This window comes from Petaurus breviceps, unplaced genomic scaffold (genome assembly GCF_028583685.1).
Source record: "Petaurus breviceps papuanus isolate PSGF00001 unplaced genomic scaffold, PetGlider_PUasm1.0 189, whole genome shotgun sequence".
NCBI classification, from domain to species: Eukaryota; Metazoa; Chordata; class Mammalia; order Diprotodontia; family Petauridae; genus Petaurus; species Petaurus breviceps.
This window is the reverse complement of record NW_027185809.1, coordinates 14,921,460-15,040,735: the sequence shown is the minus strand read 5'-3', so window position 1 is coordinate 15,040,735 and position 119,276 is coordinate 14,921,460. Positions and strand designations below refer to the sequence as shown.

At 38.6% G+C, this 119,276-nt stretch overlaps 3 protein-coding genes, 1 long non-coding RNA gene and 2 pseudogenes across 9 annotated transcripts in view; 3 read left to right on the top strand and 3 right to left on the bottom strand.

The window, feature by feature from the left end:
* Positions 1-10,534: 10,534 nt before the first annotated feature.
* On the bottom strand, positions 10,535-51,059 carry GMFB (glia maturation factor beta). The gene is made up of 7 exons (XM_069091955.1): positions 50,947-51,059; positions 34,586-34,682; positions 32,924-32,973; positions 31,857-31,906; positions 31,270-31,352; positions 13,042-13,115; positions 10,535-11,395 (listed from the first exon to the last, which is right to left on the bottom strand). The coding sequence occupies exons 1-7, from the start codon at positions 50,947-50,949 to the stop codon at positions 11,324-11,326; spliced, it is 429 nt and encodes a 142-aa protein (XP_068948056.1). The 5' UTR covers positions 50,950-51,059; the 3' UTR covers positions 10,535-11,323.
* Positions 16,076-19,879, bottom strand: LOC138164278 (eukaryotic translation initiation factor 1 pseudogene; annotated as a pseudogene).
* On the top strand, positions 25,038-29,548 carry LOC138164276 (biogenesis of lysosome-related organelles complex 1 subunit 2-like). The gene has a single exon (XM_069091954.1). The coding sequence runs from the start codon at positions 25,038-25,040 to the stop codon at positions 25,482-25,484; it is 447 nt and encodes a 148-aa protein (XP_068948055.1). The 3' UTR covers positions 25,485-29,548.
* Positions 50,997-78,724, top strand: LOC138164279 (uncharacterized). Its single transcript, XR_011169022.1, has 2 exons — positions 50,997-51,134; positions 78,327-78,724. It is a non-coding gene; the product is annotated as an uncharacterized lncRNA (long non-coding RNA).
* A 4,508-nt stretch (positions 78,725-83,232) lies between these two features.
* Positions 83,233-83,879, bottom strand: LOC138164275 (vesicle-trafficking protein SEC22b pseudogene; annotated as a pseudogene).
* A 7,281-nt stretch (positions 83,880-91,160) lies between these two features.
* NIN (ninein) overlaps positions 91,161-119,276 on the top strand; it is a 199,541-nt gene continuing 171,425 nt past the window's right edge. For 4 of the 6 annotated variants that reach the window (XM_069091950.1, XM_069091948.1, XM_069091947.1 and 1 more), the window contains exons 1-3: positions 91,161-91,612; positions 92,256-92,399; positions 116,288-116,491. In XM_069091950.1, the coding sequence (XP_068948051.1) occupies positions 116,309-116,491 (183 nt within the window). In that variant the 5' untranslated portion in view covers positions 91,161-91,612; positions 92,256-92,399; positions 116,288-116,308. Of the gene's footprint in view, positions 91,613-92,255; positions 92,400-116,287; positions 116,492-119,276 lie in introns of those variants that run through there. The other 2 variants (XM_069091953.1, XM_069091951.1) reach the window with 2 other exon arrangements.

Genomic DNA, 119,276 nt, shown 5'->3' with positions numbered 1-119,276 from the left:
TATGACTTTCTACAATTTAAAAAAAAATTCATGTTCAATGCACTTAATAAGTTTACTCTCTCACTGAATCAAAGAATGCATATTAGGAAGTAAGATAGAAGAACCTGGAATGGTAGGAGGGGGGGCTAGGTTATGAAGGCTTTGCACGCCAAACTAAGTATTTTGTATATGCTCCTGGAAGAGAGCCACCGAAGTTCATTGAATAGGGAGATGACATGGTTGGACTTGTGCTTTAGGAAAAAATCACTTTGGTGGCTGAATAGAGAATGAATTGGAGTGGGGAGAGACTTGAAGAAGGCTCCCCACTAGCAGGCTATGGCAGTGTATTGTTAATGGAATGGGAAGATCTTTTCTTGCCCATTAATGGGCCTAAGGGACCCGCATTGAGCCTGAGTCACATGACCCTTGGTGGGAGGAGCTTGCTGAATGGGAGGAGCAGGAAGTATGGGTGAGGCAGAGTTGAGAGAGAGACTGAACGGGGAGAGAGAAAGCATACAGAGCAGAGCAGCTAGCATGAGAGAGGGAGTGATTTTGCCCAAGGGAGCTTGTTTTGTGGGGAGGGATACGCTTGGGATGTTTGTGTTCCCTCCACTGGTGACATGTATGGATTTTGTCTTAAAAAGAACCCTGAAGGTGTTGGTGCTCCCTGCCCTGGCAATGTGTATAGACTTCTTTGTTACTGTGATAGATCCAGCTTACTGGTGTTTGAATAAATGTCTTAGTTTTGTCTTTTTGGAAGAGACTCTGTTATATCTTGTGATTCAAACCTGGGAACATGCCTGCATAGTCATAGCAGCGGCTGTGGGTATTGCATTGGCCATATATGCAGTAATCCGGAGATGTTATGATGAAGGTCTTCACTAGAGCGGCAGCAGCATCAGAGGAGAGGAGGTATATTTGAGAGAGGTTACAAAGGTGAAATTGACAAACGTGGCAACCGTTTGGATATGGGGGCTGAGAGATAGTGAGGGACGTAGGATGAGCCTGAGGGACTGGAAGGATGGTGTTGCCCTTTATTATATAATAGGAAAAGTAGGTGGGAGGGAGGGCTTTGGGTGAAAGATAATGAGGTTGGTTTTGGACATGTTGAGTTTAAGATGTATAATGGACATCAAGTTTGAGGTGTCTGAAAGGCAACTGGAAAGATGAAATTAGAGGTCAGAAAATGTGTAAATCAGGTTGATTTGAGAATCATCAGCATAAACTTGGCAGTTAAATCTATTGAAACTGATGAGATCACCAAGTAATGTAGTACAGAGTGAGAAGGGAGCCCAGCACAGAACCCTAAGGGACACCTACAATTTATAGGGTATGATCTGGATAAGGATCCAGGACAGGAGATTGAAAAGTGGTCAGACAGGTAGGAGAACCAGGAAAGAATGGTGAAAACCTAGGGAGAAGAGAATATGAATGAGAAGAGAATGATTGTCACAGGCTTTTCGGAAAGGTCAGGGAGAATGAAGATTGAGAAACAATCATTGGGTTTGGCAATAAGAGAGCATAGGTAACTTTGGAGAATAGTTTTGGTGGAATGATTATGTTGGAAGCCAGAATGAAAGTGGATGCACCTATTGTAGATAATCTTTTTAAGGAATTTAACCACAAACAGCAAAAAAGATGTAGGACAATAGGTAGAGGGAATGGAAGGATCAAGTGAAGGGTTTTTGAGGATAAGGGACACATGGGCATGTTTGTAGACAATAGGGGATGATCCAATAGAAAGGGAGAGACTGAAAATAAGTGACAGTGAGAAGGACAGAAGGAGCAGTCTGTTGGAAGAAAGGTCATGGAATGAAATTGCTTGAGCAGGTAGAGGGGTTAGCCCTGGTAAGGAGTAAGGCCACCTTATCACAGGAAATAAGAGTGGAGGAGAAAGTGGTATAAGGCTTATGAGTGATATAAGATAAGAAAGAGGGGAGAAGAGGGAGCTCTCAGTGAATGGCCTCATTTTCTTCTGTAAAATGAGGCAACAGTCTCAGTTGAGAGGTTGAGAGGAAGGGAAGCAATGGGATGTTTGATGGATAAAAAGGTTTTGAAGAGCTGCTGTGGAGAGTGGGATAGTGAGTTTATAAGGGAGGCCACACACAAAGATGGTCAAAGATTGGCTTTGCACATTTCCTTCTAATTGGCAATCCAATAGTTGGATTGCTTAGCAAGCATCAAGGACCAAGTTGAGCTTGTCTAATAGAATTGTAGTGGACAAAATAAGAATGTTTGCATAACTTTCTCAACCTTTGTTCAGCAGAACATGTGGTAGGTGAGAGTGACACATGGTGGGAGTGAACCAAGGCTGACAATCGGCTTAGTACAAATACTGAAATAAGGGGACTCAGGACTCAAGGAGAGTGTAGAGTTGAATTGATTTGCCAAGATATCAAAATGGGGAAAAGTGACTAGTGCAGGGGAGATAGCCTGGGAGAGGACTGAAGGATTGTGTAATTGGAAGTCACAGTGTAGCTGAAGAGTAGAGGTTTGTAAGGGAAGGCAGAGGGAGAAGTAAAAGTCAATATATTATAGTCAGATAAGGAGATTTCAGGATTCTTGAACAAGGAGGTAGCATATTTGTGGATGATGGCAAGATCACGCGTATGACCATCTTTGTGTGTCACTGAGGTGGGTTAGAGTCATGGCAAGTGAATAGTTTGAGGAACTGGGAGGTTACAGTGTTTGAGGAAGAGTCAATATGTATGCTAACCTAGTATGAGGGCAGCTGAGGAAGAGAGAAAAGCTGTGAGCCATATAACCAGACTCATTAAGGAAGGAAGGGGAATGAACTGGACATGACCTACTAGACAACAGCTACTAGGATTTTATTAAGGGATAGAGGTGAAATGCATAAACCTAAAAGGAGGAGAGATTACTGAATGGTGGAGGTGGCAATGGGAAATGAGTATTCCAATTTCTCTGCCTTGACTAGTAAGCTAAAAGGAACAAATGAAGGTGCAACTAGGTGTTGGAAAGGGTAGCCAGAGAGGCTGTCACCAAGGAGGTGCCAGGTTGAGTAATAGCTAGGGAGATGGAAGGAGAGGAAAAGATTTGGGACAAAGGGAAGTTTGTTACCTATGGACCACTGTACTTCAAAGAGCAAAAGTAGGTGGTATTTGGTTGGAATTTTGGGACAGGAGTAATTGGGTGGTGGGGAGATGGGGAATGGGATTTGGATGATAAGGGGTTCAGAATCACTGGAATTTATAGGGTATGACCAGGTGTGAGAATATCATTGAGTAGAAGGCAACATTCCTTTTCCCAAAGTAGGCTGGAGACTGGGCTGGCACATAATACGTAAAGCACAAAATCAATTGGTCAGATGAAAGGCCCAATCTCACTACTTTTCTCTCAGAAGGTTGGAGAGTAGGCAAGAAAATATCATAGCAGGAAGTAGAAATTAAATCTGCATAGCAGAGGGAAGTCCCACTCTCCACTGACTTACCTCTTCCCCTTCCCTAAAGATAATATCCTGTACAGAGATAGAAAATCCACTTGGGGCTCTAACTTCATGTAAATAACAGAATGAACCAAACTTGTCAGTGAAGTTATCATTATTAATTTTGGATGTTTTGACTGTTATAAAAACTCAAAGAACAGAAAAGGATAGCCACTAATTTTGAGGGTAAGAAAATTTGGCAGTATGCCATTTTATTCATTCAGTCCTTGATTCAGTAATTTATTTTACAGAGAAATATCCATGCCACATTGTACATACTGCACTCCCCTTCTGAGAAAAAGGCAAATGAGAAAACCTCTATTAATATTTTTGAAGGTTGCAACAGATTTCATCCACCATCTATATCTATGGAAATGACTTGCAAGTTTTTGCCTTTAGATTACCTAAGATTTTTCATTCCCCAAATGATATTCAAATTTGAAAATTGTATTTAAAGCATTTAAAATATTAAAAAGCAATAAACACTTTTGATGGGGCAGTAAGTTTCATACATACATACATACATATATGTATATATACAATATTCATGGTAATCAGAGAGAGAATGCTGGCATTTGGTTATCCATGATGACAGAGAAAATAATGACATAAAGAATTGCATTTTTCTATCTCTCAACACATACATATATACATACATACACACACATATGTGAAATATACCCCCTTACGTATATACACACACATATATGTATATGTGGAGAGACCAGAGAGAGAGAGAGAGCAAGTAGCATAGGAACAATGGATACAAAGCCGGCCTTGGAGACAGGAAGACCTATAATCAAATTATTCCTCTAACTCACTCTTATTTTGTGACCCTTGACAAATCTCAAAGTCTACAAATTGTACAACAGTTGAAGAGCAGCACTGATTTCTGTTAAAAATAGATTTTTAAGAGCTGTTTTTAAAATCCATTAAGAATTAACATAACTTCATTTTGCTCTGTATTTGCTACTTATTATGTATTGCTTTAGCATGTTACTACAGTATCAGTGTAAAACAGGCTGGCTTCCTTTCTAAGTGCAACAAAAGGTTTTGATGGTCCAAGGAAGTCTGCTGCTTTTATCTTGGTCTCCCAAGAGGTGTTTGGTTCCGTTTGATCTAGTGGAAATGGCTGAACAAGAACACATTCCTTTTTTGGTAACAAATGATAAGCATCCTCTTTTGTGGTAACCTAATGTTTGATCAGTGGTTATGTGAATGGTAGAATGGTATAAATATTTACTAGTGAAATGATGAGAGACACACATTTCCATCAGCAGCTGGTGGAGTGTCTCACTCTGAGTGAATAAACTGCAGTATTTGTCTCTGTTTCATAGGCTAAATTTCTGGTAGTAGCTAGTCAAGGAATTTTAAGGAAAGCTCATGCAACAGTTGTATGTATGACATACATATACATATATTGTACATAAATATATGTATATTAGAAAAAAGTTAAACTACAATATTTATATTATTGAAAGTACCACTCTGTTAACTTGTTTCAAATACTACACAATGGGGAAAATAAAATCCAAATCCTATGAAGTGCTATAGTACAGGGTATATAGTATTTTAATTTTATTAGATGTCATGACTTTAATAATTAAGTTGTAATCTTTAGTTGAAAAATATTTTTAGACTTTCCCCCCTTGAATTTAATATACAAGCTATACATAAAATTTCAAGTAAAAATTTCAGGGCTCTATTCACTGCGCCACCCAGCTGCCCATTCCTATATATTTCTAACAAAATCCAACAGCAAGAGATAGAAAGAGATATTCATTCCATTTAAAGTTACTGCAGACATTATAAAATATTTGGGAATCTACCTGCCAAAACAAACCCAGGACCTATATAAACACAATTACAAAACACTTTTCACACAAATAAAGTCAGATCTAACTAACTGGAAAAACACTAGATGCTCGTCGCTAAAGTTGAGCTAATATAACGAAAATGACAATTTTACCTAAATTAAATTACATATGTAGTGCCACACCAATTAATCTACCAAAAAAGTATTTTATAAAGCTAGAAAAAATAGTAACAAAATTTATTTGGAAGAACAAAAAGTCCAGAACATCAAGGGAATTAATGAAAAGAAATGCTAGGGAAAGCGGCCTAGCCATACTAGATTTTTTATCTGTATTATAAAGCAACAGTCATCAAAACTATTTGGTACTGGCTGAGGAATAGAGAAGTGGTTCAGTGGAATAGATAAGGTACATGAGACACAGCAGTCAGTGACTATAGTAATCTACTGTTTGTGATAAACCCAAAGATCCCAGTTTTGGGGATAACTCACTATTTGGCAAAAACTGCTGGGAAAACTGGAATATAGTATGGCAGACACTAGGCATAGGCCAAAATCTTACACCATATACCAAAATCAAGTCTAAATGGGTGCATGATCTAGGTATAAAGGCTGATACTGTAAGTAATCTGGGAGGGCAAGGAATAGTTTACCTGTCAAATTTATGGAGAAGGGAAGATTTTATGACCAAACAAGACTTAGAGAACATTATGAAATGCAAAATGGATAATTTTGATTACATTAAATTGAAAAGTTTCTATACAAATAAAGCCAATGTAACCAAGATTAAGAGGAAAGTGGAAAATTGGGAATTTTTACAACCAGTGTCTCTGATAAAGGCCTCATTTCTAAAATACGGAGTATTGAGTCAAATCCATAAGAATACAAGTCATTGATATGCTGTAAATCAATATTGATTAGAGAAATGCAAATCAAAACAACTAAGGTACCATATCTCACCAGTCGGATTGGCTAAGATGACAAAACAGGAAAATGATAAATGCTGGAGAGGACGTGGAAAAATTGGAACACTAATGCATTGTTGGTGGAGTTGTGAACTAATTCAACCATTCTAGAGAGCAATTTGAAACTATGCCCAAAGCGCTATAAAAATGTGCATACCCATTGACCCAGCAATACCACTTCTAGGGCTACATCCCAAAGAGATCATACAAGTGGGAGGATGACCGATTTGTACAAAAATATTTATAGCAGCTCTTTTTGTAGTGCCAAGAAATGGAAATCAAGGGGATGCCCATCAACTGGGGAATGGCTAAACAAGTTGTGGTATATGAATGTAATGGAATACTATTGTGCTATAAGAAATGGGGAGCACACGGACTTCATAATAACCTGGAGAGACTTATATAAACTGATGTTGAGTGAGAAAAGCAGAACCAGGAGAAATTTGTACACAATCACAGACATAACATATGTGTTTGATAACTCTGATAGACTGAGCTCCTCTCAGCAATGCAAGGTTATAAGACAACTCCAAAAGACTTATGATGGAAAGATACCCACATCCAGAGAAAGAACTATTTTGAAGCAAACAACTTGCTCTCTTTTTCTTGTTTTGTTTCCTCTTTCTCACTGTTCACACCATTGATTATAATCCTTCTTTACAATCTGACTAATTTTTAATGTGAAGGTATCTGTAGATCCTATATTTGATTGCAAGCTGCCATGGCGGGGGGGAGGGGAAGAGAGAGAAAGTTTGAAACTCAAGGGTTTGTAGAACTGAATGTTGTAAACTAAAAGTAAATTAAAATTTTTTTTTAAAAATTAAGAAGTAAGCTAGTAGTTTCTAAATTGTGTGTTCTGTTAATGAACCATTTTGACAAAAAATAATAAATGGAATTTTTCACCTTCCCCTTACTCTGCATTGAATTCCTCTTTTTACCTCAAGTTGTTATAGTTACAAAAGAAGCCTGCAGTATCAAATCACAATACTCCCACCTAGGTAGACAAAGAAGACTTTAAGTAGTAGAGGAAAAAAGATGAAACATTAAGTTCTTTCATGCTAACATTTTATTTAAACCAATACACTCATCATGCTTAGCTAGAGATCATTTAAAGTAAACATGCAGTATGAAATAGCAAAGACTGACACAATCTAAGGAGGTTGAGCCACTTGTTACTGTTAAAACAACTACATGAAACAGTTAGATAGATAGATGAGACTTGAGTTTAATGTTTCAAGCTTCCTTAATAAAATAAGGTTGTATTAGAACATTTCTATCACTGGAAGGTTGCCCTGGCATGTCAGAGTTCTCAAAATGTTCAAGTAATCTTTGTGACTATGGAAATTTGCAGTTTCCATGAAAACTTAATTTAGTCCTTTAAATCCAAATATCACAGGTTTCTAACTTTATGTGTGGGAAGGTATAAGAGGAAACAACCTAAAGTTTTGCTTAAATTATATTCTACATGGGATCCATTGTTACTAGATAAAAGATTAATTTTTTCCCCTCAAATATAAAATAAAATTTGACCAATAAAATTTGAGGTTCACCTTTACATGATAAGTTGTGGTGGCTCAAATCCCAGATTCCAGTATGGTCAACCTAATCTTTTGAATTAACGGATAATACATAGTGCTCAAGAAGTAATTACAAAACATTAATTACTCTTTATTTCCATCAAATATTAGCATTTAAACTGCTATTAAAATATCCAAAATCATTAGTCCAATTTTATTTACAATTATGTTCATGTCTGAAAATTAATCTAGTCATTTTTAATTAGTAAGAGCTTAAAAACAAACCCATAAACTTTATTTACTCAATCCATTTTTAAATAGCAAAATCAAACTTGGTAATAAATTTCCAGTATCAGAGATTTTATTCAAGACCTGAGCACACCAACTTTTTATGGCTGTCTGACTCCTGAAAATAGGAGTTTTTGTTAGGTGAAAAAGTGTTGTGAGACCTTTTGCTGCAAAGGCAATTATTAAAAGTATTATAAAAATATTCGTAATTGCATCAACACTTAAATATAAGAGGGTACTTAAACTGTATTAGACATGTAGTAGACATTTCCAGAAACAATAAGATAAAACTGATGTCTAAAAAAAATAATAAATTGAGCATGATAAATTGGTAATAGACTCTTTCCTAGATTTGCACTAATACGAGAAAAAGAAGAATGCTATGCAATGCTTGGAGAACATTTTGACTTTACAATACAGTAATCAACCAACCATTAATCATTTATTAAGCACCTACTATGTGCTAGGCACTGTATAATCTTCAAATTTCCCACATAAATAAAACATAGGCAGGGATAATTAATTTGTCCTACCTTGACAAAATGTACTCTTCTGGTAATAATGCAAAAATTAAGTAAGGCCAACTATTTCAAAATTAATGCTAATTTAGATAGCAAGTAACTAAAATCATGCCTGTGAGGGCAATTATTTCTTGAAGTGTGATCAGTAATCCTCCCAATAGTCTCAAGGTCTGAAAGTTCTACCAGATGAAGGAAGTATAAAAATTAAGATTATGAATCAGATGGGAGCAACTTATATTTGGAATGGAGAAATATTTTAAAATGGAATGGAATAAATGGAATAATGAATTCTGTGCTCTCTGAGGAAGAGAAAAGGAATAAAGATACAAATTGTCACAAGGTAAAGTTAATAATCATATGATAATATCTAAGATTTACATAGAGCCTTAAGGTTTGCTAAGTTTTTCATATTTAGCAAAATATTATCTCATGTGATCCTCTCAACCCTGTGAAAATGCTATAAAAATTATTTTAAAAGAAACTCAAAATGTATTAGGACTAAAAAATGCTTTCATTTTCAAATTTTGAGAATAATTTGTCTAGTACTGGTATTAATTGTTCCTTAAAAGTTTGATGGAACTTCCCCTGTAAATCCATGAGGCCCACTGGCTTTTTTCTTGTTAGTTCGTTTACAGCTTGTTCTATTTCTGGAAAAAGGGACCATGAAATAATGAAGTGACAAAGGGGAATCTGGCCAAAAGTCTGAGAACATTTTAGCTCGGGTATCTCTAGTAAAGCACTGTGCTAAGGAGGCCAAAGTCACAGATTTAATGGCCTGTTACAAAAATTAATTTCATAGGAGAAAAGAATACCACTTCCATTGAACCCATTACTACAACTAGCTGCCTTTAAATGTATGTATGCCATTGGTCATAAAGGGAAAAATCAGGCTAAAGAATCTGGATTACTTATTACAACCCAGTTCCACAACTAGAAAAACAATGAGAGAAATGATTTCACTGGTAGTAGGTCAGTAAGTATAAAGGATCTTACTATATAAAAGACAAAATTTCCTATATTTTAAGATCACAGCATATTAAATACATTCTTTGACAGAATTATTTCCTTTTATTGCTGTGACCTGAGACAAGAGAATATTATTTCTTTAGTCAAAAATATGTCTGCACTAATACTAGCATAGAGGTTTTACCCTCCCGATTCCAGAAGTCCAGGACCAAGGTGTGACTTCAGTCACTAAATGACTCTCAGCTTCAGGTCACTCATCTATAAAATGAAAAGGTTGGACAAAATGGCCTCAAAATCCCTTCCATCTCTAGATACATGATCCCATGAATTTCAGTGATACTTCATTTCTGAAGAGCAAAAGTTGTATTTAAATAAAAGTTTATAACAATTTTTTAATTTTGCAGAAGTAATATTTTATCTGAAAGAAATAAGAAATCCCTTCTACGAAAATCTCTTCTCTTTTTTTTTTCTGTCTTATTTCCTGTTTCCTTTAATTTCCTGCTTTTCTATTAAGGAAGATACATGATAAATTATTATTAAATTCTATGGAATATTCTCATTCAGTAATATTAGAAAATGTTAATACCTCTAACTTTAGTTGGCACTTACATTTGAAAGAAAGACAAATTATGAATTAAACAGAATCCATCGTAAAAGGGCTTTTTGCTAATTTTTTTTTAGAAAATGACTGAGACATAAGATTAATCATTTTACTTGGTTGTCACATTACTGACTGAGGACATGTTGGCACGTAAACATTTTAAAAAGACATTTTAAAGTATCCTTCATAATAGGATTTATGCTAACGACATATATGAAGAATAGATCAATTATTCAAGTATTTATTTAGCTTGGAATGCCATTCTGATAACTAAAATATTATAGCATCAAGATGGATTTGATTGACATATTTTTGTTGACTATGACCAAAGTTTAAGATTAATATTTCTTCCCTATGATACAAATCTGAATCACAGACACATACAAAATCCTAACTTTCAAGTGCCAAGGTATTCACTAATGCAAGGAAATGGCTAGAATTTATAGAAAGGAAGTTGGTTTTATTAAAAATATCAGTTATAGAAGTAGACACTACAAAACATTTTATGTGGACCTTTACAAAAGTATTCATTTCACCAAGTCTGGATTACTGGCAGTGTAAAACTCTCAAGATTAATTTTAAAGCTAAGAAATCAAAGGCACAGTATTAACAGGTTTAAAATGACTAACACTCATATGACATCAGGAAACACTCAAGTTTACAACTCCCTAGGAATTAATATTGTTGATAATTATGCATATTGGAGGTTATGAAAGAAAAATGTAGTAAACTAAAGAAGTTCCAAAATTAATGAAAAAGGACTTAGAATACATGATACTCCAGAATCATATTTATAGGCTCAAATTTGGGTCATTCAAGCCTTTAAATGTGTTTAACACATCTGATAATGCTATGCTAATATCCAGTATTTGTAAAAAGGAGGCAATCATTGCTTATCACAAGCAAAATACCCATTTTCCAATGGTGTCTGAAAATAGTAACAAATTCTAAACCAGAAGTAACAGAAGTTAGTCACAAGAGTGCAAAAATTCCCTGCAGAAGAATTTCACTAAACAATTACAAATGTGAGAAAACATTTTTAAAATTTTGATCACTATAAGAATAATCTCCTCCTTTGTACACACTTTGCACAATTGAAGATTTTTATTTGCTGCAGGAAACAGAATTGTAAATAACAGTGCATTTTTAGGCATAAATAAGTATTTATGTCTGGTTCCAGTATAGTCAGGTTAGTACATAAATACTTAAGAGTAATAGGCTGTTCACTTTAGTGGAAAAATCCAAGTTTCTCACATAACCATTCTTCAGTTAGGTCTTCAGTATTTCTTATTTCAAATACCTTAAAAGACAAAAGCTTAAGTTAAGATAATATCAAAATTTAGTTTCATTTTCTTAATATTATTCCTAATAATTTTCCTAATATAACATTCCTAATAATTTTCCTCTGTGAACAGCAAACTGGGCCTCTTTTGTAATGTTCAATTACTGATACTTTTATGTTTGGGAGAATTAATTTCAAATATTTACCAAGGTTAGAAAGGACTGGAAGAGGTACAAGTCAGGTAAAAATACCGTGTTTCCCCGATAATGAGACCTATCCCGAAAATAAGCCCTCCCCTTACTGTGCAAGATTCCTCTAAAATAAGCCCTCCCCCGAAAATAAGCCCTATTGAGATTGCTACTGTAGATTTGCTTATTGAATAAAGGTACATTTTTTTGTTCACATTTATCTGTTTATTAAAATTGCTGTCAATGTTCATTAAAATAAGCCCTCCCCTGAAAATAAGCCCTCTGGTGTTTTTCTGTCCAAAAAAATTAATAAGACAGTGTCTTATTATCGGGGAAACACGGTACATATACTGAGGGGCAGCTAGGTGGTGCAGTGAGTAAAGCGCCGGCCCCGGAGTCAGGAGGAGTAGAGTTGGGTTCCAGCCTCAGACACTTAACACCCACACAAAAAAACTAGCCCTGTAACCTTGGGCAAGTTACTTAACCTCAATTGCCCTCCAAAAGGCAAAAAAAAAAAAACCAAACAAACAACCAAACCCCAAAAAACATATAGTGAGCCTGAAAACTCAAATATTTCCAAAGAATAGGTCTGAAAACTATAGCCCAGGGCACTGAAGTTTCAGTTGACTTTTAAAAGACTAGAAGGTATTCAGTGGAAGTTACTGGGTTGTGGTATACTTTGATAGAGTGGATCAGAACACTGTTTACCCCTACCAAACCATCACAACTCTCAAAGTTTGTATGTTTCAAGAAATATTCCTCAGAATGTACAACAAATGGTCCTCCTGCCTTTCCCAGTTCTGGCAGACTAGAACTGTTTCAGATTTGGGTCAATTACCCATGGTTCACTAGCTGAGTCTACTCCACCCTTGATCAAAAAGACCCTCAGCATCAGAGATGCTGCTTCATGGTAAAAGGTAGAGGAAAAAAATGGCATAAATAACATTCATACAGGCTGATGGGTGGAAAATGATGGTAAGTCTGAAAACAAAGAAACAAAGCAGGGAGTTGGAAGGGAGCTGAAAAAGAGGAAGAGGTGGGAAAGATCACTGATACTATATTAAAAAATAAACTAAAATTTTTTTGATTAATCTATTTTTATTAATATAACATGAGGAATAAAAAAATTATCAACTAAAATTGGTATAGGAAGCCAAATAAGCTTGAGAAACAAGTAAATATTTTATTTTAGTCTTCAATAGGACCATAGGACAGTAAGTAGTTATTAAATCTTGTATCAGTCTCCTAGTATATGGAAAGTGGTATGTTTTTAAAAAATCATTAATAATCTCAGATATCCCAAGAATGTTCATCTTGGATTCTAAGAAAACATCTAGTTTGGGTACAGTTAACTGCATAGTAAGTAGCTTACTCAATGAACTGGGTTCATTCAAATAAATAATTTCCTGATCTTCTGTAATGACTTGACTTGACTAAGCATACTCTCAACAAACAAGTCATATATTAAAATGATACCTTGGTTAGTTCAGCTGTTTGAACTAGCTTATTCTTGCTCCCAGCATACATCATTTGTTGTTCAGGCTTACACCCTGCAGTTCAGAAAAGAGAGAAAGCAGGAAATATGAGAATTTAAGAAAGAAAAAGTGAAAAATTGTTTTCTGTATTTACATTTAATTTAGTTACATCAATTTAGAATTCTTTTGATACTGAGAAAAATACAATTAAATTCACACGTCCCATATTATGAAGTACTTATTAAAGCACACACATGAGATATCAAAGATACATATGGTTGTATAAAGAGAATGAATAATAATGAAGGACAGGCTGGTATCACTGGCACTCCTAAAGTGCCAAGAGACAAGTGCTGACATGATTTTTAGTGCTAAGGTTTATAAAGCCCTTTATCAACATCTTCATTTGTTCCTTACAGGCCTGTGAGGTTAGGTACTATAAACATCATTACCCCACCTTACAGATAAGGAAACTGAAACTCAGAGGGTGTGTGAGTTCTCCAAGGTCACAATGCAAGTTAAGCATCAGAGGTAGGATCCAAACTTAAGTCTTTTCTGACTCCAAGTTAAATGCTCTTTACACATTTGCTGCATCACTAGGAAGATCTCCTATTATTGGGTAGATAACCTGGTAAGATATCGGATAAGCCTTTTTTTTCCTATTCTTCAAATTCCTGGTTTAATATATATATATATAATATATATTTAATTTTGAGGGAAAAAAGTTCAAAAATGCAGGTTGCTTCACATGAATAACTCACAATATCAACTTTTTTTTTTTGGGGGGGGTGTCTGGGGTGGGGTGGTGAGGCAACTGGGATTAAGTTACTTGGCCAGGGTCATACAGCTAGTAAGTGTCAAGTGTCTGAAGCCACATCTAAACTCAGGTCCTCCTGAGTCTAGGGCTAGTACTCTATCAACTATGCCACCTAGCTACCCCATAATTATCAACTTTAGGAAATACTCTTTCAACTATGCCACCTAGCTACCCCACAATTATCAACTTTAGGAAACAAAGTCTGTTTAAAAGAAATATAAACAGGTGAAACAATCTGCAGACCACTAGAGAGAATACCCATGTCAATGAGATCTACAGAAGTACTAGAAATCAGACTACACAAGAGCATGCAAAAAATGCAATTAAATTATATTTAACACCATTCAAAGTAAACATAAGTAAAGCAGTCAAGTTGCAGACAACTGTTGCTTTGATTCACAATGCTCAAGCTGACAATAACACAAGATGATTCTGTCCTCTGGCTAGTGCATTATGAACAGCTGGACTTGTAGCAACTGTCTAAATTAGACTGACTGGACTATCCAGATGGATTGTAAAGGAACCTTACAGTTTGCAAGGTGCTATTAGGTGCTGTGAGAAACACAAAAAGTATAATAGTCTTCTCTTCTTAAGTGAGCTGGGGAAATGATTCGTTCCTTTAGAGATTTTATATGCACATAAACATAATGTAATCTAAGGACAGAGATCAGACTTGTGATTGCATTGGTATGGAGATCACCAGATAAGTAAAGTCTGTCTACTAATGCACCTTGGCACATCCCCTACAATTTAGTCTTATAGAGCATCAAGAGGTTAAACGACTTGCCCAGTGGTCAAACAGCCAGTATGTATGAGAGGCAGGGCTTCTGGCTCCAAGCCCAGTTTTCCACGTCCTGTACCATGCTGCCTCTACATACACCTTAGACTTTGGGAATGCAGACTCCAAAGAGTACAGAAGATCACATAGGATACCATGGACTAAAATTCTATAGGGGAAGTCAGTCTAGTAGGGAAAGGTGGCTCTAAAGAAGGAAATTCTGAAGACACTGCAACAATTCTGATGAGGAAGAAAAAGATATATATATATATATGTGCAGGAAATTCATCAACTGAATTAGATTTAAAAAATTTTTTAATTATGTTTAATTTTCAGCATTCACTTTCATAAGATTTTTAGTTCCAAATTTTCTCCCCATCTCTCCTCTCCCCTCAACCCAAGACAGCATGCATTCTGATTACCCCTTCCCCCAATCTGTCCTTCTGTCACCTTCCTCCCCTTCCCTTCTATTTAACTGTAGGGCAAAAAAAATTTCTATACCCCATTGTCTGTATATCTTACTTCCCAGTTGCATGTAAAAACAATTTTTAATATTCGTTTTTAAAACTTTGAGTTCCACATTCTCTCCCTTCCTCCTTCCTCACCTATCCTCACTGAGAAGGTAAGGAATTTGATGTAGGTTATACATCTTTAGTCATGCAAAACACTTCCCTAACAGTCATGTTGTGAAAGACTTAACTGTATTTCCCTCCATCCTATCCTGCCCCCCATTTATTCTATTCTCTCCTTTGACCCTGTCCCACTTCAAAAGTGTTTGCCTTCTTTTCTATCATCCTCCCATTTCTTATCCTCTTCCCCCCTCCTTTCCTGCAGGGTAAGAAAGATTTCCATACACAACTGAGTGTTTATGTTATTCCCTCCTTCAGCCAAATCTGATGGAGTAAGGTCACACGGCTAGTAAGTGTTAAGTGTCTGAGGTCAAATTTGAACTCAGGTCCTCCTGACTCCAGGGCCTGTGCTCTATTCACTGCACCACCTAGGTGCCCCTTCATTCTAATTTTTAAGGAATTGTTTTCTTCAGTGAGCTTTTGGGCCTACTTTTCCATTTGTCCAATTCTGCTTTTTAAAGCATTCTTCTCCTCATGGGCTTTTTGGCCCTCTTTTGCCATTTGGATTACTCTATTTTTTAAGGTGTTATTTTCTTCAGCATTTTTGGGGGGGTTTCCTTTAGCAAGCTGTTGATGCATTTTTCAAGATTTTCTTGCATGACTTCATTTCTCTACCCACTTTTTCTTCTACTTCTTACTTGATTTTCAAAATTCTTTTTGAGTTCTTCCATGGTCTGAGACCAATTCATCTTTTTCTTGGAGGTTTTGGATATAGGAGCCTTCACTTTGTTTTCTTCTTCTGAGTTTTTTTTTTTTATCTTCTTTGTCACCAAAGATTCTACAGTCTGACTCCCCGCCTCCCCCTCCCAACACAAACACTATTTGCTCATTTTCTCAGTCAATTACTTGACTTTTAACACTGTTAAGGCAGCCCTCTACTTCTAGAGGGGAGAGCACATTGTCCTAAGCTGCAGGGCTTTTGCACAGCTGTTTTCAGAGATATTTCTAGGGATCTGTAAATTTTTAGTTCTTCCAAGTTTGCATGATCAAAGGAGAGGTGTTTATTCCTCTCCTGGTCTGTGCTCTGGTTTGTGAGTGACAACAAGCACTCTTTTCTTCATTGAAACTGTGAGGAGGATTCCCTCTCTACCACCACCACAATCTCCTCCATGCCCCAGGACCAAACAAGGGCAAAGCAAGAGAATCCTGCTTCAGCACCAGCAGAGATCGCTGCAATCCTCCTCTGATCAGTTGCTCAATCTCCCCACCGTCTGTGGGCCAAGACCTCCAGAAGCAGCTAATGCCGATGGCAGCCACCATCACCACCCTGGGGCTGAACCTAGCTCCTCTCTCACTCAGGTCCAGAAAGACCTTTCCCACTAACCTATTTTGTCTTTAGTGTTTGTAGACTGAGATACCTGGGAACTGCTATGGCTGCCAGTGATTCAGTCCCCTGACGCCTACTCAGGTGGTTGCTGGGTCCTGGTCTGTGCCAGCACAGTCCACTCCTCTCTCAGCCTAGTGCAATAGACCTCCCCTGTTGTCCTTCCAGGTTGTCTTGGGGTAGAAATTTGTTTCACTCTGTCACTTTGTGGGTTCTGCTGCTCTAGAATTTTAGTCTTTTTTTTTGTTTTCTTTTGCAGGGGGGGAAGGCAGGGCAATTGGGGTTTAGTGACTTGCTCAAGGTCATATGGCTAATAAGTGTTATGGTCTGAGTTCTGATTTGAACTCAGGTCCCGCCTGACTCCAGAGCAGGTGCACCACCTAGCTGTGCATTGGATAATTTTTTTTTTAGTAGTTTTGATGACTGCTGCTTTATAATACAGATTAAAATCTGATATAGCTAGGTCACCTTCCCTAGCATTTCTTTTCATTAATGCCCTTGATATTCTGGACCTTTTGTTCTTCCAAATGAATCCAAATGAAACTATTTTTTCTAGGTCTATAAAGTAATTTTTAGTTAACTGATTGGTATGGCACTAAATACGTAACTTAATTTAGGTAAAATTCATTTTTATTATATTAGCTCAACCCAGCCATGAGCAATTGATGTTTTCCCACTTAGATCTGACTATTTGTGTGAAGTGTTTTGTAGTTGTGTTCATATAGGTCTTGGGTTTGTTTTGGCAGGTAGGTGCCCAAATATTTTATAATGTCTACAGTAACTTTAAATGGGATTTCTCTTTCTATCTCTTGCTGTTGAATTTCATTAGAAATATACAGGAATGTTGAGGATTTATGTGGGTTAATTTTACATCCTGCAACTTTGCCAAATTTATTTATTGTCTCAAGCAGTTTTTTACTTGATTCTCTAGGATTCTCTTAAGTATATGATCAAAACATCTGCAAAGAGTGATGGCTTAGTCTCTTCTTTGCCTAATTTGATTCCTTTTTCTTCTCTAATTGCCACTGCTAACATTTCTAGTACCAGAATGAACAAGAGGTGTGATAGTGGACATCTTTGTTTCACCCCTGATCTTATTGGAAATACTTCTAGCTTCTCCCCATTAAATACTTGCTGATGTCTTTAAATAGATGCTACCTATTATTTTAAGGAAGGCTCCATTTATTCCTATTCTTTCTAGTGTTTTTAATAGGAATGGATGTTGTATTTTGTCAAAAGCCTTTTCTGCATCTATTGAGATGATCATGTGGTTTCTGCTTTTATTGTTTATATGATCACTTATACTGATGGCTTTCCTAATATTAAACCATCCTTGCATTCCTGGAATAAATCCTACCTGATCAAAGTGTATTATTCTTGTGATAAGTTGCTGTGGTCTTTTTGCTAATAATTTATTTAATTTTTTTGCATCTATATTCATGAGGGAAATTGGTCTATGATTTTCTTTTTCCATTTTTTTTTTATCTCTTCCTGATTTAGGTATCAGTACCATGTTTGTGTCATGAAAAGAATTTGGTAGAACTCTTTTTTCACTATTTTTCCCAAATAGTTTGTAGAGTATTGGAATCAATTGTTCTTTAAATATTTGATAGAATTCGCTAATAAATCTGTCTGACCCTGGAGATTTTTTCCTAGGGAGTTCATTGATGGCTTGTTCAATTTCTTTCTCTGAGATGGGTTTATTTAAGCAGTTTACTTCCTCTTCAGTTAATCTGGGCAACTTACATTTTTGTAAATATTCATCCATTTCACTGATTGTCAAATTTATGTGCATATAATTTGGCAAAATGATTTCTAATTATTGTTTTAATTTCCTCTTCATTGGAGCTAGAGTTACTCTTTTCATTTTTGATACTCATAATTTGCTTTTCTTCTTTTTTTTCTCATATTGGCTAAGGGTCTACCAATTTTATTTTTTTCATAAAACCAGCTCTTAGTTTTATTTATTAATGCAATAGTTTTATTAATTTCAATTTTATTAATCTCTCCTTTGGTTTTCAGTATTTCTAATTTAGTATTTAATCGGGGATTTTCAATTTGTTCTTTTTCTAGCTTTTTCAATTGCATACCCAATTCATTGACCTCCCTTTTCTGTAATTTATTCACGTATGCACTCAGGGATATAAAACTTCCCCTTAGAACTGCGTCCCACAAATTTTGGTATGTTGTCTTATCGTTGTCATTCTCTGGAATGAAGTTACTGATTGTTTCTATTATTTCTTGTTTGACCCACTCATTCTTTAGGATTAAATTGTTTAGTTTCTAGTCTGTCTTTCCATGGCCCTTTATTGCATCATGATCTGAGAATGATGCATTTGATATTTCTGCCTTTCTGCACTGAATTGTGAGGATTTTATGTCCTAGTATATGGTCAATTTTTGTGTATGTGCCATGTATTGCTTAGAAGGTATATTCCTTTTTATCCCTACTCAGTTTTCTCCAGAGATCTATCATACCTATCCTCTCTAAAATCCTGTTCAACTCCTTATCTTGTGTCTTGTTTAATTTGAGGTTGGATTTATCAAGTTCAGAGAGGGGGAGATTAAAGTCCCCCACTAGGATAGTTTTGCTATCCATTTCTTCCTCTAATTCCCTTACCTTCTCCTCTAGGAATCTGGATGCTATACCACTTGGTGCATATATGTTAAGTAATGATATTGCTTCATTCTCGATGGTGCCTTTTAGCACGACATAGTTTCCTTTTTTATCTCTTTTAATTAGATCAATTTTTGCTTTATTTGAGATAAGGACTGCTACCCCTGCTTTTTTTTTTTTACATTAGTCCAAGTTAAACAGAGGACCCCAAATGGTTACATTATATAAGCTGTGAGGTTTTTAAACTTGTGACAAGGGACAGAAAGGAATTTTTCTACTCATCGCAAGGAAATCCTCACTTAAGCTTCAGTGAGCCATAAGCACTTAAAACCCATGAACCTTCAGCTGGTCGTCCTTAGCCAGTCCAATCTCAATGAGGAACTGGCATATATTCTTGCACTGGTCATCCTGTAGTTGAATTACTTCTCCATATTCTGGATACTCAATTACAGTATCATTGCAGGCAAATTTCTTGAATGCCTTCACTAGTTTCTTTTTATCGTAATCATCAGCAATCCCCTGGACAGCAGTGAGGGTCTTCCTGCCATTTCTCTTATATGTTGAATTCTTATATGGATATAATCCTCAGTCCCTGCAGGAAGCAGGTCATCACCCTTACTTGCTTCAGCAAAGGGGTTGAAAGAGTGGAGGTTCTGGTTAGCAGACATACAATACGATTCCTTTTCCTCAGTGGAAATGGCCTGCAGAAGGCGGTAGCAGGAGAAGGTGGGCGGGGGGACGGAGCATCGGGAAGCAAGGGGGCTCGAGGGGGAGGCTGCTGATTCCTTGGTGGCGGCTCAGTGACTGGGGCCTACTCCTGCTTTTTTTTACTTTAGCTGAGACATGATATATTTTACTCCAGCCTTTTACCTTTACCCTGGTTTGTATCCCTCTGTTTCAGATGTGTTTCTTGTAAACAGCATATTGTAGGATTATGTTTTTTAATCCATTCTGCTATCTGCCTCTGTTTTATGGGAGAGTTCATTCCATTCATGTTCACAATTATGATTACTATCTGTTTCTTTCCCTCCATCCTATACCTTCCCCTGTTTGTACTTATATTTTTTCTCCCCTTCTCCTACTTAAGAGTTTTCCTTTTGACCACCACCTCCCTCAGTATTCCCTTATCAGCCCTATTTTTTCCTCCCTTTCTCTCTTCTTCCCTCCCTTCTAACCACACCCCCCCTTTCATAGCCCTTTCCCCCTCCTATTGTAGGGGGATTTTTGTACTTAAAGTAGTATGTTATTTCTTCTTTGCACCAAGAGTGACAGGAACAAATCTCATGCAAAGCTCCTCTCTCTCTCTTCTTTCCCTCTATTATGATATGTTTTGTGTCTCTTCTCCATATTGTCCTATGCTTAACTGGTTGTGGTATTCCCTCCTTGCACCAGAATCAAGGAGGGAAAAGGTCACATAATACTCATCTCCTTCCCTTCTTTCCCTCTGCTATATTGTTTTTATGCCTCTTTGTGTGGTATAATTTACCCTTTTCCACTTCATTCTTTCCTCTTCTTCCATTCCAGTTCCTCTGTAGCCATTTGTAGGGTTTTTTTTAATCATAATTTTGTGTAATTTGTACTCATACCCTCTACTTGTCTATAAACAGTTTGCTCTTATTAAAAAACAGGGTGTTGTGTGTGTTTTCCTTGTTTACCTTTCTATGTCTCTCTTGCATCTTGAAACTGGAGGTTCAATTTTCCACTCAGCTCTGGCTTTTTCATCAGGAAGGTCTGGAAATCTGTTATATTGTTGAAGGACCATCTCCCTGCCTGGAAGAATATGTTCAGTTTCACTGGGAAGGTGACCCTTGGTTGTAACCCAAGCTCTTTTGCCTTGCGAAAAACTGTATTCCACTTCCTCCAATCTTTCATTGTAGAGGCTGCCAAATCCTGTGCGATCCTCACTTTGGTTCCTCGATATTTGAATTGTTTCTTTCTGGCCGCTTAAAGTATGTTCTCCTTTACCTGGTAGTTCTGGAGTTTGGCCACAACATTTTGCAGACTTTTCAATTTGGGATCTCTTTCAGGAGGTGTCCGGTGGATTCTCTCAATTTCTATTTTACCCTCAGGTTCTAGTATCTCAAGGCAGTTTTCCTTGATGAGCTCTTGGAGGATGTTGTCCAGGCTTGTTTTTTCATCATGATTTTGTGGTAGGCCTATGATTCTCAGATTATCTCTCTTGGATCTATTTTCCAGCTCAGTTATTTTTCCATTGAGATATTTTACCTCTTTTTCTAATTTTTCATTCTTGATGTTTTGTTTGACTAATTCTTGGTTCCTCATAGAGTTATTCGCTTCAATTTGGTTGATTCTAGTTTTTAGCGAATTATTTTCCTCAGTTAGTTTTTGGAGCTCCTTTTCCATATCACACATTTTTCTTTTTAAGGAGCTGTTTTCTTCATTGTAATGTTTTTCTAATTTTGCAATTTTTATTTTAAAAGAATTATTCATTTTATCTTCTATCTCTCTCATTTGGTTTTTCAAAGTTCCTTTTGAGCTCACCTAGGATGCTTGAGACCAGTTCCCTGTTGATATTTCAGCTGTGGGTATGGAGTCAACACTGTCTCCCTCTCACAATAGTAAGACTCCAGAGTCTTTGTCTTTGCAGTCTGCTTTCTACTCATTTTGAGGCAGGGCCCTAGTGACTCCCTTCCTCTAGGGTTCCCAAGCCATTACTGTTTAAGGTTTTGCCCTGGGGCAATAATTACTATGTTTTCAGGGTCAGAGGGGGGACAGGAGCAGCCTGGGTTCACTCTGTCATCCTGGTCCCTGGAGGTCCAGATAGGGGCTTTTTAAATTTCTGGGGTATGGATTGGTAGTCCCAGAAGTAGTTGCTGCCCCTGCCAGGAGCCCTACATTTGATTCTTACCCTGTTCTGTCCAGTCCCAGCCCTTTGTTGATAGGCCTGGCAAAGGCCCTTGAGGTTGGTGGGATGACTTGCCACCATGTTGATCAGGCCTCATCCTGGCCTGCCTCTGCGTGCCGCGCTGGCCTACCTCTATACCCCTAGAGTAATTTTTCACAGATGTTTGGGGGAATTTGGGGGAAAGCTCAAAGAAGGCTTTGCTTTCACTCTGCCATCTTGGCTCTGCCTCCACCACACTAAATTTTTAAAAGACGTACTGGTAACAGAAGATGAAAATAAACACTCTGCAGAATACTGATGTGCTAAATGAGGTAAGGGTGGTAGGGAAAGCTAGTGACAACAAAAAGAGGTTTTGTTTTGTATTTTTAGAAGCTATCCTGGGGTAAAGAAGATGAAAATCGGGGCGGCTAGGTGGTGCAATGAATAAAGTGCTGGCCCCAGAGTCAGGAGGACCCGAGCTGGGTTCCAGCCTCAGACTCTTAACACCCACACACAAAAACTAGCTGTGTAACCTTGGGCAAGTTACTTAACCCCAAATGTCCTCCAAAAAAAAAAAAAAGAGATGACTATCACTATTCAGGGCAGATGTGCTACTGATAACTGACTACTGAGAGAAGGCAGAGATGTTCATTCTTATTTTGTTTCTGCTCTCTCTGCCTAGAAGAATGACCTGTGGCCTGCAAAGAACTGAACAATGGCTAACAGGGAGCTGATACTGGACCTAAGTAAGGAGATAGTGATAGATCACTTATCTATTCTTAATGAATTCACAATGTCACCAATGAGCCATTTCAGTATTAATGATGTATTGTCAGCAACACTGATGTGTCAGTTGTGAATGATGCGCTAATTTCAGTGTTGGCTTAAAAATTATGGAGAATTGTAGAAGTACCACAGAAGTGCAGAAAAGATAAATATCTTGATTTTGAAAAAAAAGAGAGAAAGAGAACATGATATGGAAACTTCTACAAAAAGCATTATAGCTTCACCAAGAAGAGATCATGAGAAAATCCTGGAAAGACTTATACAAACTGATGCTGAGGAAAGTGAGCAGAACCAGGAGAACACTGTTCAAAGAAACACACACAGCAAAAGATGACTGATTTTGATAGACTTAGCCCTTCTGAAATTCAAGGACCTAAAACAATTCCAAAGGACTTATGATGGTAAATGCCATTTACATCCAGAGAAAGAACATGGAATTGGAATGCAGAGCGCAGCAGACTATTTTCTTTTTTTGTTTTTTCTTTCTCATAGTATCTCCCATTTGTTACAATTCTTCTATACAACATCACTAATGTGAAAACGTGTTCAGGAATGTATGTGTAGAGCCATATCATATTGCATGCCATCTTGGGGATGGAGGGGGAGAAAATTTAAAACTTACAGAAGTGAATTTTGAGAACTAAAAATAAATTAACTTAAAAAAAAAGATCATGCTAGGCTAACCTTGTTTTCTTTTTTTGTTGTTGAGTTTACTAAATTGTTATATATGAGCAATATAGTTTTCCTTGGTAGCAAAACATCTGATTGTTTCTCCATTTCTTGTGGGAAAGATGGAGGTGTGGCCCAGAAAAGATATAGTTAGATGTATTCAGAACTGGCTGAATAGTAGGGTCCCTAGAAGTATCTCTGAAAACAGCTGCACAAAACCCCTGAAACTTGGGACAGTGCACCCCTAACATGGAAGCAGAGTCCTATCTTAACAAAAAGTTAAAAAGTCAAGTAATAAGCTGGGAAAGTGAGCAAACAATGGAAAAAAAAAATCTCTGACTATGGAAAGATACTATGGTGATACGAAAGATCAGAACACTCACTTAGAAGACAATAACAAAGTCGAAGCTCCTACATCCAAAGCCTCCGAGAAAACTATGAATTGGTCTCAGGTTATGGAAGAGATCAAAAAGGATTCTGAAAATCAGGTAAGCGTAGTAGAGGAGAAAATATTGCAAGCAGTCAGAAACAATTCAAATACTGTGGAGCCACAATCAAGAAAATACAAAATTTAGCCATTTCTACATTAAAGGATCTTGTAATATGATATTTTAGAGTGCAATGGACATAGGATTACAACCAAGAATCACCTACCCAGTAAAACTGAGTATAAATCCATGAGGGGGAAAATGGACATTCAATGATAGAGGAATTTCAAGCTTTCTTGAGAAAACACCAGAGCTGAACAGAAAATGTGACTTTCAAGTAAAAGACTAAAAAAAAATAGAGTAATCACTAATGATTTGATGTCATTTTGGCAGGTCTCTAGGGAGTGAATGGGTGAATTAATGGAAAATCTTTTTTTTTTTTAAGGTTATACATGTGCGATCATGTTAAACCTATTTTCACTTACATCATGTTGTGAAAGAAACAGAACAAAAGGGAAAAGCCATGAAAAAAAAATTAAAATAGTTTGCTTCAATTTGCATTCAGACTCTATAGTTCTTTCTCCAGATGTGGATAGCAGAAAAATCATTTCTGATAAGCTTACTATTTGCTAAGCACTGGGGATAGAAACTCATAAAGTAAGACAATCCCTGCTTTTCAGAAGCTCACATTCTAGCTGAGGGAACACTGTGTATAGGAAGCTTCAGGAGCAGGGAAGATTGATGCTAAACTCTGCTCTATTTAACATTTTTATCAGTAACTTGGATAAAGGCATAGAATACACACAATAAATTTGTGAAAAACAGAAGTTTGGGATTTGCTGCTAGCAAAATGGATAAAAGGATGTTAACAGGCTAGGATACTGGATCAAATCTAGTAAAATGAAATTTAATAGTAATTTACATGGCAAAAAATTAATTTCACAACGTACAAGATGGTAAAGACATAATTAGCCAGCAATTTTTCTTGAAAAAGATCTGGGGGGGGGGGGCCCTTGAGAGAAATCTTGAAGTGGGGCTATGTAGAGCAAGGCCAAGAGATTCAGTCCCAATGGGGGGGCCAGAAAGGGAAGGCAGCTCCTAGACTATGAAAGAAAGAGTGGGTTCGGCGGGAGGAAGTGGTGAGGTGCCACACATGTGCACAGCCCCCAGAAGGCCTGTGGCTGGCTTATGGAGCCTGAGAAGGCTCAGGCATGGTGGCCACAGTGGAGACATCACGGGGCCGTGCCAGGACATGTTCTCCAAAATGGCCACGTACCTGATGGGTGAGATGACAGCCACCAGTGAAGATTATAAACTTTTGGAAAATATGAACAAACTGACTAGCTTGAAGTATCTAGAAATGAAAGATATTGCAGTAAACATAAGTAGAAACCTAAAGGACTTAAACCAGAAATATGCTGCCCTTCAGCCTTATCTGGATCAGATCACTTTAAATGAGGGGCAAGTAGCCGCTCTTGAGCAGGCAGCTTACAAGTTGGATGCATATTCAAAGAAACCAGAAGCAAAGTACAAGAAGCTAGAGAGGCGATGAAAGAATTCTTTAGCACAAAGACTTTAACTACAAGAATGTTTTTTAAGAAATATGTGGGATGGAACTTATCACTAGGCTTCAGTTTCCAAAAGGAAGCGGTGCTGCTAATCCAAGGAGAATCCCAGCCCCCACCTCTGGTTGGATGTATAACTCTGGCCACCCCCTCTGTTTTCCTCAGGGAACCTCATCTTAGCGTGTGCTTCCTTGTGTGCCCTGGACCAAGGCTCAGAAATCAGGATCAACCCTGTCTGGAGCAGACACAGATGAGAGAGGCTCTCGGCTCCCTGGCTCCTCCCTTGCCCCCCACCCCCCTCATAACCTGTTCTTCAGCTTAAATAATAAATGCCAACGTATGAAAAAAAAAAAAGAAAAAGATCTAAGGATTCCCATGAACTATAAAGTTGAATATCAGTCAACACTGTGATATGGCAGCCAAAAGGGATAGTGTAATTGATCATAAGCTTAATTAAGAGAAACATAACTTCCAGTAATAAAATGAAACTCCCTCTGTACTCAGATCACAATGACAGGGCTGTGTTGTTTTGGATACTGCATTTCTAGAAAGATGACTGATAATCTGAAGAACTAGAAGAAGGAAACTGCAATGGTAAAAAGGGCCTTAAGTTCATGCCAAGAAGATGAAGTAAAACAAGTGGGGCAGTTTAGTCTAGGGAAAACGCAAGAGGGACATAGAGCTGTCTTCAAATATTTGAAGGACTATCATGTAAAAGAGAAATCAGACTAATTCTGTTTGGGCGAAGAGGTCAGGAACTAAGAACAATGGGTAGAAGATGCAAAGATATTATTTAAGGTTTGACACTGACAAAAATGTCCTAACAATTTGAACTATCCAAAAGTGACATGGCTGCTGTGTCAGCCAGCAGATTCCTCTTCACTGGAAGTCTTTTAGTTAATAGCTAGATGACTATTTGGCAGGTATGGTTTTCTTTTATTTTCTTTGGTAAATTTTTTATTCATTTTAAACTTAAATACAAAATGAGAAAAGAGGAGAAAAAAACATTTCCATGTACACAGCAGAATATAGAAGAGGATTCAATACAAAACAATATATTTCCATTTAAAGAAAACCTATATAACACTAAACACATACACACACATATACATACACATACACAGTTATTTATAAACACACTCATCTAGGCTCATATACATATATGTAAAACCATACTATGCATATTTCTACTTGTCATCTCTTTCTCTGGAATTAGACAGCAACTTCCTTCATTGATCTGAATCTTTCCAGGTTTTTCTATATCAACCAGCTCATTATTTCCTATATCACAGAAGTACTCCAACACAATCACATCCTGTCTGAGAGACTGTCTATGAAAGTTTCTTCCCAATTTTCTGTATTGAAAGTGTAACGGAAATGGGAATTTTCGCTGACCCTTAATAGGCCTAGGGGGAATTTGAAGACCTTCCCTGTTTTGAAAGTAAACTCTGCCCCCTAACAGGCTGAATCTAATCACATGGAGCCTATCGTAGGAAGAGTTTGCTGAAGGGTAGAGCAGAACCACAGGAAGATGGGAGTCAGAGCTAGAGAGACAGTGAGAGAGAGAGGAGTTCAGGCAAGGAGATAGAGAGATTAGTGAGTAAATATTGATCTTATATTGGTTTGTGGGAAGGCTAAAGGATGATGTGCTTCTCTATACTGTTATGGTTTATTAGCTTCTTTGCTACCGTGATGGAATTGGCTTACTGGTTTTGGGATTCAGTTTTCTCATGTCTAAATAAATGCTTCAGTTCTGTTCTCTATATGGAGAGTTTGTTATATTATGTGATCGAACATCATGCGATATTTGTAGTCATGGTCGTTATTGTAATTGTGGGCACTGTATTTAGCATCACAAACTGGATTTCGAAATATCAGACCTCTAGTTGGAGGAAGAAGGGATTTAGAAGAAATGTCTATCCCAGGATGGGAGGATTTGCCTTATGCTTCACTAGCAAGGGAGTGGTCTAAAAGTACAAGGCTCTGTGAAAACTGAGAACGGAGGCTACAGCAGGGAGAACCCAGAGATTCAGAAACATGTTTTCAAAGAAAACCAATAAAACCTGGGAGAGAGTTGGAGGTAGTGAGTAGAAGAGGCTGGGTTTTACTAACAGGTTTACTGTATTGTGTGTAAAAGCAGAGACAAGCTGTTACAGGAGTTGGCTAAGTGCCAAAATTCAAGCCCTCCTTTAGAAGAACAAGCTGAGTCTTGGTGGCAGAAGAGAGCAGTGGAGAGTCTCTGGTAGAAGAGAGGGCTGTTGTGAATTTGGCTCAGAAAAAGAAGAAAAAAAGTAACAGCAAAGTTCATACAGCTTTGGTAGAATCTGAGCCTAGTTACTATGACAACTCCCATGAAAGTGTATGTGTTGTACAAAATGATGCATTGTTTCATGACCAAGCATTTACAGGGGCAGAGGGTTGCCCCATACCGAGAAGAAGGCAGGAGGATCAGGGAGGACAGGCAGTGTTCAAGGAGATAATTGAGGATTTCACTCAACAGATTATTGATACTTTGAGCAGATTCACCCAGAGGACAGGAGAATCCTTATTGTCTTGGATGGTAAGAATAAGTGATGAAGGAGCTGGAGGGGTAGTGATAGATACTGTGGACTGCTTGAAATGTATAAGTATTTGTCAGAATCTTTTTGTCCAGCAAGCTTTTAGAGATTTTCATTTGATAGGAGGTAACAATACGAACAATCTGTTAGCTTTAGCTGATGCTGGATGCAATAGAATGTATCCCACTGTGGCCTAGTAGAGATAGACCCTGGTACGCACTTAGAGACTGCATGAGAAAGTTGAAAGAAGAAATAATGAAAACTGCCATCATGGTTGGAGATGCAGATGTGTATTATGATATCCCCTTAGAATCCTCATAAAAATATCATAGTGAAGACAGCTTCTCCTGCTTATAAGCACCTACTTCTGACTCTACTAATTGGTGAAATAGGGTATGCTCTTTCAGAGGTGCTGGATAAGATTTCACAGCTAAGTGACTTAGGAGAATGGGAAAATGAGAGAAGTGTAAATGGCCAGAGGATTCAAAATTAGAACAGATTGATAAGAAGAGAATTGTTTACTTTAATTGTTTAATTGTTATATTGAGAGCAGAGGTACATTTTAGAAAAATTAATAATATTCCAACAAATTAACTATACAAAATGTATTGAGAAAATGGGCTTGATGTTAGATGGAATACAAAAGTGAGAACTGACCCTACAGATTTTCCTGAACCATTGAATACAAGTTTGTCACACCTTTACGGAGACTCAGATTAAAGAAAGTGCTGGGATAGGTGGAAGTGGTCAATGTGGTGAACTCTGGCAGTGTATCAAGCCATTGGAATAGAGGAGGACAGTGTCATATATTCTACTGTGAAAGAGGCTATGATAGTGAGTCCATGGACTCCAGAGGTATGGCTGACCCTATATTTGTCTCTTTGTCTGTTGAACTTGTTTTCGAGATTTGTTTCCTGCAGGCCTGGTACCCTCCACCTGCAAATGCCTGATTGCTTAAGCTGTATGTCACCCCCTATCCATGACTGTGATGTGTCACCTCCTGGACCTAGTTAGTGTCAACCAAGCTCCAGATGCCAGCTAACAAACTGACCTCTCAAACGGGACCTCTTGGGGCAGGAACCGCTCCATGTCAAATTCAACTTGAAGCAGCTTTGGAGAAGAGACCTTCACCCCTTGCCCCAAGATTTTGAGCCCCATTTGTTCAAGGGGGGAAGGATGGGGAAAGGATGGGTTCTGTCCTCTATATGGAGAGTTTGTTCTATTTTGCAATCGAATATCATACAATATTTATAGTCACAGTCTTTATCAAAATCATGGGCGCTGTAAATACTGCACTGGCACTATACCTACCCATGAACAATATATATTACCCCAATTATTTAAATCTGACTTTATTTGTATAAAAAGTGTTTTATGTTTATGTTCATGTAGTTCCTGTGTCTTTTTTGGCATGTATGCTCTCAGATATTTTATACTATCTGGTTATTTTAAATGGTCCAAAACAATATTAAATAATATTGGTGACACACAACATAATTTCCCTATTGTTCTTTGTTAGTTAAATATATTTTAACTTCAACTTTGTCTGAGATCATGATTACTATCCCTGAATATTTTTACATAATAAATTCTACAGCACTTTATCTTTGTGTATATCTCTCATTTCTATTGCATTTCCTGAAAGAAAAATATTGTTGAATTCAAATTTTTAGTTTGCTGTTTCCCTTTTATGAGTAAATTCATTCCATTCAAATTCTGAGCTACAATTACTTGTTGTGTATTTCCCTCCTTCCTATGTTACCTATCCTTCTCACCCCATTTATCCTATCCTTCCTCACTGCTCTGCTTTACTTTTACTCGATACTTTGCCTTCCTATTCCTTAACCTACCCACCCTTCTAAGAGTCCCTCCCTTTTGCTGACTGTCTCCCTGCTCCCCCTCCCCCCCAAATATATTTCTTTAATTTACCTTGAGCAGTGTACACGATACATGGCAAGTAGTAGTATTAGTAGAAAAACATTATGAGTTGTCCTAATCATTAGGGAAGGTGAAAGAAAAATATAATAGCAACTAAAATGTAGATAAACTAACCAAATTAACAGGAAATAAATGACAAAACAAAATCATTAGCTCTTTTTATTACTAATTTGCCAACAGTGTATCTTGTAAAATTTATTTTAAATTACGGTTATATAATTTTAAATTGAATTGCAAAGGAAAAAATACAATCCAGAATCTGCTTTGAATAAAAATAACTATTTCATTTTTGTAACAATTGGTTCATTTTTTAAAACCTCAAAAGTAATTAAATGTAACATTTTAACCACTATATTTATGTAGTATACACACTTCCCTTAAAAGAAACTTTAGTAGCAAAAACAAAATACTTTCAAAAACCAATATATGAATTTGAAGAACATAAATGTTTTCATCAAATTTCAATTTACTGTATAAAATACACTCAAAAAAACTTACCAATAATATTTCTATAACTGTTCCACCTACAAATTACAATAAATGGACAGATTCCTCAGGATTTCAGGTTGAGTGGGAAAAAAACTAATTCAGTATTTTGAAAGGTGATGCCTGCAAAATAGTTGTCCATTATTTATTCCCTCTAGCCCCAGAGATCAAAAATTATTCTGAACTCAAGTAGGCCATGACATGAAAGAGCACATTTGTAGATTGACTGGCCAATCTCTGAATTAGCAGACTAAATTTACTATATATGGAAAAAAGTCTTGAGAAATTATTTTTGATTATCTTTTTATTTTTTTATTGTATACATTATTTTAAAAAATAAATAAATAAAAATAAATTATTAAAAAAAACCTGAATCTGAGAATAAAATTAAAATTTATAGTAACTGATCTGGAACTCAAGAGAAAAACTTCTTAACTCATATAATTTTAACAATTAAAAAAATAAAAGTGGAGTTTAAAGTTCAAATTTTTCTACTTGGGAAGTCCCAAATTCTACAGTATATGTCTCATCTAGCACTCATGCTGTTCACAAAGTCTATGTCATGGGACTACTACATGATATTTTTCATTAATAATTCCCTTGGATGAAGTCCACTATAGGCTGCGCTTAAAGAAAACTGTCTTGTGCAGGGATACTCATGTTTATATCAAATACACAACATGACTAATTTAGCATGTTTCATGTTCTAGTATATCATTCAACATAATTCACCTTTACTAGGATGTATTTATTTATTTATATACATAAATTATATGAGAATCATACTTACCAATCGGACTAGAGAAAATAAAACACAGAGGGTATGAAACTCTTCCATCATCATGCTGATATTTATAACTATATACAATGAAGGTTTTTCTTAAGTTAAGGAAATGGAAAAACATATTTTAGTAATTGAGTAAGAATGTTTTAAAAAAGAACACTAGGGGGCTAGGTGTCGCAGTAAGTAAAGTGCTGGCCCCGGAGTCAGGAGGACCTGAGTTCGGTTCCAGCCTCAGACACTTAACACCCACACACACAAAAAAACTAGCTGTGTAACCTTGGGCAAGTTACTTGACCCCAATTGCCCTCCAAAAATAAATAAATAAATAAGAACACTAGATTAGAAAAATTGGCTTCTTCTTCAGTCAATTTAAACTAGGCTCCTTTCCTACATCATTTTACATTCTTCCATATTATAAAATAGTAACTAAAAAAACTGAATATTATGAAATAAAATATAATACAATATAAATTTACAATAATATAGATTTTAAAAGCACAGAGTGAGCAAAAAATATATATGTATACATATAATAATTATTTGTTCCCTGAGGAAAAATAAATAATTTTAAAAAGCAAAAATAAAAAGGATATCGAGGTTGTCGTTCAGGAAGTTCCTCTTTAAGCTCATCAGGTGAAATACCCTGTCAATTTAATAAAAAGCAATATTCAAGAATGTTCTTGAACATAAGCAATTAGCATAATAAAATGCAATAGTATTACTGAATAGACTTACAACCTTATGAGTGAAGCAAAACTTGACTAAAGTGACCATCTACAGTAGGAACTAATAATTTCTAAGTTAGCAAAGAAATCTATTCTAATCTCATGTATGCCATTCTAACCAACTATCTATTCTATGTAGCCAACCACCTATTCTAACCTCAACTATGCTGACTAAATGACAGGCTGATATAAACAGAACTATAAACTTTGCTAGGTCTTCAACTTCCAAGGACCCCATTTCTGAGTGAATGAATGAGCATTCTTTCTTCTCCAAATAAATTTCATTTGTTTCTTCTGAAGGAGAAAAAAAAGTTAATTTATTTTCACTTCACTAAGTTGAATTTTTTTTAAAAAAGCTAAATCAGAATGAAGCTTTAATTCATTCTCTAAACTAAGTTGCATAAAGGGTAATAAAGTTTTGGCCTTGGAGACAAGAAGACCCAACTGAGTTTAATCTGGCATCTGAGAAATTCTAGATTTATAACTCTGTCACTTAACCTGATTATACTAGGCAACTCTCTAGATGCTAAGTGGCTGAGAAGATGGTGACTTGGATTGGTAGAGAGTTTGCCAGAGTTTACCAACAAAATCCCAGGCACAATCCCTATCTGTAATTTATATAAAGTCAATTTATATTGGCTGAGCAACAACTCAGCAAAAATTTATTTTAAGGGCTTGTCACACCTCATTTGATAAAAGGAACTCTTCGATGATTATATTTCTTTGATGGGATTTCCTCAACACTTAAAATAAGATGATTAACTTTACTTAGCACAACAATGTAATTATTATAGATTTTTTCATCTAGTGACCACACATTTGAAAGAGATAACTTAAATTTTACATGGGAAATTACATATAAAAAAGATAGCACTTTTCATATGATAATATGAATGAACTATAAAGAAAGACTATCTTTAGTTGATTTGACAAACCTCATGCTCTTCATCCAGGACTACCAGCCGTTTATCCTTGTCAATCTTCACTATAATAAAAAGAAAATATACATGAATTTGTGCACATCTAACGTGAATTTAATATTCCCACCCCTTGGACCTATTTTTTAGTATCTAAAATGGTAACTGATCAAGAAACATGAGTGAAACTCACTGACGACTTATTAGTCTAATATTTATTCTTTGGGATAGTTATATTTTTATTTAGTCAACCTTTGAAAGCAAGATTCTCACAGATGATCAAGTTTGTTGACTGTACCTGTAGTGGGGTTACTTTATGAAGCAGCAGTATTTAATCTGCTTATTTAGAATATTGCTGTTTCAGCTACCTCTATATAATTTACAAAGAAGTCTTTTAAAGTCCAAATACTTAATTCCCTACCCTAATCCCAGGAAGATCTGAAAAGGGTCAAACTTTGCACGACAAAGAATGATCTATAGTGAACATGGAATGAATGAGCTGTAGACAAAAACTGACCAATACAGAAAGAAAAGTGGATAATATGGAGAAAAAGGATAGCTTACTAGGTCTTCCTGGGTCAGGACATTAATGCTACCTCTTTATTTTATTTGAAGTGAATTCCCCCAAGCATCAGCTATCTGACCAACATACCTTCCAAATTCAAATACACATGATTTTTAAAATACCCTGTTTACCTCTTTTGGTGCAAGCAAGTATTAAGGTTCTTGTTAAGTTAAAGAAATGAGAGGAAAACCTACTATTTTATTTGAGCAAATGACATTATGTCATGCCTTTATTTTATCTGAAGTAAATTACCTCTGGAAATTGTTTGCTAATATTATAGCAAATCTTCAAACAGATATTATGGATCAAAAAGATTTAGAATAGCCTCCTTTCTGGGTTAAAAAATTGAATACAACAATAAAATGTATGGTTTAATTTTTTGCAACTGTATGCTTAGACTGATTTGAACTTTTAATTTGTAACATAAGTATAGTTGCAAAGTTATCACTACTAATTTGCTTTAGTTTGTCACATGCATTTTAGTTAAGAAGCAGACTACCAAATTTACATTCCCCTCCCTCCTCAACTTCATGTTTTCCCATCATTACCAAATAGTACAATTTCAGACTCTCATATTGCCCATGAAGAAGAATCTTGAAAGTCAAATTCACTGTTTATGAGAAATGGGGAAGGCAAGGCACAAAGTCTTCCCATCTTTTGGTAGATTTAGGAAAAAGTGTTATTTACTGTTAAACAGTAGCTTACTACTTCTGAAAACAGTAGAAATGTTGAATACTTCAAGAGTTTCCAAATATTACTATATCTAAATAAAGCTAGACCACATCTCCTTTGCCCTTAGAGAAAAACCATTTTCAAGTATTTGAGATATACATATATTTTTAATATTATAGTATTTAAGCCTTGAGTAGAAGGGTAGCCAAAAGCCACTTGGAATGAACACAAACTAGTTTTTACGAGGATTTGCCACAATTGTGGGCTATTGTTATTCCTGTTTTGTGACTTTTAGCTATTGCTTCTGTGTGAAAAGTAAAATAAAAAGAAAAAAATTGGGGAAGGGAAATTACTTTAGAAAAATTTGCTACATGACCTGTGGCTTTCAGTAAATGATTAAACAAGTATAAGACTATAACTTTGCTGACAATAGTTGAGCTTACTTATAATAGCAGCATTGTTAGTTTCTTTGCGAAAACGAAACTTTCTCAGTTTCTCCACTAGATCTTCAGCAACATCACAAACCACCAGAGATTCACTCTGGGAAAAAAAACACACACACACAAATGAAATAGTTTCAATATGTAATTTTCAAAAATCATACATGTAAATAAGCAATCTTTACATGGCTAGACATTAGCAGTAAATGAATACAAATGCCAAATGTACAGAAGTGAAATAACTGAAGAGTAGTTTTTACCCATTAATAATTTTAACGATCTTACTAACTCATTCACGCAAACGTTTTTGTTTTCCTACTTGCTAAGGTAAACTGCATAGAGATGGAGAGAATTATTCCATTCTCCTTGCCCTGATCAAGGCAGATGACATATATATATAGGATGTTTTCCCATAGGGAGGAAAAATTTCATAAACCTAAGACTATACAACTTGTTTCTACTCTGCCATCTTGGCTCCGCCCCCGACAATACAACTTCTTTAGGAAGCTTCCCTACTGCAAAAGAAGGTTGAAGGTCTAAGGGAGGTGATGAAATTTGGGAGAAAAAAAAATACATTTCAGAGTATGTACAAAAGCACAGAATACACAGGCACAAAAATGACTTCTAGCTATAATTAGCATCAGTAATCTCTTTGTTCAAATTTCGGTATACAATTGACATATGCCAAGAATTCCAAAGGGGCCTATGAAAAAGTAACGACTCTTTATAGAAGGTCTGAAAAACAGACCACAATAAAGAAGAATAAAGAGAATTAGTATAGACTGAAAAGGGGGAAAATTTTGGAGCTACATGTTCGTAGATTTAGAGTTGGAAGTGAACCTTGGAAACAAGTCTAGTCAGAAGAGGAAACAGACACCCAGAGATTTGCACAAGTTCACCTAAACAGTAAAGAACAGAGGAAGTAATAAAATAAAAGCCCCCTAAGTACAAAGCTAATGCTCTGGATTTCCAATGTACCAGAATACTCTTAGATATTATAAAAGCTAAAGAACTACTCAGTGCAATGAAGAAAAAAAGGGGAAAGTATTAAAATTACAGTTGAAGGGATTTAGTTTGATATCATAAGGAACTTACTTCATGACTATAATTACAACAAAAATAATTATCAAGGAAGGTCATAGAATTTTCTTCTCCAGGGATTTTTGAGGAAGTTGTCAGTAACTATCATACTGGAGTAGTTGACCAGCAGATCTCCAGTTTTATGACAGAACCAGTAAAGAAAAATATTTTTAAACTATTAGGAAAAGGAACAATTTATTCTAGATTAAAGGGAAATATTTATTGCCTTTTGGTTCTCATCAAGATGCTTCACTGAGGTGTGAAGGTGATTCCCAAAGGCTTTACCAGTGGAATGTAAGCTCTGGCTAGTTCTACCATGCTGGAAAGGCTCCAAGCCTGGTCTTAGTAAAAGCCTAATAAATATGTATGGGTTAATTACCAGTAGACGGACTAGTCATTAGATGATGAATTCTATGGCCATGGCAATTCATGTAACAAAGAAAATTAGAAATGTCTCAGTTCAGTATGGCAATAATAATGGCACTTCTGTAGCACCTAAAGTTTGCAAAGCACTTTACAAATATTATCTAATTTTATCCTCAACCCAAACATATGAAATAAGTATTATAATTATTTTACAGATGAAGGAATTGAAGCAGACAAAAGTTATGTGACCTTGCCAAGGTCACACAGTTAGTATGTGTCTTAAAGCCGGATTCAAACTTAGGTCTTCCTGGATGCTGCCTATTCATCTCCTTCCTGAGGTTACAGGGACATTGTTAAGGAAAGGGGGGAGTGGGGCAGCTAAGTGGCAAAGTGAATAGAGCACCGGCCCCAGAGTCAGGAGGACCTGAGTTCAAATCCAGCCTCAGACACTTGATACTTACTAGCCATGTGACCTAGGGCAAGTCACTTAATCCCAATTGGCCTTCCTTCCCCCCTCCAAAAAGAAAAAAAAAGGCTAATTAGCTTTTAGACTATCTGTAAACATGAAATCCTTGTCTAGGGGACCAATTAGCTGACTTATTAGCTGAGGAAGGAAAAGAATCATAAAAATATTGACACTCTCACTATAAATGAAACTGAAAGATATTGGGTTCCTCAGGAAGACAATAGTTAACTAATAGTTAAGTAATACAGTGGGCAATTTGTTTTATTTTGCATCCAAAAGAAAACAAGAAACACCATTTTAGAGAACACTTGGGCATCTTGTATCGTGATGCATTTACAAAAAGACCACAAGAAAAATCCCACTGTAGTTTGTGTGCCAAATTCTAATGAAGAAGATAAAGAAGTAGAGTCTAGAAGGAATCTAGTAAGAGCTTATAAATCAAATTGAAATAAACTTAATACTTGCTAACTTCAATGCAAAGGCAGGTATAGGGATAAACATCAAAATAAGCAAATAAAAAATTGGAAAGTGTGATTCACAAGTAAGAAATGAACACAAATGTTTTACATATACATATCATGAATACTCTTTTCAAGGAGAGACTCAAGACATAACAAATATCAAATTAACCACAAAAAAATGAAATTAAATCGCAGAAAATGATTAGATACAAATGTGGGAATCATTTCTGAATCAGTTATGCACTGCATGGCCATCCACTTGTTAGAATGAAGATTAAAATCAATACCAAAATTAGAAGCCATTGTTTTACAGTTAAAACAGCTTGAATCTGTTAAATTTATACAAGCTACTGATAGTGAAAATTGGGCAATGGATAAAAAAAATATTGATTGCTTTGCCAAGAGGAAAGATACTGCACTTAAAGGCAATTCCGGTTTAGACTATGAACTACTAAAAAATCCTTCATAGAAGGATGGTGAAACATTACATATAATATCATTCCATAAAACTAGTAGTGAGGGAAAAAAAAAGTCTTCAGAAAATGTGATGAGATACACCATTAAGATTAGGCATCTTGATAAATTAGGAATGAAATTGTAAGAATTACCGCCCCCCCCCAAGAAAGATGAAAAGTGGAAAACATTTGTATAACAAAACTTTTTTCTCCATCTATGACTTGGATGGCTCTATAGCCACCATATCTGGACTCTGTCATAGTTTCTATTGGGCTATAAGAGAAAGTAGAAATAGTACTAAGAAAAACAAATAAAGTAAGAGCAGCTAGAATAGACCAAGTATAAAAGAGGAGATTTGTGCAGGGTGTAACAAAATTTTGAGAGCACTGAGGAATCAGTTGTTAAGTTATCTGAACGATAGGATAATTCGAACACTTGAAGAAAATTACAGATAATTACTTTTTTTTTTAAACAAAACCAATCAAGAAAATGTCAGCAGCTATCAACTCATGTGCCTATCATTCCAGCTTTCGAAAATCTTTAGAATAATCTACATCTACCCAGCCTGTCTTTGAGAAAAGTATGCAGAACTAGGCCTGCCCAAATTATATTCTACAATGGACCTAGATAACCTTTAGACATGTAACATACTGAAAGATGCAGAGAATACACAACAACATCATGCTTATTTTTTGCTGACCATAAACAATGATCTGACTTGATAAACAATGATCTGACTTGATAGAGCAAAATGCCTTAAAAACTTTAGAAAATCAAAGGGGTCTCCTATGCTTGTGTAAAAAAATCACAAGAGGCAGGGCAGTCAATATGACAGAGTAGAAACAGTACTTCCTCAGGGTTCCGGCTCCCACCTCCTCCAATTCATGCAAAATGTGACTCTGAAGAAACTTTGGAGCTACAGAACCCACAAAATGACACAGAGTCAAGATGGCGGAGTAGAAGCAGGACTTCAGAGCAACTCCGGCTTCCTCCTTCCCCAACTGATGTAAAAGGGGACTCTGAACAAACTTTGGAACTGTAGAACCCACAAAATGACACAGAGAAGCTAACCTCCCACTGAGGACTGCCCGGCAGGCCTGTAGGAATCGGCCAACATAGCAGCGCTCTGGAAACTGGGCGCAGCTGAGGTTTTAGCCCCAGGGCTGGCCTGACCAACCACCAGATCACCAGCAGCTGTGGCTGTCTCCAGAATTATCAACACAGAGATGCTAAGGACAAAGTGAGAGGTCTGTGCAGTTCACACTTTGGGACCAAGTAGTTGGGAGTGCCTCGGGGGCAAAAGCCGCTGAGGAGCAACACTGGCCTGCAGAGTGTAGGAGACCAAGCAACCAGTCTGAGGGATGATCGCTCTTGCTTTAACCTGCTTGGACCTGGATTGCAGTCTAGGATGGTGGTCCTGGGCAGTGTGTCCAGCTTGCCAGAGCGTGTGGAGGCTTCAGCAAAGGTACTCAACTAATACCTTTGGCAGCTCAGAAAACCCCAACGTTTGGGAAGAAGCTCCCCTGTCTGGTGGCAGAGTCTTACTGTGGCAAAAAGCCCAAAAGTCAAGTAATTGAGTGGCAACATGACCAGGCAAAGGAAGCAAAGGAAACAGAGCAACCCAACTTTACACTCCTATTTTGGGGAAAAAAAGGATCAAACAATGGAACAGGAGGAAGACAGCAAAGTCAGAACTCCTGCACCAAAAGCTTCTAAGAAAAATACAAGCTGGTTACAGGACACAGAGGACCTTAAGTAGCAGATAAAAGAAGTGGAGGAAAAATTGGGAAGAGAAATGAGAACAATGCAAGAAAATTATGAGAGTCAACAGCCTGACTGAAGAAAATAATACCTTAAAAAACAGACTGACTCAAATGGCAAAGGAGGCTCAAAAAGGCAATGAGGAGAATGCCTTAAAAAGTCGAATTTGCCAAATGGAAAAAGGATCTCAAAAGCTCACGGAAGAGAATCATTGCTTCAGAATTAGACTGGAGCAAATGGAAGCTAATGACTTTATGAGAAATCAAGAACCTAGAAAGCATCCTCCAGGAAGTTCTCAAAGAAAACTGCCCTGATATTTTAGTACCATAGGGCAAAATAAAGGTTGAAAGAATCCACCGATCACCTCCTGAAAAAGATCCCAAAAAGAAAACTCCTAGGAATATTATAGCCAGGTTCTGGAATCCCCAGATTAAGGAGAGAATATTACAAGCAGCCAGGAAGAAACAATTTGAATATTGTGGAAACTAATCAGAATAACTCAGGATCTGGCAGCTTCTACACTGAGGGATCAAAGGGCTTGGAATGTGATATTCCGGAGGTCAAGGGAGCTGGGATTAAAACCAAGAGTCACCTACCCAGCAAAACTGAGTATCATGTTTCAGGGGAAAATATGGTCATTCAGTGGAATAGAGGACTTTCAAGCATACTTGCTGAAAAAACCAGAGTTGACCAGAAAATCTGACATTCAGATACAAGAATCAAGAGAAGCATGAGAAGGTATACAGGGGAAAAGCAATCACAAGGAACTTATCAAAGTTGAACTATTAACATTCCTACATGGAAAAACAATAATTGTAAGTTATGAAACTTTTCTCAGTAGTTGAAGGGATTAGAAATATATATATATATGTCTATATATGAGGGTACATGGGCATATGAATACATATGTGAATGTGTGTATATATATTTACAGGTATACATAGGGGGGAAGGGGATGAGAGGGGGGATGATGGAAGGGAGGGCAGGCTGGGGAGGAGGGAAGTTGGAAGCACCGACTTTTGAAAAGGGACAGGATCAAAGTAGAGAATAGAACAAGTGGGAGGTGGGATAGGAGGGAGGGAAATAAAGTCACTCTTTTACAATATATCTATTATGTTATTGTTTTGCATTAGCCGCACATGCACAACCTATACTGAACTGCTTGTCTTCCCAGTGGGGGTGGGTGGCAGGGGGGGAAGGGAATGAATCTGGAACTGAAAGTTTTAAAATCAAATATTCAAATATATATATATGTGTGTGTGTGTGTATATATATATATACACACACTATTATTAATACCATCTTACATGTAATTAAGAAATAAGATATACAGGCACTGAGGCATAGAGATCCACTGGAAAAGTCGAAACGGGTATGGGAGAAAATATGGGAGAGAGCAGATTGGAGGTGGGGATATTTTGTGGGACTGCTGTTTTGGGGGGATGTTTGGGGAAAAAACGGGGAGAAAATTTGTAACTCAAAATCTGGCGGAAATGAATGATATAAATCAGAAGTTAATAAAGCATTAAAAAAAAGAAAAAAAAATAGACCTACTCAAATGGAAAAAGAGGATCAAAAAGGCATTGAGAAGAAATCCTTAAAAAGCTGAATTTGCCAGATGGAAAAAGAATCTCAAAAGCTCACGGAAGAGAATCATTCCTTCAGAATTAGATTGGAGCAAATGGAAGCTAGTGACTTTATGAGAAATCAAGATACTATTAAACAGATCCAAACAAATGAAAAATAGAAGGCAATGTAAAATATCTCACTGGGAAAACCACTGACCTGGAAAATAGATCCAGGAGAGATAATTGAAAAATTATTGGACTACCTGAAAGCCATTATCAAAGAAAGAACCTAGAAATCATCCTTCGAGAAATTCTCAAGGAAAATTGCCCTGATGTTTTAGAACCAGAAGGCAAAACAGAGGTTGAAAAGATCCCAAAAAGAAAATTCCTAGGAATATTATAGCCAGGTTCCAGAATTCCTAGATCAAGGAGAAAATATTACAAGCAGCCTGGAAGAAACAATTTAAATACTGTGGAAACACAATCAGGATAACCCAGGATCTAGCAGCTTCTACACTGAAGAATCGAAGGGCTTGTAATATGATATTGCAGAGGGCAAAGGAGCTGGGATTAAAACAAAGAATCACCTACCCAGCAAAACTGAGTATCATGTTTCAGGGGAAAATATGGTCATTCAGTGGAATAGAGGACTTTCAAGCATTCTTGATGAAAAAATCAGAGTTGAATAGAAAATTTGACATTCAGATACAAGAAGCAAGAGAAGCATGAGAAGGTAAACAGGAAAAAGGAATCATAAGAAACTTATCAAAGTTGAACTATTTACATCCCTATATGGAAAAACAATAACTGTAACTTATGAAACTTTTTTCAGTATGAAAGTAGTTGAAGGGAATAGAAATATATTTGCATATATATGTATACACACATACATTTATATGTCTATATAGGAGGGTATATCGGCATATGAATACATATGTGAATGTGTGTATATGTGTACATAGATAGATACATAGATAGAGGGCACAGGACCAATTTAATAGGAAGGGACGATACTTAAAAGGTGAAATTAAGAGGTGAGAGAGGAATATAATGAGGAGATGGGGAGAGACAGAATGGGGTAAACTATCTCATATAGAAGAGACAAGGGGAAATGGTTACAATGGAGGGGAAGAATAGGAAGGCCAAAGGGAATGGGTCAACCTTATTCCTATTGAATTTGGCTTGGGGAGGGAATGAAATACACACTAAATAGGGTATCTCACCCTACAGGAGAGTAGGGGATAAAGGGATGAGAGAGGGGATGATGGAAGGGAGGGCAAGCTGGGGGGAAGGGAAATTGGAAGCACCCATTTTTTTTCCCAATGGATATGCTTTTACTAAGTGCCTACTGTGTGCCAGGCACTGTGATGGACTTTAGGGAAACAAAGGTTAAAACAGCTGTCCCACCCTGAAGGCACCTCCATCCCACTTTTCAGTGGGTCAGGACAGGTTAAGGAGCCGTAAGGCCACCTTTCATCCCATACTGAAAAGCTTCCTCTATGGAGAGATGGAATGACTCTGCCCAAGCCTCCTGTTGCCGCTCCTGCCTGGGCAGAGGCCTTGCCCCTCCACTGCTCCAACACCTACAGGAGACACCAAAGCGAATCACACCCAGGTCCCATCATCTCCCACCCACTTGGACAAAGCACATGCACCCCTCCCAGCTCTTATGGGGACTCTAAAGCACCCATTTTTTAAAAGGGACAGAATCAAAGTGGAGAACAGAACAAGTGGGAAGTGGGATAGGAGGGAGGGAAATATAGTCTTTTACAATATATCCACTATGGAAATGTTTTGCATAGCTACACATGTACAGCCTATATTGAATTGCTTATCTTCCCAGTAAGGATGGGTGACAAGGGAGGAAGGGAATGAGTCTGGAATTCAAAGTTTTAAAATAAAATGTTTTAAAAAAAATTATATATATATATATATATACTATTATTAATATTATATTACACATCACAAAAACTAGCCGTGTGACCTTGGGCAAGTCACTTAACCCCAATTGCCCTACCTTCCTCCCTCCAAAAAGCAAAAAAATAAAAATAAAAATAAAGTAAATAAAATTATAAAAAAATATTATATTACACGTAACTGGGAAATAAGACATACAGGCACTGGGGCATAGAGATCCACCATGCCTTACTGAAAAGTGGAATGGGGTATGGGAGAAGATATGGTAACAAGCAGATTGGAGGAAGGGATATCCCGTGGGATCACTGTTTTGGCAAGGTGGGCAGGGGGAAAAACGGGGAGAAAATTTGTAACTCAAAATCTTGCAGAAATGAATGATGTTAATTAGAAGTTAATAAAGCATTTGATAAAAAAAAAAAACCACAAGAGTCCTTGAAAAAATATACGAGGTAATTTTGTTTGAATACCTTCTGATTATGAAAAGCAAGTACAATATAAAAGGTATTCTCACCAAAGATGTTTTTATGGAAGACATTCTATGTAGAGTTCAAATGAGAGATTACCTCTAGATCAGAGATTCATAAAGACTGTCAGAATTTCATGGTAAAAAGGCACCCCAGAGGCCAACCAACTCAACTTATGCCTAGGAAAAAGATGATGAGTTCCTTTGTATACTCTTCTTTGCAGATCAAATTGTGCTGAATGTAAGAAGAACTGGAAGACTGCCAAGTCTCTTAAATATTGTTTATAATCACTCTAAAAAGGGATTAACTATCCAAAAGGAAAAGAAACAAATGAATAAAGAAGATCTCTTGTCTAGGCCAGAGTTCTCCAATCTTTCTTTTAATCATATAAAGATTCTGACCTTTTTTTCTGATCAATAAGAAATTTTTGAACACCCCCAATAAATTATTTATAAATTATATGTATGCACCACTCCAATACATTATGTATATTATAAAACACATGGAAAGTAGAAATTTTAAAATAATTTTATTTCTAAGTGGTACAAAGAGGTATTTTTTAAGTTGCCCTCATTAAATATTTTACTAAAATAGTAGTTTAAAAGATCAATGTGATTGAATATGCTTCATTATTTTTTCAAAACCTTGGCTTAACATTTTGTGAAACAGGTATTTGGTCTGATTGTAAATTCAGTTTATCTCAATAACTGGTTTTAATCATTGTTGTGGCTGAAAAAGAAAGCTCTTGTAGCTCCACAATTAAGAGATACATTATTATCTGTGCCGATTAAAGACATTTTTCAAATTATGTTTTTGCTAATTTCATTTTTCTGGGGGTGTGTGGCATCTTATCAGATCTAAAGTGTCTGACAAAGAGTATTATTCCTAGGAGTAGCCATTTTCTTGATTACTTGTTTACATTATCATTATTGCATCTTCAATCTGAAGTTTCTTTGCAGGAATCTTTTTTGAACCACACATTTGTTCTGTATAGGTTAGGTAAAACTACATAATCATAAATCCACTTAATTGAGCACATATATGATAGCAAATAAGACACCACTGTCAACCCCTCCATGTTATGCAACTGTCATTTTATCCTCAGTTTCTCCCTGAAATCCCCCTCTTTTTTAATTCTTCCAAGGATGATATATAGCTAGGAGTTATAGAATACTACAGTTTCTAAAGAATTAAAGTTAAACATACTCCTAGTAGGTGAATACCTCAAGGAAGTCAAGACAAAAGGAAATAATGGTAGCAAAAAACTGAAAACAAAGTGGGTAACTGGGAAATGAATGGATGAACAAATTGCATTATAAGAATATTTTGTAACACTGTACTGGAAAAAATGGCAAATGAACTTATACAGAATAAAGTAAGTAGAACCAAGAAAATATACATAATAACTACAATGATGTAAAGAAATATGGCATTAAGGGGCAGCTAGGTGGCGCAGTGAATACAGTGCCGGTCCCAGAGTCAGGAGGACCAGAGTTCAGTTCCAGCCTCAACACTTAACACCCACACACACAAAAATACTAGCCACGCAACCTTGGGCAAGTTACTTAACCGTAATTGCCCCCCCCCCCAAAAAAAGAAATCAGAATTCAGATCAATGAAATGAACAATCTTAAATCTAGAGAGTGGAAAATGAATTATCTCCCTCCTTTCTATAATAGCCTACAGATGTGGTATAATCTGGCAGACACGGTTAATGTCATTCTGTTTCACTTAACTTCTTGGTTACAAGAAAGAACAGTTATTGGGAAATAACAGATTTGTGCATGTGCATATACATACATGTATATTCTGAAGCACCAATAAAATATATTTTAAAAATCACAGGTCATCCACAGGGCAGTGACACACATGGTGGATTAAAAATAGCGGCATTTATCATCATACAGATAAATAGATAAATGACCAGAAAATAAGGTGAGCCAGTCATGTGGAAAGAGCAAAGACTAAGGAATGGGTAGTATAATTACTTCAGAGATAAACCACATACTGTTAGGAAACCCAGAAGGCAACCTGGAATGTTGGTTGGGTTCTCTGGAAGATTTATGGGAGAATATGAATAAAAGACACAAAATAAGTGTGTGAGGAGAGGTTGTGTGATATCTGATACCACCAGAGAAAATAGCCATGTGGATGAAATAATTAAAGTTTTTTTTTTTTGGCTTTTTGGAGGGCAATTGGGGTTAAGTGACTTGCCCAAGGTCACACTGCTAGTTTTTGTGTTAAGTGTCTGAGGCCAGATTTGAACTCAGGTCCTCCTGATTCCAAGGCCAGTGCTCTATTCACTGTGCCACCTAGCTGCCCCCAAAATAATTTAAGTATTAAAGAACTATTCACAAAGTTTATTATTCTACAACAGTTTTAGATATCATCATATGTCTTTATTTCAAATCCAAATCTATAAATCTCAACTTTCAAAAGAACTCTTAATATGCACAAAGAAACCTGGATTGTGCTCTAAAACTGAATTGACAAATGAATTAAAATGTTGAAGGAGAGGAATATTAGCCAAATAAAGGAATCATACATTCTAATCTTAAATTAAACCTAAAGCAACTTAATTATTAACATAATTAGCCAGATCAATTTAAATCTGGAGGTAGAAGGCATCTCAAAGGTCATCCAATCTAGTGCCCTCATTTTTGGGGAGAAGAAACTAATGTCCAGGGAGGTTAAATCCCTTGTAGCAGGTCACACATGTAATAAGTGTGCTTTGAATGTAGGTTCTATGACTCCAGAATCAGTATTATGCTAAAAGTTGAATTCAAATGTTTAAAATGCTCAATTATTTTACTATGCTTAACGTATAAACTTTAATAATTTCCAAAATAAAACATGACATCTTAGCCTATATGCTACTATAAAAAAAGTGAATTAAAGTTTACTTTCATATTTATGATGTGCAAAGTCATCTCAATAACCTGTTCAGTTCAGTAATTTGTCAATAGGCATTATAAAATACTTGTGAAATTCTACTTCACCATCTAAAATGCCTTAGTATTTATTTGCAAAATTACCTAAAAATCAATTTTTTAAAACAGCTATTTGTAGGTAACCACCCATTAAAAAAAAATTAAAAGATATTTTAGGTAGGAGTTTGTGACAGAATCACTTTCTACCAGGGTTACTGCCTGCCTGGCTCCATGGCTTAGAGGCCAGTTTCTCTGTGAAAGGTGACAAGGCTACCCCTGGGCCTTCATTGGCCCAGGGAGCTAAGGATCGAGGTATGTCTTCAATGATACAGTTTTCTGATCACCTAAAGGCAAAAAAAAAATATTCACCTATGTAGAGAGAGTCAGGGCTCATTGGACTTGGTGGATGTTCCCTAACTGCATGTTTCTCCACTGGGGGTGGGGATGGTGTGGTGGAGAGGGTTGTGTTTACCCATGCCTAGTTTCTAGAATATCCTTGTTGAATACCCTTCCTATTAATGATTGTTAAACAAACCTAAATTTTTTCACTGCTGAATAACCTATGACTGCCTCAATTCATATCAACATCAAACTAAACCAACAAGGTTCTGGCCTATTTTAGGGCAACCCCTAACAGAACTGTTGCTTGCTTCCTGTGCGAGTTATCATGTACCCTATACACATTTAATCAGTTATACGAATAAATATAAAATGTAGCTCCCATCATGTGCTGTCACTACTGAAGGCTGCAAATGAATAGCAATAATATAAAAAATTTGAGGAGAGATAGGAAAGCATATTAGAAAACAGTATTGTTGCTTAATTTTAGTTGTAGCATTTTGGGGGTGGTAGGGAGGGAGTTCAACTTATGATTTCATTAGTATCAGGGAATTTTTGGTGAGGAAACCCTTCTATCAACATAAACTCAATTGCTCTGCTTCTTACTGTCTTACAAAGTTAAAGTTAAATGACTTGCGTAAGGTCACACAGGTAGCATATGTTGTATGTGTCAAAGGCTTTACATCAGGTCTTCCTGTTTGGCAGGCAGATACTCTATCCACAAGCTACATCACTTCCAACTCACCAAATGCCTAGTTACCAAGCTAAGAAACCAAATGGAATATTTTAACTCTTCCATTTTTGCAATGCTGGGGCCTAGATACTTTGATTCTTAACTATCCCTTCTAGGCTACTATCTCAGGCAGGCCATTTCATTTAATGCCCTCCTCCAAGGCCATCTCCTTACCACATGCCTTGTCTCAGTACAGATATCCTCCTTAGCCTACCTCTACTTCTCCAGTTCTGAAATGTTGAGCACATCAACTTTCCCATAACTTCTGTCAGAGGTATGGCAAGCTGCTTCCCTATGGTCCCACTCACCTTTCCAGTAACTTTCAGGACCCAAATGCTCCTTCCTATACATAATTCATGTTGCCTCCCTCTATTACAATGTAAACTCCTTATGGACAGAGGAAATCTTTGCTTTTGCATTTGTATCCTCAGTGCCTAGCATACAGCAAGTGTTTAATAAATACTTTTTTATTCAGATTTTGCCTCTCAATGATACAGACACATCTATGATCATAAAAGCATGTTTTATTTTTAAGGTACTTCTCAATATTGCTATGTCAGGTTTTTAATTTTTTTTTTAATATATATATTTATAGCAAGTCATAAGTATTCTGCATGCAGCTGAACAGGCTTTAATGATTTTAAAACGGGGATTTTAAAATAGCACCTACCTTCAGAACTATGGAGCATCAAATGAGATAATATTTTTAAAGCACTTAGCACAGTACCTGGAACACAGTAGGTGCTATATAATGTCAGCTATTATTATTATTTCAACCCCCTAGTCCACCTTTTATTTTGTCAGTGGTAGACCCAGGCCCCACTGCCCACTCTAATCTTATCATCACCTCCAATATTAAACAAAAATTTAAGTCATAAGTTTTGGCATTTAAGGTTAAGTTATCCTATCAATTCAGCATATTTATAAAGTGATATACTATACCAGCTACAAACACTAAAGAATCAATACTTACCATTCAATAGGTATTATATGTCATTTAAGAGGCTAGAGAACTTCACTTTGCTTCTGTGATGGAAGCAGAGAGATCTTGAGAAATCATTTGTCAATTTCTGAAACTTATACTGACTCACTTTTCACTTTCCCCCAACTTTAGTTCCTTTTCTTTGACAGACTTTGTGCTGAAGGGGGAGTTTGAAAATTAGAGATTAAGTCATTATTTCTTCCTCCCTGAGATGGTAACCATTACTATACTTTTAATAATAAACTCACTGGAGAGCTGTCTAATTAAAATTAAAGTAGTATATCTGGGTTAAAATATCTTTAGAGATTATAACCTTTCAAAACTAGATTGGGCACAATAGGTACTCAAGGAAAACCAAAAATATTTTAATTTCTCTTCCTCATAATTAAAAAAAAACCCAATGTGATTTAATTTGCATGCCTTCCTTTCTAATCCTCTTTGCCCTTCTAAATGCCATAAGGGAATTGTACTCAGCTGTAGTTACATACAGAGGGATAGGGACCCCACCAGTAGTTTTACTGGCTCTGAGGTCAATTTGGTAAAGATGCTAGAATGCCCTGCCATTTCCTTCTCTAGCTCATTTAATAGATGAGGAAACCGAGGCAAACAGAATTAAGTGACTTGCCCAGGGTTATACAGGTACATAGACCAAATCTGAACTCAGGTATTCTGGATTCCAGGACCAGCACTCTATCTACTGCCTCACCAAGCTTCCTTTACTACCAATGTAACCTCAAGAAAATGACTCAAAATCCCTGGGCCTTAGTAGTTTCAACTGCAAAAGAAGGGGACTGAACTAGATAGCCTCTGAGGTCCCTTTTTAGCTCTAAAGCTAAGATCTTATGATGTGATCTGTGTCTCAACTGTTCTTTTTTTTTTTAAAAAAAAAGCAATGGGGGTGGGCGGCCAGGTAGCACAGCGAGTAAGAGCACCGGCTCCAGTGTTGGGACGACCTGGAGATCGAATCCCGGGCTCAGACACTTAGCATCCACCCAGAAACACCTGGCCGTGTAACCTTGAGCAAGTTACTTAACCCCGATAATGGGGGTTAAGTAACTTGCTCAAGGTTACACAGCCCATTATTTTGTGTGGCCGCTAAGTATCTGAGGCCAGAACCAATCCCGGGTCTCCCGACTCTGGGGCAGTGCTCTTACTCACTGCACCACCTGGCCGCCCCTTCAACTGTCCATCTTAAGCATGCAGTCTGAAAGTTAGTTAGACAGCTACATTGGTGGGGCAGTGGACAAAACACTGTATCTGGTGTTCGGACATAAGTTCAAATCCGGCCTGAGACATTAGCGATAGGACCCCTAGCCAAATCACTTAACCTCTGCCTCAGTTTCCCAATCTGCAGAATGGGCCTAAATATGGATATTGCGAGGATAAAAATGAGAAAATACTGGTAAAGTGCTTTAATGCTGTAACAGAAATACTAGCTGCTAATACAATTTCTCTTTTCAAAATTTCTAAAATGACCTTCATACACCAAAAGAAAACTAAAACAAGTCAAGTGGAGTCAACACAATTTCTGGGATAATCTGAACCCAAATATCTAGATTGTGTTTGTCCTTTGTTTTTACAAAAGGACCATAACATCAGGGAAATGACGACAATGGGGACCCCGCCAGCCCTCTCCCTGCCCCTTCTCCCCCTTCTAAGGAAGGTAAATTCTGATGATCGCAAGTTGCCCAGTTAACTGGGGGTTTACTGGCTAGATTCCTTCCTTCTTCCTTTTCTCAAAGACCAAATCTTAAAGGCGTTTCTCTCTTAAGCTCATAGATTAGACCAAAATAGGTCCCTGACCAAGTTACTTGCAGCTGACTTTGATCTGAATTAGGGAGGGCTGTGCAAAGTCACCAGCCTCACTTTCTCCTCCTCAGCCATAAGCACTGACTGGAGACAGCCCAGGATGCAATGGGAGAGATAACGCCCATTCAGCCAACAGGCCTGTTTAAGGAGGGAGTCCAGGGGTGGCCCCTTTAATTAGGAAAAAAAAATCAAACTGGGAAGGGAAGATTGTTACTACTGCCATTTCCTCTGAACTAGGAGGGCCCAAAACATGGCCATTAAGAGTAACTTGGGCAGGGACCTATTTTGGTCTAATCTATGAGCTTAAGAGAGAAACGCCTTTAAGAAAAGGAAGAAGGAAGGAATCTAGCCAGGAAACCCCCAGTTAACTGGGCAACTTGCGATCATCAGAATTTACCTTCCTTAGGAGGGGGAGAAGGGGCAGGTTCGCGCAGCTCGGACTACTGCTCAATAACACCGCAATTCCCTACGTTATTTTTCGGTGAAAGACACGCTTAAGCAACGGCGGGTCGGAGCCACCCGAACCCAAGAAGCAGCTTTTGCCACCGCTTCGGACGCCTCCTCCACTCCAGGCCGTTACCTAAAGACGGAAGAAACCTGGCGAAGGGGTGAGCGGAGGCCCCGCGAGGGAAGGCAGGGCTGGGGCGTGCCCACAAGGCCTCGTCCCAGCGGCTCCGAACCTCCTTTTCCGCGGGTCCCGCAACATCGTCCCCGCACCAGCTCCAGGTTCTTCTCACCCCCTCCACCCTACGGAGGCGCCTGGCAGCCCGGAGACCGGAAGGTCGCGCAAGAGGCCGCCGCATCGTTCGGGAGCCGGGAAGCCAAGGCTTCCGGGCCCGCCCTTTGCAAAGAGTGCGGCTGGCTAGGAGCAGGACCGGGGGCACGCTGGCGCAGAGCCAAGGCCTCGCCTGGCGGACAAGGGCCCCTCCCCCTCCCCCGAAGCCTCGGGGCAGCTCCCCGCCCGAGGCGGCCCCGCCGGCCTGAGAAGGCCCCGTCCACCGCCCACGCCCGCCCTCCCAGGCGGCCGCTCACCATTTTCCTTCCGGCCTGCCAGCGCCCTCTCAAGCACGGAATCCCTACCGCCTTCCTTCCCGGGCGCCGGGGGAGATGCCCCAATCCAATCAGCGAGCGGGGACGGGGCGGAGTCTGCGGCAGCCGGGGAAACGGTGCGCGATACTGCTCAAAGTTAGCCAATGCGCGATTTTCAAGTGTAATGCCAGGTTTGGGGTTTCTTTGTTTTTTTATCTCCAGAGTTTTTTGATCCTGAGTAGGAAATTTTGGGTCCCTTCCCCTCATATGTTTGTATTTACTTACTTATAAAATACAAAGATGCATGTATTTTGTAAAACTGGAGGCAAGATGGCATAGTAGATGAAGAAGCCAGACGTGAAGTCAGAAAGACCCAACTTCTGCTTAGAGTGTAAACAGAATCCAGGCTAGGAGAGTTTTTGCCCCAAGGAAAGGAGCCCCTGTTCTTGGGACCCACCATTAGAATTTAGAGTCACCCAGCTTATGAAGGAGAAACCCAACCAGAGTGGTCTGGGAAGAGGGGGAATCTTTTGTCCAGATTGCTGGAGGCAGAAGAGTCTTATGATTAAGTCCCATTCTCAATAAGAGGAGCTGAAGGCTTTTAGCTTACCTCCTCATTAATGTGCCTACCCCTTCATTAATTGTCCACCCAACAGGGTTGATTTTTCATAGCATCTATGTGTTGATAATTCTGCAGATGGCCACAGCTGCTGGTGATCTGGAGTCCCTCCAGCCTGACCCTGGGGCTAAAACCTTGGGATGGAGCTGGGCTTGGCTCCCAGAATGCTGCTCTGGCCAATTCCTGGCGGCTTCTCTGCGTCATATTGTGGGTTCTGTAGATCCAAAGTTTGTTCAGAGTCCCCTTTTACATGGACTGGAGGTGTTGAGAGCCCGAGCCTCATGGAGGTCCTGTTTCTACTCAGCCATCTTGACTCTGCCCCATCAGATCTGATCTTAAGGAAAATTGCTTTGGCAGCATTGTGTGGGATGCAGTAAAGTAGTGAAAGACCAATCAAGTCTGATGCCAGCAATATGAGCAAAGAATAAGGACCTGAATTAAGGTAGGAATGCTGTGAGCAGAGGGAAAGAGTCTGAGTCAAGACATGTTTTAGAGAAAGTAAGATTTGACCTTATGATGGGACATATCTGTTGAAGTAGAGTGGAGACTCAAAGATAACTTTGAATTTTCAAATCTGGGATTCTGGAAAGATGGTGGTTCCTTTGACAGAAATAGTGATGTATAGAAGACGGAATTGGTTTTGGGAAAACAGAATGAGTACAGTTTTGGACATTTTGAGTTTGAGTTGTCACCAGCTATCTTATTTAAAATGTCCAACAGACAGTTAATGATGTGGGACTGTAATGATAACGAGAATTTGAAAATCTTCCCTATCCCTTAATAGACCTAAGGGAATTTGAAGACCTTCCCTGCCCTTAATAGGTCAAATGCAATCACATGGAGCCCATGATGGCAGGAGCTTGCTGAAAGAGTAGAACAGGAAAGGTGGAACAAGAAGGAGCAGAGGATAGTATGACCAGAGCTGGGGAACAGGCAGCTCAGAGACAGAGTATTTAGCATGAGTGAGAGAGGGTCATTTTTGTTGAAGGAAACCTGTTTTGTTTTGAAGGCCTAATGGAGGGCTTGGGGATGTCAGTGCTCCCTGCATTGGTTATGTGAGCCAACTTCTTGGTTGCTATGATGGATTTGGCTTTCTTGGTGTTGGGACTCAGCTTTCTGATGTTTGAATGAATGTTATGGTTCTGTTTTCCATGTGGAGAGTCTGTTCCATTTTGTGGTTCAGAACTATACCAGCACATTTATAACCACTGTGGGGCTTCTGTGGATATCGCATTAGCATTATATTTGATGACAAGGATGGGATCAGACCTCTATTTGGAGGCAGGAGGGCTTTAGAGAGAGAAAGGGATATCCCAGAATGGGAAGATTTACCTTATTCCTCTTTAGCAAGAGAATGGGCAAAAAGCACAGGGCTCTGTGAAAACTGGGAACCTAGGTTACAGAAAGGAGAACCCAGAGATTTAGAAAGATGTTTGCAAGGAATACCAATAGAACCAGGGAGAGAATGGGCTGGGGTGTGTAGGAGAGGCTGGGCCTTGCTAACAAGTTATTGTCTTATATGTAAAAGCAGAGATAAGCTGCTGGAGGAGAAAGTTAAGATGGAAAGGGAGTTGCCTGGTTTGTGTGAGAATTTTTCTGTGGCAGAGCAGCTGGGCTCTCCTTTGGAAGTGCAAGCTGGAGGGTCTCAGGTGATAAAAGAACAAGCTACTGTTCAGTTAGCTAAAAGGAAGCAGATAAACTAACAAAAGGAATGTGCATGCAACTTTTGTACAGAAGGGAATAGTTGCCCCGATGGGTACCAAGAGAATGTGTGGGAGGAGAATAGAACAAAGTTAGATGAGGGGTCTTCTAATGCCGAAGTTTGTCCCATACTAAGAAGAAAGCAGGAGAACCACCAGGATCAAACAGAGTTCGTGGAGATAATTTAGAATTTTACTCAATAAGAGGTTACTGATATATTAAGTCTATTCACCCAAGGTATGGGAGAATCTTTAGTGTCTTGGATAGTGAGAATCAGTGATGAAGGGGCTGGAGGAGTATAGTAGATAGTATGGATTGCTTGAAATTCATAGGTATTAGAATCCTTTTGTACAGCAAGGTTTTAGGGATTACCATATGCAAGGAGGTAACAATGCAACTAATCTGTTAGCCTTAGCTGAAAAGGTATGCAATAAGCAATATCCTATTGACATGTGGCCTGGTGGAGATAGACTCTGGTATTCACTTAGAGACTGTATGAGAAAGCCAAAGGATTCAAAACTTCTCCATTTGCTGTAACCAATGGTTCCAGGTATGGAGGGTGTGGTACTGGCTGATGGAGCACCTGTGTTTTCTTGTTGTTAATTATTAGGCCAGTTAGCTCAGACAACAGAGAGTAGATCCATACTGTCTTGCAACTCAGCTTCAGGGACTGCATTGGGTACACAATCATCTGCAAACAGAAAATCATATACCAACACTCCCTCCACTTTGGTCTCTGCTTATAGCCTTTTAAATTGAGGAATTTACCATCACTGGGGTAGCTGACCTTGATGCTGTGTTCATACTCACTTAAGGCATTTGACAAGATGGCTGAAAACATCATGCTCAAAAACTTGGGAGCAAAAACAGAATGTTGTATCACCCCACTGGCAACTGGGGAAGCAGGAGAGTGTTGTCCATTTTCCACAGCTGGGGCAATCATGCCGTGATGAAATTGATGTGCTGCAATGCTCATGAATTTCTCCAGGCAACCATTTTCTGACATAATTTCCCATAAGCCTTCGTGGTTGACTATCAAAGGCCTACAAATATTGTGTACAGACCTCTCTTCTGCTCCCAGCATTTCTCCTGGAGTTGTTGGGCAGTAAACACCATAACGACTGTTTCTCAGCCCTTTCTAAGGCCATGCTGGCTCTCTGGTAAAAAACCATCTTCCAGGGGAAATATCAGCTTATTAAGGAGGACTCTGGCCAGGTATAAGTCAAAGGCAATATTCCAAATGTCATAGGAATATCTATTTCCTGTGCCTTCTTGGAGATGGATAATGGAGTCATCCTTGAACTCCTAGGTCATTACCTCTTCTTGCCATATAGACCAGAAAATTACAGTCAGTTTTTGTATCAGTAGTGAACTTGCCACCTTGTAAATCTCAGCTGGAATAGAATTAACACCAGGTGCTTTGCCCCAGGAAAGCCTGATGGCATTCAAAACCTATCTTCAGTAGGAAATATGGCTAGAGAGGGATTGACTTCAACCTGAGGTAAATGGCCAATGGCTTCAGTATTGATTGATGACAGTCTACTGAGAACACTAAGCACTAAACACTTAACAAATGCTAATTCATTCATTTATTCATTCATGGCTGGCAATACAGAACTCTCCTTGAATAGATGATGGATTTGGGGCAGTCCCTTTTCAAAAGTATTTGCTTCTGATTACCCCCTCCCCCAATATGGCTTCCCTTCTATCACCCCTCCCTTATCGCCTTCCCCCTTATTTTCCTGAACTGTAAGATACCCAGTTGAGTGTGTATGTTATTCCCTTCTTAATTCAAATCCAATGAGAATGAGGTTCACTCATTCCCTCTCACCTCCTGCCTCTTCCCCTCCATTGTGAAACCTTTTTCTTGCCTTTTTTTGTGAAATAATTTAGCCTATTCTATCTCTCCCTTCCTCCTTCTCCTAACATATTCCTCTCTAACCTCTTAATTTTATTTTTTAGATATTATCCCTTCATATTCAACTCACCCTGTGCCATTTATCTATCCATCTCTCTCTCTCTCTCTCTCTCTCTCTCTCTCTCTCTCTCTCCCTATTTATCTATCTATCTCCTCCAGGTACCCTAATTCTGAGAAAGGTCTCATGAGTTATAAATATCATCTTTCCATGTAGAAACATGAACAGTTCAACTTTAATAAGTCCCTTATGATTTCTCTTTCCTGGTTATCTTTTCATGCTTCTCTTGATTCTTGTATTTGAACGTCAAATAATCTATTCAGTTCTGGTCTTTTCAGCAAAGATGCTTGAAAATCCTCTATTTCATTGAATGTCCATTTCCCCTCCCCCCCAGTATTATATTCAGTTTTGCTGGGGAGGTGATTCTTGGTTTTAATCTTAGCTTAGGTTTTAATCCTCTGACCTCTGGAATATCATATTCCAAGCCCTTCAATCCCTTCATGTAGAAGCTGCTAGTCTTGTGTTATTCTGATTGTATTTCCACAGTACTCAAATTGTTTCTTTCTGCCTGCTTGCAATATTTTCTCCTTGATCTGGGAACTCTGGAATTTGGCTACTTTATTTCTAGGAGTTTTCTTTTGGAATCTCTCTCAAGAGGCAATCTATGGATTCTTTCAATTTCTATTTTACCCTCTTGTCCTAGAAAATCAGGGCAGTTTCCCTTCATAATTTATTGAAAGATGATGTCTAGGCTCTTTTCCCCCCTGCTGTTTTGAGGGGGAAGGTAGGGTAACTGGGGTTAAGTGACTTTCCCAAGGTCACATGGCTAGTAAGTGTTAAGTGTCTGAGACCAGATTTGAAGTTGTCTTCCTGACTCCAGGGCCAGTACTCTCTTCACTGTGCTACCTAGCAGCCCCTAGGCTCTTTTTTTGATCATGGCTTTCAGGTAGTCCAATGATTTTTAAATGATCTCTCCTTAATCCATTTTCCATGTCAGTGGTTTTTCCAATGAGATAGTTCATATTGTCTTCTATTTTCTCATTCTTTTAGTTTTATTTTATAATATCTTGATTCTTCCTAAAGTCATTAGGTTATGTTTTGTTCCATTCTCATTTTTTTCAAATCAAATGCTTTATTAACTTCTGGTTTACATCATTCATTTCTGCAAGATTTTGAGTTACAAATTTTCTCCCCCTTTTTCCCCTACCCACCACCCCAAAATAGCAATCCCACTGGATATCCCCTCCTCCAATCTGTTCTCTCCCATATCTTCTCCCATACTCCCTTAGACTTTCCAGTATGGCATGGTGGATCTCTATGCCCCAGTGCCTGTATATCTTATTTCCCAGTTACATGTAAAATAATATTAATAATAATATATATATATATATTTTTTAAACATTTGATTTTAAAACTTTGAATTCCAGATTCATTCCCTTCTTCCCTTGTCACCCATCCTTACTGGGAAGATAAACAATTCAGTATAGGTTGTACATATGTAGCTATGCAAAACATTTCTGTAGTGGATATAGTGTAAAAGACTGACTATATTTTCCTCCCTCCTATCCCACCTCCTACTTGTTGTATTCTCTCCTTTGATCCCGTCCCTTTTCAAAAGTGGGTGTTTCCAACTTCCCTCCTCCCCAGCCTGCCCTCCCTTCCATCCTCCCCGCTCTCATCCCCTTCCCCCCTACTCTTCTGTAGGGTGAGATACCCTGTTTAGTGTATATATCATTCCCTCCTTAAGCCAAATTCAATGAGAATAAGCTTTACCCGTTCCCTTTTGCCTTCCTGTTCTTCCCCTCCATTGTAACCATTTTCCCTTGCCTCTTCTATATGAGATAGTTTACCCCATTCTATCTCTCCCCATCTCCTCATTATATTACTTTCTCACTTCTTGATTTCACCTTTTAAGTATCATCCCTTCCTATTAATTTGGTCCTATGCCCTCTATCTATGTATATCTGTAAACATATATATACACATTCACATATGTATACATACACCCATGTACCCTCCTATACAGACATATATATATTCCCTTCAACTATTTTCATACTGAGATAAGTTTCATCAGTTACAATGATCGTTTTTCAATGTAGGAATGTAAATAGTTCAACTTTGTTAAATTCCTTATGATTTCTTTTGCCTGTTTACCTTTTCATGCTTCTCTTGCTTCTTGTATCTGAATGTCAAATTTTCTATTCAACTCTGATTTTGCATCAAGAATGCTTGAAAGGGGGCGGCCAGGTGGCTCAAGGAGTAACAGCACCATCTCCAGTGTCAGGATGACCTAGAGATCAAATCCAGGCTCAGATACTTAGCACCACACCCAGAAATAACTGGCTGTGTAACTTTGAGCAAGTTACTTAACCCCGATTGCTTAAAAAAAAAAAAGAGAATGCTTGAAAGTCCTCTATTCCACTGAATGACCATATTTTCCCCTGAAACATGATACTCAGTTTTGCTGGTTTTAATCTTTTTTTTAAGTTTTTAAAAATTCTTGGTTTTAATCCCACCTCCTTTGACCTCTGGAATATCATATTCCAAGCCCTTCAATCACTCAGTGTAGAAGCTGCCAGATCCTGGGTTATCCTGAATGTGTTTCCACAATATTCCAATTGTTTCTTCCTGGCTGCTTGTAATATTCTCTCCTTAATCTGGGAATTTCAGAACCTGGCTATAATATTCCTAGGAGTTTTCCTTTTGTTATGTGGCAGGTACTGTGCCTAACTCTTTTACAAATATTATCTCACTTGATCCTCACAAAAAAACTGAAAGGGAGATGATGTTCTTCTCCCCATTTCACAATTAGGACACACAGGTGAAGTCATTTATTCAGCATGATATATCTGGTAAGTCCCTGAGGCCATACTGGAACACAGGTCTTCCTGATTCCAGGCCCAGTGCTCCAAGGGATAGCGAACTCTCCTGTCCCTGCTCTGTTACTGCCTATGTCTTCTGGTAGGTTAGTGAATGTTTCCTTTATGAACTGGAATATTAAGGCATGGGGAGTGTAAAAGGTTGTTATTAATGATATTGATTTACTGGTTATGGTTCCTGTCATTCTAATGTAGTTTCTTATTTATCTTTTTTTTTTTGAACATCTGCTTCTGCTTTGTCACATACCATGACTGTCCTGTCTACTCTTTTGGAATCACTTCATGTATAACATATAAAAGAACATATATATATATATATACACATGTATATTTTTTACACTTTACATGTATAACATGTAAAAGAAAACATATTTCCAGCAGCCTGAAAAACAAAAAAAAAGAATTCAAGTATCAAAGAGCCAGTTAGGAATACACAGGATTTTTAGCCTTCCCCTAAAGAAGCTGAGAGCATGAAATGCGATAATGCAGAATTCAAAGAATATAAGCTTACAATCAAAATAACTTCACCTGCCAAACAGTTTAATCTCGTAGGGGAAAACCTGTACTTCTATTGAAAGGTAGGATTTCCAAACATTCCTGATGAAAAGCTGAGAGCTGCATAGAAGCTTCAACATGTAAATGTGGCATTGGATAGAAGGTGGCCCAAGCTCCCAGGAGGAAGCTTGTCTAAATTCACTTCTGGGGCTGGGGTCTCCTCAGTGAGCCACTCTCAAGCATTATCACGCTAACATAGAGACCTAAGGATACCCTGGGGATACCAACGAGACCATTGGAGAGGGAAGAAGAGTTGTCTAGACTTTTATGGGACCAGCCAATCAAACAAGCATTTATTAAGTGCCTAATGTGTATATGCCAGGCACTGTGATCAAATACAAATCCTTTGTACTTCGCATTTTTCACCAGACAAAAATACAGGCTGTCCTATATTTGTTATATTCTTAGCCTGATTGCTCACATGCAAGCTTAAGGATCTTTACCCTTTTTTGTGGAGAATTAAAAGCCAAATTCTAATGTCCCCTGAGGAAACAGTGGTTTGGTGGCAAAAGCTGCTCTGGGAGGCAGAATTGTATTCTGGAAAGAACTCTGGCTGCTCTAGAGTCAGAGGACCTGGGTTCCATGCTGCCTCTCATGCTTAGTACCTGTGTGACTCTGGGCAACAACTCAACCTTTTTAGGCCTCAGATTCTTTTCTCCTGGCTAGGAGGTGATCAGTGAGGCCACCAGAGTGTCTGGGATGATGCTTGTTCCCTTCCCTGATGCATGTCTTATAGCAACAGCTGCTTGCTTTACGTGTCTTCTTCTGTACTCTGATCTGCAGTCGACATCTTTATTTCTTTTTCCCTGGCTCTGACTCTGCCTGTCTCTGTCTCTGCATCTCTATGTCTGTCTTTGTTTTCTTCTCTGTCTCTCAATATATACAATATATATGCCTTTGTATACATATGTGTGCACGTGTGGGTATCTCCTGATATTTTGGAGCCTCTGGTGATTTAGATTTGCTTCCAGCTTGCAGTCTAGGACAAAGCTGGGAAGAAGCCCTCCCCTCCTCCTGGCCTAAGGAGAATAATGGAGGCCTCATAAGGAGGTAGCCTGAGTGCCAGCAACTCAAGATTCCGGGTATCCTTGGCAATAACCTGTCACCATGGCAACCAATGACTGGAAGTAGCTTCTCCTGCCTTGCTAAATTTTGCTTCTAAAGAGATTATATCCCACAAAGGTGGGGTGGCTAACTTGATCTGGATTTCCACTGGAAAAGGTGTGAGACCCCCCCATTCCACTCCCTGCTCTTTGACCATGCCAGGGGCAAGCATCCTGGGGTCCAGGGGTTGGGCTTCTGGGCACAGGGGACTTCAGTGCCTGTTTATGCTTTCATTTTAACATTGACTAAATGATTCACATCATCAATAATTTGCAGTGATTAAGCCAAACCATCTAGCTCCAGTTACTTATATAATGGTAGGGGTTCATTTGTGTTACCTGACAAGGAAAAAATTCCTTTTTGCTTTTTCATTGTTATTGCTAAAAATCACCAGGAGTGGGGCCTCCCTCCAGGATTAGCTGGACTGTATTTGCACCCTACACATTTCATGTTCAGCCAGAGGTCAGATGGTTGGAGGAAGAATCTGGTCCTAGGTAGCTTTGAAAGATCAAAGATCCTAGGCAACTGTATCAGTAGACTTGATCTCAGTTCCACTCCCTAACTGGGAAGATCCCTAGCACAAACTGTGTAGGCTTATGCAAACACCCTTCCAGGAGTAATATTCATTGTTCTCAAGACCCTCTCAGCTCTGTCTGTATGCTGAGGACCCTTCCAGAGTGGTCAGTTTATGTATATCTATATATATAGTCAGAGGTCCCCCTGGAGCAGTGATGTTCTGGGATCCAAGATCCCTTTCACCTCTGGCATTCTCCAGTGGCTCCCAATCATCTCTAGGACCAAATACAAAATCCTCTTTTGGGCATTTAAAGTCATTGGTAACCTATTTCCCACTTACCTTTTCGGTTATCTTTTACCTTACACTCCACAATGGACTCTTTGATCTAGTGATTCTGGTCTCCTTGCTGCTCTAGGAACAGACCACTCATCTCTTGTCTCCAAGTATTTTTTCTGGCTGTCCTTCATGTCTGGAATGCTTTCCCTCCTCATCTCCATCTGCTGACCTCCCTGCCTTCCTTCAAGTCCCGGCTGAAATCCTACCTTCTACAGGAAGCCTTTCCCAACTGGTCGTAACTCTCGTACTTCCCTCTATTAATAATTTCTCAGATATCCTATGTGTTACTTATTAGTAATGAGTTACGGGCACCTTGTGTTCCCCATTAGATAGTGTGCTCTTTGAGGGCAGAAACTCTCTTTTACCTTTCTTTGTGTCCTCAGGACTTAGCACAGTAGCTGGCTTATAGTAAGTGCTTAATAAATATTCTTCACTGACTGACTGAAGGTCTGGGTTCACTATGAATTTATATTACTTGATCTCAACTGGGTCCTCATGGTAGCCAGGTAGTGGTTTAACACCTCTCTAATCAACTGGTTCTTCCACTAACCAAAGCAGCCATTCCAAATCTTTTCATCCCTCCTTAAGTCTTCCATGGCATCCCTCCCCAACCCTCTCAGCTGAGGCCCTTATCTGACATTTCACTGAATAAAATGAAGTCATTTGCTAAGAGCTTCTTCTTTTCCCTTTCCCCTCCAGCCACATAACTCAGACATCTTCCCCATTATCTACTCCCTCACTTTTCTCTAACATGAAGAGGTGACCCTTCCTTTGCCAAGGCACCCCCCTCCATATGTGACCTTGATCACTTTCTATTCTGTCTTCTCCAGAACATTTCTTCTTCTATCCTTCCCACTCTTCCTCTAATCTTTGACGTCTGACACCTTCTTGTCTACAAACATGCCCCTGTCACCCTCTTCCTTTAATAGTCCTCACTTGAGAGAGGAAGGACTGATACAGAGGAATTAGTTGGGGGTGGAGGGTGGGTAGTTCTGGAACCCTCCTCTCGTTAGGAATGGGTTAAAGAGGAAACAATACATATATAGAGAGAATGTATAAAAGTCTTCTCAATTCGAAAGAAATAAGAGGGTAAGGCAATAGGGTGAAGAGAGAAGATATGGGAGGGATTCTTGGAGTGGGGTAGGTTGAGGAAAAGGAGGGCAAGGTAGCAGGTAGAAATAAAGTAGATGAGTGAGGAGGAAAAGGAATAGGGTGAGAAGAATAACGAGAAAAAGAGGAAGGAAGGAAAATATACAAGTAATTAAAGTATAGAATGTCAATGGGATGAATTTAACAATAAAATGAAAATGGATAGCAGATTAAAAATTTGAATTCAGGAATATGTTGGTTTTAGGAAATGCTATAAAAATGAGAGATACATACAAACATAAAATAAAGGTCAGGAGTAGAATTTATTACATTAAAAAGCAGACATAGTAATAATGATCTCAGACAAAGTTAAAGCTACAACCAGATTTAATCAAAAGAGAAAAATAGGGCAACTACACTATCTATCAGCCATATTTTACCAATAGTTTTATACCAGATAAAATATCTAGACAGTATAAAAATGAGAGTATATCTGCCAAAATAGACATGGGAACTATCCAAATATAAACACAAAAGACCTTTTATACAAACAAAGTTAGATCTAAATAACTGAAGTAATATTTATCGTTCATGGGTAGGTAAAGCTAACATAATAAAAAATGAAAATTTTAACTAACTAATCTATTTATAGAATACCATCCCAATTGAATTACTGAAAAATTATCTTGCTGAGTCAGAAAAAATAACGGAGTTCACTTGGAAGAGCAGAGTGTCAGGAATTTCAGGGAAACCAGGGGAAAAAGATGTGAAGACACTAGGTTCAGCAGTATCAGACCTTAAATAATATTATATGTGGAGAGCAACAGTGAAGTTTAAAATGGATAATTTTGATTATTTTAAATAAAAAATTTCCTGTATAAATAATGTAGCCAAGAAGAGAGGGAATGCAGAAAAGCTGGGGGGGGGGAATATTCTCATAGACAATCTCCCAGACAGAATGTGATTGGGTGGAATACTGTTGTGCAGGAAATGATGAGCTGGTGGATTTAGAACAATATGGAAAGACTTGGACTTATAAAGGAAGATGCTGTCTAGGTACAGAGAGACAGATGATAAGTGGAAATAAGAACAATGAGGTCTTACATATATGTGTTTGAGTGTATATGGGTATATGTATCTATCTATGGATATCTATGTATATATGAATGTATACATATATGTATGTGTGTATGTGTGCATGTTGGTGTGTGAGTGTGTATGTTTGCATATCCATGTTTAATTGTAGCCTTCCTGTGGGGTTAGGGGGAGGAAGAGGAAAAAATAAAGTAAAAAATGCACAGCAGAGGACAAAAGAAAACACACCGTGTTTCCCCGATAATAAGACCTATCCCGAAAATAAGCCCTCCCCTTACTGTGTAAGATTCCTCTAAAATAAGCCCTCCCCCGAAAATAAGCCCTATTGAGATTGCTACTGCAGTGAAGGTGATCCCCTGTGCTACACGCTACATTACGGTACCCTCTGTATGCACCGTCCCCCCCCCCGTGAAATGCACGCCGCACTCCGAGCTGCATCCAATCAGAGCTGCAGCAGTGAGCGCGTCATCCTGTTCTTCCCCAGTGATTTGCTTATTGAATAAAGGTACATTTTTTTGTTCACATTTACCTGTTTATTAAAATTGATGTCAATGTTTATTAAAATAGCCCTCCCCTGAAAATAAGCCCTCTGGTGTTTTTATGTCCAAAAAATTTAATAAGACAGTGTCTTATTATCGGGGAAACACGGTACATGGAAGTAAAGAAAAGATGGACAGTTTAAAAAAGAATGTGTAGTATTTATTATATGGGTTTTCTTGAAATGGAAATATATTGTTTTCTATGGAATCCTCTCCTATGTTCTGCTGTGTGCATGGCAATTTTTTTCTTTTCTTATTTTGTATTTAAGTTTAAAATAAATTCAACTATAATGGAAAAAGTAATTCTCTCTTGATCCTACCATACCCAGCCATTCCACATCCTAGAAATCCCCAGCTGTCATCCCATGTCACTCCCCACTTTCTCAACTGAACTCCTTGGAGAGTACAGCTGTACTCAGTGAAGGAAGGCTTGAAACATTCATTAAGGTCTTACTGTGTACAAAGCATTTTCTTAAGTGCTGGGGATAGAAACAGAAAAGAAAATCCGTGTTCTTGAGGAGCTCACATTCTAATGGGAAAGACAATCATATGGCTTTCAATCTTATTAAAGCAAATGGCTCTCTCAGAAGTCACCAGTGATCTCTTAATTGCTAGATTGTTAATTGCTAGGTCTTTTCTTCATCCTCATCTTTCTTCCCCTCTCTGTAGCCTCTGATATGATTGGTTACCCTCTTCCTGGATACTGCCTTCTCTCTAAGGTTTTGTGACACTGCTGTCTCCCAGGTCTCCTCCTATTCCTCTAACTGTTCCTTCTCAGGCTCCTTTGCTGGGCCTTTACCCAGTTCAAACCTACAAACCATGAGAGTCCCCCAGTGGCCTGTCCTGGGCCCTCTTCTCTCACTTGGTAATGCCCTAAGCTCCAGTGAGTTCCGTGATTATCTCTATGCAGTGACTCTCAAATGTTTATTTCCAGCTCTAACTTTTTCTCAAAAGCTTCAGTCTCATGTCATGCTTTTTGCAAATGTTGAACGGGATGTCTTATAGGCATCTTCACTTCAACATAGACAAAGTGGGACTCATTATCTTGCCCGCCCCCCAGGCCTATCCTCTGTTATATTTTCCTATCACACTCATGGGTACCACTGTCCTCCCAGTCAGTCATTCAGCCTCATAACCCTGGTGTCATGCTGGACTCCTCACTCACACTCACCCCATATCACCAGTCTGTTGTCAAGTCTTGTTTCTGCTTTGAAACAGTTCTCTAAATCTTCACGGTTCTTTACTTACACTGCCACTGTGGTGCAGGGCCTCATCCCCTCACTCCTAGACTATTGCAATAACCTGATAGTGAGTCTGCCTGCCTCAAGTCTCTCCCCTCTCCAGTGTATTCCAAAGTGACCTTCCTAAAACATAGGTGTGACTATGTCACCCTCTGAGCAGTGAACTCCAGTGGCTCCCTATTATATCCAGGGACCAATAAAAATCTTTCAAAGCCCTTCACTACCTGGCCCTTTTGACCTTTCCTGTTGTTTCACACTTCACTCTCTTCCATGAAAAATTAGCCATCTGACTGATCGTTGTACCTCACTCTGTATCCAAATTCTAGGCCTTTTCACTGGCTGTCCCCCCATGCCTAGAAGGCTTTCCCTCCTTAGCTCTGCCTCCTGGCCTCCCTGGCTTCCCAGAAGACTCAACGCCACTCCCACCATCTGCAGGGGGCCTTTCCAGGCCTCTCATCTGCCTATTGTCTCCCTCGCTGGGATGTGAGTTCCAGGAGGACTCGGTGTCACTGCCTTTCTTTGTATCCCCAGTGTTTAGTACCTTCTCTGCTAATTAGCAAGGTCTCAATAATGCTGTTTGACCGACAAAGGCGAAACAACAAACGCTAGAACAGCTACAAAAAAAACAGGCCCATTAACACGCTGCTGGTGTAGTGCTCGATCAATAGAGCCATTCCGGAAAGCAATTTGGAACTGGGTCCCTAAAGCCACTCAATTGCACAGGCTTCTCTTAGCTGTGTTTCCACAACAAGGCCCTCAGCCCCAAGGAGATCCCCAAAGTAAAAGGAAAATACATGTAAAAATAATTGTGAGAGCTCTTTTGGTAGTGGCCAAGGCCTAGAAACCAAGGTTATGAAGTGACTGAAAATATCATTGTGTGGGAATGTAATGGAATAGTATTGTGGCATAAGGGAGCTTGCAGAGCAAGCAGGAAGTTGCCTGAACTCTCCCAAATTTACTTCCAATAAGTATAAGAGAATGCCTCAAAATGAATTCTGAAAATGCAGAACCAACCAAAACACAGGGTGAAAGAAGACAACTTGGAAGGTCAACAGGAAGGGGGAGGAAGGCCAGTAGCTCACTGGTAGTAACTGGTCATTTGTAGTAACTGTATGTGAGTTGGTGCCCAGCAGGATGCCATCCCCCAACCTTTTTGCCAATGCTCCAGTACCCCAGCTCTGCTGAAAGGAGCCTTGAATCGCTGCTCCATTCTGACCCTTATACCTGCTCCTCTCCACCTTCTCAGTGAGGGGGTGCCAATCCCCTCCAAACTAACAACTCTGCAGAGTAGACTCCCTGATGTGTTCTATGGAACTTGGTTCTTGACATTTGCCCTGCCACTGTCCCTCTTAGTGGCTCTGACCTTTCCATATACCCTGAAGGCAACCTATCTTATGTGCATTGTTGTCCCCAATTAGAGTAAGAGCTCCTTGAGAGCACTGACTCTATCTACTTGTAATGGCAGCTTTTAGCATAGCTCTTGGCCCATAGTAAGGAAGTACTTAACCAATGATTTTTTATTCATTCACTTGTTCATTCTTTTACTTTCCAATGAAATTACTTGTGTTTTGAGCCTTGTGAGCATGTGTGCTTGTCTGGAAAGCTGATACAGCTGGTGGAGTTGGGAGTGTATTGTCAAATGCTGCAGTTCCCCTATTATCTGGAGGGTTGAGATTGGGGGGCAGCAAAGGTCAGGTACATGAAAGGTCTTTGTAGGTATCTGCACCCTTGATCACAAGGGGGAGCCACTCACCAAGAGTCATTCTCCTATACCCTCCTTTGGTGACAGGGAAAGCCTATCAGAGACTCAAGCTTTCCAGAGGACACCGGGACCAAGTCCTCAGCTGCCTGGCAGACCAAGAGAGAGAGGTGTCCTTGAAGGCACAGGGTTGTAAGTGATAGAGACAATGTGTATAGCTCTTTCACTGTGCGTGTGTGTATGTGAGAGCGTGAGCATGTATGTGTGTGCGTGTATGTGCGTGTGTGTTTGTATGTATGTGTGTGTGTGTGTGAGTGTACAGGAAGGCTTTGTGCTAGAGGGAGAACAGGAGGGAAGTGGGAGAGCCAAGTTCAACAGAGACACTTCCCTCCTTTCCTTTCTTTCTCCTCCTACCATGCTTTCAACCCTCAGCCTGAGAACCTCAACATACTACCCGTGTACCTGCAGGAGACGCTAGGCTTTTGCCCTGTGTCTCATCTCTCTTCTAGGCTTTTACCAGTGAGGAAGGGAGGGAGGAGGGCAGCAGCTGTCCTAGGCTTCTTTCTCCCTTCAGTTAGGGAGGCAGTATCCCTAAGGGGTGGGGGATCAGGAAGGAGGGCTGGTGATTTTTTAAAAATCGTATTTCATGGTGGAAGGCAGGGCAGGCTGGGAGAGAGGGAAGTTGGAAGCACCCACTTTTGAGAAGGGACAGGGTCAAACTAGAGAATAAAACAAGTGGGGGGTGGGATGGGATGGAGGGAAATATAGTCAGTCTTTCACAATATCTCCACTATGGAAATATTTTGCATAGCTACACATGTACAACCTATATTGAATTGCTTATCTTCCCAGTAAGGGTGGCTGACGAAGGAGGTAGGGAAAGAATCTGGAATTCAAAGGTTTAAAATCAAATGTTTAAAATATATATATATAATTATTATTATTATTTTACATGTAACTGGGAAATAAGATATACAGGCATTGGGACATAGAGATCCACCATGCCCTACTGGAAAGTCGGAGGGGGGATGAGGGAAGATATAGGAGAGAGCAGATTGGGGGAGGGGATATTCAATGGGATCGAGATTTTGGGGTGGTGGGTAGGGGAAAATGGGGAGAAAATTTGTAACTCAAAATCTTGTGAAAATGAATGATATAAAATAAACTACAAAAAAATAAAAATAGTATTTCATTTTTCCCCAATTACATGTCAAGGAAATCTTTAACATTTATTTTTACACGATTTTGAATTCCAGATTTTTCTCTCTCTTTCCCCTCCCCTCTTCTCAAAATGGTAGACAGTTTGATATAGAGGTAGTGGTAGCTGTCCTCATATATCTGAAGGAATTAGGGATTAAACTTTGATGTGGCTTCAGAATGGAGATCTAGAATCAAGGTGAAAGATAAAGCTTCTGGCACGTAGTAAGTGCTTAATAAATACTCCTGGGATTGATTGATAAGTGGATTGATTGCAGGGATACAGGTTTGTCTGAACATAATGGAATACTGAATTTAACAAGCAGAATGACCTAGGTTGGGAGGTAGTGAGTTCCCCATAATTGAAGGATTCCAATCAGACTAGAAGGCCTCTTGTCACAGACATCATAAAGAGGATTCATTGTATCTCAGGTAGGAAATGAGAGGCTGACTCTAAATCCTTTCAGGCTTAAGATTTTAGGCTCCTGTGAGCTGTGTCTTTTGGCACTGTTTTGATGGGATTGGGCAGGAGGGTGAGTGGCATCATTTCTATACTCCTTTTTCCTAGAAAGTTGGCAACCTCTCTTTCAACAGGAAATATACTGGTGCCCTTGTTTAATCCCTGCTGCATGGGGGACCTGGAGTCAGGCCCCAGAGATTGTCCTCAGTGGGGCTACCTATGGAGCCCTTTTTGTGACATCTTCAAGATCTCCTAATTGCCAGATCTCTTTCCTGCCTTTCTCTTCCTAGAGGGACATCATTTGTTTAACATCTGCAAACTCTGTGTCCCCAGACTTTTTCCTCCATGTCCTTGCTCTCTGGTTCCCTTGCTTTGAGTGGTATGTAAAATCCCTTCTCACCTCTCTTGCTGCCATTTCCACCTGCCACTGCCCCTCTCTTGCTGGTGCAGACTGCAGGCTTCCTTTCCCACCTCCCTGGGGAAGCCATCCTTCCCAGGGTTGTCTCCACTCATGCCTACTGTTCCCTGGTATTTGCTGTACTTAGGGTACTCATTCTTCAGCCATTAGTGGTCCACCCACAGGCTTCCCCTTACTTGCCTCCATCTCCTTTTCTCCTATTCAAGGAGAGATATGCCTTGAGACAAATAAAATAATAAAACAACTCATTGCTCTACAACTCAGAGGTAGATAGAGCTTTCCTTACAAAAGTCCTGCTAGATACAAAATGCCGGGATCATTTCCATTTTAGAGATGAGGAAACTGAGTCAGAAAGAGTTTCATAGGCAAGATAGCAGGGGCCTGGATCAGAAAATGGCAAAGAAGTTGCCAATCAGAGTTCCTGGAAGGAAGGGCCCTCATCAGAGCAGAGCCCTCTATCATTCATTCTAAGAGTCTTGACCAAGATATGCTTCATATCTCAACAGTGCTTTACTGTACAGATATTGGGGTACCTGGGGGTTCAGTGGATAGACCTCTGGTTCTGGAGATAGCAAGACATGACCTCAAATCTGGCCTCAGTCACTTACTAGCTATGTGACATGGGAAAGTCCCTTAAACTTGTTTGCCTCACTTTCTTTATCTATAAAATGAGCTGGAGAAGGAAATGGCAAAGCACTCCAGTATCCCTGCCAAGAAAACCCAAATAGGGTCAGGAAAAGGTCTGAGAGGACTGAAAAATGACTGAGCAACACAAGTGTACAGTATAAGACCTACAGAAGAAAAAATTTTAAAGAAAAATGCAGCAAAACGAATCAATATATTGAGAATGTCTGAAAAGAAATGAATGTTGCCATCCCTGTGGACATCCATCATGGAAAGGAATGGTGAGACTTCTCTTCCTCTCTTAAAGGGCCATGTTTATTGAGTTTTGTGTTTCTCATACAGAACTGGTCTCCTTCAATAGAATGTACTTTTCCCTGAGGTCAGGAACTTTTTCCTTTTCATCTTTGGACTCCTACCACTGAAAGCACAGTGGCACTTAGTAGATTTTTAATAAATGTTTTTTGACCAATTTAGTACCATTGAAGATTATGTCACAGTCTTTTGCTGACATCTGGTGGTTAAAATTAAAAAAAAAATCTTAAAGCTATTGTAGCACAGTCTTTGTTATCTATCATCTAGTGGTACAAGCTGACATTGCAGAATTTAGCGATTTTTTTGGGGGGGGGGAGGGGTTGCATCTTGAAAACAGATGGAATATTTTATTGTAACAAAACTTTCAGATCACAGAGGAATATATTACATAATTGAGATCCCTGCCTTGCAGCCAGTGCAGACATTTTAGTCTTTTAGTTTGCTGTCTCCTGTCGAAATGTCCAATTCCTTTTAAACTACATTTTTATGCAATTTTATCACATGTTACTGCTTCTTCCTGTTCAAGCAGGCAGAATGGATAGAAATAAAATCTTAAATCTATGAAATGAAGAGACTACTAAATTCCTTCAATGACCATAGGAATTCAGACTAAATCACCAGCATCAAAATTATCTATTAAACTCCCCATCATAGCAAAAGTCATCTGATACAGAATAAGCCTTCATAGCAGTGTGGATACCACTGTGTTGATGTTACACTCAAATGTAGTGAGGCTAATGAAGTCTTCATGTTACTCAACCAAAACAGCCAAACTTTGTGAGGAAATAAATGCAAAAAGGAAAGATCTTTGCTTTGAAGGAAATATATGAAAGAAATATCAAGTTTGACTCAGACTTTACCAGTATGAAATCAGGCATTCTGGGAAATATTTGCCCAGTTGCCTAGGGCTTGTCATTGTTCATTCTATCATTCATGCCCAACTTTATGGGATGCCATAGACTTTTATCCATAGGGTTTTCTTAGCAAAGATGCTGGAGTGGGACTGGGAGCCAAGATGGTGGAGTGAAATCAGGAATTTGCTTCAGCTTCTGCTCCAACTCCCTCCAATACCTGTAAAATATGACTCTGAACAAATTTTACAGCTACAGAACCCACAAAGTGATAGAGAGAAGGAAATCTCCTGCTGAAGGCTATAGAGGATCACAGGGCAGTGGGACTCTGACCCTGAAGTCTGAATAAGTACTCTCAGGGGTGGCTAGGTGGTGCAGTCGGTAAAGCACCGGCCCTGGAGTCAGGAAGACCGGAGTTCGGTTCTGGCCTGAGACACTTAACACCCACACAAAAATACTAGCCGTGTAACCTTGGGCAAGTTACTTAACTCCAGTTGCCCTCCAAAAGGCAAAAAAAAAAAAAAAGAAATAAAGTCCTCTCAGCTGAAGAGTCTTCTACCAAACCTGGATTGGTTCCCCACCCCCCAGGAAGGAGCTCAAACACACAGGTGTTTTCAAAATCCTTCTTAAGGTCCTCTATGGCCTATAACCAGCTTGTATTTTTCTTGGAAGCTTTTGGTGCAGGAGTTCTGACTTTGCTGTCTTCCTCCTGTTCTATGCTTTGATCCTTTTTGTCCCCAAAATAGGAGTGTAAAGTTGGGTTGCTCTGTTTCCTTTGCTTCCTTTGCCTAGTCATGTTGCCACTCAATTACTTGACTTTTGGGCTTTTTGCCATAGTAGGACTCTACCTCCAGACAGGGGAGCTTTGTCCCAAATGCTGGGGTTTTCTGAGCTGCCAAAGGTATTAGTTGGGTGCCCTTGCTGAAGCTTCCACATGCTCTGGCAAGCTGGTTGCACACCCTAGGACCTCCACCCTAGACTGTAATCCACATCCAAGCAGTTTAAAGCAAGAGCTATTACTGGTCAGACTGGTTGCTTGGTTTGGTCCCCCTACAGTCTTCAGGCCAGGAGCTGAAGCTGCCACATGGCTTCATCTGCAGGGCTTTGGTACCTCAGCCACTTCTTGCCCCAGGGGCAAAGGTCCATCCCACTACCGAACTACTGGATCCCAAAGTCCACACTGCACAGACCTCTCACTTTGTCCTTAGCATCTATGTGTTGATAATTCTGGAAACCACCACAGGTGCTAGTGATGTGAATTCCCTCCAGCCAGTGGCTGGTCAGGCTCCCCCTGGGACTAAAACTTCTGGCTTGTGTGGGGCTGGGTTTGGCTCCCAAAGCACTGTCCTGGCCCCTTCCTGCCAGCCTGCTGGGCTCAGTGGAAGGTTAGCTTCTCTGTGTAATTTTGTGGGTTCTGTAGCTCCAAAGTTTCTTTAGAGTAACCTTTTACATGAATTGGAGGAGGTGGGAGCTAGAACCCCACGGAAGTCCTGTTTCTACTCCAATATCTTAGACCCCCCCATGCCCAATGTACATATTTTTGGTAACACTTTTACTATATATTAGTTCTGATTCTAATGTTTTATGGGACAAAATACGTGTACAACTTCTTGGTGTTTGAGATAATTCAAATATTACAAAGTATGTCAGAAAACATCCAAAATTGTCATTGCTCTAGAATTGATCCAGGAACATTGCCAACACAATGATGTTAACATTGTTGAAGTTATTTCCTTTTAATTTGATGTCTATGATTTTACATATTTTACCTGTATTGATTATTGTATTGTTTCTTTGTATATGCCTTCCTGCTGTGACCAGACTGATATCACAGCCTTTGTAACCATTATTGAGTTGATAATGTATGTATTGAATGTATGTATGTATTGAAAATGTGTGAACATAACTTTTAAAGGTCAGGATTTATATAGGAATATTACTTGTAGAAATTGTAATCTCACACAATGTATTATTAAATGTCAACAGTATGTAATGATAGTAGAATGCAAAACCGCAGTGTAAATGTTGCTATACTTATATTTGTATAACCCCATATATTTGGAATAATGAAACTTCTAATGTTACTTGGAGTGAAATTAGGAATAGGTTTAATGGCACTTTGCATAGTCATAATTTCAACTAGGATATAAATTAATTGTCCTATATGACTGAACAAATTATACAAAGTCATATTTCAGGAACTGATCCTGAAGATATAGCCAATCAGATATTTCACTGGATAAATCAGATTAATCCATGTAATAATCTTAACTTTCTATTGCTTCACTTTGTTCTAGTTGCATGCTTGCTGATGATATTGTGCCTTGTTGAACCTCTGAAGATTTCACATGCTTGGCCAGTCTTTCCTGGCTTTGGGAACCAAGGTTCATGCTCTTAAATTAGTTGTACAGAAAAGGGGAGATGTTGAGGGCCAGTTTCTGACCCAGTCCATACATGGGAAGATTCTGTCTGATCCAGGATTTCTCCCAAGCCAGCTTCCCATGAAGGCTATATTATGTCTTAAGATTGGCTCACCATCTCTTCCTGACTTGCAGGAGTTTAGGACGTGATAACCAAGCAGTGACCTAGACATAGATGCATGCAAGGGAACAAGGACATTAAAACATACAGATTTGCATAAATGAACAAGGACATTAAACATTTTCTCATGGGAACCCATGAGATAATTTCCTTACATTCATTATATAAATGCTGTCCTTTGATCAATTAATCAAAAGTGCTATGACAGATCCCACATGGCTTGTGTCCATCATTCCACACTTCTTGATTCGGCCTGTGACCATTTTGATGCAGGCATTAACTAAACATATATGTACCAAGTGGTATAGCATCCAGATTCCTAGAGGAGAAGTTAAGGGAGTTAGAGGAAAAGATAGATAGCAAAACTATACTAGTGGGGGACCTCAGTCTCCCCCTTTCTGTCCTTGATAAATCTAACCTCAAAATAAAGAAGAAAGAAGTTAAGGAGATGAATATAGTTTTAGAGAAAGTAGATATGATAGACCTCTGGAGAAAATTGAATGGGGATAAGAAGGAGTATACTTTCTTCTCAGGGGTACATGGCATATACACAAATATTTTTGTCTATTGACATGTCTATTGATCATGTACTAGGGCATAAAAACCTTACAATCCAGTACAGAAAGGCAGAAATACTAAATGCATCCTTTTCAGATCATGATGCAATAAAAATTATATGTAATAAAGGGCCATGGAAAGATAGACTAAAAAGTAATTGGAAACTAAATAATTTGATTGTCAAGAATGAATGTGTCAGGGGCAGCTAGGTGGTGCAATGAATAGAGCACCAGCCCTGGAGTCAGGAGGACCTGAGTTCAACTCTGGCCTCAGACACAACACAAAAGCTAGCTGTGTGACCTTGGGCAAGTCACTTAACCCCAATTGCCCTCCCCCCCAAAAAAAGAAATCAAAGAATGAGCTTGTCTAACAAGAAATCATAGAAACAATCAGTAATTTCATTCAAGAGAATGACAACAATGACAAAACATACCAAAACTTGTGGGATGCAGTGAAAGAAGTTCTTAGGAGAAGTTTTATATCTCTGAATGCACACATGAATAAAATAGAGAAAATGGAGATGAATAAATTGGGCATGCAACTGGAAAAGCTAGAAAACGAACAAATTGTAAAACCCCAATAAAATACTAAATTAGAAACACTAAAAATCAAAGGAGAGATTAATAAAATTGACATAAAAAACTATTGAACCAATAAATAAAACTAAGAGCTGGCTTTATGGAAAAAAAACAATAAAATTGATAAACCTTTAGTCAATTTAATAAAAAAAGAAGAAAACCAAATTCCAAGTATTAAAAATGAAAAGGGTGAATTAACTTCCAATGAAGAGGAAATTAAAACAATAATTAGGTATTATTTTGCCCAATTGTTTGCCCATAAATTTGATAATCTTAGTGAAATGGATGAATATTTACAAAAATATAATTTGCCCAGATTAACTGAAGAGGAAATAGAGTACTTAAATAACCCCATCTCAGAAAAAAAGAAATTGAACAAGCCATCAGTGAACTCCTTAGGAAAAAATTTCTAGGGCCAGATGGTTTTACAAACAAATTATATCAAACATTTAGAGAATAATTGATTCCAATACTTTATAAACTATTTGGGAAAATTGGAGAAGAAGGAATTCTACCAAATTATTTTATGACACAAATATGGTACTGATACCTAAATCAAGAAGAGCCAACACAGAGAAAGGAAATTATAGACCAATTTCCCTGATTAATATAGATGCAAAAATTTGAAATAAAATATTAGCAAAAAGACTACAACAACTTATCACAAGTTTATACACTTATACCAAACTTAAACAAACTTATACACTTTGAACAGGTAGGATTTATTCCAAGAATGCAAGGATGGTTCAATATTAGGGAAAATATTAGTATAATCAATCATATCAACAACAAAACTAGTAGAAACCATATGATTATCTCAATAGATGTAGAAAAAGCCTTTGACAAAATACAACACCCATTCCTATTAAAAACACTAGAAAGCATAGGAATCAATGGAGTCTTCCTTAAAATAATAAATAGCATATTTCTAAAACCATTAGCAAGTATTATACATACTGGGGATAAGCTAGAAGCATTTCCAATAAGATTGGGGGTGAAACAAGGAGGTCCACTATCACCCCTCTTATTCAATTTGGTATGAAATGTTAGCTGTAGCAATAAGAGAAGAAAAAGAAATCAAAGGAATCAGATTAGACAAAGAAGAGACTTATATATGTATATTACATACATAATGTATCATATACAATATGTATATTACATACATACATAAAGAGCTATCACTCTTTGGACATGATATAATGATATACTTAGAGAATTCAGTAAAAAAAAAACTACTTGAGATAATAAATAAATTTAGCATAGTTGCAGGATATAAAATAAACCCACATAAATCTTCAGCATTCCTATACATTTTTAATGAAGTCTAACAGCAAGAAATAGAAAGAGCAATTCCATTTAAAGTTACTGTAGACAATATAAACTATTTGGGAATGTACCTGTGTAGCAGCAAGCACCCCAGCGTCCCCAGGGTGGCTGCTCACACAGGTTCTTGGATCTGCTTTGATAAAGGAAAGCAACTCAAAATGGGTTAACAAGCTTACTATAATCAGTCAAATATGTATCATTTACCTAGTTCAGGGGGAAAAGGTCAGCACCCCAAACTTCAGAATATACAGACAGAATTATCAAGACAGAGAAACAGATCAAGTAGACAGATTTCAAACTGTTCAACCATTACATCCATACCCAATCAACATCTGGGTTTCAACATCTGGGTTTTTCAAAGCTGAGGTGGGGCTCTCAACAACGGCTTCCCAGAATCCAGATCAAATCACAGAACACTTCTCAAAGTGAGCCCCAAAACAAAGCTACACATCAGGGCTTATATAGCCTTCTCCTGGCTCAGAGAATGTAACAACCTTATTGACCCACTGGCCAATCAAAAAGTATCTACTGAAAAACAAGCCTCCCTCCCCAGGCTCCAGGTGCACTTCAGCCTAGGGGCAGGGAAGATCTTTAAATTTGCATTCCCATTTCAACCTGCCAAAACAAACCCAGGAACTATATGAACACAATTATGAAACACTTTTCACACAAATGAAGTCATATCTAAATAATTGGAAAAACATCAGTTGCTCATGGCTAGGTCGAGCTAACATAATAAAAATGACAATTTTATCTAAAGTAATTTACCTATTTAGTGCCATACCAATTAATCTACCAGAGAATGACATTATAGAGGTAGAAAAAATAATAACAAAATTCATCTGGGAGAACAAAAGGTACAGAATATCAAGGGATCTGATGAAAAGAAATGCTAGGGAAGGTGTCCTAGGCATACCAGATTTTAAATTGTATTATAAAGCAGCAGTCATCAAAACTACTTGGTACTGGCTGAGGAATAGAGTGGTGTATCATTGGAATAGATTAGGTACATGAGACACAGTAGTCAATGAACTATAGTAATCTATTGTTTAACAAACCCAAAGACCCTAGCTTCTGGGATAAGAATTCACTGTTTGACAAAAACTGCTAGGAAAACTGGAATATAGTATGGCAGAAACTGGGCATAGACCAATATCTTACACCATATACCAAAACAAAATCTAAATGGGTGCATGATCTAGATATAAAAGCTGAGATCATAAGCAATCTGAGAGAGCAAGGAATAGTTTAGCTGTCAGATCTATGAAGAAAGGAGGAATTTATGGCCAAACAAGAGATAGAGAGCATTACAAAATGCAAAATGAATAATTTTGATTATATTAAATTGAAAAGGTTTTGTACAAATAAAGTTAATATAACCAAGATTAGGAGAGAAGTGGAAAATTAGAAAAGAATTTTTACAACCAATGTCTCTGATAAAGGCCTCATTTCTAAAATATACAGAAAATTGAGTCAAATTTATAAGAATACAAGTCATTCCCCAATTGATAAATGGTCAAAGGATTTGAACAGGCAGTTTTCAGAGGAAGAAATTAAAGATATCTGTAAGCATATGAAAAAATGCTCTACATCATTATTGATTAGAGAAATACAAATGAAACATCTCTGAGGTACCACATCTCACTGGCCAGATTGGCTAAGATGACAAAACAGGAAAATGATAAATGCTGGAGAGGATGTGGGAAAATGGGAACACTAATGCATTGATGGTGGAGTTGTGAAATGACCATTCTGGAGAGCAATCTGGAACTATGCCCAAAGGGCTATAAATAAGTGCATACCCTTTGACCCAGCAATACCACTTCTAAGGCTGTATCCCAAAGAGATCATTGAAGTGGGAAAAGGACCCGTTTGTACAAAAAGATTTATAGCAGCTCTCTTTGTGGTGGCAAAGAATTGGAAATCCAGGGGATTTCCCCATCAATTGGGGAATGGCTCAAGAAATTGTGGTATATGAATGTAATGGAATATGATTGTGCTATAAGAAATGAGAAGCAAACAAACTTCATAATAACCTGGAGAGACTTAGATAAACTGATGCTGTGTGAGGAGAACAGAACCAGGAGAACTTTGTACAGTTACAGACACATCATATATGTGATGACTAATTTGGATAGACTGGGATCCTCTCAAGCAATGCAAGGTTATAAGATAACTCCAAAAGACTCATGATGGAAAGGGATATCCTCATCCAGAGAAAGAATTGCAGAGCCTGAATGCAGATTGTAGCAAAATATTTGCTTTTTTTTTCTGTTTTATTTTGTTTTGTTTCTTCTTTCTCAATGTTCACTCCACTAGTTATAATCCTTCTTAACAACTTTACTAATGTTTAATGTGAAGGTATTTGTAGATCCTATATTTGATTGTATGCCATCATGGGGGGGAGGGTGGGGGAGGGGGAGAAAATTTGAAACTCAAGACCCTGTGGAACTGAATGTTGTAAACTAAATATAAATAAATAAATTTAATTAAAAAATAAATAAAGAAAAAAGAAATAAAAAAAAAGACTAGGGAGACCAGTTGGCAAAATTAGGAAGTCAAAATAAGGGAGCTAAAACTAGGGGGTCAAACTTACTGAATAAAGAAGTGAAATTTTCAAAATTTAGGAAGGAAAATTAAAGCAAGAAATTGTCAAAATTACAAAGTCCAAATTAGGGATTTGATTTGTTCAAATTGTTTAAATCTCTTCTGAGGGGCCACATGGCTTACCTTGGGTGAAAGAATATCAATTAATCTCAATTTAGAAGTGGGTGGTATGCCCTTTTAGAAATAAAAGTATGAGACACCTAATGAACCTTTTGGGTAAAAACAGAGAACTTTCCTCAAGAGTACTTAGTTTAAATAGCTATGTTCACAGCACTATGCTCACCCAAAATAAGTTTCTTTCCCTTTCAAAAAAAAATTCCAGTTCATTACCCAAGTTGTCAAAATAAGGATATCAGAATTAGGGAGCCAAAATTAGTGAGAAGAATTGCTTAACTAAAGAAGCAAAATTTGCAAAATTCTGGAATCAAAATTAAAGGGAAAAATTTTCAAAGTTACAAAGTCAAATGAGGGAGGTCCAAATCAGGGAGGAAGGCAATTTATTCAAACTGTTTAAATCTCTCCAGAGGGGCCAAGTGGCTTGGTGTGGGTGAAAGACTATTGTGAAAAATTAATTTTTTTCTAGTTTTTCTAATATTTTCTATATTTTTTTTCTTGAAGGCTCAGAGCTCCACTCCTCCCCCTCCCTGTTGAGGGCCAGCCTCTAACCCAGTCCATGCATGGGAAGATGGAAGACTCTGGACCAGGATTTCTCCCAAGCCAGCTCCCCGTGAAGGCTATATTATGTCTTAAGATTGAGTCACCGTTTCTTCCCGACTTGCAGGAGTTTAGGACGTGATAACTGAGCAGTGATCCAGACATAGATGCATGCAAGGGAACGAGGACATTAAATAAAACACATGGGTTTACATTAGTAAACGAGGACATTAAAACATACAGATTTGCGTAAATGAATAAGGACATTAAACATTTTTTCATGGGAACCTAAGAGATGATTGCTTTTCATTCATTATATAAACCCTGCCCTCTGATCAATAAATCAGAACTGCTATGACAGACTCTTGCCTGGCTTGTGTCCATCATTCTACACTTCTCAGTCTGGCCTGTGCCCATTTTGATGTAGGCATCACCTCCCCAGCTTCCTTCTTTAAAGCTCTTCAGAAGGACATTATTGATAATGAGATGTCACTGGAAGCTGCTTGGATGGAGATAGATTTTTCTGCCTAGATAGCCCAAGGCTGGGGTCTGGGATGATGGTAAGAGGGTGATCTGATAGAACAGGTATTTCCTCTATCAGAAGGAAGAATGATGGTGGGGAAATATCAACCCTTGTTGAAAAGTTACATAATTCTCTTCTCCTCAACCCCCAAAATGAGCCAGTTCTGGACTAGCCCCATTAGGGGGGCCAAGTTCTGGAGTGTAATTCCCATGCAATGCATGTCAAGCCAGCTTGACAGAAATAAAAATGTAGATATGTGATCTAATTTAGTCTGTCTTTCTTAGATCAAACTCTATTTTGGAGCTTGACACTATCAGTTAATCCCAATTGTGATGTGGGTGTTATGATTTTGTTGACCTGAAAGTTTGGTTAAAAGAGGCAAGTAGGCTAGGTTATATGTAAATTCATATTGCTTATTCCCTTAAATCTATCCAAAGCTAGCAAACATGTATGTACAAGAAGCCAGAATGGAAATTCTGGCTGACTGATAAAAGAATAAGCAGGCTTAAACATATTTTAGAACAATCCCAATTCAGAATGCCTATGTCCCCAGACTCATCGTCGTCTCCATATGTGTTTAACCATAGCATGAGAAAAGAAGTTTCTTAGTTGGATAAGTTACAAATACAATAAGACAAGACAATTGACAATCAGTTAGAAATTACTATCTGTAGCAGCAAGCACCTCAGGGTGGCTGCCAACACAGGTTCTTGGATCTGCTTTGATAAAGGAAAGCAACTCAAAATGGGTTAACAAGCTTACTTTAATCAGTCAAATATGTATTGTTTATCTAGTTCAGGGGAAAAAGGTCAGCACCCTGAACTTCAGAGTATACAGACAGAATTATCAAGACAGAGAAACAGATCAAGTAGACAGATTTCCAAACTGTCCAACCATTACATCCATACCAAATCAATATCTGGGTTTTTCAAAGCCGGGGGGCTCTCAACAATGGCTTCCCAGAGTCTCATCTGATCAAATCACAGAACACCTCTCAAAGTGAGCCCAAAAACAAAGCCTCAAATCAGGGTTTATATAGCCTTCTCCTGGCTCAGAGAATTTAACAACCTTCTGGACCCACTGGCCAATCAAAAAGTATCTACTGAAAAACAAGCCTCCCACCCCAGGCTCCAGGTGCACTTTAGCCTAGGGGCAGGGAAGATCTTTAAAATTTACATTCCCATTACACTATTCCAGGATATTTGTGTTTCCCCTGTGCAGCATATGTCCATAGGATACCAAGATAAGCCTAGGTGCCCTGTCCCTTAGTGGTTACAAATAGGAAGAATGCTCCTGATCAGCCTCACCTGGTCTTAAAGTTGCTGGCACAGGAAAGGGCATTTTTAGAGCAAAGCAAAGCATATCTGGTTGATTAGTTCAGACTTTGTAATATTCTGAAGTACTACAATTTAAGAAACCATACACTTTCAAGTTTTGTCTATATTTAAAGGGGAAGTTTCAGCTAAAATTATTTGGTTATTTAGGAAAATTATGAGATTGGTGATGAAACTATTTGGAGTTGTTTAAGTCAAATATTTACAAAAATATTTTTGTGAAAGGAAACTTGGCAATTATGGTGACAAAAGACCTTGAAAAATCTTCTTTGTAATTTTTGTCAACACTGTGCTGTGCAAGAGGTTTTGTGTTGTGAAATTCTTATTGAGTAAATGGGTTCTCATTACAGACAGCTTTTTGACTAGAGAATTTAGGTAACTAGGAATTTTGTGGTAATTAGAAAATTGTAAGCTGTTTTTAAGAAAGGGAAATACTTTTATGAAGAAATGTTTTGCAAAATCTTTTGTGTGATTTTTTTAGAAGGCCTAATAAATTTCCATTTGCAAGTTAATTTGTTGCAATAATAATTTGATATTGATAAGTATATCCAAACCTACTGTTAATTTTCAAGTTTCATTCAGAGAAATAGAATCGATCAGCAGCTCAATGCGTAACGAACTATAAGGGGGTGAGATCTTGTTGTTTAGATCTGAATTTGTTCCCTGGCCCATAAAGGTTAAAACTAGTGTTTGAACTTATCATAAGTATAAGATTCAATTTCTGAAGTATATCATTCTTTTTTTTTTTTTTTTTGCTTTTTGGAGGGGGGAAGGTAGGGCAATTGGGGTTAAGTGACTTGCCCAAGGTCATATGGCTAGTTTTGTGTTCAGTGTCTGAGGCCAGATTTGAACTCAAATCTTCCTGACTCCAGGGTTGGTGCTCTACTCACTGAGCCACGTAGCTGCCCCCTGAAGTATATCATTCTTTCAGTTTGACTATGGTTACGGAAAAGTAAGTAAGCTTAAAAAACAGAGAAGCAAATCTTTAAGAGTAGTAATTTATGAACTGTCTTGTGTTATCTCAATGGGAAATTTGATTTTATTCATGTTTGTTATTTAATCAGAAACTAGTATATGTGCAGGGATGTATACAAACTAGATGTTCCAAACCACTGTGATATTATAGTCAAATATCTGAAACTCTGATTATTGGAACTGGCTATTCAAGACCTTATGTTATTCTGAGTCTGACTCCAGTTATGGTTATCAAAGAATGCTATTGAGCCACTGAGCCATGATGCCAGTAACCCTGTGGGGTCCATGAACTGCATCTATGAAGGTGTTCTCATGGGAAAAGTTGTGAGAATGGCTGTTTTGAATGAGCTGAGGTAAAATTCTCCTGATTCAATTTCTTCACTATGACATCTGGCAGACTTGAAACCTGGCTCAATGTAGTTGGTCATCTACATAACTTCTGCCTGGAATTGACATGAAGTTAGGGAGCATTATTCCATTACTATAGTTATGTCCCTATTCTTTTATGGCAATTTTCTATAATCAAAAAGCATTGCAAATACAATATTAAATCTATTAAGTAATTGATGGACACTGGAACATCTGAGGTTACTATAGTAACATACAAGTATAAGATTGAGCTATTAGGCCTAGAATTTTAGCCCAAACAACTAATTATTTAACCTTAACTAGTATATATTATAATATTATATATATATATATATATATTACTAGTATATATTCCTGTATAAGTTAAGGACTTTAAATTCTTTATAATGATATAAGGATAATAAAATAGTCAAGAACTTGTGAAACCAGGATATTATTCTGTTACTTAGGTAATATCATATGTGTCTCAGCTGTTATAATTATTTAATTTTAGAAGAAGAATAGCTAGTGGTCTGCCTTAAGAGAAGCATCCAATTTAATTAGGGGTTATTTATTTGAACATGGCTAGAAGTTGGAAATAACTTACTTGATATGTACTGTTTTAAAACCGATTTCTCAATGTATTTATGTATTAGAGTCCATCTTTTAATAAAATGTGTTGTTATTAATTCCTTAGTGGAATCTCATCCTCCTGGAGGAATGACTAATGAATTAATGCAAAGTATAAAAACTTGGTTCTAATTTTTGTTTCTTTTTTTTAAATTTGAGTTTCTTAGCTATATCAACATGACAACTGGCCAAGGATCCAATTTGGATTTCATAATAATAGAGGAATAAGGGTTGAGTTAACTTTCATCATTTAAATTGGTTATTGGCAAGGTAATTTAAAATTGTGTAAAGATCAATTGTATAGGAGATTTTAACAGAAAAAAAGATCTATGCAAGGAGTCTTTTTAAAAATATAGTTTAAAATCTGTGTTTAAGTATTATGTTATAGAAAGCCTGTTACCTTCCTAATCAGGGAGGGGATACAGCATGATTTCAAGGCATCTCAGTTTAATATTCATTTAATCCCATAGCAATTGTGCAATAAGCAAAATATCAGAAAAGGAAAACAAAGTTAACGTCTCACAGGAAGAAAAAGACATTAAGATATATACAGAAATCAACCGTCACGTACAGGAGTTTGAGTGGCCATTGAAGACCCAGATTCCAGAAAAAAAACAAGCATTACCCACATCAGAAATGTTCATTGGCGCTCAACAGTTTCCATTAGGGCTGCCCTCTCTGAAAAAAGGAGCAAGGTTGTACCAGCAGAAGTTGGTTAGTGCGAGTCCCACTGATAGATCCATTCCAGAAGGGTATGCCCTAGTCAATGCTGCCTAAGGGTTCAGAACACAGGGGTGGGGTGGGATGGGGGGAAGTCTTACTGTTCCCTAACATATATAGTTTGCCAAAGAAAGTCTTTAGTCCCCAACAAGACCTTCGGAGGGTTAAGCTTCACTAAATGAGGGGTGGCCTATGGCATTTAAGACACTTCATTTTTTTCTAGGTCTCCAGTCACAAGTCCCATGTGGATCCTAATGCACAGACCTATGCACTCAGCATCCTGCAAAAATACACTTGCCATATTTCAGGATCTCCCCTGTCAAAGATGGCATTAATCTGCTCAAAGCCACCAGAATCTTTATATACTATCAACATGATAAAAAAAACACAGCAACTGCCAGCAAGTTTGGCATAGGTGGAACACATGTTTAAATACTTCGCATCCTGAGGATATTTCTTGGACAAACTGGACACATTGTTGGCTTTGGAATCCAATGCTGAGAGGGCTTCCCCTCACTGTAAGACTTCTTCAATATTAGCTACCATGATTCTCTGCACATCCTGTAACTCAGTGTTGATGGAGCCCAGGTTCCTCCCTGCATGGCTGTCAATGTACAGTTTTTTGGTTTTCTGAATGTAGGTATCAAATTCAACGAAGGAGTAGCGTCTGGAGAGAGTGGGCACCTTCTTTCCATGTTCATCAAATTGGGAGTGCAAATCCTCAAGATAGGCAAATGCCAACTTTTTTGGGAAAGCAGCTTCACACAGAACCAGGTAACACACTCCCTGCTCAACAATGTAATGAAAAGTCATGGGTCCTGCTTCCAAGGTACATCTTGTAAGGGGCTGTTCATTCAATTTGCAAAACAGCTGCTTGGCCTGACTCTGGTACTCTGGAAGGTCCCGGCCAGACTGCTCATCCTCCTGCATGGAGGCCACCAGTGGGAGCCCGGCTGCCACTCCAGCGATCATCTTCAGCTACACCATTTCGTGTTACAGGAGCGCCCACACCGCCCCTCCCTCCCCAGACAATGGCAACCATGGTTGTCTGTCTTCCTTCTCTGCCTGGTGACAGACAGCTCAGCCTTCTGCTCCAGTCTCCTCCAACAAGGAGTCTTAAAGAAGATAGTCTGCTGGAGACTGCTTAAACAACGCTCTTACCAAAAAACGACATCAGACTGCGGGGTACAGGGGACCCCAAAAATCCCCTAGCCAGAAAAATTAAAAGCCAGAGGTATCTCGAGGAAGGAAGAGGAAGTTTATTCAGTTCTCGTGAGAAGAGGGAGTCTCTTTAACCAGCACGAACCAGCCAATGAGGAGAATTCCCAAAGACAGAACAAGAATTTATACCCTAACACAGTCAAGCCCCTTCCCCTCCCCTCCCCCCTCCCTTCTCCCATTGGCTGGGAGGCAGGCTTTCAATCTTGGCTCAAAATCTTACCCAATGGCAGATAACAAAGAAGCCCACCCACCGCTATCTCCTATTGGCTAGGAGGTGGGTCAGGGAACCAAAGTATTGCTCATGTCCTTATTTGGTAGACGCTAAAGCAAGTGAGGGAAAAAAGTCACAGGCAAGGGTGAAGGTCGAAAACTCCTGAAGGGACCTAATGCTGATGTAGCAGTAGTAAAGGGTGAGGGAGGGTGAAACTGAAATTCTGGCTTGCTCCCAAAAAACTTATGGGCTGAGAAGTTTCACTTTTCCCATTCAAGATGATGTCCTGAACACCAGACAGCTATGAGATGAGATTTCTGAGTCTTAAATGGAAAATTTACTTACTGTCTACTTTTTCCCTTTGGGGCTTGTAATATAATACCAAGGAAAGGCAACTTCCCAAGGTTCAGAATACCAGCATAGCTGCTCTCCATTTTATTCAGTGACAAACCAAGAACAGAGAAGATCAAAACATGACATCATTCCAAATATAGCATTTACTAAGTGTGATTAAATAATCTCCAAGTACTACCCCACCCCAGGACCTTCCAATCATTCAATCAATTACAAAGTCCCTGGTCTAAATACTTCTCCACCCCTAGGCTATACCTTCATTTAGTCCACCACAAAGCCCCTCTTCTCAAATGGAGATTAGTTTCCAAACATAAGTAAAGTACATTCATTTGTTCAATCATAGAACACAAAAAGGTCAAAAGTTCCCCACCCCTGGATCTCAATTGAATCTACCCCAGAGTTACATCAAGTTTAAACACAGCACTTAATACCCAAATGGAGGTCTTTTCTTCATCTTGACATGAGGCAAGTTCTCAGCAATCTTAGTTCCTGGGGAGACAAGGCTTAGCAAGGCCACAAGAAACCTTGCCAGTCCCTTCATTAATTCATCCTCTGTCTGTAGAACAGTCCTAGAACCCCTGAAAACATTAGCAAAACCCTCTCCCAGGATTTCTGTAAACATACAACCAGAAAATCCTTCTTCAGGGCTTCCGAACCAACAGAAAGGTTCCCAGACCCCTGCAACAACAGCACTGTCCTTCACCAGTGGACAGTATTCACTCTGTCTGCAGGACAGTCTCCAGACCCCTGCAACAACAGCACTGTCCTTCACCAGTGGACAGTATTCACTCTCTGTCTGCAGGACAGTCTCAGGGTTTCTTAGCCAACAGCCAGGTTCCAGGACTTCTTCAACAAAAGAACTGTCTTTCACCAGTGGACAAATCTGGCAAAACAACATCAAAACAGACAGACAAAGTACCAGCAAAACAGCCATGTCTCCTCAGTCCTTGGCAGCTCAGGGGGCAGGTCTCAAAAGTCCAGGGCAATTCAAAGTGGCACTCAGCAATGCTCTCTGTCTCTCTCTGCCTCCACGAGGTGCTGCTTCCAAAAAAGTTCCTCTGCCTCTCTCTTGTGTCTCCAAATCTACGTCACCAGCTCCTCCCAGTTCAGGACTCTCTTTTCACATCAACAAGTCCATCCCACAGGTGGGATTAACAAGCTCTGGATTTTAACACAATCAATTTGAAAACCAAGCCAATACAGGGGAATCTTTAATTGCCATTACTATCACAGGGCTCTGTATCTGTACACTCTACTTACTAAGGGAAGTGACCCCTTTTGATCTGTCAGTGTGTCAATTTCTTCCCTTTGCTCCATTACTATATTGTTCCCAAACTCCATGATCAAGTGTGGACCATATCAGTTAGTGATTCATTAAGAAGGGTACACTTCTCCTTAGAATCACATCGGGGAATGTGAAAAATAAACTTTTTCTATCTTGAAGTCTCAGCGCTCCACCACCAGGTTCCTTCTCCAAAATTCTTCAGGAGGATATTACTGATAATGAGATTGCATTGGAAGCTGCTTGGATGGAGACAGATTCTTCTGCCTAAATAGCCCAAGGCTGGGGTCTGGTCTGATGGTAGGTAGTTCCTTTATCTGGAGGAAAAAGGATGAAGAGTTGATATCAGCCCCTGTTGAAAGGATGTATGACTTTGTACCTCCCAACTCCCAAATTGAGCCAGTTCTGGACTGGTCCCCTTGGGGGGCTAAGTTCTGAAATGTAATTTCCATGCAATGCATGTCAAACCAGTTTGAGAGAGATAAAAACATGGACGCATGGGGGCAGCCAGGTAGCACAGCAAGTAAGAGCACCGGCTCCAGTGTTGAGAAGACCTGGAGATCGAATCCCGGGCTCAGACACTCAGCACCACACCCAGAAATAACTGGCCGTGTAACCTTGAGCAAGTTACTTAACCCCAATTGCTTTAAAAAAAAAAAACATGGACACATGACATAATTTAGTCTGTCTTAAATCAAACTCTGTTTTGGGGGTTGACACTATCAATTAATCCCATTTGAGATGTAGGTGGTATGCCTTCTAATTATTAAAGGTCCAACACACATAATATCCTTTCTGTTAAAAATATAGCATTTTCCTCTTCAGCCCTTAGTTGCTAACAGCTGCGTTCAGTGTCAAGCTCTCCCAAAATAGGTTTCCTTCCCTTTCCTGGGGACCCCACTGCACAAATAAAGAAGCCAAAATGAGGGAGTCAAATTGTTTAAATCCTAGTAGAGGGGCCACTTCCTTAGTGTGGCTGGGAGGCCATTAATTAATCTCATTTGGGACCTAGGTTTTATGCCCTCTAAAATTTAAGGTAAAGGACAGTCTCTAGTAAAAAGAGAACATTTCTCTCATCAGCCCTTGGATATCACAGCTGTATTAACAGTGCCATGATCAACCAACATAGGTTCCACTTTATTTCCAAGGGAACTCAGTTCATGAGCCATATTTTCAAAATAAGGAAAAGAAAATTAGGGAGTTAATTGAATTGTTAGATTTTATTTTCTTCTTAAGCCTTCATTATTATGTAGAAATAGAAGGTAGAAAGAAAGTGGAGGAGTGGCTAGGTGGCAGTGAATAGAGCACCAGCCCAAGAGACAGGAGGACCTGAGCTCAAATTCCGCCTCAGACATTTAACACTGACTAGCCGTGTGACCTTGAGCAAGTCACCTAACCCCAATTGCCCTACAAAAAGAAAAAAACACACACACAAATAGAAAGCAAAGTGGAAGAAGTCTCATGATTATGGTCTTGTCCCACTTAGGAGGTAGAGGTATGATGGAGAAAGAAAAGGAAATTGGGCTCGCCAATTGGCTACCTGTTCTTGGCCACCTCAATATCTGGTCCCTTCCTAGACTATTACACCTCCTCTCCTCTCCCCTGCCCCAACTGTCCTTGGACGTACCAGAAAGAAAGATGGGGGGGGGGGGAGCAAAGTTAAGAAAGGGGCAGATAGAGAGAAGCTTGAATGCTATTCAAATGAGATAATATGTGTAAAGCATGGTGCCTAGCACATAGTAGGTGCTCAGTATAAATGCTTATTATGCCTTCTCTCTTCACAGAGTTGACTGAGTTCATCCCCAGGATGCCAGGTCACAGGGCAGAGTAGTAAGAAGCTTGAGAGGATTTTGTCACGAAATGAAGTCCACCTTCTTGGCCCATGCTTTGCAGAAGCTAAATGTCCCTGCTGTAAGAATCTATGACCCATAATTCTATCCAGGTGGAGGATGGGTCACTGTTTATAGCCTAGAGTTCAGAGAAGTGGCTTTTGGGAAGGGTTATACAGAGGTATGACTACTGTACATTTCCTGGACCCTAAGCAGAAATTCAGTTTGTGACCAGAACCTGCTCAGAAGTCTTCACATCTCCAACACACTGGGACTTTGGAAAATCTCCAGGGAACCTTGGCAAAGTTCTCCTAACTCAGCTCACAGTGTCCTTCCTCCATCTTGATCCTTTCAAACTTCACCCTTCACAGACACACATGGGCACAGTTCTGAGGACAAAGTTCTAGCTTTCAAATCTGCACCCTTCCAATCCATTCTTTTTTTTTTCCCTGTTAACCATTTTTATTCTGCCCTTATTCTTTCCTTTTTTTAATTTTTCAAATGCTTTATTAACTTTGGATTTACATCATTCATTTCCATCAGATTTTGAGTTACAAATTTTCTCCCTGTTTTTCCCCTACCCACCACCCCAAAATAGCAATCCCACAGGAAATCCCCTCCACCAATCTGTTCTCTCCCAGATCTTCTCCCATACCCCCTTCGACTTTTCCAGTAGGGCATGGTGGATCTCTATGCCCCAGTGCCTGCATATCTTATTTCCCAATTACATGTAAAATAGCATTAATAATAGTATATATATATAAAATTTTAAATATTGATTTTAAAACTTTGAATTCCAGATTCATTCCCTTCCTCCCTTGTCACCCACCCTTACTGGGAAGATAGGCAGTTCAGTATAGGTTGTACATGTGTAGCTAATGCAAAACATTAACATAGTAGATATATTGTAAAAGACTGACTATATTTCCCTCCCTCCTATCCCACCTCCCACTTGTTCTATTCTCTACTTTGATCCTGTCCCTTTTCAAAAGTGGGTGCTTCCAACTTCCCTCCCCCTGCAGCCTGCCTCCCTTCCATCCTCCCCCCTCTCATCCCCTTTCCCCCTACTCTCCTGGAGGGTGAGATACCCTATTTAGTGTGTATTTCATTCCCTCCCCAAGCCAAATTCAATGAGAATAAGGCTGACCCATTCCCTTTTGCCTTCCTATTCTTCCCTTCCATTGTAACCATTTTCCCTTGCCTCTTCTAAATGAGATAGTTTACCCCATTCTGTCTCTCCCCATCTCCTCTCATTATATTCCTCTCACCTCTTAATTTCACCTTTTAAGTATCATCCTTTCCTATTAAATTGGACCTGTGCCCTCTACTTATGTATACCTGTAAACATATATACATGCATTCACATATGTATTCATATGCCCTTATACCCTCTGATATAGCACATATTTCTATTCCCTTCAACTATTTTCATACTGAGAAAAGTTTCACCAGTTATAATTATCATTTTTCCATGTAGGAATGTTAATAGTTCAACTCTGATAAGCAGCTTCTGATTTCTTTTCCCTGTTTACCTTTTCAAGCTTCTCTTAGGTGCCCTAAGGATTAATAGTAAGGGTTACTTTCCCAGACCCCCTGAGGGGGTTTGAGGATTATTTTTAGCCCATCTTGTAATTTGAGGTTCCTTAATGTCCCTTCCCCTTATCTTGAAATACCATGCAACTTATGCCAAAAGAATTGCTTTTGTCCCCCTTATCCTGTGTTCCCCATCCTGTGTCATTCATCTTCCTCATCCTGTGTCATGACAATTTTTTCTTATGTTGCAAACAACCACCTTCCCTTGTTTGTACTTATTCAATCCCTAAATCTCCAACTCCCATAGAAACTCTAAAATTACATCATCATCCTACAGGCTGTGTAGCTTTCTGGCTATAAAAGTCTAGTCCTTTTCCTATATCATTGCCTTTCTTGAGCTCTTTGCTAAGTCTCAGGCCTGTATGCCTTTGCATCAATAAAGCTCCCTTTGGCTAAAGAGAAGTTCTGATTGAATTCTTTCAAAAATTCTGAACCACCTCTTACAACTCTGACTTTGTCAGAGGGAGTGTTCCAGGCATGGAGTACAAACAGAGAAAATTCCTGGAGCCAAGAGATGAAGTGCCTTGTTCCTGGAAAGTCAGGAGGCCAGGATCAGTGGATCAAGTATTGGGGAGTAAAGTGTAAAAAGACTGGGAAGTAGGAGGGTTAGAAACGATTTTGAATGCCAAATAGAGGATTTTGTATGTGATACTGGAGGAAGTAGAGTTTGAATAGGGAGGTGACATAATTGATCCTGCACTGAAGAAGAAAATCACTTTGCTAAGTGGCTGGAATACTCTAACATTGGGATGGAAGAATCTAGGGCCTTGTCACATTGGCCTCCTTCTACCCTGCCTCTACAGTCTACCTCTACAGCCATATTTGGGCCAGGGAATTCACTATGTAGTGCAACCTCTGTCTGCAGAGGCCTCTTCTAACTCTATCAAAGAAAATGGGAAGGGCTGCTATTCATTTAGTGCTAAACCACTGATGGAGGCTCTGGGCTGTGCCAGTATGATGGGGAAGACCTTGATTTGTCCTTGTTGCAGGTGGAGAAAATGGGTTTTGTAATGGGAAGCTCAGAATGATGTCTCAACAACTGAAAGAAAAGTAGAGATCAGTTAGCAAGTCTATATCAAGAGTGGGAGTAAGCCATGGAAAGCTAATTGGAAGAGGCAACATGGAAATTGACCCTCAAATGAGTTTTTGTTTGGATTTTTTTTCATTTTTTTGTTTGTTTTTTGCTTTTTGGAGGAGTGAAGGCAGGGCAATTGGGGTTAAATGACTTGTCTAAAGTCACACAGGTAGTGTTAAGTGTCTGAGGCCAGATTTGTACTCAGGTCGTCCTGATTTCAGGGCTGGTGCTCTATTCACTGGGCCACCTAGTCTTCCTAGGCTTGGAGATCTATAGTTTTAGAAGCAAATATTCAGAGTACACCTTTGGAGCCTGAAAGCAATTGTTTCCATGGAGACTCAACCAAAAACCTTTGAGGGTTGAGTTAGGGTAGCATCCCCAAAGTGGGGGCTTAAAGAGACATTTGATGGTTAAAAAATAACAAAGAACTAATGTTACCATTACATTTATGAACACGTTTATTTGTCAATATGTAACTCTCGACTTTCTTTTTAAGAGGAAAGGGGAGAGGGGAAGGAACATCTAGTTTATAAAAGCCTTACTATGCGCCAGGCACTGTGCTAAGCGCTTTATAAATATTTTCTCAGAGACGATGAAAGAACGGGAGGGAAAATAGGCGCCCAAGGAGCAATTGGAAACAGTTGTGACTTGAGACCCAATGTTCTTTTTTCAGGGATACGGCATTCTGAATCCTACCTGCAAATCCACAGTTTTCAACTTTAATTTATCTTCCCTGGAAAAAAGCAGTAGCCAAAGGCAGCGTGATGTTCCTTGATTTCCTGCACATAAAAATAAAGTTTTTCCTAGACGGCGCCGACATTACACAGGAAGGGGGAGTCGCAGTGTCTCACAGTCGCTTGGTCAGTCGTGGCTCCTCCTCCCCTGATTTGCCTACTTCCTACCCAGAGTTTCCAAATCTCTCCGGAGCGTCTTCAGCCTCGGTCGCGGCCGACTTAAGCGAAGTTAATGTCGTTAGTGGCGCCTGTGCAAAGAGGAAACTTTTTCCTTTGCACAGTCCCGGATTTTCGGTTGATCGCAGAGCCTGGATGTAAGAAATGGCGATAAGGTGCGGAGAGTTTGATTGAGCCATTTCAGTCTGTGGAGTGAGCCTCAGCTGGGCCTCTGGAGCAGAAACTGCTTAGAGTCGGAAAGTGGGTAAGTAGGCTTTGAATGAAGCAGAGGGTGGAAGCGCCTTCTTCTTGTCAAAACTGGAGTTATTTTGGTATACCGCTTTGGGTTAGAGAAATCGGCTTGTTGGACGGAGGTTTATTTGGGACTGCTAGGAATTCCTGCTTTCTTCCCCCCTCACCACGCCCTTGAGTGCTCCCCGGGGCCATAAACCTTGAGGACTGACTGGGGTTGGATATGGAGATCTCGGAGCGTGGGTGCTGTGGGGGTAATCGGGGTGCGCAGGACATCGAGTTTGGGGATTCAAGAGAGGTTCGTTCATCTTTGTGTATGGGGATGGGATTAGGGAGCCCGGGTGTGCCCTTCTGAGGTTATGGGTCTGTGTTATTGCTTCAGGAAACTTAACTGTGGAAGAGGATCACAGTTTAGGGGAAATCAAGGGTTGCTGTCGCCTAAGACTTGGACTAATGGTGGTTAGATAGGAAAAAGGAGAGAAAGGGCATTGCCTTTAGCCTGGCTACGACCTGGGGAGAACGCAGAATGGGACTGGATGATGCTGGGGAATGGGCAACTGCAGATTATCTCTTGGAAAAAAAAATGCTTTTGTTTGTGCAACCCCTTACTTACGGAAACGACGCTAAGATTGTTCCCCTTTTGTATTCTTTTAAAGGACTTGCTCCCTGGACTGCAGTGCTGGCTGCAAAGTTTTGTCTCCCTTTTCCGAGACTCGACTAAAGCTTAATCGCTTGCTTTCCTGGGGGTTTTCATTGAGACCCGCTGCTATATTCGGAAGCTGCTGTGAGACCCACAGAAGGTAAGGGCAGGGGAAAGAAGGGGGACGGATCGAAGGATTGCAAACTTAGGGGAGTTTATTTGTCTGTAGTAAGTTGGGGGGGGGGAAGAGAAGAAAAGCTGTTGTGACAATATGTGCATGATATTTCTTAGTGGCAGCGGATTAGTGGTTGAAAATGTACTGGTTGCTGACATGGTGAAAATGCATCACCACTGACATCCGACGGAGTTGGAAATAAACAAGTTTTGTTTTTATTTAGAAGCTGATTTGACAATCTTGGGCTTCAGAGAGGACTGGCAAGGGGAAGGAGAGAACAGAGAGGAAGAAAATATGCCACCCTTAATTATTGAATAAAATATCAATTTTATCAAAAATAAAATATCAAAAAAATAGAATATCAATTTTGAAAAATTGAAGTGTGGTATGTTGCTGGGGGAAGGAAACTTCCAGTTTCATATGCTTAGTTTATTTTTTGAGGTTTTGGAATCATCCTTTTACCAAAGAATTGTATTGATGAAAGTGTTCACTGCTAAAAAAAAATCGCTCTTGCTAATAAATTAATGGTCTCGACTAAATCATCGTTCCTGAATTCAAGAACTGATCAACCTTGATTAAGGTGGAAATAAAATGATAAAGTCAGTTGTTTATTTCTCTTTTTTAGCATTAAAAAATTCTGAACTTAAACACTAAATAAAATTTTTGTTTCTATAATATAGATTTTAGAACAGTAGGGAATTATACATGAAACTGAATATTCTATAGATCTTGCTTTTCTTTTTAAGTATATAATAAATTCATCTAACTTACAAAACTACATTGCTTTGCTATTTATTTCTTCAAAAACAGTTATTATAGAATAATTCTGGGGTATGGAGCAAATGAATGAAAAGCTCAAGGAAACTCACTTGTATAGGCTAGGTGGCCCAGTATGTAGAGCAGCTGGGACTGGAGTCAGGAAGACTTGAGTTCAAATCTAACCTCAGACATTTACTGGCTGTGTGACCCTGGGCAAATAACTTAATCTCTTTTTGCCTCAGTTTCATAATTTGTCTAATGGGGATAGTAATAGCACCTATCTCCAAGGGTTGTTGTGAGGATCAAATGATATCATAATTGTAGACACTTAGCTCAATGCCTGGCACATAGTAAGTCCTATATAAATATTTATTATTATTATAGATTGCTGAGAATTGCTTGAGCTACAACCCAATTATTGAATTTCAAACTTCAGACAAACTACACATTGCAATACAATGGTATTGCTGACAGGGTGGCATTTTAGTCTGATTATTCTGAAAATAAAACTCAGTGTCGATATTTAAGATCCCACCTTCTCTCTCGACTCCATTAGTATAAATTTATGGTTATTTGTATTTATTTTCATTTGTCAGTCTGTGAGGAAACACTTGCCTGGCCTAATTTAAATAGATTGATTTTTTTAATCTGCCTTAGAGAACCATTGGAAACCTTTGGACTCTTGGAGAATTTGATAGTTGAAACAAAATTCTGGTAAATTTTGGCTGGAAATAGAATAAATCTATGAAAACTTTTATATTAGATGTAGGGATAAGATGGTGGTACTGACTGAAAAACTGAATTTTTTCGAGGAGATGTTTAAGAGCATATGAGCAGAAAACTTTTTTTTTGTTATTTTGAGAGGTGCAAGATTTTAATTTTGTCATCTCATTTAGATTTTTTGTTCAGACTAGGTTTCGGGTTGAATCTCAAGACAGTTTTTTGCTTTTTTGTCTGATATATGATTTTTATTGTAGGAGGGAAGTTTTCTGATCTGGATAATGAATAAAGTACTAACCTTACAGATGCCCCAAAACAAATGCCCTAGAACATCAGTAAATAGATTGCTTCAGCAGAATATTAGAGGATATGATAATGGAAAGTAATGATAATAGAGAACAATATATGCACAGTTCTTTTAAGAATTAGTCATTTTGCTCTCTCAGAATGGTCAGAATTCTTTTCTCTTTCTAGATGTATAAATGATCCTTACTATCAATGGAGCTTCAACTCAGAGAAGAGAGAACCTAACAGTATTTTTCTGTAGCCAGTCTTAATTTTAAAGTACTTTTGTGTCTGTTAGGAGTCAAATATTGCTCTATAAGTTTTTTGGAAGTCTTTTATTTTATTTTTTTTAAATGCTTTATTAACTTCTGATTTACATCGTTCGTTTCCGCTGATTTTGAGTTACAAATTTTCTCCCCGTTTTTCCCCCACCCATCCCCCCAAAACAGCAGTCCCACAGGATATCCCCACCTCTGATCTGCTCTCTCCCATATTTTCTCCCATACCCGTTTCAACTTTTCCAGTAGGGCATGGTGGATCTCTATATTTCCCAATTACATGTAAAACAATATTGATAATAGTATATATTTAAACATTTGATTTTAAAACTTTGAATTCCAGATTCATTCCCTTCCTCCCTTATCACCCACCCTTACTGGGAAGATAAGCAGTTCAGTATAGGTTGTACATGTGTGGCTAATGCAAAACAATAACATAGCAGATATATTGTAAAAGACTGACTATATTTCCCTCCCTCCTATCCCACATCCCACTTGTTCTATTCTCTACTTTGATCCTGTCCCTTTTCAAAAGTGGGTGCTTCCAACTTCCCTCCCCCCCAGCCTGCCCTCCCTTCCATCATCCCCCCTCACATCCCCTCCCCCCCTATTCTCCTGGAGGGTGAGATCCCCTATTTAGTGTGTATTTCCCTCCCTCCTCAAGCCAGATTCAATAGGAATAAGGTTGACCCATTCCCTTTTGCCTTCCTATTCTTCCCCTCCATTGTAACCATTTTCCCTTGCCTCTTCTGTATGAGATAGTTGCCCCACTCTGTCTCTCCCCATCTCCTCTCATTATATCCCTCTCATCTCTTAATTTCACCTTTTAAGTATCATCCCTTCCTATTAAATTGGTCCCGTGCCCTCTATCTATGTATACCTGTAAACATATATACACACATTCACATATATATTCATATGCCTGCATACCCTCATATAAAGACATATATATATATATATATATATAATATATATTTCTAATCCCTTCAACTACTGAGAAAAGTTTCATAAGTTACAATTATTGTTTTTCCATGTAGGAATGTTAATAGTTCAACTTTGGCCAAGTGGCTCAGCAAGCAAGAGCACCGGCCTCAGTGCCGGGACGACCCGGATCAAATCCGGGCCCAGACACGCAGCACCACACCCAGAAACAACAACTGGCCGTTCAACCCCGAGCAAGCCACTCAACCCCAATTGCTTAAAAAAAAAATAGTTCAACTTTGATAAGTTCCTTATGATTTCTTTTCCCTGTTTACCTTCTCATGCTTCTCTTGCTTCTTGTATCTGAATGTCAAATTTTCTATTCAGCTCTGGTTTTTTCAGCAAGAATGCTTGAAAGTCCTGTATTCCACTGAATGACCATATTTTCCCCTGAATGACCATATTTTCCCCTGAAACAGGATACTCAGTTTTGCTGGGTAGGTGACTCTTGGTTTTAATCCCAGCTCCCTTGACCTCCGGAATATCACATTCCAGGCCCTTCGATCCCTCAGTGTAGAAGCTGCCAGATCCTGGGTTATCCTGATTGTGTTTCCACAATATTCAAATTGTTTCTTCCTGGCTGCTTGTAATATTCTCTCCTTAATCTGGGAATTCTGGAACCTGGCTATAATATTCCTAGGAGTTTTCTTTTTGGGATCTTTTCAGGAGGTGATTGGTGGATTCTTTCAACCTCTATTTTGCCCTCTCGTTCTAAAACATCAGGGCAGTTTTCTTTGAGAACTTCCTGGAGGATGCTTTCCAGGCTCTTACTTTGGTCATGGCTCTCAGGCAGTCCAATAATTTTTAAATTATCTCTCCTGGATCTATTTTCCAGGTCAGTGGTTTTTCCCATGAGATATTTCACATTGCCTTCTATTCTTTCATTTGTTTGGATCTGTTTAACAGCATCTTGATTTCTCATAAAGTCATTAGCTTCCATTTGCTCCAATCTAATTCTGAAGCAATGATTCTCCTCAGTGAGCTTTTGAGATTCTTTTTCCATCTGGCAAATTCGACTTTTTAAGGCATTCTTCTCCTCATTGCCTTTCTGAGCCTCCTTTGCCATTTGAGTCAGTCTGTTTTTTAAGGTATTATTTTCTTCAGTCAGGCTGTTGACTCTCATTTCATAATTTTCTTGCATTGTTCTCATTTCTCTTCCCAATTTTTCCTCCACTTCTCTTATCTGCTTCTTAAGGTCCTCTATGGCCTGTAACCAGCTTGTATTTTCCTTTGAAGCTTTTGGTGCAGGAGTTCTGACTTCACTGATTTCCTCCTGTTCCATGCCTTGCTCCTTCTTATCCCCAAAATAGGAGTCTAATGTTGGAATCTTCTGTCTGCTTTGTTTCCTTTGCCTGCTCATTTTGCCACTCAATGATTTGACTTTTGGGCTTTTTGCCACAGTAGGGCTCTGCCACCAGACAGGGGAGTTTTCGTCCCAAATGCTGGGGTTTTCTCAGCTGCCGGAGGTATTAGATGGGTGCCCTCTCTGAGGTCTCCACACGCTCTGGCAAGCTGGACACACACCCCAGGACCTCCACCCTAGACTGCAATCCAGATCCAAGCAGGTTAAAGGAAGAGCGATGACCCCTCAGACTGGTGCTTGGTCCCCCTACACTCTGCAGGCCAGGAGCTGAAGCCGCCACGTGGCCCTGGCAGGCTGTGCAGGCATCTCAGCGGTTTCTCGCCCCGGGGGTAAAAGCCATGCACTCCCACTTACTGGGTCCCAAAGTCCAGAATGCACTGGCCTCTCACCTTGTCCTTCGCATCTATGTGTTGATAAATCTGGAAACGGCCACAGCTGCTGCTGATCTGGAGTCCCTCTGGCTGGCGGCTGGTCAGGCCCACCCTGGGGCTAAAGCCTTGGCGTGGGGCTGGGCTCGGCTCGGCTCCCAGAGCGCTGTGCTGGCCGATTCCTGCCGGCCTGCCGGGCTGTTCTCAGCAGGAGGTTAGCTTCTCTGTGTCATTTTGTGGGTTCTGCAGCTCCAAAGTTTGTTTAGAGTCCCCTTTTTACATGGATTGGGGAGGGTGGAAGCCGGAGCTGCGGGAGGGTCGTGCTTCTACTCCGCCATCTAGTCTTTTATTTTTTTAAAATAAATTTTATGTTTATTTTTAGTTTACAACGTTCATTTCCATAAGATTTTTCCCCGTCTGTCCCCTGCCCATCACCTCAAAACAGTGATCCCACTGAATACCCTCTCTCCCAATATGCTGTCTCCTATATCCTCCCCCATCTCTCCTCTGGCTTTCTAGTAGGGCAAGATGGTGCCTGTATATCTTATTTCCCAGTTGCATGTAAAACAACAACAACAACAACAACAATAATAATAATTTTAAAAAAACATTTGATTTTAAAACTTTGAATTCCAGATTCTTTCCATTCTTCCCTTGTCGCCCACCCTTACTGTGAAGATAAGCAATTCAATATTGGTTGTTACATGTGTAGTTACGCAAAACATTTCCATAGTGAATATATTGTGAAAGACTGACTATATTTCCCTCCATCTTATCCTGCCCCCCACTTGTTCTATTTTCTACTTTGACCCTGTCCCTTTTTAGAAGTATGTGCTTCTAACTACCCTCCCCCCCCAATCTTCCCTCCCTTCTTTCCTGTAGGGTAAGATACACAATTTAGTGTGTATGTTATTCCCTCCTTAAGCCAAATTTAATGAGAGTAAGGTTGACCCATTCCCTTTTGCCTTCCTGTTCTTCCCCTCCATTGTAAGTTTTCCCTTGCCTCTTTTATATGAGATAATTTACTCTATTCTGTCTCTCTCCATCTTCTCTCATTATATTCCTCTCTCACCTCTTAATTTTATCTTTTAGATAATATCCCTTCCTATTCAATTGATCCTATGCCCTGTCTATGCATACCTGTACACATATATACTTGCTCACATACGAATTCATACACACATATATCCTCCTATATAGACATATATGTATGTATACATACATACATACATATACATACACACACACATATATATACACACACACATTTATATTCCCTTCAACTATCCTCATACTGAGAAAAGTTTCACAAGTTACAATTATTGTTTTTCCATGTAGGTATGTAAATAGTTCAACTTTGATAAGTTCCTTATGATTTCTTTTCCCTGTTTACGTTCTCATTAACTTCTCTTGCTTCTTGTATTTGAATGTCAAATTTTCTATTCAGCTCTGTTTTTTTCATTAAGAATGCTTGAAAGTCTCAGTTTTGCTGGGTAGGTGATTCTTAGTTTTAATCCTAGCTTCTTTGACTTCTGGAATATCATATTCCAAGCCCTTTGATCCCTTAATGTAGAAGCTGCTAGATCTTGTGTTATCCTGATTGTGTTTCCACAATATTCAAATTGTTTCTTCCTGGCTGCTTGTAATATTTTCTCCTTGATCTGGAAACTCTAGAACCTGGCTATAATATTCCTAGGAGTTTTCTTTTTGGGATCTTTTTTAGGAGGTGATCAGTGAATTCTTTCAATTTCTGTTTTGCCCTCTGCTTCTAAAATATCAGGGCAATTTTCCTTGAGAATTTCTTGAAGGATGATTTCTTGGTTCTTTTTTTTTTTTTATCATGGCTTTCAGGTAGCCTAATAATTTTAAAATTATCCGTCCTGGATCTATTTTCCAGGTCAGTGGCTTTTCCAGTGAGATATTTCACATTGCCTTCTATTTTTTCATTTGTTTGGATCTGTTTAACAGCATCTTAATTTCTCATAAAGTCATTAGCTTCCATTTGCTCCAATCTAATTCTGAAGGAATTATTCTCTTCAGTGAGTTTTTGAGATTATTTTTCCATCTGGCAAATTCAGCCTTTTTAGGCATTCTCCTCATTAGCTTTTTGGGCCTTTTTTGCCATCTGAGTTAGTCTATTTTTTACGGTATTGTTTTCTTCAGTGAGGTTGTTTTCTTTCTCTTTCTTTCAGACTCTCTTTTCATGATTTTCTTGCATCATTCTTATTTCTCTTCCCAATTTTTCCTCCACTTCTCTTATTTGATTTTCAAAATCCTTCTTGAGCTCCTTCATGGCCTGTAACTATTTCATATTTTTCTTGGAAGCTTTTGGTGCAGGAATTCTGACTGTTGTCTTCCTCCCATTCCATGCTTTGATCCTTTTTGCCCCCAAAAAAGGAATCTAAGGTGTGATTGCTGTTTGCTTTGCTTCCTTTGCTTGCTTATGTTGCCACTCAATTACTTGACTTTTGAGCTTTTTGCCACAGTAGAACTCTGCTTCCAGAGAGGAGAACTTTGTTCAAAATCACTGGGGTTTTCGCAGCTGCTAGTGCCCTCTCTGCAGCTCCCACAAGCTCTGGCTCACTGATCACACCCTCCAGGACCTCCACCCAAGACAACCGTCCAGATCCAAGCAAGTTAAAGCAAGAGAGATTACCCTCTGAATGGTTGCTTGGTCCCTCTACAATCTACAGGTTAGGAGCTCAGAAGCAGCCACGTGGAGGTGGCTGCAGAGCCTCAGCCACTTCTGGCCTTCTTGCCCCGGGAGCAGTGGCTGGACAGTGCAGTTCCAATAGACTTCCACACTGACCTTTTACTTTGTCTTTGGCATTTATGGGTTTATAATTCTGGAAACTGCCACAGTTGCTAATGATCCACTCTCCAGAAGTCCACTTCAGCCACTGTTGGTCAGGGCTGCCCTGGGGCTAAAAACATGGGCTCACACAGGGCTGGGCTCGCCTCCCAGCACACTGTGATGGACCCTTCCTATAGGCCTGCCAGGCTGCCTTCAGCAATAGATTTGTCACTTTGTGGGTTCTTTAGCTCTAAAATTTGTTTAGAGTGATATTTTATAGGTATTTGAAGTGGTTGGGGGGGAGCTCATGGAGTTTTCTTCTTCTATGGTGCCATCTTAGCTCTGCCCAGCTTGAGTGTCTTTTAAATGATTTTAAGGTGATATGTCACCAGTATTGATAGTTCAGTTTTAGGAGTGATGAAAATGCATTTTGTTGAAAAAAGCATAGGTAAACTTTTTTTTTTTTTAAGCAATCGGGGTTAAGTAACTTGCTCAAGGTTACACGGCCAGTTATTTCTGGGTGTGGTGCTGAGTGTCCAAGCCCGGGATTCGATCTCCAGGTCTTCTCAACACTGGAGCCAGTACTCTTACTCGCTGAGCCACCTGGCTGCCCCTAAGCAATTGGGGTTAAGTAACTTGCTCAAGGTTACACGGCCAGGTGTTTCTGGGTGGGTGCTAAGTGTCTGAGCCCGGGATTCGATCTCCAGGTCTTCTCAACACTGGAGCCGGTGCTCTTACTTGCTGTGCTACCTGGCCGCCCCCAAGCATAGGTAAACTTAACCTTTGAGTAGTTGAGAGAAATGAAACTGTTTTTCATTCAGTTTAAACTTAAAATTAGTTTATTTCAAAATAGGTAATTGTTTTAAATTATTAATTAATATCGATTGAATCCTGTCTACTAAACACTGTTAATTGAGTTAAGTTCTTATGGTAGCCTTATGTAGGCTTTCAAAAATAATAATGACATGAAGCAAAACAAATAGCTTATTGCTTATCCAAGAAAAATAGTTTTAAGGAAATGTTTACAGATGAGAGAATTGTAGGTCTACAATGTAACCCCCTAGGGACACATTTTCTTATGTACAGCCTGTATTAAGCTTTGAGTAATTGTGACTGTAGAAACAAAAATTGTTGTGAGTCTGCTTTTCAAAAGGAAATGATAACTTCTGGGTAATATGGATCCATGAAATGTTCTAGAAAAGCCCAGATGTCCCAGAAACATTCCAGAAAAGTTATAAAAATTCAACAGAATGAAGAATAATAGGAAAATGAAAGAGAATTAGCAACAATCTCCTCCATCCAATCCAGAATTTCATAAGACTGCTGGAAGCCCTTGACTGCTCTGACTAGAGATAAGGTGTTGGGGTGTGTGTTTGGGCAAGCTGGAGAGGAGGAAATTAACACTGGAAATGGGCCTAAAGCCAGCAAGATCTCAGTCCTCTCCTGTGAGAGCACCAGGGGACAAAGCCAGTCTTCTGGTCTTTTAAGATACTTGAAACACATGCCCCAGTAGGTGTGATGGTAATGTAATTTTGAATTTGAAGATCCCTTTGTGTTGGCAAAAGTAGCAGGTACTTAGCACTTAGTAACTAATCAAGCCTCTATTGGGGAAACAAAAGGTATAAACTCCTGTCCCCTTGTTACTGACATAACAGGAAGTTGGCTGAAGGAAGTGAAGTAGGTAATGCTGTGTATATAGGAGGGGCCTCAGAGAGGCATAGTCAGAATTTCTTGAGACTAAGATCTGGTGGCAGAGCAGCTACAGAAGAATGGAGAACTGAGCCAGAATTTCCTGAAAACCTGTGGTGGTGGAGCTTCTGAACAGGAGCCCAGAGCCAGGAGCCAGGAGCCCAGGTGACTGAAGCATGACCAGGATGCTGAGACTTTGTTTGTGGCTTGATTGGGCCTTGAATTCCTTGGAGCAGAAATGGTGAAGGAGCTGACATAGACCAGACCCTGTGAAAGCCAGTGTGGAGCAGGAACTCCCCAGACAGCTGGTCAAGGAACTGGGAGCTGTCTGCCATTGAATCCAGGTAGAATCTGGGACCATGGCAGGGGATCCAGGGAATCTGAGAACAGGCCCCAAGTCAAGATGAAGAAAAGATCTCTCCTTGGGTACTGAGTAATTATGGAATTATAGTTTACTAGTGACCTAAAGGGTGGAGGGTTTTATGTATGATACTTAGTAAGACTTTGCTGAATAAGTGACTGATTTGTACTTTGAGTACTTTGACTATTGTTACTGATTCGTGACTGATTGAGTTAATCAAAACTTTGCCCCAAGAGTGGAAGACTTTGAGACTACTGATTAGTGACTAATCCAGTTAATCAAGACTGCCCCAAGAGTGGAACACTTTGACTGTGTACTTTGATATTACTGATAAGTGACTGATTGAATTAACTTAAGATTGACTATTTTGTGACTGAATTAACTTAAGAGTGATTATTTTACTCTGAGACTATGTTGTGAATATTATATTGATTTTTTGTGATAAGTTGAAATATGGTGAATGCTGTATTTTGAATTATGCTGTACCTTGATTTTCCATGGATGTTTTGCTTTTGTTATGGAATAAATAGAGTAATCACTATACTGAGTAATCAGAACCTTAAAAAAGCTGTTCACAGGGGAAGCCAGGTAGCACAGCGCGTAAGAGTACCGGCCCCAGTGTTGGGATGACCTGGCTGTGTAACCTTGAGCAAGTTACTTAACCCCAATTGCTTTATTAAAAAAAAAAAGTTGTTTACAGTAGCAGTTCTTCTGGAAGGCTTCTGTGCATGGCATTACAGTAGGCTTTATTGAATCCACACAGGAGACAAGGCAAGCATGGTGCCCAGACATCCCTAGTGCTGGAGGACTCTAAAAGACGACAGAAAATGGCATTGCTATCACCATTGAAGCAAAAGTCAGGATGGTCACAGAAATTAAGCAGGATGGGAAATTTATTAGGAAGTCTGAGGTCTGTATAATCTCTAATAACCAGTTAGAATTTGTCAGGTCTACAAGAGGGGATAGAAGGGGCGGCCAGGTGGCTCAGCAAGTAAGACCACTGGCTCCAGTGTCGGGTGGCTCAGCAAGTAAGACCACCGGCTCCAGTGTCGGGATGACCTGGGGATCAAATAAAAAACTTCCTTGCACACCTTTTTTATGGAGATAATTTCTCCCGTTTCCCTACTCCCTTCCTCTCTCAATGTATACCTCTTTCTTACCCTTCCTTTTTTTTTTTTTTAGATCATCCCAACATAATTTACTTACACACATGCCCTATTGCCTCTGTTGAAGCCCAAATGATGATAAAGTTCTTAGGAGTTACATGTATCATTTTTTTCAAAATAGGAATGTAAACATTTTAACCTTACCAAATCTCTTATGATTGCTCATTTGTTTACCTTTTCATGTTTCTCTTGAGTCTTCTGTTTCAGTTTCAAATTTTTTATTCAGCTCTGATCTTTTCACAAGGAATACTTGAAAGGCCTCCATTACCTTAAATATGCTTTCTCTCCCTGGACATTATACTCAGTTTTGCTGGGTAGGTTATTCTTGGTTATAATCCTTGCTCCTTTGCCTTCTGGAATGTTATATTCCAAGTCCTCCACGTCTTTAACATGGTAGTTGCTAAATCTTGTGTGATCCTGACTGTAGCTCTGTGGTATTGAATGGTTTCTTTCTGGGTGGTTGCAAGATTTTCTCCTTGACCTGGAAACTCTGGTATTTGACAGTAGTATTCCTGGGAGTTTTTGTTTTGGGATCTCTTTTTGGCAGGTGATTGGTAGATTCTTTAACTTTCTACTTTCCCCTCTAGTACTATGATATCAGTGTAGTTTTCTTTTATAATTTCTTAAAATATGATACATAGGTTATTTTTTATTGTGACTATCAGATAGTCTAATAATTTTTAAGTTATCTCTCCTTTATTCGTTTTCCAGATAAATTGTCTTTTCTGTGAGATATTTAAATTTTATTGACTAATTCTACTTTTTAAGAAGTTATTTTCTTCATTGAGGCTTAACTGAGATATTCTATTTTCATAATTTTTTCACATAGTTCTTATTTCAAATTTTCCTCTACTGCAGTCTTTTGATTTTTAAAATAAGTCATTTTTTGTTTTGTTCTTTTAGCAATTTCTTTCTTTAGCTTTTCTAGGAATTCTTGTTAGGCTTTTGTCCAGTTGCATTTTTCCTTTGAGGCTTTGCTTTTGTATATTTCCAGTTATTTTCTGATGTTTCCAACTCACTGTCTTCTTCTGCAATTGTCTTGAGCTTCCCTATCACCAAGAGGAGCTTTTTATAGTCAAGTTTTTTTTTGTTTGTTTTGTTTACTCATTTTTCTGATCTGTTTCTTGACTTTGGGCTTTATGTTAGTATTGGGTTCTGCTCCCCTCTTGGGAAGTTGGCCAGTCTGAGCTTCTTTTTTTTTTTAGTTTCCTTTTTTTCTCTCTCTCTTTTTTATTTTTTAGTTTACATCATTCATTTCCACAAAATTTTGAGTTACAAATTTTCTCCCCAATTTTCCCTACCCACCACCCCAAAACAGCATTCCTACTGAATATCCCCTCTCCCGATCTGCTCTCGCCCATATCTTCCCCCTTCGAGTTTCCAGTAGGGCACGGTGGATCTCTATGCCCCAGTGCCTGTATATCTCATTTCCCAGTTACATGTAAAATATTATTATTACCAATAAAATCAAATGTTTAAAAATATATATCATTATTATTACCAATAATAATAATATATCATTATTATTACCAAGAACAATAATAATAATTATATATATATATATATATATATATATTTTTTTTAAACATTTGATTTTAAAACTTTGGATTCTAGATTCTTTCCCTTCCCACCTTGCCACCCACCTTCACTGGGTAGATAAGCAATTCAATATAGGTCACACATGAGTAGCTATGTAAAACATTTCCATAGTGGATATATTGTAGAAAACTGACTATATTTCCCTCTATCCTATCCCACCCCCACTTGTTCTGTTTTCTACTTTGATCCTTTCCTTTTTCAAAAGTGGGTGCTTCCAACTTCCCTCCCCCCCCCATCCTGCCCTCCCTTCCTTTATCCCCCCTCTCTTCCCCTTCCCCTCTACTCTCCTGCAGGGTGAAATACCCTATTTAGTGTGTATGTCATTCCCTCCCTAAGCTAAATTCAATGAGAATAAGGTTAACTCATTGTATTTTGCCTTCCTGTTCTTCCCCTCCATTGTAACAATTTTCCCTTGCCTCTTCTAAATGAGATAATTTATCCCATTCTGTCTCTCCCCATCTTCTCTCATTATATACCTCTCTCACCTCTTATTTTCACCTTTTAAGTATCATCCCTTCCTATTCAATTGGTCCTGTGCCCTTTATCTATGTATACCTGTAGACATATACACACACACTCACATATGTATTCATAAGCCCATATACCCTCCTATATAGCCATATATATGTATACATATATACACATATATACATTTCTATTCCCTTCAGCTACTCTTATACTGAGAAAAGTTTCATAATTTATAATTATTGTTTTTCCATGTAGGAATATAAGTAGTTCAATTTTAATATGTTCCTTATGATTTCTTTTCCCTGTTTACCTTCTCAAGCTTCTCTTGCTTCTTGTATCTGAATGTCATATTTTCTATTCAACTCTGGTTTTTTCATCAAGAATGCTTGAAAAGTCCTCTATTCCACTCAATGACCATATTTTCCTCTGAAACATGATACTCAGTTTTGTTGGGTAGGTGATTCTTGGTTTTTATCCCAGCTCCTTTGACCTCTGGAATATAATATTCCAAGCCCTTCAGTCCCTCAATGTAGAAGCTTCCAAGTCCTGAGTTATCCTGATTGTGTTTCCTCAATATTAAAATTGTTTCTTCCTGGATGCTTGTAATATTTTCTCCTTGATCTGGGAACTCAAGAGCCTGGCTATAATATTCCCAAGGGTTTTCTTTTTGGTATCTTTTTCAGGAGGTGATCAGGGGGTTCTTTCAACCTCTATTTTGCCCTCTGGTTCTAAAACATGAGAACAATTTTCTTTGAGAATTTTTTGAAGGATGATTTCTAGGTTCTTTTTTTGGTTTTCAGGTAGTCCAATAATTTTTAAATTATGTCTCCTGGATTTATTTTTCCAGGTCAGTGGTTTTCTCATTGAAATGTTTCACTTTGCCTTCTATTTTTTTCATTTGTTTGGATCTGTTTAATAGTGTCTTGATTTCTCATAAAGTCACTAGCTTCCATTTGCTCCAATTTAATTCTGAAGGAATGATTCTCCTCAATGAGTTTTTGAGATTCTTTTTCCATCTGGCAAATTCAGCTTTTTAAGGCATTCTCCTCATTGGCTTTTTGGGCTTTTTTTGCCATCTGAGTTAGTCTATTTTTTAGGGTGTTATTTTCTTCAGTCAGGTTCTTGACTTATTTCATAATTTTCTTGCATGGTTCTCATTTCTCTACTGAATTTTTCCTCTACTTCTCTTGTTTGATTTTCAAAATCCTTTTTAAGCTCCTCTATGGCCTGTAACCAGCTCATATTTTTCTTGGAAGCTTTTGGTGCAGGAGTTTTGATTTTGTTGCCTTCCTCCTGTTCCATACTTTGATCCTTTTTGTCCCCAAGATAGGAGTGTAAAGTTGGGTTGCTGTGTGTGCTTTCCTTCCTTTGTCTGCTCATGTTGCCACTCAATTGCTTGACTTTTGGGCTTTTTGCCACAGTAGAACTCTGCTACCAGAAATGGGAGCTTTATCCCAAATGCTGGGGTTTTCTGAGCTGTTGAAGGTATTAGTTGGGTGCCTTCTCTGGAGCCTCCACATGCTGTGGCAAGCTAGTCATGCACCCCATGACCTCTACCCCAGACAGCAATCCAGATTCAAGCAGGTTAAAGCAAGAACGATTACCCCTCAGACTGGTTGCTTGGTACCCCTACTATCTGCAGACCGGGAGTTGAAGCTTCCACGTGGCAGTGCCTCAGCTGCTTCTGGCCCCGGGGGCAAAGGCTGGATTGCACTCAGAATTGCCAGGTCCCAGAGTATACACTACATTGACCTCTCACTTTGTCCTTGGCATCTATGCGACTGGTCAGGCCACCCTGGGACTAAGAACTCTGGCTCCAGCAGGGACTGGGGTCGGCTCCCAGAGCACTGTGCTGGCCTCTTGCTGCCCGCCTGCTGGGCTGTCCTCAGCAGGAAGTTAGCTTCTCTGTATTATTTTGTGGGTTCTGTGGCTCCAAAGTTTGTCTAGAGTCATTTTTTTTTATGAGTTGGGGGAGGTGGGAGCCAGAGCTGCAAGGAGGTCCAGTTTCTACTCCACCATCTTGACTCTGCCTCTTTACTTCCTTCCCCCCCCTCCCCCCCCTCAGTCTGAGCTTCTGTAGCTTAGTTTGGGGCCTGGTAATTTTTCAGTGCTTTCAAGGTGGTGTGATCCTAGCAGAAGTATGGTCACTGCTTTCCTGCTCTATGCTCTGGTGCTTTCTCTTCTCTCCTCTGGAATTGTAAGACAGAAATGGGTAATAAAGCCACAGAACTGCCAAATGGTGCTGGATCCTGAACCCAATCCTAGAAAGAGGTCCTCTGGAATCTCAGTTGTTCAGGTACCTATCCCCTCCCTATTCACTGGGCATGCATTGTGCTCAGCTGCTGCTGTTGGTGTCTCTTCCACCGTCCAAATCTGGTGCTACTTCTGTTACAACCCATGCACTGTTCCCAAACAGCCCCCAACCCCTGTGTTATGACATGTGTAAGCTGCCCTGGAAAGGAACAGTGACTCACTCTATCTCTTTGTTGGCTTTTCAGCTCAGAATTCAATTTGGCATTTTCTGTGGTTATTTCATATGAGAGGTTTTAGGGGAAGTTTGTCATTTGTGACCTTTGCTCTGCCATTTTGACTCCAGTTTCTTGTGTTGTTATATCAAATTTCCTAGTCACTTCTAGTCATTTTATCAGAAAAAGCTTGAAAATTTTCTATTGTAACTATTTCCCCTCTGTAAGAATATAATGAGCTGTATATGGAAATATCTTTTTGGTTATAAGCTTATATCTTTTGCCCTTTGGAATGTTATATTCCAAGATCTCTGTTTATCTTTGGTAGAAGATCACATGTCGTGGGTTCCTTAGTTGTGAACTTCTTTCTGGATGATTGAAGGTTTTTTTTTTTTTTTTTTGCTTTGGTGTGGAGAGAGCTCTGGATTTTGGCTATGACATCCCTCAGGCTTTTCCTTTTGGGATTCCTTTCAAGAAGAGAGTGGTAGGTTTTTTCTGTCTTGGCCTCCAAGTTCTAATTGATCTGTGCCATTTTTGCTTATTATTGAAGTACAGTATACTGGATTAAAAAAAACAATTGTTTTCAGGGAGTCCAATAATTCTTTCTTCCCCGCCTAGAGTTTTTAAAATTTTCTTATTAATTTATTTTAAACTAAAATACTAAATTTTAAATATACAATAAGAAAAAATAAGCATATTTTTAAACTTAAGTACCAAAACTTAAAATGCAAAATAAGAAAAGAAAAAAGCATTGCCATGTTCACAGCAAAACATAAAGGATGATTCAAATTATGCAGCAATACATTTCCATTTCAAGAAAGGCTATATAAGGGCGGAGTCAAGATGGCAGAATAGAAGCAGGACCTCCTTGGGGCTCTGGCCTCCACTGTCCCCAGTCCATGTAAAAAGGGGACTCTAAACAAACTTTGGAGCTGCAGAACCCACAAAATGACACAGAGAAGCTAACCTCCCTCTGAGCACAGCCCAGGAGGATGGCAGGAATTGACCTATGCAGGTTTCTGGAAGCAGAGCCCAGCTCCATGCCTGAGATTTTAGTCCCAGGGCAGGCCTGACCAACCACCAGCTGGAGGGACTCCAGATCACCAGGAGCTGTGGCTGTTTCCAGAATTATCAACACGAAGATGTTAAGGACAAAGTGAGAGGTCAGTGCAGTCTGGACTTTGGGACCCAGTAAGAGTGAGTGCGTGGCTTTTGCCCCCGGGGTAAGAAGCTGCTGAGACCAGTGCCACATGGCAGCTTCAGCTCCTGGCCTGCAGAGTGTAAGGGGACCAAGCACTAGTGAGGGGTAATCGCTCTTGCTTTAAACTCCTTGGATCTGGATTGCAGTCTAGGGTGGAGGTCCTGGGGTGTGTGTCCAGTTTGCCAGAGTGTGTGGAGGCCTCAGAGAGGGCACCCATCTAATACCTCTGGCAGCTGAGAAAACCCCAGCATTTAGGACAAAAGCTCCCCTGTCTGGTGGCAGAGTCCTACTGTGGCAAAAAGCCCAGGGGTCAAGTGACTGAGGTGGCAACATGACCAGGCAAAGGAAACAAAGCAGACAGAAAATTCCAACATTAGACTCCTATTTCGGGGATATAAAGGAGCAAAGCATGGAAAAGGAGGAAGACAGTGAAGTCAGAACTCCTGTACCAAAAGGCAGAGCCAAGATGGCAGAGTAGAAAAATATGAGCTGCTTACAGGCCATAGAGGAGCTTAAGAAGAAGATAAGTGAAGTGGAGGAAAAATTGGGAAGAGAAATGAGAACAGTGCAAGAAAATTACAAAATGAGAGTCAACAGCCTGACTGAGGAAAATAACACTTTAAAAAATAGACTAATATTATAGATTGTTTCCACTAATTTTTTAGTTGAATTTTTAGGATTTTCCAAGTATGTCATCATATCTTCTGAAAAAAGAGATAGTTTCATTACCCATTCTGATTCCTTCAATTTTTTTCTTCTCTCTTTGCTATTGCTAGCATTTCTTTTTTTTTCCTTTTTTCAAATGCTTTATTAACTTGTGATTTACATCATTAATTTTGCCAGATTTTGAGTTACAAATTTTCTCCCCGTTTTTCCCCTACCCACCGCCCCAAAATAGCAGTCCCACAGGATATCCCCTCCTGCAATCTGCTCTGAGGTCACAGATTGTTTTTTTGTGTGTGTGTGTGTGTGTGTGGGTGTTAAGTGTCAGAGGCCGGAACCGAACTCAGATCCTCCTGACTCGAGGGCTGGTGCTTTACTCACTGTGTCACCTAGCCACTCCTCCCCCCCAATTTTTTAAACTGCATACCTAATCCATTGGTCTGCTCTTAAGCATTTAAAGATAAAAATTTTTGTCTGATTACTAGATTTGCTGCAGCCCATAATTTTGGGTATATTGTCTCATTGTTATTCTTTTGAATAAAATTGTTTTTTTATTTTAAATTTATTTCATTTTATTTTTCTGCAGTTACATATAAAACCAATTTTAACATTTGTTTGTAAAATTTTGAGTTCTAAATTCTCTCCCTTCCTCCCTCTCCCAACCCTTCATTGAGAAGGCAAGACATTTGATATAGGTTATACATGTATAGTCATGCAAAACATAATCTATAACAGTTATATTGTGATCGAAAACACAGACAAAAAAACCTCCAGAAAAATAAAGGAAGTCCAAAAAGTATGCTTCCATCTGTATTCAGATACTATCAGTTCTTTCTCTGGGGAGAGATAGCATTTTTCTTCATAAGTCCTTCAGAGTTGTCATGGATCATTTTATTTCTGAGAATAGCTTAGTCATTCACAGGTGATCATTTTATAATATTGCTCTTACTTAGTATAGAGTACATTTCACTTTGCATCAACCCGTGCAGGTCTTCCCAGGTTTTTCTGAGAACATCCTGCTCATCATTACTTACAGTATGATAGTATTCCATCATAATCACATATCATGACTTGTTCAGTCATTCCCCAGTTGATGTCCATTCCTTCAATTTCCAATTCTTTTCCGCAGAAAAGAGCTGCTATAAATATTTTTGTACATATAGGTGTAGCGCCAACGCAATATTTACTGCACCCACAATCACAGTAATGACCTGACCATGACTATAAATATTGCATGACATTTGTTTGCAAAATATAGGTAGAGGACAGCATTGAAGCATTTGTTTAGACACCAGAAACCCGAATCCCAAACCATATGGAGTCTATCCTATCTAGTTTAAGATTCTATTTACCTCCTTAACTTCTTTCTTACTTATTTTTTGGTTAGATTTATCTATTTCTGAGAAGTAAATGTTAAATTTCCCCATCTTTATAGTCTATTTCATTAATTTAATTTTTAATTTAATCTATTAAATTTTTCCTTTAACAGTTTAGATGGTGTATAGCATTTGTTGCATATAGGTTTAGTATTGATATTGCTTCATTTTCTGTGGTACCTTTTATCATAATGTAGTTTCCCTGTTTATCTCTTTTAGTTAAATTCATTTTAGCCTTAACTTTGTATGAGATCATGATTGTGACCCCAGCTTTTTTATATCAGCTGACTCTATTACAGCTCTTTGTTTTAACTCTTTCTGTATCTTTCATTTTTGAAATATCTCATAAACAACATTTTCAGATTCCGATTTTTAATCTGTTCTGCAGCATTATACGGGATTATACTCAGTTTTGTTGTATAAATTGTTCTTTATTGCAAACCTAGCTTCTTTACTCTTTGAAATATAATATTCCAAGTCCTTTAGTAATATAGAAGCTGCTAGATTTTATGTTATCTTGATTGTAGCTCCACAGTAAGCAAAAAAAGTTTTTTTTATTGCTTTTAGTATTTTCTCCTTAAACAAGGAGCCTTGAACCTTATCTGTGATGCTCTTCTGAGTTTTCAGCTTGAGATAACTTTTTTTTTTTTTTTGCTTTGGAGGGTGATTGGGGGTAAGTAACTTGCCCAAGGTTACACGGCTAGTTTTTTGTGTGGGTTTTAAGTGTCTGAGGCTGGAACCAAATTCGGGTCCTCCTGACTCTGGGGCGGAGTTGACTCACTGGGCCACCTAGCCACCCCTTGAGATCACTTTCAAATGGTGATTGATGGATTTTTTTTCTACTTCTATTTTGCTCTCTTTGTCTTGAAGATAGTAGAAGGTCTTTCAGTCTTCTACTCACCTGTCTGTGATGTGACAGTTCCTAAAGCTGAGACAATTGCCTGACCCAGCTGCACCTTCCCATCTCCCCACCCTTCTTTTTGTTTGTTGATTCAACTGAGTCTGCCTGGAGGTGTTTGCACTTTAGTCTGGGCAAACTCTTCCCCCTGCCACTTAGAGCTTTCCTAACATCCTCCCAGATTATTTTAGGAGGACATCTATTTGCTTTACCCTGAACTTTTATTTACTTCTGCCACTTAGATTTCACATTGAGTTGTTATTTTATCTGGTTTGTGGGAGAATTTTGGAGAATACAATAATTCTTATCTTATTCTGTCAATAGAATTATCTTGTGTGCTTTGGTAGATTAATTCACAAATTGTCTATGCGTTTTGTAGTTCTTTGGCATAACTTTTCCTTTTTCTTTTTATTTCTGCCTCTTGATTTTATTTTTTATTTATTTATTTTATTTTTTTTAAGCAGTCGGGGTTAAGTAACTTGCTCAAGGTTACACAGCCAGTTATTTCTGGGTGTGGTGCTGAGTGTCTGAGCCCGGTATTCGATCTCCAGGTCATCCTGACACTGGAGCCGGTGCTCTTACTCGCTGTGCTACCTGGCTGCCTCCGATTTTATTTTTTATTAAAAATAAGTTTTTATTGATATTTTGTTTTTTAGTCACCATTATCATTTCTTTCACTATCCTTTCCTTTCTCTCCCAAGGGAGCCATCTCATATAACAAATGTATCTTTTTAAAGACAGCAAAAAGAAAAAGGAAAACAAATCACCACAACTAATCAATATATTTAAAATTTCTAAGAATATATAAAATATTCAAATCTTGTGGTCTTTGGGGGTGTCTTCTTATATCTTGTCCTTCAAGCCATGCTTGTTCTTTATAATTTTGCAATATTCACCTTTTTAATGATGGTTCTTTCCTTTTACATTATTATGTTCTTTGTTTATATTGTTTTTTTGGCTATGTTTACTTCAGTCTGAATCAGCTTATGTAGATTTTCCCATGCTTTTCTGTATTCATTGTATTTGACATTTCTTACACCACAGTAATATTTATTTACATTCACATTTTTGCAATTTGTTTAGCCATTCCCCAAATGATTCGTCAACTTGGTTTACAATTCTTTTCTATCATGACAAAAAGTGCTGATAAAAATATTTTGGTGTATATGTGGACTTTATTCTTACCAGAGATTTTTTGGGTCATAGTAATAGAATATTTATATTTAGGAAAAGAATCTATTATATTACTATTGCCTAAGCCTAGTAATAGAATATGTTGGTATGGATATTTTAGTCACTTTATTTGCATAATTTCTAATTGCTACAAGTATAGTTATGCAGATTTACAGTTTCACTAACAATACAGTAGTCTATCTTTCCAAAATGCTCTAATGTTGACAGTTTCCATTTTCAAAAATCATCTTTGCCAATATACATAATGTGAATTGAAACCTCAAGATCGTTTCTTTGTACATTTTGCTGTAATCTTATTAGTGATCTGTAGTATTCATTTTGTGTGGTAGTAAATAGTTTGCAGTTCTTTCCAGAATTGTTTGTTGCTATCCTTTTACTACTTCTATGTTGGCTTTTGGTACATTTTGTTATTTTGTAGAAATGCTGTTGATTTTTGTGATTTTATTTTATAGCTGACAATTTTGCTAAAGCTATTACTTGTCTTAGTATCTTTACTGATTTCCTAGGTTTTTTAAGTAAACCATCTTGTCATCAGTAAATAATGATAGTTTTATTACCCCTTTACCTATGTTTATAATTTTTCTCTTGGCTTATTGCTGTTGCCATCATTTCCAGATCTATACAAAACAATAGTAGTGAGAACAGATATCCTTATTGATAAAGCTTCACTAGTATATGCTCATTGTATATGCCACTTTTGGTTTTAGATTCTCTGTATTTGAAAATGCCCTCCTATGCCTGTACCATAGTTGGTTGAGATTTTATCATAAGTGAGTGTTGTACTTTTTGTCAAAAGCTTTGGGTTTTAGTGGTGGCTAGATGGTGCATTGAATTGAGCACCAACCCTGGAGTCAAGAGGACCTGTGTTCCAATCTGGCCTCAGACACTTAACACTTAGTAGCTGTGTGACCTTGGGCAAGTCACTTTGTTCTAATTGCCCTGCCTTCCCCCCTCCAGAAAGAAAAAAAAAATTAAAAAAAAAAGCTTTGGGATTTTTGGAGGCAATCAGATTTAGTGACTTGGCCAGGGTCACACAGCTAGTATGTGTCCAAGGCTGGTTTTGAATTCAAATCCTCCAGACTCCAGGACTAGTGCTGTATCCACTGCACCACCTAGTTGTCCTTTCTCAAAGACTTTTTTTTTCTGTGTATGTAAAGATAATTATGTGTTTTCTTTTTTCTTTTTTTGGAGGGAGGAAGGCAAGGCAGTTGGGGTTAAGTGACTTACCCAAAGCCACAGAGGTAGTGTCAAGTGTCTGAGGCCAAATTTGAACTCAGGTCCTCCTGACTCCAGGCCAGTGCTCTATTCATTGTGCCACTTACCTGCCCCTTCTTTTTGAAGATTAATTATGTTGATTGCTTTCCTTTTGTTGAACCATCCTTGCATCACTTTTATAAATTCATTTTAATCATAAAGAAGGATTTCAAGGATGAATTCCTGCAATTTATTTTACAAAATTTTATTTAGAGTTTAAAAAATCTAGAATTGTTAATAATATTGATCTACATTTATTTCACATTATATACTTTATCTCTCTCTGGTTTAGATGTTAGGGCAGTTTTTTGTCTTTGAAAAGCAGTAATAAAATAAAGAGTGTTTCTTAATTTTTCAAAATAATTTTTGTAGTATTGGTACTAATTGCTGCTTAAATGTTTGATCTGTTTTTCTCCTTATTGATCCCTTTACAGTTAGTTCTGTTTTTAAAATCTGGTTAATTACAATCTTCATTTGTTCTGGTATTTTATGTGTTTGATAGTATTGCTTTGTTCCTTTTGTGCTTCCAGTTTTGTTAGCGTGTAACTGTGCTTGTAGGTTCTGAATAATTAAAAAAATTTATCTGGTATTGTGATTGCCTCTTTGTTTGCTCTTTTGTTGATTAGACTTTTTGCCCTTCTGTTTTTATTCAGGGTGGTTATAATGTTTATTTTTACGTATTTTGTGCTTGTTGTTATTACCATTTATAGCTTATATTCATATTGTAGTCAATATGTATATCATTTTCTTGGCTCTACTTATTTCACTTCACATAATATAAGCCATACATTACGTAAATTTTTCATACTTCTCTGCATTTATCATATTTTTTTATTCCTTACTGCACAGTAATATCACATTATGCTCATAAATCAGTTTAACCATTCCCTATATGGATGGACAAACACTATGTTTGTAGTCCTTTGTTACCATAAATGCTTATATAAATACACTGGTATATATAGGCACTTTCTTTTTATGAGTGACATACTTTGAGTATTTGCCTAGAAGTAGAATCTTTAGGTCAGAGGATGTGGATATTTTGATAATTTCATTCGCCTAAGATGAATGTTATTATATGAATTGGTCTCCTGGTTTTGCTCCCTTCATGTAGTTTTTTTCAGGTTTCTTTGAAACTATTCCTTTCATTTTTTCTAACATCTTAATAGAATTTCATTCTATTCATATGCCTTAATTTGTTCAGTTCTTAATTTATGCTCATTGTTTTAGCAACCCTCTCTCTTCGTCTATGTATAATTGTACATCTTGTATATATGTATATTCTTGTGTGTGTAATATCCTCATAACAATAGCATTAAATAAACTACAAAATTATGCTACATTTATCAACAGTATACTAAACAATGCCATAAATAATAATTTACAATAAAACAGCTGTGAGAAACATAATAGCCAAAGTAACCTTTAATGTTTACTAAAACTTCTGACTCCTTATTATATTATTGGAAACATGGTAACCCTATTCACTTTCAGTGTACTACTTAGTCTCTTCTCAAGGATTATTTTCATATTTCTTTGTAAGATAAAAGAAAAACCTAGTTTTTTCAGGAAATTGATTCATTTAATCCTTTTTTTTCTTCTGGTCTCTGTTTAGCCATCACATTTAACAGTCTCTTCAGAAAGATAATTAAACAAACTTTCAAGATTCTATTGCTTTTTAAAGATGGTATTATAATATCAGGATCCTTAGTAGAGAGACTATTGATGCTGGTTTTATACTTGTACCTTTTCTTCCTAATAAGCTCCTTAAGGGAATCTTTGTATCCCAAGTGACCAGTGCTGTTTCTGGCATAAAATAGGCCCTTATTAAATGCTTATTGACTGAATCACTGATTAAGAATAAAGTTGAAAGGAAAATGATAATGTTATATAGTGAATCAGATGATGATTATGACTATATTAGGATATTCCAATGGGAATGCTAAAATATCGAAATAATGTGTTTTTCTTGTTTCTTTTGTCATGTTTAGGTAGGCGCAGTTGGCTATGGGATGGATGAAGCAGAGCAGGATCAGCATGAAGCTCGTCTCAAGGAGATGTTTAACAGTTTTGTTGCCACTGGCACTGGGTCTCTGGGCCAAGAGGAGTTGATAGACCTCTGTCAGTTGCTGAACCTGGAAGAGGTGACACCAGCATTACAGGAGATCCTGTTTCAGGACAACCCCTTAGGCACGGTAAGATTTGAAGAGGGATTAGAAGAATTTGGGGGGAGGGTGTGGAGTATAAATGCAGAAGGGAGAGAAATATGTCTTACAACTTGTAGAAGAACTAGATGCATATGTTATTGGTTGTTAACGTTGTTTATGAGTCACTTATAAGACCCACTTTCTTCATCTGTAAAATGGAAGTAATACCATCCATAGTACTTGCTTCTTAGGGTTATGGTGAGTATCAAATGAAAATATATGTAAAATACATGATAGATCTTGAAGTTTTATATAAAAGGCAGTATTTGTTGTTATTATTATGTTTACACTGAGTATTACAAAACAGAGAAGGAAAAGAGATGAATTTGCTCTAAGAATAAATAATGGGGATCAGAGTAGATGCCAACATTTCTACCTTGTTTTACTCTTTGTGAACTGTTCTTGACTACAGGCTCCTTTACTGAGCCTATATTAGTCAGTTTTGGAACCAAGATGTTCACTGAGAAGAGGAAATTCATTAAGAGCACTGACATATTATTTGATTTTATCCTATCTTGGGAGATAGGTACTATTATTATTCCCCATTTTATAGGTCAGGGAACTGAAGCAGACCTACGTTAAGTGACTTGTCCAGGTCACACAGCTAGGAATTGTCTGAGGCCAGATTTCAACTCAGGTCTCCCTGATACTAGAATCAAACTCTATGCATTATGTCCCTTAGCTAAATAAAAATAGCTTATATTTATCTAGTGCCTTAAGCTTTGCAAATCATATTTCTTACAGTGCTGAATGCTCTGTTCTTCAGGGGTCTCTGGGGCATTTCAGACTTTCACTTCTCCCCAAACTAGCTGATCTGGCATGAATCATTGCCCTCCAATCTGAGCTGTCAGTCAGTCAATAAACATTAAGTAATTACTGTGTGCCTGGCGGCTAAGTGATGAGGACACAAAAGAAGGCAAAAGGCAATCCCTAACCTCAAGAAGCTTACAGTGTAATTGGTGAGTCAGCAAATAAACACATATTTACAAACAGGCTATATACAAGAAATAGTTATGAGAAGGAAGGCACTAGAATTAAGTGGAATAGGGAAAGTCTCCTATAGAGAAGTTTCATTTGGGACTTAAAGGAGCCCAGGAATCCAGTAGGTGACTATGAGGAGGCAGAGCATACCAGGGATGGAGAGCAGCCAGAGAAAATTCCTAGAGATGAGAGATGGATTATTATGTTGGTAGAACAGCAAGGAGCCCAGTGCCACTGGATGAGAGTATGTGGTGGAGAATAAGGTATAAAAAGACTGGAAAGGGCTTTGAATGACAAACAGCAGATTTTGTATTTGTTATTGTGATAGGAAGCCATGGGCTTCCTATTAGGTGGTGACATGGTTGGACGTGCAGTTTAGGAAAATCACTTTGGTGGGTGAATGGAGTGGGGAGAGACCCGAGGCAAGACAACCTATCCGTAGGCTATTGCAGTAGTACAAATATGAGGCATTGAGGGATCACATCATGTGAAATAATCATATGAATTTTGTTCGTTTGTTATGATCAATTATGCTTATAGTTTTCTTGTTGCTAAATTAGTCCTGCATTCCTGGTATAAATCTAGCTTACTCATAGTGTATGAACTTTGTGATATAACAATAGTAATAATAAAAATAGCTAACATTTATATGGTGCTTACTATGTGCCAAGCACTATGCTAAGTGCTTTATAATTATCTCATTTCATCCTCACAACAACCCTGAGAAGTAGGTACTGTTTTATAGATGATCAAACTGAGGCAAGCAGAGGTTAAGTGACTTGTTCAGGGTCACATAGCTATTAAGTATGTCAGGCCAGATTTAACCTCAGGTCTTCATGACTCCAGGCCCAGTACTTTACCCATTGTGCTACCTAGCTGCTCCCATACTAGTGTTTTATTAATCTTTCTGGTGTTTTATTAAATATTGCTTTCTTTTGTCTTTTCCAGGTTAGCTTTGCCAATTTCCTTAGCATGTGACTTTAAGATATTTTGATTTTAATTTTAAGAGTGTTTTTAATATTCTTTTATATTATTATTATTAAAGGCATACAAGTCTTCATTTAAGAATTATGGGTTCGCATTCATTAACCACATCCATTGGGTTTTGTATATTTCATGTGATCGGTAAACACATTAATTACTTTCTTTTTTTGCCAGGGGTATAGCAATTTTAATGGGGAAGAAAACATTTAAATAAATAGCTATATAGGGGAAGGGGTAGAGATTAATTCTATGACCTAAATGTTAAAGATAGTAACATGAAAAACTAGATGAACAGAACTTTTATAGCTATGTACAAGGGGAGAATGATTGATTTTATCTTTTGTGAACCCTTCTATCCTGGTCTCTAATAGGGAAAGAACTGATCCTGTCAAATACTTTTTATGACACAAATGAAATCTTAATATCTAAGTTAGGGGGAGTTGAAACAGAGATGCATACTATAGATCAATTTCTTTTTTTAAAATTTATTCCAAAGACCTCATTTGTGTTGTTTTTTTTTTTAATTTATAAAATTTCGGCATAGAAATATACCCCATCAGGCTTTTACAATATAGTACTGGCTTGATCTTTCTTAACGAATGAGCTCTTGCAAAATCCACAACTCAATAGTTATAACTAATAACAGCTTTCTCTGGCAGCTGAGAAGTAATGGTAGAAGAGATTTATATCCCCCAAATATATATATGTGTATGTCCTAAAAGCAATTTTATAGAAGTATTTAATCACAAGATGTAAGTCAATAAGGAGCACAGCATTTTCTTCTGTCATCCAAAGGTTTCCCCTTTTC

Bases quoted from the DNA above. Each gene is read 5' to 3' on its own strand.
- LOC138164276 (XM_069091954.1), top strand. From the start codon at position 25,038: ATGAAAGAAAGAGTGGGTTCGGCGGGAGGAAGTGGTGAGGTGCCACAC.
- GMFB (XM_069091955.1), bottom strand. The intron at 31,353-31,856 runs ATATCCTTTTTA...CTTAAGAAAAAC, and splicing joins CTTCCTGAACGACAACCTCG to CTTCATTGTATATAGTTATA. The intron at 13,116-31,269 runs GTAAGTATGATT...TCTGAACTGCAG, and splicing joins TATTTTCTCTAGTCCGATTG to GGTGTAAGCCTGAACAACAA.